The following is a 144,179-nucleotide window of genomic DNA, read 5'->3' on the forward strand; positions in this document are numbered from 1 at the left end:
GCACAGTGACTTGCAATTCTTAGAGAAAAAAATCAGCCATCTGAGATAGAAAACTACCCCCCTGCCCCCATTTCTGGAAGATACAAACAAAACCACTCCTCTCTGGCCAGGACATAAGAATGGCTCTTTATGGACTCTAAGCTCTATTAATCCTTTGAACGTGTATGTGTTTGGGTATATGTCAGGGCCCTGAGAGCACTTGTAGGTTGTGAATGCCCTGAGTTTTGACCTACACCACAACCACTCCCACACCCCTCTGTCCATGGCTGAGGAGCCCATTTAAACTCAGTCTCAGCACCCAGATCTGGTCTTAGGTAGGTGATGTAAGTACATGTACGGCCCTAGTCATATCTTTGGCTCTCAATGCTATGCTGTTTGATTATCCTGCATTGGCCATGAGTTTGGTCTTTGGCTTATGATCACTGGATGATTGGTTACTGGTTGTAAGACCTGCCAGATGTAATTGCGGATGCAATAAAACCTTAGCTATAGAAGAGGCTGGCTTAACTGTATATGCAGATGAGGGCAATTACAATAATGCAATGGAGTTTCATGTTGTCTGTGGTTTCAGAAAATCATAGTAAATACAGAAGGATGTGGTCTTAGCCTTAGCAGGTATTTGGTTATTCTCTTCAGGTCTCTGGGTAGACTGCATCTAAGGAAAGTGCCAGTGGTTATAGCAGTTCTTGTATTTCCTTAATATAATCTATTTTGGGATTGTTCTAAAGGATACAAAACAAGGTGAGGACTGTTGCACTCGATTATGAACAACTATTCTTTTTTTCCAAGATCTCAGCAGCTTATACTAATCAGGTAGCTGTTTAAAAGCTGAGATGCAGATGACCTTAACTGTGTTATTTATTCTTTTCAAAGTAACTAACCCTGACAACAAAATAGAAACATCCTCTTCAAATTTTCTGTCTTACCCTGATGGGTAAGACTGAAACTTAAAATGCTGGATGCTTCTTACTAAGAGTATTTTAGGATCTTTGATTATTTGGTTTTGTTGGTGTTTAGATTCTAAAGCAATAGACAACTTAAGATATATGTTGCATTTAGTCTCTGGGATTACAGTTACTTGTCTGTAGGTTTTTCCATTATTATGATATACACAGGGTTGGGGATAAGTAAGCAATAAAATAACTAAATTGTTCATTCCCAATACAATATTTGTTTAAATAGAAACACTATCTACAGCAGATAGAGGGTTTAAAGATTATTTTAGTGATAGATTCTCTTTGCTTTGCTTATTAGTGGGCAGTTAATTGAATTATTTGCCAGATACATGAGTCAGGAATACTTGCTGAAGGAAACAACATTAACTGTTCTATTCTCATTCAAGAAACCAGGCAAATAAAAAGGTAGAGGAGGAGATGGAGACTGAGGTGTGTGCACCAGTAGAAAGTACTGATTAAATTTTGAATTCCTTTAGACTGCTTTTAGTTTATGATGCATTTTCTCTGCAATATATTTTCATAAAAATAAAATAATTGTTTTGTGATGGCTAGGCTGTTCTTGAGGGAAAAAAAAGAAAACATACAACAGTATGTACTGAACTCAGATTGGAAGCTGCAGGGACAAATAGAGAAGGATGCAAGTAGAATGAGGCTTTAGAAGCTGGTCTTGAAGGGATTCTACCAGTGTACATTACCCAACCCTCCACAGACTGCAAGACTACTGCAACATGACACTAGTTCTCTTTAAGAGGAGTGTTTTCATCAAGTTTGCTTAAAATTCAACTCAGCTTAATACTTCTAGTTAGAACAAACATGGGACCAACTAAAGAATGAAACAATGAGGCAGTTCTACTCCATTTTTAAGACACTTGGCCAAATTAATCTGGAATATAACTGTAAAATTGCTCTACTGTAACTTTATTAAGTACAAATTAGAAAAAAAACCTACTAAAATCAACAAAATTCTACTGTTAATGTATTGAATAGTTAAGGAATTAGAAATGGACTCTGAATTTCTGCCTCCACTTAGTTTATGTAAATTTGGTCAGAGTAAATTAGTTTTGAAGCCACATGTTCTCATGGGGCAGAACTTTCTGGGTCTCATTTTGTTGAGCACTTCCAAGACCTCTGCTGATGAGATGCCTTAAAGAGGGGAACAACACCAGTTACAATGGAGGAATGAAGCTATTTTTTTATCGCGTGCATCTACTTTTACAATGTTAAGAGGACCAATCAAAATCGTTAACAGCCCAGCCCAGGTCTGTTTGCTGTCAGAACTTAGTGTTTCAGATCATGGTATGTTGTCATGAGAGTGCTGCATGCTCACATTTGTGCAACTCTTACTCAGTAGGTGTAATGCTTTCTGCTCTTCCTGTAATCTGAGGTTTTTCCTTTATATCCCTAAGCATTTATTCCTATAGTAATGATAGCCACAAATATTTCATATGGAAGAGATCCTAGGCTATTAGAACTATGTAATGATACTGCTATAAAAAGCATTAAGTCAATTAGAGGCCTGTAAAATATCTGCCAGATCCCAGCAGACTGTAATACTTAGTAGAATAATCCAACCTTAACACCTGTGATCAGTGTACTAGATCAACTGTGTTTACTATCCAGGTCTCTGGTCTTGGCCCTTGCACATTATCATTGTTGTTATTCTAACACCATCTAATAATAATGTAACTCAACAGCAATAATTACTTCTTAAAACAGCATAATTCAGATAAAAGTTGGAGGCAGGAACAGCAGACAACAAAGTAAGAGAATTTCTTGACTTGTGTCTATCACTGCTCTACTATTTTTTTCGTTTGTTGGTTTTAGGAATATTAGAAGGTGTGTTTTAACAAGAGACTTGTTGAAAGAAAATTTTTCTTCATCTAAAAGGTGGATCAGACAGATGGAAGAACAGCAAAAGGCAAGCTAATTATCCTGAGCAAAGGGACTCAGTAAAGAACAGTATTAGCAGAGAATAACTAAAATGCTAAATCATGAAATTAAATGCATTGCAAAACACAATATATAGATATATATTTTTGCTTCCATAGGTCTGTCCAGGAAGCTTATGGAATTCTTAGTACTCTTATGAAAAAAATCTAGCCAGGATGTTAATTACTTTGCAGCCTCTCTGGAGGCATCATGTTAGGCTTAAACCACCTCAGTCAACTTCTGTGGATATTCTATACCTGGATGCTGGTCCTTTTCAGCTCTTGTTTACATGAGACAGCAGCACCATTTCATCAGGTTTCCTACCTTAGCTATTTCTGAGGTTCGCCAAAGCTGTATTCAGCAGCTGATTAGCTGAACAAGGGGCTAATACACACTGCTTTGCTTTCTTTCTCTGCAAAATTGTGTCTCAAGCAGCTGGCAGGAGATATTGCTTCCTTGGGATCAGACTCAGCCCATGCCTGGAGCATGTTATATGCTTGCAGAAATTGCCTTAGGTCGGAACGTCTTGTTCAGTAGAGCGGGTACAGTAGTTATGGCAAAGAGATAAATGTGTAAGACATAAAGCCTAGAAACATTTATAAAATAGATATACTCAGAACATAACACTTTAAACTTCATAAAAAATATATTGAAATCTTTCTCTCAAACTTCATCATGATTTGAAACTCTTGGGTGTTTTGAGAGTTGGTGGTGGAAGGATTTACTGTACAATAAAAGAATGCTTTTTTTTTTGCTTACATAAAATCCATTTGGAAGGGGCAAGATCTGGAGAAAAAGGAAACCTGAAGATAGGTCCTTCTTAATCTAATTCCCAGGTCTACATCATATCTCCAGGTAATTGTTCCAGAAGAGGTTAGGTAATAGGTGAGAATTAGGAGGCTAAATCTGGGAGATTTTTCCTTTGTGGGAAATGGTGTGTGTAAAATGCAATGTTTTTGACACATGGCCTGGCTTTTGTGTGCATTATGAGGATGTCTTGCCTGCTAATGAAAGGTGTGTTTGGATGACACAAAAGCTAGACAAAAAGGGAACCAAAGCAATGTTCTGGGAATCAGGTCCTAATCCATAATCTCTCTAGAAACTAGAAACAGAAAAGAGTTGATAATGGTTAGCTGCTGGGAGGTGAGGCCAGGTGGGAAGTCTGAAATGTAAATATGGTGGGTCAACAGATGGGAAGGAAACATGTAATCTTCTGAAAGTGAGAAGTACACTAAATTTTAATGTGTTTAGTGGGAAGTAACTTTTGTGAAGTGTGATTCTTGGATGGGGGCAAGAGGGCTGGAACAAGTTTGTGTGCGATAAAAGGATTTATTGCATGTGTACACAAAATGCAATTGGATGTCTCTAGTCATAGTTGAAAAGGGAACCAGAACAATGACCTGAGAATCAGATTATGTTCTAGGATTCATAATACCAGGGAATTCTTCCAGAAAATCCTTTATAGTGACTGGGTTACGAAGTGGAGGCTAGAAGTGGAGACCAAAAGTTTTGTTTGAACGGGGGACATTGAAGACTTGTGTGTGCAACACAAGGATGTCTTTCCTGTATGTATTAACTGTATTTGGAAGACTTAACATCTAGACAAAGGGGAAACCAGAACAATAACCTGCAAATCAGATTATGGGTTGAGACTATCTCATATCTTCAGGGAATTCCTCCAGAAAAAGTTTGATAACCGCCAAAGTGGAGGCTGGGGAGGGGAGGCTGATTTCATAATAGTTAGTTTTCAGAGGGGAGGCTGAAATGTAAATGTGGTGTGTATACATGTCCTGGTTCCAGTTAGGACAGAGTTAATTCTCCTCATAGTAGCTGGTAGGGTGCTATGTTTTGGATTAGGATGAGAAGAGCGCTGATAACATGCTGATGTTTTAATTGTTGCAGAGCAGTGTTTACACCAGGCCAAGGACTTTTCGGCTTCTCGCTCTGTCCTGCCAGCGAGCAGGCTAGGGGTGCAGCAGGAGCTGGGAGGGGACAGACCCAGGACAGCTGACCCAAACTGGCCAAAGGGGTATTCCATACCATCTGACGTCATGTTAAACAATATATAGGGGTGGCTGGCCGGGGTGGGGGGCCGGCTGCTCGGGGATAGGCTGGGCATCGGTCAGCAGGTGGTGAGCAATTGCATTGTGCATCACTTGTTTCTTACACATTATTATTATTAATACTACTATCATTATCACTATTATTATTATTGTTATTATTATATTCCTGTCTTAATAAACTGTCTTTATCTCAACTCACAGGCTTCACTTTCCCGTTTCTCTCCCCCATCCCAGAGAGGGAGGGGGGAGGGTGAGCGAACGGCTGTGTGGTGTTTAGCTGCCAGCCGGGTTAAACCACAACAATACAGAGTAAAAGGAAACATACTTGTCTTAAACTGAAAACCAAAAGGCTAAATTTTGAAGTCTTTTGTGGGAAATGGCTTATATGAAGCATGATATTTACACAGGGAGCCATGAAGATATCTGTGTGCACAATAAAAGGATTTCTTGCCTGTGTATATTATATGTATTTGGATGGCACAAGCTCTAGAAAAAAGAGAGAAGTGACTTGGGAATCAAATTATGGCTTGGGACCCATGTCACATCTCCAGGGAATTCCTTCAGAAAGTTTGATAGTGGTTAGCTGCCAAAAGCCGAGGCCATTCCCCTTCCTCTTCTAGTAAGGTTTCCATCAATTTTCACTTCATAGTATGCAGTACAGGTGAAGAGCAAAGGGACTGAAGTTCACCAAATCTTCTTATTTAATGTGTTATTTGATCAGTAATAAAACTTGGCTGGAACATTCATCCAGGATTGAACTAATTTTTATCAGTTTCTGAAGAGATGTAGATAATAAATACAATACCCACCTGCTTATTTTTTTGCATTCAAATTCAGACCAAAAGTAATAATGCTGAACTACAAGAAACATTTTCAGAAAGTCTTTCAAAATCAGGAAAGGTCTTTTCTTCTAGGTGGTCTGAAAAAAAAGATTGAGTATGCAAGTGCACCATGGAGATAATTTTTCCAGTTTTCACTTCTGGAAGAAAGCACGGGTTCATGAAAGGCAGGTCGCGCTTGTCCAACCTCACCTCCTCCTATGACTGTGTGACCAGACAAGTAGATGAGGGAAAGGCTGTTGTTGTCTACCTAGACTTCAGCAAAGCCTTTGACACGGTCTCCCACAGTATTCTCCTGGGGAAACTGGCTGCCTGTGGCCTGGACAGGTATACTCTTCTCTGGGTAAAGAACTGGCTGGAGGGCTGTGCCCAGCGGGTTGTGGTTAATGGAGTTAAGTCCAGCTGGTGTCCCGTTACAAGCAGTGTCCCCCAGGGGTCGGTACTGGGGCCTATCTTGTTTAATATCTTTATTGATGACCTAGATGAGGGGATTGAGGGTACCCTCAGTAAGTTTGCAGATGACACTAAGTTGTGAGGTGGTGTTGATCTGCCTGAGGATAGGGTGGCCCTTCAGAGGGATCTGGATAGGCTGGACTGCTGGGCTGAGGCGAATGGGTTGAGGTTCAACAAGGCCAAGTTCTAGGTCCTGCACTTCGGCCACAATAACCCCATGCAACACTACAGGCCTGGGGCAGAGTGGCTAGAAGGCTGTGAAGAGGAAAGGGACCTGGAGTGTTGATCAATGCTCGGCTGAACGTGAGCCAGCAGTGTGCCCAGGTGGCCAAGAAGGCCAAGGGCATCCTGGCCTGTATTAGAGATAGTGTAGCCAGCGGGAGCAGGGGGGTGATCATCCCCCTGTACTCAGCTTTGGTGAGGCTGCACCTCGAGTACTGTGTTCAGGTTTGGGCCCCTCACTACAAGAAAAACATCAAGGCCCTGGAATGTGTCCAGAGAAGGGCGACAAAACTGGTGAGGGGTCTGGAGCAGAAGTCTTATGAGGAGCAGCTGAGGGAGCTGGGATTGTTCAGCCTGGAGAAGAGGAGGCTCAGGGGAGACCTCATTGCACTCTACAAATTCCTGAAGGGAGGTTGTGATGAGGAGGGGGTTGGCCTCTTCTCTCAGATAACTAATGATAGGACTTGAGGAAATGGCCACAAGTTGTGCCTGGGGAGATTTAGATTAGATATCAGGAAAAACTATTTCTCTCAAAGAGTTCTCAGGCACTGGAACGGCCTGCCCAGGGAGGTGGTGGAGTCACTGCCCCTCACGATGTTCAAGAAGCGCCTGGATGAGGAGCTATGAGCTAAGAGATATGATTTAATAGCTTAGTGGGTAGTATTGGTGATGGGAGGACGGCTGGACTAGATGATCTTGTAGGTCCTTTCCAACCTTGTGTTTCTGTGAAAAAGCAGGACTTGGAGTTCCTCAGAACTGTAAAAAACTGTAGTGTGCCCCCAGAGCTAGGACTGAAAGAGCAGTTTAATAGAATAATAAAAAGTCTTTCTATCCATTTTTTTTTTTTAAATTTTATTCAGTCCTTCTTTGTACCACTGTGGTATGTAAGTGTAATGCAAGTTCACTGAAGTGAATGCAAGAACGGATTGTTTTATTAAAGAGAGTCATCAATGCCTTTTATTCAATGTGATAAAGCCCAGAACACGTCTAAACCCCTGTTTATTTTTTTTAGTCTGCATGCATATTAAGTTCCCTTGAACTTTAGATATTCTTAGCTGAGTTACATTCATGACAATGAATCTGCATATTATGCAACAAGTTTAAATTTAGCATGGCATGTTCGGAGGCATAAATTTCCCACAGACCCAGGCAGGCTTGTATCTGCCAAAATAGTACTGATAGCTGCCAATTATTGCACAAAGATGTTTGTTCAAAAATAAAAAAATTGTAAAATTGAGTGAGATCCTAGACCTACTGATATTGGTGGAAGTTTTGCTGCTGAGATTTTCAAAAGCTGATGTTTCCCTTCTATCAGTTTTGAACAGATAATTAAATAGAGACGGTATTTATCTACTGAGATTTAATGTCAAAAGCTTAATGTTATGCTTTCTCCCGTGTGCAGTAGATGAAGTATTTTCTATTTTTAACAGGCTTACTTGAAAAAATAAAGCAAAATCTGTTTTATATTAAATGTGTTCACTTAAACTTACAAAGAGGAAAAAAAATGAAAGGGGAGAGAAAGATCAGAAAATCAATATAAGGCCACAGAAGCTCAAAAGCTAGATTATAAAAATGACACAAAAATCAGGTGAATTGTTGCCCCTATCTCCAGTGCTGCTTTTTCCTTTCTTATCCAATTATGCTTTTTACCTTATTTTTTAATGGGTTTTAGTTTGATTTATCAAACTGTGCATAAAATCCCAGTAAAGCTGGTGAGATTTTCACTGCATTTAAATATGCCAGCATCACCATACTGTTATTCATACTATTGCACTTGCTGTATTTTAATTATGCATTTACTGGAACCACTGACTTATTAAAAACAGCAAGTATATACTAATATTGGCAAAAAAAAAATGTAAATTCAGGTGCGTGGCATTTGTTTTCTACAAAACTAAAATATTCAATAGGAAAACATTGATAGGCTGAAGCATATCAGTTTTGCACTTGAGAAAATATTTTGAGTCCTTTTGTCAGTCTGCCTGCAGTGCTGTGGTTCGCTATGTGAATGCATTTCCCCCTACCTCTCCATGGTCCTGCCTCTCCCTCTGTACAAAACAAGCCACCGCGTTGTCCTGTGCTCAGCTATGACATGGATCAAGGGAGTCATGCCTGCAGCAGTCACAGGGAATAGTCTGGTTAGGAGGCCCAGGCAAGGAGGGATGCCAGCTCCACCTCCCAGGAGGCTTTGCTTTACGTGCGATAGAAGCACTTTAGGTTCAAGCTCCTACATTGTGTTTTGACACCTCCAGCTTTGGAGGGAAGAGAGAACTTCACGTTCAGAAAAAAACTGGAAGCAGTTCAACACCTTATTCTGACTTGAAACAACTGCTGATTGATCAGGAATTCCCTAATGGAAGAGAATTTCCAATTTGAGTCATTATAATGTTCTCAAGCAAGAGAATTTTATTTTGGATATAAAATGAAGATAGTGTCTTGACCTCATTGCATGACTGCCATCTCATCCTGCCTTCTGTTGCCTAACAACCTCTTATCACAGTCTCAGCTCAAAATTTACTACCCAGCTCCCTGCGCTTTTATGAGATATTCCTTCTGCTTCACAAACACGACAAAACAGACTTAATCAAAGATTTCTCATGCTTCTGTGCTGGCTGGGTATAGGTCCTGCCATGTCTAACCCTGCTGGCATTTTCAAGATCTTGAGCTATGAGTCTTAATAGCTACTTTGCTAATTGTTCATCTTCATTCTTCTGGCTTTTGTTACAGTAGGGTGAAAGCAGCTGCCTTCCTTCTTCTTCCAAAGAAAACACTGAAAAATTCGGTCTCTCCACTGGTAACCTCATACTTTTCTTGGTCATCTAGACTAACTTCATTGATTTGTGCTGGTGTATTTTGCAGACTTTTTGTAGAGCTATTTGGAATTTTTAAGGATCTGGGTGAAGAAAATGCTTTTTATACAATCTGTAGCTTTTAATGAAATTGTAACTATTTTATCAATGTGTTTTTTTTTTTGGTGGAGATGAGTGGCAAAGCAAAAAATGTAATTTATTTTTAGTATTCCTGAAAGTGTGGTGCTTATGGCACTGGGCTTAGGTTTGGACATACAGTTCTTGTTTCCCAGATATTGTGCTTTGAGTCAGGCAGTACAGAAATCAGATCAGATCTCTCTCACCCCAGACTGATCCACACCTGCAGTGTGCTCAGAAATATTACTCATCCTAGTTCAGATAATTTTGATATGAATTTTAAGATGCAGCCTGAAAACATACGTATCTGCAGATACCTTAAAAATGACTGCAAGGTTTTGGTTTTGACTCAGGCAGACCAGAAATAAATCTTTAAATCTTGAAAGATGTTGCAATGGGAACTGGCTGCTCTTCGTGTCCTGTTCTCATGCAGAATGAACGATGAATTGCAAGCCTCTAACAGCGTTATTTCCAGAGTGCAAAATTAGCATATAGGTCTGAAGTATATTTGGCAGTGGTCTTATTAACGTGGGATTAAATCCATGGGTTGGCATCTGATGGGTAAATTTTGCTGTGCATGTGCATCAGTTTTGTTTTCAGGGAAAGGTTAGTTGATCTCTGGAGTCTATCCTGGAAATGTAGTACATGTCTGTGAATCTTAAATAAGCAGTGATTGAAAATTTTTGGCTCATGAGGAGTGATTGGAAAATGTACTGCCTCTGTCAATTTGTTTCTATCTTTGGAAAGCTGTGAAAAATTAGACTTGTACATCACATCAGCTTTATCAACTTCATGCTGTGCTGCTTGGTTTTATTTCCAATAGAAATGTATTCGTGCCTTTTGAACCACTGGAGTTTGAGATTAAGAATCTGGTTTCCAGACAGCAGGGGTCTGACTGCATTTTAATGCTCATTTTACTTGAGGTAGACACAACTGTTTTCACAAGTTTGGCAATTTCCAGTTAGAGGAACTCCAAATAAACAAATTTGCAGATTATGTAGGAACTAAGATTCTCAGTGTGCTTTAATCACAGGTTTTAAATTCTTGTTCTCGGGGTAACTGGCTAAATGTCACAATCCATTGCTTTTCAATATCACAGAAATCCTGATGTGGTGTGTGCCATGCAAAGAATTAGTTGAGATCGGATAATGGGAATTTTGTTCTCTTTTATTTTTGTATGCTCTGAGATGATTAACCTTATTTCTTTGTCTGCAACTTCTTTTGTCTCCAGGTCAGCTTTCACTGAGTGTAAAACCTGGATCAGAGCCTGTATTTGGGCTTGTTTCTGGCTGGTGAATTCTGTGCCTGAGGCTGATTATGCTCTGCTGAGCTTCGCAGAACTTCTTTCAAGGGCTGAACAGGTTAAGTCAGACCACTGTGAACAGAAATGGGGATTTGTCTCAGAGCCTTACCCACATATGCAATGCAAGCAGCTCCTCAGAAACGAATAGGAATGGGGTCTTCCTCTCAGTATTCTGCTTTTCATCACTGACAAAGGGAATAAAGCAAATAAGTTTGGGAAGATCCTGTCCTCTTTTCTCCAGAGGAAAGTGCTGTGTCTTGTTGAGAGGGAGGATTTGAGAAACATCCTACCCCTGTTCCTGAAAGGAAAGCTTTGGCATCTGCTTATTGGTGGCACCTTATAACTCCAGGGCTTGGCTGCTCAGGGGGCTTGTTTTGGCAAAATGGACGGCAGTAGGATGACATTGTAGTGATGCTCCAAGTCAAGTGTGATGGTGGCGTGGTTAATCAGCCCCTCTTCTCCAGCTGTGACCTGGCACTGATGGGTAAACCTAAGAGCAGCACCTTGGAGTGAAGGCCAAAGCTCAGGCTTTAGATTCAGGACAAACACCAGCAATGATGGACAAAGAAATGAGATGTTGTAGGCAAACTTTTTTTTTTCTCCTGTGATATTTGTTGGTTTCTGATGGAGGACAGGCTACCGAGTAAATCAGCAGTTGCATGTGAAATGCTGGAATCCGTGTATTGGTCTGCTCCCTGGAGCTGTGCCGCTTATGTGGAGTTACTGTGCTCCATGTGCTGCTGAAACCAATTTCACTGTGTTATGAAGCACGCACACTTTCACAAAAAGGTGATAGAGACATCTCCTTTTACAGAGTTTTGCCTCAGTTTTGTCTTTCTACTTAAGAGCAGCCACTGTATAGCAAAACCCTATCTGGAATATCACTTTCCAGCTTAACTGCCAATGCAAAGTCTACTTTTGTTTGAATATGATGTGGAATGACTTTTTTTTTTGGCAAACTGAAGTATCTAGAGGTGGATGAATCATCTAATTTACCTAAGACACGTGTTTTATTGTAGGATACATCTCCTTTCTCAGAACATGACCATTCAGAAAGCTAGAGAGAAGGGAGTAATTCTGCTTTCCTCTCTCTCCCAGTGGTTATAGTGCTTGTCAGAGCACAACTTTTCAGGAACCTGAGTCTCCCTTCTCCAGTTTTATAACTGGATTCTGAAGCATGGTGAGGAAATATTCTCACCCATTCTTACAGAAGCTATTCTAGTTCATGTTAAACAAATGATTGACCTTTGAGCAAAAGCAAGGATGACTTGTGTCCTCATAGCTGAGTCTATGGTAAGGACCTATCAAGCTCTGTTTTTTGTTTCTGTGAATGTTCAATATTTACCACGTCACAATTGGTACATGAGAATATGAAAATGGTGTAGCATGGAAGGAATAAGGAATCGTATAAAGTAGTATATATATATGTGTATATATATATAAAATGTGAGAGAATTGGAGATGGTGAAACACAAAGCATGGAAACAATATTTGAAAGTACTTTTTGGATAAGGAAAATAATTGCCTTCTAATTTTGTTTTTATTGGAAAGCTTCTTTGCAAATAAGCTGAAGAAGAGAGTGATTTTTGGTAATGCCTTGTTTTTCACACCTCCCATCATTAATTCAGACTACTGAGCTCAAATCCTGATGGGCTTTTTAGCAGGTAATTCATGGGCTCTTTCCTTGATAGGAGATTATATAGTTTTAAATGCTGGGTTGTGTTTATACTTACAATTAATTAGCATGCAAATGCACTTGCACACTATATTAGGAGACTCACATTATGGTCTGCAAAATCAGCCTTAAACTTGGAAGATCTCCAGAATTAAACTATGCATTAGAAATGCCCTTTGCAAATATGTTACGAAATAATCTAAAATTACAAGGACAAATGCTGTCTTTTCCCATCCTTCAGAACACAGGATAGACAGTGCTTATTTAGGAGACATTCATTTCACCTCAGTATAGCTGCCTAACAATTAGGCATGTAGCTCAAGCCAGATGTCTAATTACCCTCCAAAGTCTAAGGAGAAATAGAAGAAACTATGGATGGTTATTTTTCCTTCTCATCTCAGAAGACTGCCTTGGGATGCAAAGAATCCCCTCTGGAGATGCCCACATGTCTTCAGTGAGAACAGAGCCTACATGACTACGTTGAAGTAGATCTTCTACATAGCTGAATTTAGGTGGGGTGTATCCTGCCCTTGAGCAACTGTTCAGTGTTGCATTGCTGCCTTGATGTTCAGTATGCAGTGCTGGTCTTTATTGCCACATTGGATAACATCCTATTCAAACCCAGCTCTGAAGACAGAATTATTCATTTCCTCTGACCTTTTCTACAGCAATTGTCAGTATATTAGCTGGATGCTTCACAAACACAAATTATTCTTATAGCCACCTTGGGAGATAAGGAGATACCATTACCACCATTTTATAGGCAACCTTTATTTTGGCATTTCCTTGGTTTTTAAATATCTGTCTTTGCAACTTCAATAATGTACCTTTAATTCCTTATGCAACTTAAAAAAATAATCTAAAGGAAAAGCCAGCATGTGTTGTTTTATTGACACAGCAGTCTGGGTTTGCCACTCCCTTCCAGAGGTTCTCTGTCTGGCAGGGAAGACTTCTTAGAAACTGTCACTTATTGCAAGGATCTGTTTCAGGGCTACTGTCAGTTTGGAAGAAGAATCCTGACTCCTAGCATTCACATGGTCAGCTTGGACTGCAGCTGCCCCTGAAGATCTGAGTAGGAGTACCTCTGATTCTTTTCAGTTTTATCCACGTTTGCTACCATTAATCATCAGACTTCAGGGTAAAAGTTAGTATTCTAGTCAGGAAAAGACTTCAGTACTGATAGCAAAGTTAGGAGCATACATGTGATGCTGAACTTCTTTCCTAGCTCTCATGGAGAAATCTTGAAGCATGGAAGTGAAGGGAATTGTTCAGCAGCCACCCCCAACTTCCTTGCTAATTTACTGTGCTGCGACTTCAGTCGGCCTGTGTGGGTGCAAATTAAGCATCTATTAAGTTAGAAAGGAATTACTTCTACATATAAATTACTCTTCAGAAAGAAAATTGCAGTCATAACTGGACCTTCTTCCTTTTCTGTAAGATTTTGCGAATCCTCTATTAAAGTTACCCACTTTGTACAGACTTAATTTCCTGGCTTGTTCCTAGAGTACTCTTAGACATATTTCTGAAACAGATGCTGGAATGGGAACATGGCACTTAGAAAGGAGTTCCTTTAGTGTGAAGGTGCTGTCAGCTTTAGGGGGTCATTCTGGTTAGGTTAGGGAAGTTAAAACATTTAACAACATTAAAAGTCTCTTATTCTAATGGATAACATTAGGGGATCCAACTATATTCCTTCCCCAATATGCAGTCTTGTTCTAACCCCCATGAGCTTCTCATCCAGATCTATGACATACTCAAGCCCCATTTCAAACAGTGAAAAAGTTTGTTTTGGTGTTGTTTGGTTGTGGTTTTTTTTTTGTTTGTTTGTTTTGGTCTCCTTTTAACTATACTGAAAAACAGTAGGATCTTCCTCCGATAAGTTTTAAAGTCTAGTCCCAAATTTCCCAAAACCACTCATGTTATGGAAGATACTTAGTGTGGAAAACTTTATCCTGAAAAGCTCTCATGAGAACTCTTGCTGTGGTCAGGATTTTACCTTTGAGGAAGATCACACAGTGCATACTTGGAAATGGCTTTCTAAATACCATTCCTCGTCATTCTAAGCAAAAGAGAAAGTCATGTTGAAGACCTTCATCTTAGGGGAAAAGTTCACTGTTTTTTATTTGGGGTGTACAGCTGTTAGCTTGACTTGGGTTATACATTTTGCAATTGCAAAATTAAAATATTTTCTTCCAAGATATGAATTTGGAATGCATCAGACAGTTTGAGAGAAGGAGAGGTTACACCTGAGGATTTTTCTTCTTTCTTCTCATATGAAACGACCTTTACTTTTCTTTGAAAATCAGAAGTCTTGAGAAAATAATTTTGACTCTTTTGCCTGTAGTTACTTGAAACAGAACATAAAATATAAAAAATATAAAGAAAAGATTTTTCTCATTATTCAACAAATAGCAGGAATTTATAAGAGTTAAAATTATGCCTTTAATTTGACTTGTTCAAGACCAAATAAGTCTTAGTGAGTGCCTCTTACTATTATGAGATATTATTATTAGAGATACTATGAATTGCAAAGAGGTCTGAAGAACAGCATGATAAAAAGATACTTGCATTTCAGTTCAAATATCTTTAATATCTTAGCTGATTGCAAAGATTTTTTTTCTGGAAAAAAAATTAACTTGTGCAACTTTTTATTATCAGGAAATGGATCTTATTAATGATACAGAAGAACTCATTTTAAGTCTGTCATATGTTTTCTTCAGAAATGCACATTGCAAATCAATACCTGTTGTGAGGATCGTGGTTCTTTAAGTGTTATTGTTTGCGTCTGCACAGGTGAAAACAATTGTCTTTATAACACCCCTACAAAGCCTATATTCCTGACAGCACAGCAGCCTTGAAATTCAAAGATTGATATTTTTCCCTGTATATTTTTTATAATGAATGGTAACAATCCTTAGCAAGGGTTACAAAGCCTTTTATTGTAAGGCTGTACAAACTTGGCCACTAATTCCATCACTGTTAAATACAGAGAAAAATCCAATGGAAGACCTGTTGTTGAACTGAATTGTTATGAATACACCTATGTAGAAGACTCTATCAGGACAGGCTGTTCTGATAATCAAAATGGATCCATTATGACCCTAATATTTATTTTGGTTCTTGGAGGTGCTCACCTGTATAATACAGAAATCTGCATTTTTGATACAACCACTGAGGGATATATTATGATCAAGCAGTTCTCGCCTAGCAAGGACCAATGTCAATGGGAATTTGTGCCTCTGCAGAAGACTACTCACAAAGGATCTCTTTAGTAATTTTATAATTTTCTTTTTCCTTTACACTGGCTTATTTATAGTACCATGCAATCTGTGTCCTGGAAGGTTAGCACGGGAGCTTTTGTGACCAGCACATTAATGTCATTACACAATGGCTATGATTGCTAATGCCACACAATTAATACTGTGCTCAGTTAAAGTCATTGAGAAACGCAAACACCCCGTATGCTGGCAAAGGCATGCATAAAGAATAGGATGTATATGAAGATCTTAGTTAAATACCAACTTCAAAAAGAAGAGAGGTTTATACAAACTCAGATAAACTCATCTAAGTTTCTTTGAAGGAAATGGGAGAAAGATGTCAAGTGGGTGAACCAGTCATGGTCATGCTTCAGAAACTTTGGCAAAATGGTGAAATTTTATACATATCCAGGCTGCACTTCTGGGGAGTTTTTTGGATTTTTTTGTTTTTTAATGGCAAACTGTGATTGTGAATGATGAAAACTAATGCTGTGGACAAGAACAGGATCTGAAACTTTTGAGGTGCATTTCATGAAGATTCTTACAGATCTCCTGGTCAGAAAAGAGACTAATGCTTTTGTTAGAGGTTTTACTCAAGAAAAGCTGACTCTGTTGTCAGGAATCAATAAGTGCAGAATTATATATGTTAGTGATCACCAGGTGCAAAGACAAATTTCTTCAATAATTATTTTCTTTAGAAATGGTGGTGGCTCATCATACTAGAAGATGAATGATCCTTCAATAATGCCTCTAGCATAACAAAAACAAAACAAACACCCTGATGTCAGAAATTTATAAACCCAAAGTATTTTGTAAACATCAAGACTATTTGGGGTTATATTGGAAATAACCTTGAGAAAATAATTACGGAAGAAAGGGCAGTAGGTCATTTTAATGGAAGACAACCAGGTAATGCATCACTTCCTACATCAGGTCAGTAGGATGTCTGGTGTTTGAAGCTAGAAATAAGGAAAAAAGATTTTGAAGAATCTTAATATGTTGACAAGAATACTTAGAAGTTAATGCGTATTTCTTTTTTATTTACCCTTGCATTTGTTCCTGGTGCTAAAACAGTTACACTGTTCTGTGGAAAGTAATGTAAATGATCATAATTTCAAGTCTGAGATAAACCTTTAGCTTTGAGTCAAGGTCGCTACGCTACATAGGTCACCAAGACAATCCTTGGGAAATAAATATAAGAGATGCAGTCTTTTAGCTTCTCCTTTATGTTCTATTTGTAAGGTATTTGCCTTAACATCCAGTATCTCCAACGCTCAGAATAGGCACTATTGTTCATCTACATCTATCACTGAGATACTTGCCTTTTGGACAAATGTGTGTTGTTTAGCTGCCAGTCTGAAATGTGCACAGATGTAACGTGATGTGCCGCTTGAGGGCTGTTGGGAAATATTGGCCATTCTTAAAGTGGGTGGAGATTTACCATGCATAGAAGGGAGGTTATTGCTGTTGGTATGGATACACTGGTGGGTGGAACACCAATGACTGTATTTCTGTACTACTGTGCTCTGATGAGCTCTGATGTCTAGAAAGTATAAACACAATTTTATATATGGATTTCCTGTCTTTTTAAGAACCTTGCATAAAAGCCAGCACATATTCAAGCAGCCCGACTATCATTAAGCAGTAATAGTAGCATGTCTCCCTGGAGAGTCCTTGTATGCCTACGGTTCTGCCATGGCATGGTATCCTTCCTTCTTAAACCTCCTTGTAGGTGTGCTCTTTTCCACATATCTATCAGCCTCCCTTCTCTCCACCTCGCTGCTTCATTAATTGCTTGTGTCATTGTTATATCAATCTCTTCTTTTTTTTTATAACAAATTTGAAACACTGGTCAACAATCAACTGAATACATTAGGTGCCTGAATGTTTTAGACTTCAGAGCATAATGTGCTCTTGTGACGGAGCTTGAGTGGCTTGAAGTTACTACCTATCACTTGCTGTCTGATACCCCCCTCAGGCACTGTAGCTGACAGCTTGGGCTTGTCAGTCTGCACTGAACTGACCAATCTATTGTACGTACTCTGCAATTATCATAATACACAGTTTCACTTATCTTTAATATCATTATTTCTTACATCTTATTGAATATCATATAATTGTGGTTTTAACCCGGAGGCCATTAAACACTGTAATTTAATCTTGTTAAGTCTTGAATTCTCAAATTAATTTCTGAATGAAGAAAAATCTTGAAAAAAAATTTGAAAAACTGTACAGTACCAGTCACTTATTTTTGCTTTTCAGCGTTCCTTGGAGTAATGCTTTTCACAATTTTGGACTGCATTTCTATCTTTATGTAAAGGACTGCCATAACTAGTTGAGTAAAGGGTATCTCTTTGACTTCTGTTTTTCAAAACTTCTTCCAAGCCACAGAATATTGTATTCTAATGCTGTTTCTGTATTTTAATGCTTTCAAGACTTCATTTGCTACATAACTTAATTCTGTAAAATACTATCAGCTTTAGCCTACTCAGTGTAGTCACCTTTCCTTCATATGGACTAATTCAGACAATATATTCTATTTTAATGCACAGATTGCTCTAGCATTGCTGACTGCCCCCTTAGGGAATTATCATTTATGCAGTGCTGCAGAACTTTAGTATTCTGTTTATGAAGGTGATGGAGAAATATTTATTTTAGCGTGTCTTCTTTTGTATAACTAACTGCTAGATGGTGGCTATTGCTGCTCTTCTACTCATTGCTCATACACAGTCAGCAACTGCACCACTGAAGTTTTGTCTTAATATATGAATTTTGTTAGTTTTTATGTAAATATGTTCTTTTTAGATCTCAAAACTTGATAGTAGTTCCAAAATTGCCTAGTCAAACGAGCACTTTAGAATGGGATACCACTTTGGCAAGTAGTTGGACTGTTTCCTGGTTCAGGATTAGAGCCAAAATCTTATGGGTCTAATGATTTTTTGGTGCTTCTGCTTCTTGATGTCTGACTTCAGTTATTTTTCAGCCTGGTTTGTTAGCTGACTCTCACACCATGTTCCAAGAGATCACAGGTCTTCCCGACTGGACCTGCCTGGGATCACTCACCCTGAGTATTGGCAGAAGAAGTGGGTGCCTGCTGCCCTCAGGTGTACTCTTAGAAGCAGGTAGGGCAAGATCTGCTGTCTCAGTTGGAAATGTTCACTGGATTTTTAGTGGGCCACTCAGAAATAGCTTTGTCAGGCACAGCTTGTGCTCTCCCCTTTCTCCCTTCTTTCTTCCATCCCTGCCTTTTCCCAGGGATGCGTAGTTCAAGGGCTGCTGCATGACACCACAGCAGACTGCTGGATTTACAAAGCTAAATGTGGATTGGTGCCATTATATAAAAGCATTGCATAGCAACTTTCTTCAATCAGGTGGAGTATTGATTACTTTCCTGAAGGGCCTAATTGAATCTGATAACTCAACAGAGCACACAATTTTTTGAAACACTGCCTTAAGAACTGTATTATCTAAAAGAGGTATTAGATGGATGAAGCAGTCAACATTTTTGTCAATAGCTCAAAGAATTGAGAATGTACTTAGAGGCTGTTTGTTAAATTATCATTCTGCATTTCTGTGCAAAGAAGTGTATGTTAGGTAAACATATTAAAAAATTGGTCTTTTTTATTTTCCTTAACTGTATTTATTTTTCTTAACCTTTTACCTTTCAAAAATAGTCTGTGCCCACTAACATTTGCAAAAGGCTCATGTGGAATTTTATGTAAAGTCAGGACTCCTGATTTAGCAATTGCACTTTACACCTGTGCTTAAGGCTAAAAATATTTCTGAATGCTCTACTGGATATGTCCAGAAAAAATTAATGTGGGGTAGATATAGTATCTGATTTGAAAATGTCAACTAATTTTCTGACCTCCTGAAGGAAGTTTGGGTGCCAGGTGTATTAAAGTATTAAAACAACAACCAAACAAAAACTCAAACCCGCAACAAAACAAAACCAAAACCTGTCAAGTTTTTTAAATGTGAGACAGAGCGCTAAATCATCCTAGTAGACTTCTAAACCCTTCAGTAGCCTGCAGGGAGGGTTTGGAGCTGGTTCCCTGAACAGCCACTGTTCCTCTTCTGTTACCATGTGTTCTCCATTCTGCCTGTGCTCACTCAGCCCCAGATGATAGTAAGCCTGTAGGGCTGCCCTGGTCCAGCCTGTCCCTTCCACAGGAGCAGCGCGGTTGCCTCAGCTGGAAGGCTGCTTGTAGGGTGTGCTTCAGGTTAATCTCTCAGTTTGGATCTCTTGCTAATTGGTGACTGAGCTTTTCTTATTAGTGGAAAGAACAGACTAGCACAGTTCTGTTGGAAGGGACCTTCAAAGATCATCTAGTCCAACGGCCTGACCACTTCAGGGCTAACCAAATGTTAATGCGCATTAATGAGGGCATTATCCCAATGCCTCTTGAACATTGACAGGCATGGAGCATCAACCCCCTCTCGAGGAAGCCTCTTCCAAGACAATTTGATATGCCTATTGCTGGTGGCTGTGACAGCCTGCTACATTAAGCAATAGTTTCTGCTCTGAGTCCAGTTAGTTTGAAGACTTGGTGACTGGTTCCTGTTCTTGTAGACTACTGTAATACATGTAATAGATGTATCTGCAGAGGGATCCATGTGACTTCAGTTACACAGCACCCACTAATTTCAGCAGAACTCTCAAGACCTTATCCTCTTACCATACTATGTCTTGTTTAAAGTACACTTAGAGACATTGACTTTTTAGACTTCTGCATTATGTATTTACTTTTTATAGCATTTTGTGACCTTGTCTATGAATGAATCATAGTGATAAAATTGGAAGTTTGCTTAATAAGGTACTGTTATCATCTTGAGTAAAGATTCATAAACATTCTTGAAGCACTTCCAAAATGCACTAGTCTGAAATGAAAATAATCTTGTTTTTAATTTTATCTTCCCCCAGCTCTGAGTTTTGTCCTTTCTTGTGGCTGTGAAGACTAAAGCAAGGCTTACCAGAGCTCCTTCAACAATGGTGCATAGGAAAGACTTTCAAATACTGGACTGTTGTCTGATTTGCATCTTTAAGCTACTTTTTCAGAGGAAAAAAAATAGTACAGAAATTACTCACTAGTACAGAACATAGCCTCTGTCTGATTTAGTGGTTCTATTACCTTTGTGATTCATGGCTAATTCATACAAAAGAAATTAGCTTATATATTACTATTAGGAGATTAACATTTCATGAATTTAATAAATGCCCTCATGGCTACTTCGAAATCTAATTCCCTGGCCTAAAATGTCACCAATGTCTCCTTGTTTTAGGTAAACCAATTTATTTCAATTTAGTAGTGCTGGGGGAATATGTTAGCTGAGATTCATTTTGAGTGGAGTCACTGCCCTTTTCCTTCACCCTCTGTCTCCTCCTTCCCATAGATCTAAAATGCTATAATGTTAGAATGATGTAGCAAAAAGCTCTACTAACTGACCTCATGTAGGAGAGGATGACATACTGGCTTACATCATCATGAATAGAAATGTCAGGTTCACAAGAATAAGCCTATTGGATATACATGGAAAAGTTAATTTATAGTGTTATATACAGCCAGCGGTCATATTCTAATAACTTGAGCATACGATCATTGTACTGCTTTCCATGGCATAATATGATTTTCTTAAAGGCCTTCAGCAGTGTTCATTGCAGACTTAGAACTGGTAATATTAGAGGCTTTATTCAATTGTGGTAAATATAAATATATTATTTTCTCTCTACCTCAGATTCAAATTTACTCATTTTATGGATAAAAGAAAAATGTCTTTAGCTGTCAGGTTGCTGCATTCAAATACAAACTTGATTCTCTTTTTTTCTTCACTACAACCTGAACTAAGATTCTGCCCCACACAAGAATTGCAGGGTGATATGATATGGACTTCTTCATGTTAAAGTTCTCCTCCTGCCCTGCATACTTTTGGTTTTGGCACCTCTGAGCAGCTGAAGCCAAAGACAGTCTGGGTTACAGAAATTGAGGGTTTCTCCCCCCAGGAGCCATAGACACTTGCTCTCTGGATGTCTGATGTGTATATATAGTTCCTGCAGATGCACAGCAGCTGCTGCTTCCTTCTAATGGCAGTGGTGGTAAAAGAAGCAGCCCCATGGATCACTTTCTTCTTCCTCTCTCTGGCACAATTCTTTTTTTTTTTCTTTCTTCCCGGCAGAATGGAGCGGTGGTAACAAGGAGAAGGGAAATGGCTCGTTCTTGCAAGGCCTGTGCTTTGGTGGAGAGCCTGCAAGAGCAGGATTAATCCTGTTCAGGCCAATGAAAAGGATGGATTGAGGTTGGAACTAGATTAGAAATCTCCTAATTGCTGAACCGTTATTTAAGAGGACTAGAGTCAATTATGTTTTTTGATTAAGAGGGGTAACCTTGTTTTAAATGGCTTGCATGCCAAATATCAGGGAGTAGCCAACTGAGCTATGAAGACAGTGCAGTACCCTGACAAAAACTGGCCATATTTAAACTGCTTCTCGTGGTCAAATTTAAAGGCCCAGACAAGCCCCAACACATTGACCTTTATGCTTTAAAACCATTAGCTCTAGGTGATGGTGACAAGTCACAGTCCAGCTCTTTTGACCTGATGTGCCTTAGAAGTCCATGTCTCCTGGCTTGCTTCAGGCTACCGTGTCTTGGAGCTCCCATGCAGGAGGTTGTCCCTTTGTGCCTTGATCCTCTTGTCCAGTTTCCCTGACAGCAGTGAAGGCCTAGAAAGAGAGACAGGATCAGTCCCTAAAACAGCCTGACCCTGACTGTGAGATCATAAGTCTTCCTACATTGCTTTCTGGTCTACATTTACAAAGTTCTTGTTGAGTTATTAAGAGCGGGAGAGTTTCTTTCAAAGGGAAGAGCTTTCTGTGGCATTTTTTTCCACAAAGACTTTTCATCCTTTAAGACATACATTCTCATTTCTGCTGTTTTCTGTGGTCATTTTCTTGTGTCATTTCCAGAAATCTTCTCCCTATTGGATTTCCACCTCCAAATGATCTTTGAGCTAGTACCTCCACTCTCAAAATCCATTCTCTGAACAATCTTTATATGTTGGGGAGGGCAGGGGGATTGGAACTAGGTGAGCTTTAAGGTCCCTTCCAACATAAGCCATCCTGATTGTGTGTCTTTTAGGTATTGTAATAATGCTTCATGAATTGACAGTTGGGGATCAGTTATCCTTATTGATTTCCTTTTAGGTTACTTTGAAGTGAGGAACAGTAAACCTGAGCATGGAAGTCACTTTCATATTATGTTATTGCTGTTATCCTTATATCCATATGCTTTATTTCTCCAGTTTAAAGTCCTGCTTAAATTCCAGTTTGCTTTGCTGTGTCACTGAATAGCAAATACAATTGCAGTCTAATCCTTCTTAGGACAATGGAAACAATCTAAGGAAAATAAAAGTTATTGTATTATTACTGAGGTTTAATTTAAAATATTTTGGACTGTTATGCCAAGATGAAACTTTATGTGATAATTTTTTTGACCTATAGTCCTGCTCCAAATGAAAACTCATGTTTTAAGCCAGGAATGTTTCTGCTAATTTTTTGTAAGCTTTCATGTTTATTGTTAGTATTTCTTATGGGATAGAGATCCAAGTGATTAATTGCTGCTAAGGTTGTCTTAAAAAAAAAAATCTTGCATTTTCTATATGTTAGTAGTAGAAAGTCACTTGAAGACATTTACTGAGGAGATTATACCAGTCCTGAATTATATCCAGGGGTACTTTAGATAATTTAAAAATCTGTAAGCTTTCATCCTTTGTGATTAGTGAACCATGAGAATTAAACAAACAAACAAACAAACAAACAAAAAACTAAGATGAAACAATTCTGTCCATAATTGATCTGATAGCATAATCTGAAGAGGACTTGACCCTGGTACACCCCCATGAGCTGACCTTAGACCTGCTTATCTAAAGACCTTAATGGGAAGCTTTATAAGGCTCAAAAAACAAGATTCAAAGGGTACAAAAGTGAAACCTAGACCTAAGGGAAGATTTCTGGGAAAAAACAAATGTTCCTGTTTTCCTAAAATCCTCATCTTGGCCATCTTGGAGAATGGAAAATACTAACTTGTAACTGCAGCTTGTGACCAGTTTTGTTGTCTCCCAGCTCTGTGCCAACACATGGGTGTTTTATTCCCTGGTGTTGCCCCAGGGCTTACTGTGCAAGTGGCTTGAAGACTCAGAGCCCATGAATCCCATTTATGAATCCCTAATTATCTTTGAAATATTTTTCAATTTAACTTCATGTTTACCATTTGGTCTTTTATTAATGACAGATATCTCTGCTTTAATTTTGGGCCATCAGTGCATTTGCATGTATACAGGTATTTCTGAGCACCCCAGGAACACATCCTGTTGTTTAAAAACAAACAAAAAAACAAATCCCAAATGAAAATAGTTCTGAAAACAGACTTAAAACCTCAGAAATATTAAAATTTGGGTTCTACATTCAAAGTTCTAGAAATCTTAGAGCTGTAAGGTGTAAACTTCTGTTTATCAGAGAGCAGTCTTCCAACAAGGAAGTGGCCTGGGATTGCAGTTCAGCTAATAAACAACTTGGGTTTGCTATTCAGTGAATGCACTTTAAACCAGTCTTGTTTCAGCTGAGATTTCATTAAAATTGATTGTTGGTTCTAGAATTTATGGACAAATTATTTCTTAAGTTAATTTGGTTGATTTATCTCCTTCTGTAAGTGACTCTTAATTCTTTGAGATTAGACTGTTGCTTTGATCTTAAATTTGGCAGCATCATTGCTCTATTCTTAAGTTAGTATTAGTCATAACTAAGATATGGTAGTATTTTCCTATTTTTTCTCAATTTTATTGTAATTCTGATTCAATAATTTCAATACCATTCATGCAAAGAAACATTTCAGTAACGTGGGTCTTAAATTCTCTAAGACTTGCTCTGCTTTTGTAGTACTTGACTCATGCACTAAGCCACAGGATATCATTGCTAGGATTATATTGGTTTTAAGTTTGATATTTTCGCCATATGTGGAAAGATTCAGGCATACCATTTCAGCCAAACTACAGTGTATAGTACGGAATACGAGCACTACACTGGTGATGTGATTCTACAACAGATTTATACAGGCCACATTTGGCAGCTGGTGAAAACATTCCTTCTGCTTCAATTCCTTCTGCTTCTATTTTAAGCTAGTTTTGATCTTATTAACTGATTTCTATCCATCCTCTTTATGTACTATTAAATAAGAGCATCAGAGTAAGGAACACTTTCATATTCATGTACGTTCACAGTTAAAAATACATTTTAAAAATTATTTTGCTTTTGGTAGGACAGATGGGGTTTAGTAGCTGGCTTCTGTTTTCCAGACAGTATGGAGGGGCAGAAAGGTGCCACAGAGTAGGCTGATCAAGAGGAGCTCTTTTTTTTTTATTGTAATTTGCAGTAGAAGAACTAAATAAATATTATTACTCTGTTAATTTACTCCAGCTTTTGCTAGGGAGAACAAAGGTTGAAAGAAACTTGTTGGGGAAAGGCCAGACTTTTGCTGTGTTTGGAACAGTGCCTTTGATCTCAGTAGGGGAAAAGCTGAACTGCAGGGGGAGAGCTCTCAGTCCTCTGCCAGTAGTAGTACCAATTTTGGACAGTGCTTGAGACCAGGCTCCCTGGAGTGCTTATACCTCATCATTAACTTTCTTTGTTCTCGTATTCTCTTAGGTCTCGGCTAGGCTTGCTTTGCCCTTTCTTCTATATTTTGTCTGTTTCAGGGGAATATCAATATCAGAAAAACCAACACCATGAAGCAGTTCAAGCTACTTAGCTGTGTAGGTTAATAGAGAAGACATGGACTGTGACTGTGTTTATTCTTTATTTTTCATTCTATTCTGTGCAGTGTTTATTATTTATTTCTTTGTGAGTACACTTTCTGCTTCTGCTACGGCTTTGAATAAATTGTTTTCCAGTAATAAATACCTCTTTTGCATTTCTGTATTTTGATATTGGTTTAATTCTCTCTCCATCCCTAGTACTAGTTTGTTTTCATGGCTCTTCTGATCTGTCATTCCACTCCATTGGCAGGATGTTAAGACTCTTACTCAAAAGTGAGAAACAACTTGCTTAGCCCACTGATTTTAATGAAAACATATTTAGTCTGTTCCAGGCTACATGGTGCCTTGCTTCTTCTAGAAAATATTTTCTCTTTGTTATCCATCCAGAGTTCTTGTTTGAATGAAATCAGACTTGTATGTGCTTTTTGAAGAGAATATCTGCTTTTCTAAAGTAGGCTTAATGTTTTCGAGTATTTAAATATACATTTAATTTTCCAGCTGACGAGGGATTTTGTCAGCTAACTAGAAATTGTGAAATCTGCAGAAAGTCCTGGTGCAAAAAGCTGGGAAGGAGAAAACAAATCATCTTTGTATAAAATAATAAAAAGCACCCAAAAAAGGTTAATTATTTTTCTGGAGCCTGTTTAAGCCTAGAGCTTTTTCTGAGACTTAACGGTTTGGAAAGCCTTTTCATTAAACCACCTCAGGAGACTTTGAATTCTTTCTAAAACTGCAGAACCATGGAAGAAAGATTTGTCTATATCCTTGATTGATCTGCAGTGCTGTTTGGTTATTACGTGCCTCTAAATGTGTGCAGTTCAAGGCAAGGTTACTCCTTGATAAGAAATTTGGGCACTGTGGATGTGTGAATATGTCTGCAGCTTCTTTACGCATGCTGCTTAAGATTGACTGGGGTTCAAAAAAAACAAAAAGAAAAACAAAACCATGACATCTGCAGTATCTTTTTTAAAATAGGGCATGTTTATGTGTTAATTTCCAGCTCCTCAGAAACATTCTAGTCTTTGCCATTGTCCTTTGACAGCTTCATACTATCCTTCTTAAAAAAAAAAAAAAAAAAAAGGCGGCATTAATCTTTCATTGCCTGCTTCTTTATTTTCTGCACTGAGAGTGATACTTGCAGCATTACCTATTCTGTCTTCCTTCACTTGCCATTCAAGGTGCTGTTTTCAAGTGGCTGTGAATCAGTCACCTCTTTTAAGTTCTTTCTTTACAGCCAAGTCAGTGTCTCGGTTTTCACCTGGTTTGAATGCAGCCAGATGATATCTAGTTCTTACAACTTTTTCTTGTACAATATTTTGGCTTGTTTCCATCTCTATCCAACAGAATGTATTGGGTTTACATGACAAAGTTTTGGTAGCAAGGGGGCTGAGACGGTGGTCTCAATTAGCAGAGCCCAGCAGCTGCCCCATGTCAGATCAGAGCCAGCTCCAGCCGGCTCCAAAAGGGACCTGCTGCTGGCCAGAGCTGAACCAGGGAGAGATGCTGGTTGGGTCTCTGGGAGAGCAGGTATAAGAAAGGGAAGAACTGCTTCACAACAGCAGCTGGGAGAGCAAGGAGTGAGAAGCAGCCCTACAGCCCCGCAGGTCAGTGCAGCAGGAGGGCAGGAGGTGCTCCAGGCTCACAGCAGCAGTTCCCCCGCGGCCTGTGGAGAGGCCCCTGGTGGAGCAGGCTGTCCCCCTGCAGCCCACGGGTCCCACACGGAGCAGATCTCCACGCTGCAGCCCGTGGAGGAGCCCCCGGTGGAGCAGGTGGATGTGGCCTGGAGGAGGCTGCGGCCCATGGAGAGCCCCCGCAGGAGCAGGCCCCGGGCCGGAGCTGCAGCCCGTGGAGAGGAGCCCACGCAGGAGCAGGGGGTCTGGGGGGAGCTGCCGCCCGTGGGGAACCTGTGCTGGAGCAGTTTGCTCCTGGGGGATGGACCCCGTGGTATGGAGCCATGTGGGAGCAGTTCTCGAAGAGCTGCTGCCTGTGGGAAGCCCACACAGGATCATTTCGGGATGGACGGCATCCTGTGGGAGAGACCCCACGTGGAGCAGGGGCAGAGGGTGGCCCTGAAGTAGCGTGGAGACAAAGTGTCAGGGACTGACCACAACCTCCATTCCCTGTTCCCAGCACCGCCTGGGGGGAGGAGGGTATATGGAGGGGAAGATGTTTTTGGTTTGCTTTTAGTCTCTCACTGCTCTAGTATGCTAGTGGTAGTCAATAAATTACATTAACATTGCTTATTCTGAGTCTGTTTTGCCTGTGATGATAGCTACTGATCTCCCTGTCCTTATCTCAACCCTTGAGCCCGTATTTTTTTCTCTTTTCCTTTGAGGAAGGGGAATGAGAGAGTGGTTGTTGTGGAGTTCAGCTGTGCAGTGAAGTAAAACCCCTGTACAGATAATAATAATTCACAGGATGTACTGGAAACAGAGTTGGAGGATTTTCTGTGTGGTTTTTACATACATGGACTGTCTACTGTACCTCACGGTCTGCACGCTTTTTGCTTACCCAGGTTCATGGGCTGCTTCTGGCTGCCCCAGCGCTGTGGGCTCCTGTGGACCTGACCTTGCTACTGCAATCTGAGGCACCTCCTTCACACCACCACCACCACTGGCTGCTCCTGCCCATTTCCAATCCCTCTCATTGTAGAATCAGAGCTACTGTGCCTTCCTCAGGCTCAGGGACTCAGCAGAGCATGTTGCCCAGGTTAGAAATGCTGGGTCACAAATGTAAGGCTGCGTGCCTGGGACCAAGCAGTCCTCTATGGGCAGGAGCCCAAGCATACTGAATCCAGTCTACAGCTCTTCTTAGAAATGTAGGATCAGGCCCTTAGACACTGTCTCCTCAGCCTCCTCTCAGTGATTATCTCCCCTAATGCGTCCATCACGATGTTTTAAATTGGTTAATTAACTTATCCACTGAGCATGAACTCAGACTCCTGCAGCTGGCAGCATTAGGCATTCTTCTGATGCGATGCAACTTTAAATGCTGTCTCTGATTATTTTCCTCTTATGGTAGCAGAATTACATTGCATAGTCCTTGTTAGACCTTTGACGAACTATGGGTGTCCATTAGCCTACTGTCTAGCTGCTTATCAGTCATATTCTCAAGTTCCCCATTGCTTCTGTGGCACAGCTAGGATAATTAGACTTAATACATTTCAGGTCTGCAGTACATTAACTCTACATGGCTAAGCAAAAATGGCTTAGAAAATCATCTAGAGATCTTTTTTTTTTCAAAACTCTTCTTCTAAGGGACCTTGTATAGCTATTAATTCTTTCAGTTAATTAAATTCTTTAGTTAATTTATAACAAGAAATATTACTTTTTTTTTTTTTTTGAGTACTGAGAATGTTTTACTGCTGTGGAACAACTCCAAAGAAATCTGCAAACTTTCCTTTTCTTTTTTGCTATAGTTGAGGTGGAGAGCGTGGGAGAAAAGTAGTACCTAAATTCCTAAATTTAAATAATACCAAAAAAAACCCAAAACACCACTGAACAGGAAGATGAGATTGAGTTCTTTTACAGCACATACCTACACTTACATGTACGTGTTCTGTTCATTACTTACTGATCCCTTGACAAAAGCGTTATCAGCAATGAGTGTTTTATTCTGTGAAGTGAATACAGGCAACAGGGGTATCTGAGGTCTCTGGAGAGGTACGGCTGGTCCTGTGGCCTGAGCAGCTCCTTCCTTTGCTGCACTCTGCCTGTAGGCAGCAATGGCCAAGGAAGGCCAAGAAGCTTCTGGGCTGGGTACTTGAGGTCTTGGTATCTCTTTGCTGACCTGGGAAGGAATTGTGATTTTCAGACTGTCATAGTGTAAAGATGAGTGATTCCCTCTTACCTCGTCTTAAGTTATCATTTCCTTGATATACTTTGGATTTGCTATACACTATTCTATTCTTTCCTGTGTTCTGAGCTCATCTTTCTTTGTAGTCCTAAACTTTTCAAAGATGAATAGTATGGTGCACCAAACTCGTTATTTTTGTGGCTTCTTGGTTTCTGGTTTAGAAGATTCTATCTTGCTTTTTTGTTTGTTTGTTTTTTAGTCAGGAAAGGATTTTTTTTTCTGTGACACTCGAAGTACAATAATACAGCAAACTTTGGAAGTGCACAGGTCTGAGTACTTGGATGTACTTGAGTACTTGGATGGTTCATGGATTCATTACAGTCAAAAGGAAATGTGCAAACTGTAAACCAAAAAAACTGCAGACAGGCTATGTTAACATAAATTAAAAAAGTGAACTGTAGCTAACTAAGAATAGCCTGAATATTGTGACTCTGAAAGCAATTTGAATGTGATAACTTCAATTTATTAGTGGGTACAGTTGAACCTAACCTATTTTCAAAACACTTTATATCTTGCAGTAATGAAACTGTTGGACCTAAGGCCTCCTGTGCAAATGAACACATCTGCATTGCATTTACATTTCAAAGTCTAATGAGAACTTCTGAAACCAGACACAGCACTACCAAACTGCAATCTATTTTCTTTAGAACTGATATTTTAAGACCATGGTGCTGTCATAAAAGGTGTTCAGCCGGCTCCTGCACCTGTGCAGGGTGCTACGGTCACTGCTGGATTGCTAAGTTAATGCTTGCTTGCATATACCAGAGAGCTCGCTCTTTCTCTCCCGCTATGAAATGTTGCTTATTGCTGTTTCATGTCTGGTTTTCCTTGAAGCTGCTGTGAAAGGATGTAAATGAAGGATAGAGTTAGCTGGAAAACTTATTTTTAATGAAAAACTGTGAACAAAATATTTTCAAATGTTTGCCCAAAATACGTTTGGCTTTTCCTGTGTGATGCTACTGGTGGGTGTGCTCGGGAGGTGAAATCACAAGAAAGGAAGAAAAAGAATTTAGGAAACAGGTGTTTTCTTCTTACGGTTGAGAATTTAATCCTAGAACATGTCAAAAGTAATTTATTTGGGGAAGAATTAAATAGTAAAAACAAATATTGGCAGAGAAACCTCTCAGATGAAAACTTGGATGAAAAGGCCTTTTTCAGAGCTTTCTCCTAATGCTCTGCTGGAAGTGGGACGGAGCCCTTTAGCTGACCTGATATGGCAGCCTAATATATTTACAACTAAAACCATTCTGTGTGTATAGCTTCCAGGATGAGTGGTTCCCACATGCAATGTCTTGGATTATGACAAAAAGTAATGCTACTTTTTTTTTGAATAGCAAGCCTTTAATAGCTGCAATGTGAAACGTAAGTGCACAGGTACAAAACTCCCAAACACCGATGAGCAAGCTTTACTGTAGTAGGCACAGCTGAGTGATGCCTTAAGGCTGCCTGATGTTCAAAAATGGGAAGATAGAGAAGTGTTTAAAGTTCAGAGTACGATGTGTATTTCAGGCTGCTGGAGAGTGGTGTCAGTATTTGATATTACATTATTTTAGTGTAATCAAAAATATATGCCTGGGACCTGGGTAGCTTAGAAACTACCCTAACAGGACAAATGTGAAAGGAAACTTTGTTCCTGTTGGTAGGAGAATTATTTCAGCAGCGTTACAGAGATGATCCTGTTGCCCGAGCTGCCTTCTAGGGGCAATCCCAGATGCCACAGATATTGCAAAGTGTAGTCAGCTGAACAGACTCTTGTTTATGTACAGTATGCAATTAGATGGAAGTGGTTTAGGCAGCATCCATTGTGAGGGTTGAGTTTTGCAGCCTGAGTTCCCTTCTTTGGTAGAATGACACCGCTGTTGTGTGAGACGAATGGTATCTGTTAAGTGCTACTGCTGGGATGGACTCGTGACCTTCAGCTGCTTGGCAAAATGGGTGCAGTGCTCATCTGTAGCTAATGTTGCTTAGTTTTATTTATTTTCTTTAGGGCAACGGGAACTTCTTTTTGAGCTGATGCATGCTCCATTTATCTAGGACATGGCTTCAAGCTGCAATGTCTGGCTTTTGTCTATATATCTTTTTTTTTTTCTTTTTTTTTTAATTCACAAGATAGGAATTACTTTTCTGTTGCAAAAATGTGTCATAAGGCAGCTTTGTAAAACTGTATCATAATACCTAAACGGGAGGAACGAAATATGATTTTGTCATTCTAATAAATCATGTGATGTGTATTAGGCTATTCAGCATGTACACCAGTCATTTTCTGAGAATCCTAGGAAACAGTGTTTGGCTCCATGTTTGTATCCAGCTCCTGTATATTTTAGTAATATTTTTATTAAATTTAAATACAGGGGTACCAGATGCCATTCTGAGTTTTCCACATATGAAATAGTCATATACAGTGAAACTGCCTCCCAGGCAGAGAAACTAAGCAGTAATATGCATCTACAAGTGATACAAATAAAATGAATTTGAAGGGCTCTTAATGCACGTTTCCTCTCTTCTCATTCCACTTCAGCTTCCAGACTTCTGGCTTTAAAATAGCAGGGGCTGGAAGTATTGTTAGTTGGACGTGAGGTGAATGCTAAGTCATCTTCCTCCTGGGATACTTATGTACAAAAACATAGATTACAGTAAGTAATTTCATTAGTTTAAGATAATTTTATTAATTTCATGGACTATTGCACAAATACAATCCAGTCAAACTCCTGCACCATAACAGTCAGGTTTTGTGGCACTAAAAGCAGGTTCACCTCTGCTTTTTAAATGCTTTTGTAAGCTGCTTTGTCATGTTGTCCACAAATTCATTTGTCTATGCTATCTTGAGTCAAACATCTTACAGTAGCGTTTAATTGGAACTTGTACGTTAAACTCTGGGGATTCCTTTGGGAACATGTTTTGGAACAGATTCAGTAGCACCTTTAGATGGGCTGATCAAACTGTGAAGTCGCAGGCTAGTCTGAAAGCAAGAAGACTTCAGATCTATTTTGTTCCCTTCCAGTTGGCTTGTTTATTTGGTTTTATTTTTAAGTACGTGCATCTGAAGCTCTGGGCTTATGTACAAAAATTTAAAAAGGATTAGGACTGCAACTTGGATACCATAGAGATAAGGGTGGAATGACTGTGCAGGGACAGATCCACCCACCCAAAGATGTGCTCATTTTCCATTAGACCTCAGTCAGATTTGCAGAGAAGGCTTGGGAAAAACTTTGCAAGACTGGAAAGTCAGTGCAGAAACTTTCTCCTGGGTCTGTGGGATATAAAGGTTGCAGTGAGGAAGAGCGTTTGCTGAAAGCATGCTCTGTTGTACCCTAACTTAAGTACTCTGCTCAGTCATCAGCTGCACACTATTGCCCATGGAAAGAAGCCACTCAGCTGGTGCTTGGAGCTGAACTGGGGTCATGCAGTCTTCTCAGTGTTGAGTGCCACTCACTGGCAGTTTTGGTCTCTCCTGAGGCTATGTGCAGGTCTGCTCTCAGTAGCTGTGATGGCAAGCCAACACTTGGGCTACCTGCAGAAGCTTGTGCAGGTGATGTTTTTTAGGAATAATAATGCCTATACTACTCTCATCTTCCATTTGCTTTCCTAGTTGAAAATTGCTTACAGGAGCAACTTAATTTCGGCTTTAGGTCATGCATCTTGTAACACTAGGAAGGTTTTGGCAGGGAGATGTTGGGGGGGATTGTCACAAGAGCCACCAGCTGGTCTCCTGAAGGTCTGATTTCACAGCACAGGGACTGAAAAGTTTTTGGGCTTTCAAAGTTGACTGTCTTTTATTCTCTACTAATTATGTCCTTGCAAACAGTCTTATTGGAAAGGATCAGAGGCCAGCACTGAAACCTGCTAAACGAAGTGAGTACTCCTGTTGGAAGTATGGGCCAGGCTGTATGTAAGACCAGGATTTTACCAGGCCCAGAAATCTGATGTGCAGATGTTCCATATGAACTTCTCGTGACTGAATGCCTTGCCATTTGCCAGCAAGTCTGCATATTATGTGGCATTTTGGCTCTGTGGTGAAGAGAGAAGGAAGAAAGGGAATGATGGAAAGTGTGTGGATAGGCAGACTGGTGTGTTGTCCACTCACTGACATTGACACTTCTGGTATGAATGGTGATTTGTGTTAGTAGTATTTCATCTCTCCCTCTTCCCCCCTTTTTTCTTTTGTTCCCCCAGAGACTTTTTTTTTTTTTTTTAAACTTGTCTGTGTATGCTCAGCTGTTTCATTTGGACTCTCATTTGAAAACAAACTGGACACAGACTCCATATTCAGGTTTCTGTGAGTGGTTGAATGGTCATCCATATCATCTGGCTGAGAGCTTCAAATAGAAAAATGTGCTTTAGCTTTTCGGAGACCAGAGGAAAAAAATCGTTTAGCTTCCTTTCAAAATCTCCACCTTCTTAATCACCTTTGCAGAGCTAACTGAATAGTGGATTAGCTTGTGTGACTATAAAAGGCTGAAGGATTTGTATTCATGTGACAGTGACACAAAATTAGACCTCCTTTCCAGTTCGTACTCTTCTTAAAGAAATAATAAGACGTAAATAGAGATGCTTTGCGGCTGCAAGTCAGATGACTTTATACAGTCCCAGCCTCCTGAAGGAGCACATTTGGGCTAGGAATCACACAAAGGAAGACTGTCAAGAGCTTTCCCACTGATTTCCTCAGGGTGCCTTACTGTGTTTCGTGGGCTCTAGCAGGTGATTCCCCAAAGGGGCAGAAACATGTCGTCAAATGCTTTTGAATCTCCAAGGCCCACTTTGGGTTGTCAAAGAACATCCTTACTGAAACCACACTGGTGCATTCCCACCTTGAAAATTGTAACCTGCTGCTGCCAAATCCTTCAGGTGAAGGTTATGGCAACATTACTAGGCCTTTACCCCAAGCAGCAGGACCAGCACGGCTGGGCTGAAACAAAATTCAGATAACTGCAGTACCTTCCTTGGTGTGCTAGGTTCCTGGGAAGACGTGCTCTTGTCCATTCGGGCAGAACATAAACAGGCTTAATTAGTACAGAATTGGCAAGAGCCAGTATTTCTTCTCAATGTGAGCTGTGTTTGTGAGCAGCCACCTGAGGACTTCTCAAAAACTGTTTATTCTTAAGAAATCTTGGAAAGAATACAAGCGAACTTCCTGGAGGCTGGCCATTTGCTATGAGATTATTAATAAAGATTTGCTTCCTGGGTAGCTATTTCTCTTGCACAGTTAGTATGTGCCTTGAGCCGTGCTGCTCACTGCAAAAAATACAGTCAAAATTGCTTTGTGTCCTGAGCTTTGGCTTTGCTGAGTCTCACTGGCAAGGTGGCAGAGTTCAGCTTTTGCCTTCCCTCCTTCCTCTTCCTGTGAACTGAAGGAATAAATACTGGTTCGTGAAAATCTGACTTGTCAGACAGTTTATTGGGCTGTAAATCAGCCATGGCAGCCCAGAAAGGGCCCAGACATCTCTACAGAGAGCTCAGGGTGTCGGTACAGTGAATACAATGTTAGGAAGCCCATTGTATAGGAGCAGTAAAGATGCATTCCTGTGCTCTTAAAGCAATCAGTAGAGTGCTTAGATCTAGGCCAGACCTAGGTTATCCCGGATGGCCCTGGCCACCCCATCTGCACAGGGAGTTTAAGAAGTAGAGCGTGTTCAGGAAATGATCCAGAGCTTGGAGCAAAGGGGTTGAATTTTACGTTGTTTTGATTTCAGTTGAGCCCAGTGGTCCTTTATAGTCCAAGCATCTCTGTGCCTGGTTATGAGCTTAATGCTGTTTCCTTTCTAAGGAAAAGAAGGGTGGCTGTGATAATGCACAATAAAGAGGAGGACTGGGAACATCTGTTCCCCCTATCAAAACACGAAAGAGATAATTGAAATTTAGAGGGGAGGTTCAAAGTTAAGATACAAAAAAGCATTTTAAAAAATATTTCATTCAAATGGCAAAGAAGCCACAAGGAGACGGGGGTAGGTACCAGACTAAAACCAAGCACTAAAATACTATAACAAAAAAAAAAAAAAGAGCAAAAAGGGATGATTTAAATTTAAAAGTAATATATACATAGCAATACAGCATAACAGGCCTGTTCATAAGGAAACATGCTGTACAACTGGTCAGGTAATCTGAAGACAGCTCTGCTTTGGCTACCAGTCTTGGGCAACTGCAATAGGTATTTACACTGTCCTATACATTTTTAAGTTATTTCCTAAAACTGGTTCTACCCTGCTCTCAGAAGTGCATATGTTTAGTGACCAGTAACTTATCACTTGTAATTTCTATGTATATCCTTGCAATCTCTAGTACCTGTAGTTTCAGCGTCCTCCTATCTTCTACTCTCAGGGGTCTCTGCTACCAATCTGCACATCCTCAGCAACCTTCAGAACGTGAGTTCTGGATAGCACAACTATTGTTTTGTTAGCTCAGCCTAGTCTCTCTACAAAAATAATGGTCTGTTAGGGTACACAGTTATATGGCAACATCATCACTTAGCTAACAAAATTGTTTTACAACAGACCACATTAGTTTGTCACAGGATACAATTAATGCCAAGATACAACTGATGCAAAGGTTAAGGGAAAAAAATCAGAGATATATGTAAAGATCAAGACTATTTAGAGATTTCATTAATAACTATAACTTTGGAAATGCTGTCAAGCAATATACGTGGATAACTAATTTCAGTGGTTAAGCCAAAACCTACCAGAGGTCGGGATGTGCTCTAACATCAGAATGGGCAGATTATCCCTTGTTTGAAGTACCTAATAGCCACTCCTGAATGCGGTCAAGTGGCGCTTTCTGGATGTAACTCAGCCCTGACACCTTCGGGCAGCTGCTGTGCTCTGGATGGCATCTGTGGAGCAGCCGATCTGGGGCCTCCTGCCGGGGTCACCCATTGCTTGGAGGTGGGAGAGGGAGTAGGAGCCAGATGAGGGAGGACACCTGACTTCAGCCAAAAAAGGGAGAGCTGCAAGGAGGCTTGACCTTTCTGTTACGGAACTATATGTGAAACACAGGCTTGGCAATAGTCCCCGGTCTTGCACAGTAAAATAAAACCTGTCTGCTGTAAGGTGGTGCTAGACAGAGTTGGATCAAAAAAAGGCAAAGCGCTCTGAAAACAAAAGCAGCCAATCGTTGGAGTAATGTGTGAAATGGTGGATTCCCCACCCTTGCATAGAGATCAGAGTTTTTTCCTTGACCAGATACTTTGATTCACTTGTCCATTAATTGAGGATCTTGATTTATGTAGTTATACCAAAGAATCCCTGTGGTCCCTTCTAGGCCTGGGTGCTATGCTGACACTTTGACTCTGACTTTGACTCAGCAAAGTTTGGATGGATGGAAATATCTGTCATTTCCAAGTTTCCTTTCGGTTCTTCTCTTCAGGAAGCAGGTTCCACTGACCTGTGGTGCTGGCCAGGCACAGAAGTCTTTAAACTTGGAAGCAGGAAAGTCTTTCACTGAGCCTTCCTTTGTGCCCTTGCAGGGTCAGGCCCTCTGCTGTTCCTTTTTCACTTGCTCATCCATAAAGCAAGAACAGATACATAAAGCTTTAACCCTATGGCTAATTCTGCACTCCTCCATTGTAGGGGAGCAAAGGCATAGCTCAGCACATTTATTGTAGAAATAACTGGATTGGGAGAAGCCCTGAGAAGAAGGACTTGGGGGTGTTGGTTGATGAGAAGCTCAACATGAGCCAGCAATGTGCGCTGGCAGCCCAGAAAGCCAAGCGTATCCTGGGCTGCACCAAAAGCAGCGTGGCCAGCAGGGTGAGGGAGGTGATTCCTCTGCTCTGCTCTCCTGAGACCCCACCCAGAACATTCAGCTCTGGGGTCCCCAGCACAAGAAGGACATGGATGTATTAGAACGAGTCCAGAGGAGGGCCACGAGGATGATCAAGGGGCTGGAGCACCTCTCCTACGAAGACAGGCTGAGGGAGTTGGGGTTGTTCAGCCTGGAGAAGAGAAGGCTCCAAGGAGACCTTATAGCAGCATTCCAGTGCCTAAAGGGGGCCTACAGGAAAGCTGGGGAGGGGCTCTTTGTCAGGGGGTGTAGGGATAGGACAAGGAGTAACAATTTTAAATGAAAAGAGGGTAGATTTTGATTAGATATAAAGAAGGAAATTTTCACTGACAGGGTGGTGAGGCACAGGGACAGGCTGCCCAGAGAAGCTGTGGATGCCCCATCCCTGGAGGTGTTCAAGGCCAGGCTGGATGGGGCTTTGGGCAACCTGGTCTGGTGGCAGGGGGTTGGAATTAAATGATCTTTAAGGTCCCTTAAACCCAAACCATTCTGTGATTCTACTTCATACAGAAAGCTTAGTGCAAATATTGCTCAGGAGGCAGGGAAGAAGGCTTGGCTTAGATAAAGGATTTTCCCTGCTTCTGCTCTCCATCCAAACCGAAGGGAATTTGCACAGGCTGTGTAATGTTGCAGTGAAAGTTTGATTAGGGAGGTGTATTTGCTGCTGACTTGGGCTGCTCAATGTCTGTCCTCACACCGTTCTGCAAGAGGGAGGAGGCAGCCTGCGGCACCTGGAAAAAAGAAAAAGGGACACAGAGGGAAGTGGGGTCATCAGGGAACCATTTATTTCGCCAGCAGGTGTCTGCAAGAGAAAACTAGATGTAGAATAGAAACAGCATGTGAGGCTGGAATATATGGGGTCCTGCGTAGAAAAAGTGTTTTGTCTCCTTGTTGTTAGGGCTGGCAGATTGTGCTGTCAGACCACGGGGTGGCAATATTTAGACTCAGTGTGCAGAAGTTAGCCATTTAAGGGAAGCATAGTGTGCTCAGTATGCAGATCGAAACAAAATGACTTCAGTTACTGTCCCAGTTAATGCTCCTTGTTCTTTATCGCGTTTCACACAAGGCTATCACCTCCCTCCTCTGATGAAAACTGCAGTTTTTCTAAGGAAGTAAGTTGTATCGTTTCTGGCCTTCTTTCTCCCAAGTAAAAATTAATACCTATGCTTATGTATCATTTACTGTGTCTTCCCCACCAAGAAAACCAGCCACCTTTTGGTGAAAATATCTTTAAATATCTTTGTGTCGGTTCCTATGGAACAACATTGTTTCATAGCAGGGTCAAAGTTTTGACAGAGTTAAAATATTTGTGGCATAAAATGTACTGTTTGTTTTTTTTTTCCAATGAAAATGTACTTCTTTTTTTTTTTTCCAGAAATAGAAGAAAGTAGTAGACCAGTGGTTTAAAAGCTGTATATTTTCACTAATTATGCTGAATAAATACCTTCCTGATAGTAAGTAGGAGCGGGACAAGACATCAAGTGCTGCCTTTCCTTAAAATAGATTTAAGAATCCAGATCAAAAGTTAAAATTCCATTTTGTGTTAACCTTTGATTTTGGTGCATAAATTTCCATTGCTTAATTTTGTTTATGCAGAAAAATTAAGGATGCTGTAGGTTTAAGCCCTGTTTATGCTTGCTGTCTGGCCTACATAGCACATTACATTAACCTGGATGGAGAGAGTGTGCCAATAGATAGAAGCACCCTGGCAGCTTTATTTCCATCCTGAAACATGTGCGTGTTTGCCTGTGCTTACATACCTGAGGGAAGAACTTAGTGTTGCTTACTAAAGGCCAAAAGTTTTATTAGCTATTCAGGCTTCAAACAGCGTTTCATGCAGTGGAGAATAAAATAAATATTCTACTGAGCTAAACACTGGAGAAGTTATTGTGGATGGTGGCAGAGCTGAACCATGCTGTAAAAAAAAAAAAAAAAAAAAGGCAGTATATAAACAGAGGCTCATATATTTTTCTTTATGTGCTTACTCTTTGTTCCCTTAGTAAGAAACCTGCCACAGATCAAGGGTTTTGGATGAGGATGAAAGGTCGGCTCTCAGCTGGCTTGCTACCTCAGGCATCCCTGAATGTTCAGCATCCTGTGAGAACTTAGCACACTTACTGAATTGGAAAGCTGGCCTGTTTTTCTTTTTTAAGGCTGTAAGTCTGTGGCTGGGAGCTGGCGAGCTAGCTGAGTTTTGCTGGAAATTTCCTGGTTGCGGCCACCATTGCGGGGTAGATAACTGTTTGTTGTCGCCTTTGAGTTTCTGTAAAATACCTGCTGCTTTAGAGAAACACTGTGTGTAGTTAAGTGATAAAAGGTTCTGGTATTTACGTAGAATAGGCTACTTTACTGAAGAACACCATTTTAAAAATGGAGGAGTTGGAATAGTGGGACGTAAATGCAGTTCAGCAAAACAGGGGAAGTACGTGCTGGTGAGGAATTACTGGGAATCTCTCAAGTTCTCTTTAAAATGACCAGCACAGCATTTCTTTAGCAGCCATTACCCTGACAAGGACTAATATGCTGGGTTTCTACTAGAATTTATTATGTGGATTTACAGAAGACCAGTCCTTGCCCTCTCTATGCAATATGACTTAAAATTTAACACTACCATGGTTTTTCTGGCTCACTATCGAACTAGCAGAGCAAGAATTTAATAAAAGAGGCTTTCAGGCTGAACTCTAAAGGTACAATGAAAACTGAATTAAGCCTTGTAATAAGGGCACTCATTAGCTAGGGTATAAGGGCATTCAGCAGGTAAAATGAACTTAATTTACTATAATAGGAAACTCTCTCAAGGTCCATGATATCTAGACAGCCATGGAGGACTCTGTGCCAGTGTCTCCAGTGTGGAGTGAGCTCTGCTCTGGAGGTGTGATCTGGGCTTTCAACCAGACGCGCTGGTGCTGGAAGGGCAAATCTTACTCAAGGGGAGCTCCTCTGGTTGTAGAGGGGAAATACAAACACTGCAAGTGTCAGAGCTCTTGCTTCTGGCACAGGGAACATCTACCTTTATCACTATTACAAGGTGAGCTGGGGTTCAGGCACAGAATAGATACTTTTGACCCTTGTCAGCTCTGGTTAGGGAGCTGCTGCTCAAGTCACCCAGCAGTGGCGAGATCAAGTGGCTCCATCCAGGGAGAGATGAGCGAGGTGAAACCGATCGCATTAACATGACAGGCCCAGCTGTGCTTGTCACCTGCAAACTCTTTCGTCTGGAAGCCTCTGACAGCAGCTGATTAAAGTGGCTAAAAATGACTTCTTCAGAAGCAAGCAATTGTTATTCACCAGAGGTACCTGGTGCGCAGAGATGACAAGATGTAGACGCTGAAGAGAAGCCAAAGTACCTGCACACCCTTTGTGTTGCCAAACCCTAGGGTGGCCTGATGGAGCATCTCCACAGATCCTTTCTCTTTAATCCCAGCCGTCATTTTATGCCTCAGGAATGGCCCCTCAGCTGCGTCATTGCCATCTGGCTGGGAGAGAGACCTGCTTGCTGCTCTTTCACCCCTCATGCATCTTGGCCAGCTTGAAGACTCCTCCCTTTCCTAGTTCCCGTATTGATTTTATCCTTTTGTGATATTTATGATTTCCATGCCTTTGACAATCTGATCCTTTGCAGGGCATCATTGCATGGCTCCTAGCACATGAAAGACCCCATCAAGCAGCTCAGCCTGTCTTATGTGACTCCAGGAGCTGTTTACCTCAGGTGTCTTAGCTCTATTATTGTTCCCTGTTTGCAAGCAGATAAAATGCAGTGCCCAGTCTTCATAAAAACAGTACAGCCGGTTTTGTTTGCTCCTTGTGCTGCTACAGTCCTGTTGCACATTGATTTCCAGCTCAGTTCTAGTCCTGTGAGGCAGTGCTTGAGCAGGGCAGCCTGTTCTAACTTATGCAGACAGACTTGCCCACACTGTCTCCAGTATAGGAAGAATACAAAAGGGAGCTTCTACTGTACAGTCTTTATAGCTGGCCCCCAGTCCTGCTGGGACTGGCTGTCAGCGGATTGACAAGTGCCTTCTGCATTGTTGTAATAAAGAGAAACTCAGTGTTTGTGTTGCAGGATGTCCCCTTGGATCCTAATTAGCAGGGGTATTCAGTTTCTATTTCCAGCTTTTAAATTGGTTTGGCACTTTGGCTATAAGGAATCCAAAGTAATTTGTCTTTGAAGAGCACCCTGCTTTTGTTTACGTACAAAAACTGGTGAAGTGAAAAGTGCCTTAGACAGATCTGGACAAACTCAGTCTCTTAGGGAATTTCTCTTCATCTGCAATTTTAGTCCCAGTTTCCAAAGTCTGAAAAGAAAGTGTGTGATTACAGCACAACACACAGCAGCAGCATTCAGATTCAGACAGGTAGTCCACAAAGATGCACGGCAGAACTGCCAGGTCCTTGATTTCCTCAGATGTGCTGAACTTCCCCAAGGGCTTTCTTTGCCGCTGAAGGAGGTGGGCTCTGGAGAAGTCAGTAGATCTGTGATTTAGGTTTAAGAAGAGAGAAAAAATTGAATTACAAAGTCAAGAGATGGTTCCTGGAGAATTCTTTTTCATCTTGCGTCTTGCGTATAATCTAAACCATGGTGGTATTGACACGTTGTTCCAGGTTAGTCCCAGGCAGTTTCCAAACATCAAAGTAAAGATGCTAAAATCTGTTGGGAATGTGAACACTTTGAGAAAGGGGCTATATTATATTCAGCTCCCAGCATGGCTGGGTTCTCTCCATGACCAGGATCCTAGGTAAGAAGTCTGAAAACATGATGCAACCACAAATAACAAAAACCTCCGAGCAAGGAACCACCTCATTGCTTATGTAGCAGGCAATATCACCAGTGGTGACTGGTGGTTAATGCAATCCTACATTTAGCTGAATCTCTGTGACCAGTGCCAAGGAAAGGACTTCTAAGCATCTTTCCATGCTCTGCTTAGCATTGCTGAACAGACCCCCAGCCTCCACTGCTTTTCAAATGTGTGCACACTTTCTGTAGCCTGAGTATTTCTTGGCATAGAGATTGGTCTTCTGAAAAGAAAATGCTTCATTTCGTCTGCTATTCCATTAGTTAGGCAGCTCAGATCTCTTAGTACCAAATAATTCCTCCATCGGCGATGATTAAAATTCTCATTTTTTCCTTTCAATAACAGGCAGCAACCAAAACTGGTTTGTCTCTTGTTCCTTTTCCCACTGACATGGATGTTGTACTTTGTGTACCACAATCAAGTGCACTTACTTCATGTGTTTTCAATTTTATTCTGCAATTATGAAGGCTAAAACTATGTAGAATGAGGTGCAAACTGATGTACTATTTCAGTAATGCATTAACAGAGTAAGATGGAAACCAGTTCAAAATCTTTCCTCATATTATCTGTCTACTGATGTTCTATTTCAGTAATAAATTAACAGAGTAAGATGGAAACCAGTTCAAAATATTTCCTCAGATTATTTGTCTACTCTGATGAGATCTAAAGAGTGAAAATAATGCCAAGCAGATGTGAAATGAAGGAGCTTCAGCTTTATGTAAAAAGAGAGAGGGAGTTACTGAGCTGAACAAAATGTGTGAATGACATGGTCAGAAACGTGGGGGATCTTTAATTTTTGATTTTTTTTTTTTTGTGTGTGTTGAAACCATCTTAATTTTTTTATTTTTTGGTCACTGGTAGGTAACAAATAGAGTTTGAAAAGCATAATTTATCTTTTTATCAGTATTCTTTAGGTCTGTCTGCCACAGCTTTTGAACAATCTTTAATGCTCGTTGCTGGAAGCTTCCTTACGTTAGAAGGAATATTGCTTTTATGATGGAGTTCTGCCATCTCTTTTTGTAGCCTCCTTTTCCTCCTGGCTGGAGGTGAAGTGATAGTGATAAAATGTCTGATGCAACTTTTGAAGAGATCATTAAACATTTTGTCTTTACCATGAGTATTTAAAACCTGATCATGTTCTCTCTGAAAATAAGAGACTATTGCTGGAATTTGACTTGTTTTTTAGATGCTGGAGACAGTGAAGGGAATTAATCATTGGTAGTCACAAATGTATTGAATTTAACATGCATTCTGAATAGAGCAGCGTTTGCAGTTTACAGCAAATACAGAAGTATTTTTAATTCCGAACAGTAATATGTAATAACTGTCCTGCCTGTTGCACAGAATCAGAATATCTTGAAATAACACTTTTTAGATACTAGGCAAACCTAGCTTTGTATATAATGCAGCAGAAGCTCTCCTTGTTCTGAAGTTGTTGGGCTCGTATCAGCCAGGGACTTCAAAGAGCTTGGATTTCTTTTGAGAGAGTTCCTCAGGGAATTAATTCTTAGAGGTTACTTAAAGTAAAATAGGTTTACAGGAATGTATGTTGAAAAAAGCATTGTATAAGGTGAGTTCAGGAATCCATCCTTGAAATGCTATGGAAAATAGATTTGAAATATACTCCTGAAGTATTCATTCCTTCTTATGTTCTCCAGCTATAAAATGGGGATGCAAATTCTATTCATTGTTGCTTATTTTGTTTTGTCTCTTTGAGTATTTTTTGATATGTTGTATAACATGTTACATTTTGCTATTATGATAAAAGCTACAAGTCTGTTGAAATAAAACACATAAACATAGTAACAATATTTCCATCTTAAGTAAATAGTAGAAGGGAATAATGCATATTCACAAATCAATTAAAATATAGTTCCTGTAGCACCAGAAAGTTTCTACTCTTTACCTAATAGAAAGATATAGTCTGGCTCAAATGTCACTTGCATTCCATAAAACATTGCTTTCTGTAACTTGAAATTTCTTATCTTAAAGGAAGAGCTAACCCGTGTGCTTTTTTTTTTTCCTTCCTTTAGGGAAGAAGTGCAATAATAGCTAAGTCAACTACTGTAGTAAAACTTCAGTGATATACTTCAATTGCTTTGTCTGTTGTCTGAAGTTGGGAATGTTGCTGTCCATAGAAGAGCATAAATTACTTTTTGATATAATAGCCAAATCAAGTAGGAATTCGCAGTCTTTATTTCAGTGCAATATTGAGGCCAGAAATAAATACTGTGTTACAAAACAGCCCTTAAAAAATATTGTGCTTATGCAACGCCCTTGGTATATACTCTTTTAATAACTTACCAGATTTCTTAGAATTGTCATAAGAATGAATTAAATCTAGAAATACTAACAAAGCAGCTGCCCCTATTAACTACTTGTTAATTTAGTTTCTTAAAATATTACTTATATTATTATATAAATATATTTATTTATATTACTATATTATATTAACTCCCACTAGGTGAGAACACCCCTTTTTAAAGAATGTGAAAGCAAACTTTTCTGTTTTTCTGTGTTACCAGGATAGCAGATCACTAACTCAATGAGGGGGAAAAACAGAATAATATGTGAAAATAAGCCTTAACTGATCTTTATATAAACTATCTATTTAACTTAATATGTGAGAGTTAGTGAAATGAATAGTAGGATCAAAAGAAGTCAATGACATATTCCCATTAGCAGTTGATTTTATTTGGCTTAATTATTATTAGGGTACCTCTCATTTAACAAGGTAAGTAACATGGATATATTAACCTGCTCTTAATTATGTTCTTGCGCGTTGTTTCTTCACTTGGCTATGATGTTCAGTCTTGTGGATAATATGGTCAGGATCTTCGGTTTTAACGATTCCTTTGCAGTCAAAAGCTTATTTATATCCGTGCCTTAGTAGGTCTGCAACATACTCATTAGATGATTCCAGGATGATTCTGATTTCCTGTGATTTGATGTCTTGCCATGGGTGCGATGCCAGGGTCCTGTGTGCAGTTATTTGGCTCAGCTGCAACTGCTCCTTGAATGCAGGAAGTATAGAATGAGAGAATATTCAGGGTTGTAGTCCACGCAATAAACCTTTTTATTAATGGAGTGCTCTAAAAGAACAGAATAGGTTCACAATTGAAACTAATCTACAAAGCCCCTCTTACTGCTTTTTAGTACCAAAATATCTATAGTTTATTGCTATATGACAAGTTGTGAGCTGTGTTCTAATTTGCCGTTACATTTGTTTGTAATATCCGACTGATTTCTGCCACAGGCTTTCCTTTTCTTTATCAGCTACTATTATATTTTATGGTTTATAGCAGTTTTTATTATGCTTGAGTAATTTTTCACATTCTAACAATTGCTAGGAACTGTAAATAACTGGTATCAACCCATAGGACTTCTGGCTATTCCCACTATAATGTGAATTCTCTGACAGGGTTTCTACAGTAAAAACATATGTATGTGTTTACTGGATATTGTATGGCATATTCCTTTTTCATCAACTGATTTGCATTCAGGTTATATTATATCATATTTTGTGTGCAACTACACAGTTAATTTCCAGTTATGTGTGTTCACACAGAAAATGTGACCCTCTGTAATCTCTCTTTCATGAAGAAGCTAGTTTTTTAAAATTACCCATGGTTTCTAACATTTTATTCAAAAAAAGAAAAGCACCAGAAAATGAAAAACTAGACAGGAAACCACTAAAACTTGGTTGCTTAACTTAAAATGTAGTTGTTTAAACTCTTCACATTCATCAGTAAATAAATATAAATCTTAAAGCACCCTGCATTTGATTACAAAAACAATGGCATGTAGGTTTTAATGAAATTCCTTTGCATTATTTGAATGCTGCAGGTTTAAACATATGTGAACGAATCCATATGTTGTGTAGTGATTAAAATATTCGATTTTTTCTGTACCTTGCCAAAGCATTGTCTAATTTTTTAAAGTCATTAAAATACGTATATGCACACATATATATCTACATAAATGCATCAAAAGCAAGAAAACTGTTGTCCTTAGTATGAACTTCCCTTCAGTTCAGCTGCCACTGTACCTTAGGATGGAAAATGGCTTTTTTATCTCCAAGGAGAGTTGCACACCATCAAAGCAAACCATGCCAGGCTCTGCTAGTAACCTGGACATCTTCAGGCAGAGGGTATTGCTTCTTAGTGCTTCCTACTCCCAGTGTCTCTTCTCTCCATCTGATCTATTCACTCTACACTCTCTGAAGCAGGATGTTACCTCTGCTGTTTGGAAGTGCTTAGCATAGCACACCTCAGATTTCCATCAGGGTTTCTGAGGCAGCGTTTTTTAACCTGTGGTCTGCTGACCCTTGAAGGCTCAAGAATTGCTTCTATGGTGGTAATGGTAAGGATAGAAGAAAAGCAAGTGTATTGCTTCTGCAAGAACTTTCTAGTCTTTACTTGGTTTGCTGGGGGCAGCAGTTCCACTGGAAGTTTTTCAGAGCACAGTTGAGCCCCTTTTGTAGGGTCTAGTGAATACAAATCAGTGACAGACATAATTTGGCTCACTAAGATATGGTGTTACCTAGTATTTACAGACAGTGTATCTATGTATGGTGTTTTATATATATAAATGCAAGTAGAAATACATGAGTATTTCTATTACCTATGTAAAATGAAACAGGAAAACATGCCTTCATCCTTGGGCAGCCACTACCATGGCTGCAGCTCTCAGGGCCAGCTTTGCTGCTTTGTCGCATTCACTGCTGCTTCTGCTCCGTGCTTCTGACTGGGAGTCCTTTCGAGAGAGCTGTGTTTGATTACTTGCTGTAGAGGCAGCTATAAAAGCTGTACTTTTTTTTATTATTTATTTTCTTCTTTTTTCCTTCTCTGAAGTCCCTCTCCTGGCTGAGAATGGAAGATATGTGTGTGCTGAGTTGCTTTTTCTGCACACTCAGGGATGAGGTGGCTGATGTGGAGGATGCTTTACAACTGGCTCATGATAACTCTTGTGCAGCAGGGAGTGGTGAGACATGCAGGGGAAGTGTAGCTGGCTCTGAACAAGGTGCACAGTCTTTTTTATCCAGCCATTGTCCTGGTGAAAATGGCAATAATGCCTTCACTGGACTGTACTACATTTCCTCTTGACCTTACCTACCTGATGGCTGCCTCCCTCACTCCAGAGGCAAGATCAAATGCAGGGCAGTAATTTCTGGACCGACCTTGACAACGGATCTGACAGAGGCTTCCTGCTGGGCTTCCAGGATTTACTCATAAAGCATTTGAGCCTACCTCCTTGGTTGGGAACCATTGCTATAAATTACTCCTTTTTATTTGCTCTTTAGAAACTAATATGAAAAGGCATCCATAATGTAAGACAGTATTAATGTAACCCAGCTGAGGGGTATGGACAGGCAGTTGTAAGCAGTTTGACTGCTTTCCAGCTGAGCCTCACCTACCACAATGTTAAGTGGTACCTCTTCTGGCCCTTCAGGGCTCTAGGGTTAGGGGGACTAAAGAGACATTATTGGGGATACTTTGGTCTGATCATTTCTCACAAACCCCCATCAAGGGCTGTTCACCTAAAGGCTGCATGGCTGTGGTGCTCCTTCCAAGGGGGAGTGTATTGTTCTCCAAAACAAAGGCTTGCATCAGAACAGAAGGCCAAAATCCCTTGGGGAAAGGCAAAACCTGACTCCACATTGTTCCACTTGTGACTAACTGGGTTGTGCCTCCTGCTGACTTGTTACCGTCCCTGTGCTATTATCTCAGGTACTGTCTGCCAGTCTTCTGCTGCACAGCTGTCTTGCTAGGGCTGTTACAAAGCTACTTTCCTCTGCTGGCAGAAGAGAAAGCAGTGCTTCTTTTACAAATACCATCAAATGGTCTCAGTGCAACTAGCTGAACTGCTTCAGCCTGCAAAACACTTGCAAGCCACCAAAAGGCATAAAGTACAGTGCACTTGTATATCTACACCTCTGTGCTCTGGAGGATCCTGTGGGTCCTTCTCTGCATGCTCAGACATACAACTCCTAGCTGCTGAAAGGCAGCCACACATTCAAGGCAGCTCAGAGCCTGTCCTGGCACACCCTCTGCAAGCTCCAAACATCGCTGCTGCCTTCTGTGCCCTGCTGTGCTCACCTGTCCCGAGGAGCTGCTGGGTGCCTGGCACGTTCACTTGTCCTCCAGTGGGACCTTGAGGGAAGGCTCCTCACCAGGTAAACCTTGAGAAACTGTCTACTTTCCCAAGTTTGAAGAAAAATTTCCATCATAAACACTGAATAAGTACCTCAACAAAATGAGTGAGGAGACTGCTTCCAGAGCTTTGTCAAAAAGGCGGTATTTGGTTGGCCCAGGTAACAGAAGGCAAAAGCCATCTGTAAGGCTGTCCTCACCAGCCTTGGACAGACAGAAACACCGTGTGTGTCTCCTAATGTACATGGCTCCTGGAAGGGCAGATTCAATGGATGGGTTATGGCTAAATCTTGGGAAGTGTTTCCAGCAGAAAAAGCACTGTGGTCGGCCTAAAGTTTTTATGGCTCTTTCAGCATGCACGGTAATCCTCAAACCCCTCTTAACACCAGACAATAGGCACTCAAAGGCAACATGGAACAATTTGGTTTTTGAGTTGTCCCCTTTACATTCGCTGGTGCACAGTAACAAAGGCAGCTGATGGCTACCTTGCATTTCTCATCAGGGAACTGATGACTGCATCCCACAGTAACTATCGTGTGCGCTGCAGACTGCTTTCTCTAACCATCTTCACAATTAGATACTCCGCCTCTTTCTTGTGTATCATCTAACTTTTCTATGTAACTTAGGTGATCACAGTCTAAAATGTGCTTGAGTGTTAACATATCCATTCTCAGAAACACCTTTGAGCAATACTATAGGTAAATCTCCTGCATGGCAGTCTCTGCAATTTGTGGCTCTCTAAAGTGTATTAAGTGATTTTGTTCTCCCATTCCAGAGTGAGCAACTCAACGTTAGTCCCTCCCAGGAGATGAGAATCGAGGGGTGTGGGTTAGGATTCTGATCCAGTCAATAGATTAACATCTGAACTGATATTTGGCCACTTGTAGATCTTTAAATCCAGGTCTCTTAAAAAAAAAATAATTCAGCTCACTTGTCAACAGGACTCCACAGAAATATTTTCCTTGTTGTATTTCTCAAGTTTGTTGTACCTCTGGGTGTTCCTATAGCCATATGCAGAGTTCTCCTGTTCTGAAGGCCAGAGAGCTTGACGTCCCACCGAGAGTGATGCCCAGCTGGTCTGCAGGAAGGGGTTTTCCTTGGAGGTGTCTCCTGGGGGACATGACCTGGTGGGTCACCCCTTGAGGAGACCAGTTCCTCCCATGACGGTGTCACGGCCATGTTCCCCACACTGCGCTCTCCCCATTTGTCCCCTAATACGCTGCTGTCTGCGGGGCGGGGAGGTGGGCAGTCAGGCAAGGGCAGGACTCTGCTTTGTGCCTGTGGCTTCCCCTCTACCGGCTGCTGGCTCGTGCACAAAGCAGTAGAAGCCTTGAGGACTTGGAGAGTAAGAGCAAGATGTTGAGCTACGGTGCTTGCTTACCAGCCTGCCCGTTTGGGAGGGGCCCTGTCCCAGGGCTGTTCGTGCATTTTGTATGATGGGATAGAAAACAGAGGAGAGTGTTTGTTGCTATGACTGAAGCTCATTTGTACAGTCCTTCAGAAGACTTTCTCTACTCATTTAAAAATCAGGCCGTGTTTTTCATGGATAACATTTACCATTTCTCCCCTCCCACTCTGTTCCAGAAAATACCTGCTTTAACGTACATTGCTGCCAGACAAGTTGCTAATATTGCTAATTGCTACAAGTCACAATGTTTACAAAAGATCAATACAAAAAGAAACAACAACTGAAATGAAAATGGAGGAGCCTTGACAACAAAGGCCATTCTTAGCTAAAATCAGCTGAAAAAGTAATTGCTTCTTGTGTAGGAGTGTCTTTTGTTTACTCTCTATTTTTATTTATTCTTTACTCACAGTAGTGAGGAAGGTGGATGATTGCTGAGGCAGGATGAGCAGTTTGCAATTCCATCCCGCCCAGCTCTGGAGTCCTCCAAACGTGGGTGGATTGAAATAACACAGGCTCATGATGAGCTGCGAGGCAGCATCCCTACCCTGGGAGAAGCAGGAGAGCTGGTCTTGGTATTCACAAGCAGAGAACATCATGTATTTGACTTAGAAAAATGGGAAGAAAAAGAGGGGAAAAAAGATGCTACCTTTTGCTAACATATAACTTCACTTCTCTAATCCCTCTTCCCTCCTGGTGGGACAGTTAGTGAATGGCTACATTTGCCTCCCAATAAATCCTCACTGGTTTCTACAGGACTGTTCCTTACATGAGACATGATGAAGAAATATTCTGGGCCCAAGTTTTTCTTTGAACACTCTACATAATTTATTATAGCTTTTAAAGACTTTCAAGTTCCTTGATTTACAAAATTGAAGCTTGAACTTGATCAGAAGTATATCAAACAAGCTCTGAGAACAGAAGTATTTTAGAAAGCTGGCTTTTTTTTTATTGTGGACAAGAACTGCTATTTACACCAAATCTGATTTGGAAAACACAGCTAAAACAGAATTTATACAGTCTTACATAGTCATCTGTCTGCAAGTCGAATAGAGAATTAGACAAAAATAGACCTGTGTACCACAAAGCAGCGTGAAAAAAACCTGTAGGCGATCTCAATCTTTACATTTTGAACAGCATCCATAACAAAAGTCCAGAAAAAAAAAAAATGTTTCCATATGATATGACTTGTGGTTCACTGTCTAAACATTTGCATCTGAAATATTTGGCTGAGGCTGTTGCTGGCACGAACATAACAGATGTGAGCAAATATTAGAAACAGGGCAGGTCTCAGCACAGCCCCGCAGCGCTGTAGCAGAAGAGGGCAGCTCTTCCCAGGTATCCTTATCTCGCGTCTTACAAGTGAAGGAGATGGATGCAATATTGGGTGCATAAATAAAAAACTCCTTTTGTTTCTCCTTTCCGAGTGCAATCCCACAGACAGTAGCAAAGCTGGCAGAGCTTTGACTGCTCTGGCGAATCCCGGTAGATGCTCTTGGCAGCAGCAGCTCCTGGAGAAGCCTCATGGAAAGATCAAGGGAAAGCAAATCAGCAAATGCAACGTGCTTGAGGCTGCTGCGCACCTACTGTGGGCACGGTGAGGCTCTCCGCTGGCAGCACTGATGTTCGTCCATGAGAAGCCTGTGCCTGACCACTTGCCAGTGGGTTCTTCATTTCAACAGAGATAAAAACCTCTCAAAATAGCAAGTGCCAGAAGCTTCACTGCCGTGTTTGTGGCATTATCAGGTTGTTAAGGAAACAGCTTAAAGTTCTTCGTTCTCCTGGCGTATTTGGGAGTGAGATCAACTTTGTGAAATCTGTTCATATCCACTAAGAACCCAGTAGAGAAAAAAAATCCAATAATTTATTAAACACAAAACTGAGCCGAGCAAATAAATATCTGGTGAACCCAAACTCTTTCTGTTTACAAGTTGTCTGCAAACAGATTACAAACCTGACACCTTCTTGGGCTGAAATTAATTTCCAAGTAATTTGTATGAATAATACAAGTTTTTTACCGTGTCTGTGCATGTGTGTATGTATATACACACCTGGCTTGTTATGAGTGTAAGTATACTCAAGAGCTCAGATGTTCTGACTGGGTCTGTACTTCAAACAGCAGCTTCATTTTCTTGGCTGGAGGAGAATCCAGCTTTTGCGGAGATTTATGTGAATGATAAATTAAAGACCTTTCAGAAGGAGACAGTGAACATTGCTGTCAGTATCTTAATTTGTTAGAGTATTTATAGAATGTTTGATTACAGAAGTATTACAGGCTTATTTTAAGTGAACTTTAAAAAAAGAAGTCACTGCTCAGCATGAACATTTTCCCAGCTCCTCTAGTACAGACCTTGTGTACTGTCTACTGACAATGGGAACAAAATGTAAATCACTTCAAACTTCTTGCATTACTCTGAGTCTTGAGCACCATGAATTGTGTCCTTCTATAGTCAAGGGATTGGCCTAAGGTAATATTTTAGAAAACAAAGAATTTTGCAGTGCGTTTTTGACCTGTGACAGCACATGGATGGTGTATCCATGCTTTTCTCTGGGGTCCTGAGGATCAGAGTTACATGACAAACGCTGAGATTTCCATGTAATGGGATGATCCCAGAAGCACTGACTAAAACCAGCACATAGCCTCAGACTGGAAATAATATCAGAAGAGTTAGCAACATCAGGCTGGTGCAGGTGTTCAGGTTCTTGTGCAATGAGCGTGGCATAAATATGCAGAAAGGGCCTGATGTTCAGAGATGCTGAACACCTGCTGCTGCTTCTGACTTCTGCATGGGCTGTTGGTGTTCCCTAAAAACCAATCCATAATGTTTCTCCCTAAGCTAAGGGAGATAGGGGGAATTGGAGACACAGGGGAAATGAAAATACTGTCAGTTTCATGCATCTGAACATAAATTATGGTTTGACTGGAGAAGGGGGAAGAAAAGCAAGTAAAAGCCTGAAATGGTAATGGTCACGGGGAAATAGACATTGGAAGTAATAGAAATCGTGCTGCTAAAGCACTGTAAAAAAATCTTTTGTTTGCAAGCACAGAAGAAAAGAAGGGCTGAAATACAATGCAATATCCTGGATGTGTTCAAGGGATCACAGCTGCTCTGTGACCGTCTTTTGATTCTGTGCAGAGCTGAGGGAAACCTAGAATTCATCTTATAACTGCTGCAGTGAACAAAGCAGGGAAATGCCCAAACCAAAGGAAAAAAAAAAAATCCCCCCAAACTCCCCCCTGCCCCCCCCCCCAAAAAAAAAAAAATCAACTGCAAAAGAAGAATAAAGGAAGTTTCTAAATTAGGAATATGAGACAGAATCCCTTTCTAGGTTTATGCAAAGTCTATAAAAAGCGGATACCTAAAAATACGGCCAAATGTTCCTTCAACAAATCAGCCATGGGTGATTCGTGCATCCCAGCTGTAAAGCTTTGTAAATAATGAAGTTTTCAATGTGCTTTTAAAAGTCTCTAAGGGTGCTGCAGACCTATCAGCTGTCAAAATAGGATTCCCCAGCTTGTGCACAGCTTTAACAAATTCTCTTGCACCTGCCAAATCTAATCGCACAAGAGGAACCACCAGCTGACCAGAGTGAAAAGAAAGGAGGAAGCAGATCAACAAAAAGGGGCAAGCTTGTCTGCTAGATATGAATTCATGTGATGGGGAGATGGGCACTGTAGCTTAAAAGGAGACCTAAGAACCTAACCTATGCTAGGTAGAACCCTCTTGACTTCAGTGCTTTTGTATGAACTGGTGCTATCTCCTGGCACTGTAGGAATAAGGAAGTTCAAATGCTGGATTTTTTCTTAGCCTTGTTGTGAAGGTATGGAATAAATGGAAATTAGTGGTACTGTTCGTAGACTAGCACAGTTGAGTTCAGTCCTAGATTCAGATGCCATTGGATGGTATGTTAAGATTTTTCACAGCCAGGAGCAAGTGCACATGGACTTACGGTCTCAGAGAGGATGTGTGTGTGTGAAGGGGTAGATGTGAACGCACAGAGCAGACAAATTCAGCCATTATCTACTGCTTAAATAATAGGAATGGCAACTACAAAGCGTAGTCCAAGTTGATAAAGGGAAAATAACTTCATGAGTGATTTTTGCTTTTAGCATTAACAACACCTTTTGGGAATGCAGCACGACATGCGTGACACCTCAGCTGATCACAGTCCAAGCCTGGACTAGAAAAATTTCACATGGGCTCCTCTTGTTTGCATTATGTGATTACACAAATTTTTACATAGGTGATATTAAAACACAAAATGTACATGTTTTTCTTATCTGTTATTGGATGCGTCGCCATTTCCAAGACTCCTGCTAGATAAATCTGATTTTTGGCATTGATTTTGAGAACTATTGAGTGTCTGGTTTGAGAAATTCACGCTTTCTCCAACCTATTAGAAGGGGGAAACTGTCAGCAGGAGAGATGCAGACCATTTGCAGAGGGGAGATTGGTTGGTCTCTGTGAAGCTGCTGAGAGGCATAGAGAGCTGCTGGCTGTAGCATGTGAGTGTCCTGGGCTGCTCTCTGCTCCTGCACTGCTTCTTTTTGTGAAGCCTGGGAGAATAGAAAGGAGCCATTGCAGTGTGAAGAAGAGCTTGTTATCTCTTTGTTGTTCCAGATTCTTTGGGCACCCATCTGAGGCAACTAGTACACACAACAGATAAAAAAAGTTTACATGAAAAATGACTTGTGCATTGTCTCTAGGTGCTACTACAAGCAGGCACTATGCCTGCCTTCACCTGGAATCTGCCTATTTCTGGGGAGACATGGAAAAAGGATAACAGAGCTTAGCTGGTCCTTAGGAGGATCCTTCCTGAGAATCAGTCTGATCAAGTGGGTGGCATCACTGCCCATGGCAGGGGGTTGGAATGAGATGATCTTTAATGTCCCTTCCAACCCAAACCATTCTGTCATTCTGTGAATCAGCACAAGACTAAGTAATGCAGAGGACAAAGTTTCTCCAGGTGCCACTGACTTCGGTGTAAATACACAGCTGTTTTACATTTTAGTTTGCCAACTGTGATTCAAAGCTACTCAGTTTCACAGTGATTTTTTCTCTCTAGTTAAGTTCTCCTTCACAAGAATCAACTTGGATGACTGATTTCAAAATAAAGGCGATGTGATCCATCCTAGAGAAAAAGTGCTCTGTGGGGGCAGGTGTGAGGCAAGGGCTCTTAGCTTGCAAAAGACCTTTGTCAACTCTTACACCACAGAAGATAAAGCAGTGTAATTGGTAAGGGCATGTTAAAAGCCAGTGAAAAAGAGATCAAATATGGACAGATAACCAGATGCTGCACTTACACCTTGATAAAGTGCTATCGTTCATACTTGACATAGCAGTGACCTAAAGAGCACTATTGTGTTCTTAAAAGCTTAATCCTGAACTGGCTGCTCTCTGGAAACACAAACTTTCACTCAGCCACTGATAATTCAGGGAAAAGAACAAGTTTTTACTACATATATTTGTATTACTGCAGAGCCTAAACATTAGACTTATTTTGTGCAGGGCATGAGGAAGGCACAAAATGTGAGACTGGATCTTTTTGAGTGATCTGACATGAGCAGAGGACATGAGGAAAATGGGAACACAAAGAGGTAAACTAGCACAATCAAGGTCAGTGGCAAAGTCAGTAGTAAAAGCCATGGTCTGCAGAGATCCGGTCCAGAATACTTTCTCTTGGACTGCACGTTGTATTTAAAAGGGGACTCAGAGCATTGCTCAAATATTATTCATCCAAATGAATCCACTCTGGAGAGGCCGACTAGTGGGTTACATGGTGGGAACAGTAGAATATTGCTAAATAATTAAAAAAAAATAATCTCAGAAAATGCCCCAATGAATCTGTAATTGTCTTTCTTCCTTTCTTCCTTATTGGTGGCATAGCCAAATATTTAAATCAATGTGATAAAGACATTTCATTGTCTTTAATGAGATGCTTTCTGGGCTAATTCTGTTGGCTACCAAGCTATAGGCTTAGATGTTTCTTGTAAGTTACATGTTCATTAGGCGTATATATTTGCCAGGTGATATATAAGTTCCTTTCAGTAATATTCTACTGCAACTTCCTTCACAGGGTAGGTGGTCCTTTCAAAGTCTAGAACTGCTGAAATATAACTTAATTTATGTATCTGCGATCCTACAGAGAGCCTGAATCAACTTCTTTGCCTCCTGGCTTCACTGCTCCGCAGGAGTAGCAACCTTGAATTAAAACCTTTAGATACTCAAACTACAAGTAAATGATAGAAATGCACAGACCTAGTAAAGGGAATGCAAAAGGTTTTTTTTGATATGTTCAGGTGAACATTGTTTCCATATAGGGGAGTTATTCTGGAGTGTTTTTCTGGGTTTGAACAATATGTATTTAATTCCATCTCTAAATATCAATGAATATAGATACGAATGAGGAGTTTACAGGCACCTAGTAGGCTATTAGATGTGGGGGTGTTAAAATAACTGAGCTTTTTAAGTAGCATGAAAACCATATGTAGCTTATAATGTCTCAACAACTTGAATGAGCTGCCTTATAAGACATTTTGATCCATGATTTTTGGGGTGCCAGTGTTGATTATAGTTGGTTAATGCAGTGTAGGATGAAATACATGGCCTTGAACAATAACCTTCACTTTTCATATGTAAAATAATGCTGTAGTTCTATCATTCTTAAAAGCCAATTACAAGGTCCTTTGTTCTTTACTGCTGCCAGGAGTTTTTGGAGCATAAAATTGTGGAGGATGTTATTGTCTGATAACAGGGCATATGAAAGGCAAACTTATTTCTGAACCTTCTCAAGGCATGGTGGAGGTCTTTGAGCAAATACCTACAGACTCTAATCACTTCTTAAAGTCCGTCACATCTATTGAATTTCATTGGCAGCTTGCCATGTGAAAGTATGCTGATAAATACTAGAAGGAGGCTGAATACACATGAAAAATGTACACAACAAAAGAGTTTTGGGGTGGGGGAGATAGTATGAACTGTTTGAAAGCAGTCACTGAACAGCAGACTTAAACATCTCGTGAGGGGTGAGCATCTAATAGAAACTCTGTCTTGCTTTTCTCATCTACTGAGTTTGATTTCAGGGCATGCTTAAGCAGCTTTGTCAGTGGGATAGCACTGGCATCCCTTCAGTGATATGTGCAGGCTTAAAATAGCTGTTCCTAAGGTGCTTCTGAAATGAAATTTCTGAAAAGAAAATGAAAAGCTAAATACACTCTGTGAGACTCCAGAGAACAAGGCTTAAGTAAGCTGCATGAACGTGGAGATTTCCCTCTGTCCATTTATCATGTCAAAATTCTCAAAAGTATTTATTTTTAGAGGCCAGCCCTGTGAAATTTATAGCATGCTTCTTCCCTTCAGTCTTTATCTGAGTCAGAGAGCTGAACAGTACTTTTTTTTTTTATCATGCAAGTTGTTAATTGTAATTGGGTTAATATCCCAGCATGATTTTTCATGCCCTCTGAACTCTAGCAACACAAAAAAAGTGAGCTACTGATCATTTGGATAAAGTGGATTCATAAAAAGTGGGTTATGCACTGTATATCTTAATCCAGAAATTGTGGCTGCTACTAATCTTAATTATTTCTCCTCTAGTTTTAAATCATGGGTGGCTCTTTTAAAATTTATTTTCCTTTACAGCTTACATGGTGAAGATGCTGATATAAAATGAGATCAAACATGAATAAATGCGGTACTTTCTGTGATACATCCTGAGATATTTGGTCTCTGACACCATGTTGATATTGAGTAGTGAAATGAAAAAGTGCCACAGTTAGCTGTTGGGGACTTGCAAACAGAACCTGTGCTAAAGTACTAAAAGCTTTCTAATGGTTTCTAGCTCCTTCTAAAGTATACCTATTGAGTGATTAAAAGAAGGCAAAGTATAATGCAATCCATATATGTGAATTTTCCATGTACCTAATTTGCATTTCTAAAAGTCTACAAAGCTGAAAATCATTATCTTCTGTAGTTGCAGTAACCCACATTGTTGAGGGCTGCCAACAGAAGAGCTGGTGTTAAAAGACTAATCATGTCTTGATATCATAACACACCCACAGTATGCCAAGTAAAGAGGGGAGAAATTCAGAATCCATGGGAGTGGATGGTGATTTCCCCACTAACTCTAATGAGATGAGAATTGTCTTCAGGAGAGAAAATAGGGCTGCTGCTACACTGAGAGCTTTTGTTTATTATTCCTGGAGGTTTTCTGTTCTAAACTTTCTCCATACCTCAGAGGAGGTTTTCTGAGTGTTTTTAACACTTGTTTGACCAAACTCATATGTTCTGAAAATTAGGGTTATATAGCATTGGTAAGTCCAGCTCAAGATGTTAGAGACAATTAAAAAAATCTGCTTCTGGTGACACGAAAATTGCTTTAAATTTCATGGGCTGTATTGCGCATTTAAGATCTGGATTAGTTTAGCAGTACAAAGAATTAAAATGTCTAAGAACACAGGGGGTTATGTCAAAGTGGAAATAGAAAAGACTTGTACTGAACCACTGCTCCTCAAAGGGCTTTTCTTTAAAGTATACGCTCATGTTGGACATGGAGGGCAGCATTTTACCTGGATAGACCAACAGCCTATGCTGAAAGTAAGGAGAACAGAAACCATACACCAAATGGTTGGAGAAAGCAGCAAGAAGAGAAGACACCAGCGGAGCTGGCAGCAAAATGGGTGACCTGGCATCGTTTGTCTGACAATTGGTTGTTCTGAGGAGACCTGCCAGAGGTACAGACACTGCAAGAGGGACTGCGTAACCTCAAATTAATGTGGGAAGAAAGACAGATACTCATATAGGTATAAAACAAGGCTATTCAAGATCTGCTTTCTCAGTTCTGCTTCTGTGATACGGTGGAGATGAAGACCTGGAAAGCCAACATGGGCTGCTGGTTGGCCTTTGAAAGGAGATGTTACCATTAGCTTTTGGTGATCGGTCCATGATAGCAAATCAAAGGTCAAGTGATCAGAAAAGAATTAGTGTAGAAAATGGGATGTGAAGATGGAGAATGTCCAGATGAAGGATGACGTGCTTACTGGGGTGGGAGATAAACCTATTCAGGACCAGGTTAATGTGCTGCTCAGCTGTCTCTGAGGGGATGTTGTCCTCTGGGGCAGAGGGAGGGCAAATGGGTGGGGTGCCAAGAGGCACAGCCATCACCGTCCACCCCATCAAAAAAGTGTGCCAGGACTCTTACAAGTCCCTTTTAAAAGCACTGCTCCAAACTTCTAATTTGTTTCTTCTTTACCTGCTTTTTATGTGCAATCACCTGTAGCTATTTGTGTGAATAAAGTCCAGTAATTTCATGTGGTCTTAAACCTCCTTTTTTAAGCCGTGGTACTGCTTTTTGGTTTGTGTAATTAAGATCTAAAACTGGCACTGTGCTGAATCTTTCTGAGTGACACTTTTTTTTTTTAAGATGAATTTTAACTGTTAATTACATCTACATTTGTTATAAGAAATCATAGTTTACTGTAAATTAATTTTTTTAAAATTAATAATGCGGGATTGTCATAAATATTAACATAAAAAGCTTACAAATGGATCGTTGATTTTTATTAAGAAATGTATAATGAAGATCTTTCTGAGATGCTTTATACATATATGTATTTACAGCACACTAGTGTATTTATAAAATACATAAAACATTTTGTAGTCAGATGGTACTTGCAGTCATGAGCAAGGAGAGATAGACAACTGCTATGTTATAAAACTAATCTATGAGGGATTGTAAAAAGCTTTTATTTAAATGTTAGAAATGGATAATTTCTGTTCAAAGCTGAGTTTATTGGATAACTGTCCTGTCCTACTTACAGACTATTCTAAAACATCAGGGATGACAGAGAAAGGCCTGTCTAATTGACAGTATGACTTAGCTGCTCTGTTACCTCTAGGTGGTCATTTAAAGTTCTTAAACATTCAAGCCTTTTGGAGAGTAATTGACTTACAATATTACTGACAAAAGCAAAAATGCATCAGAAAACGTCCGATCTAAAAATCAATTGTTTGTAACTCAGGTAATTGTATTATTCATTGCGCTATCATGAAGCTATACCATTTTTTCATCTCTGCTTCTGCTAAAGTCCCCTTCTGAGTCCATGGCTAAATGTATATAAATGAAACATGAGCAGAGCTCTCATAGTTTGACACTGTTTAGTTTTGAGGAAATATATATTAAGCTGCTTTGGTTCAAGTAAAACCATATATTGTATTTACTGTTGTTAAAATACTGCACAATGGAAGGTAGTGGAAATAGTTTTATTCCCACTTGGGTTTTTCAAAAAATGCTTATGTTTTAGATTCTCTGTCTCTCAGCTTGCCCTTATAAATAGATTTCAGAGCACATTTGATATGAGTTTCTCTCTCTTCTGTAAATAACCAAGAGAAGTGTCAGAATCAGTTCAAGTTTTGGTGAAGGCTTATAAATTATTACTCGGTTTCTGATAGCAGGCTGCTTTTATCTAATTACTCATTTTCTTTTAAAAATATTTTTGTAAAAGCAATCATGGTAAGAGGTGCAGACACTTTATGGTATTAGAGATATAAATCACATTCTCCACATAGAAACGGACTTTCTTAGGTTGTGGTCTCTGGATCGACAGCAATCCCCTGGGGCCTTTCTCAGCTGACTCTACACTGACATCTTTCTGTCAGAAGGAAAGTATCCATCTAGAAAGGCCACGCCAGCCCTACATGAGAAGACCACGGTGCTAAGAGGATGGCAGTGCTGTGACAGCTGGTGACTCGATGACAGGAGATGGGGGAGGCTGCCAACAAGCATGGCTGGAGCTGGGCACAAAGCTTCCTGTGGGGAAGTGTTTCAGCCGAGAAGCAGATCTCAGCAAACAAGCCCTTCAGAGAAATAATTTGATTTGGACAAAATTCTGAGGCAATCTAAGCTGGGTGGTGGCAAAACCCACCTAACTTTGTGCCAGCCTGACTGGGCCTGGCTTTGCTTTCGGCCTCCCCAGGCTTCCCAGACGCAGGACTCTGGAAGAGGCAGCGGCCCAGGGAGGGGGCTGCGGAAACCCCGGGGTTTCGGAGGCCAGGGCACCCAGCCAGCTGGCCTGCCTTGGGCTGGGGCTGCCTCGTAATTTGGAAATGCTTCTTTGCTGTGTGACTTCGTTCTGATTTGGAATGAAACCAAAAAGCCAAATATTTTGTGGAACCGTTTCCTTCTGCGCAGCAGAAACCTTTCCTGTCTCTGAAGCTGTCGTTACACGGAGGCAAGCATTCACTTGCAATCGCCCCTGATACGAGACTCCTGCGATGGGAATGAAGCTCAGCATCCATAAGTGAGACTGTGAGCTGAAGACTGCCACTTTTTGGGGTATGGAAGAAAACCCCTAAGCCCTGGTACCTCATTTTGGGGTTGTGTGCGTGAACAGCCATGAAAACCTCCTAGGATCAAGGGCATAAAGGAAGCAGAGCAAAGATTCAGGTTTTGGCTCCATATTATGTGTAGCTGCTCTATGAGTTGTGGCAAACACAGGTGTGTGGAACCTGCGGGAGCAGGGCCATGCCTGTAACTGATGGCTGGATGCTGGATCTCACCGCTGTCTGAGAGCAGCAGCTGAGCAGGAGAGCTAGGATCTGTTCCAGCCTTGCAGGTTTTCACTGAGATGGGACCGTTTAGGGAATCAAAGGGAGAAATATTGCAATCGGTTTTCAATCAGTTTCAAATGCAAGCTTGCTGGAGAAGATGCTTCGTGTAGTTTCATGCAGTTTGAGGTGGGGGTGGACTGTTTGCTCATTGTTGTAAACTCCATAAAGCTGTCCTTCTGGTGCAGGACTCTAACTCATGCTGTGACGACAAAAGCAGTGCACGTGGATGGTCTGGCCACTAGTGGGGTTGCAATGTATGGTTGAATACAAAGACAAAATCCCATTGTGGCAGTGTCACTCAGCAACAAGTCCTTTTAGTAACTGGAAAGAATACCTACAAAATGCATAAACCGCCCGCGGTTTATATCTCCCTAGTTCAGACAGTGCCTCAGAAAAGAAATGAAGTTCTAGCTGCACAGGGTAAGCTGTTTGCCTCGCTTTAGTGAGGGCTGAACAGAGCTAATCTATAAACTACTATAAATGTTGCCTTGCAAAAGGAGAATCATTTGAAAAAATAATGTGTTTATATCTGAGGTCTTTTTTATGTAAGTGGGTTATATTACTTCGTGGTTTGTTTCTGCCACCATCAGCTGTGTTACACGAGGCTTGAGGGCTACAATACTCTTCCCTGGAAGATTTCCTTTGCTTGCATGTCTTTGAGCATCATATCTTTTATAAGCAATCTTATATTTAGTGAAAAAAAAAAAGTAATCCCCATGCAATGCAACTGGAATTCCTTTCCTCAGCCATTACAGGGCAAAGGTTTCCAGGTGAGATGCTGTCTCCTGCCTGCCTATCTGTTGGCTGGAGGGTTACAAGAGTATACCTAACTGATGTTATGTCTTGGATGTTGATGTGCTTACACTGCACATGTCAACTGTGCAGACATGCAGTCCTAGTCAAAATTAACCAGAATGAATTAGCAATTTAGCTTTCCTAAAAGTCACATCCACATTCTGTGTTGAGGCTTTTTTCCATTAGCTTGGCTACTGATAAATGAAACCAGTGTTGTGTCTGCATACTAACACCTCTAGCTATTGCTGTATCAGGATTGATTCTGATTTTTTTTTTTCATTGTAGCTTTTATTGTAACACACAGCTGATAATTTGGGTATGTTCTCAGCAATATTCATTTCAGGTTAGCCAGAGGTTACTTAATTATTGTGTAACTAAATCTGGAGCCCCAAGCTCCAGACTGTGATGGGATTTTTATGATGGACAGTTGCATCCAAATGCTTGACTTTTGGTGGCATGAGTTTGACATGATTCCATTAGGGTTGATTTTGTGCCTTTCTTAAAATCACTGCCACTAGATTTAGCTCTTTTAGGTAACAGGGACTGATGGTTTGAGCTCAGGTTATTTTGGTCACCCTGCAGCAGATGTAGACATGTCAGAGCGAAAGCTCTGATCCCACAGTACTGATCTGCCCAGGACATGTCTGCCTTTTTGATGTACAAAGGATTTGTGTGACGGGATCCATGTCACACCTGGTCTCAGAAGCATTAAACTCACACCTGCACAGCTTGGTGGAGCAGTGTGATTGCCACAGTGACCATTAGATCTCTGTTGCCTACAACTAGCCTTGTTTCTGAAGGGAAGGTTTAATGTTGGCATTGTATGGAAATCTTGACTATCCAACTCAGGGCCTTGCGTGCTTTCTTCCACCTGGAAAGCAGGACATAATATCTTTTCTGAGGCCTTTGTTACAGGTACCTGAGAGCAGTCTCCTTTGTTTCTTTATCCTGCCTGGGGACTGGGCAGTGCCTCTAGGGAATGGATTACAGCAACCTACAGTGGTTTGGGGGCACTGATTCTTTAGTTTGGGCTAATGAATTCAGGAACATGAGCTGCTTGGGTGGAGAGAAAGCTAATTCAAAACCGCTCCAAATTCATGTTGTTATGCACTGGAGGAGAGCCATGGGGACAACCACCAGAACGGGTGAAGCAACAACTTGGTTTCAGAGCTAAAATGAGAGGCTGTAAAGGACAGGTGGCCGCAGCCAGTCTGTCCCTGTCTGAGGGGTGGATGTTGCTGAAGCTGCTCTCATTGTGCAGAGGAAGAAGAGCCATGAGCCCGTGCCAGAGGAACGGGTGGGAAAAATCAGTCAAGAAAGAAATTACAAGCAAAAAGGCAACAAAATGAGTGGGCTCCTGGCCAGGCTCTCTAAGGCAGATGGCACTGTTGGTTACAACAGCTGCAACTGAAAATCCAGGAGAAACAGGGGTAGCTGACAAATATTTAAAGATTGCTACCAGCTGTTGAGCCCAAACGATATCTCCTTCTCTACCAAGGAGAGAAAGCTTTGCGCAGGGACTCCTTTACCTTCTCTTCATCATTTCATGGCAAAGATGCTATTTAGACACTGCTAGAAGGACCAAACTCCTGAATGTCAGCAGTGTGTTATCCTGCAGCAAGATCCTTAAGTCCTGATGGATTTGCAGCCTCCTCTCAATTTCTTTTCTAAAGCAGGTGAGATGTTGCATGCTCATTCATCTGGCTCTGCAGCCTGATGGGCTCCTGCTGCGGTTTTGGCAGAGTGGTTGTAGCTCGTCTGGTCGGGTGGGGAGGGAGAAGTGGCCCTGCGTGATGTGCAGGGCTCTTCCACATTGAGTACTGCTTCCAGGCCCCTTGCTTGCTCCATTTGCCTCCCAAATGCAGTTAATGCTGCAGAGCTGTCCTTTGAAACCGGCACTTTCCTCAGCTTGATCTTTGCTGCTCCTGCATGCTGTTTGACCCAGAAAACTTGGCCAGAGCAGTCTGGCCTTTCCTCTGCCCCTTGCAGGTGCTCAGCTTGCTAAGGAAGCTGGACTCCTCTGGGAACAAAGGCACAGCTCTGTGACCACTCTTACCAGGCGTTTTTCTCTGCTGATAAATTTGGCTTCAGCCTCCGGTAATCCTCTTCCCCTAGGAACACTTTATTTTTATTCACAATTGGAAATAGGAGCGTAACTGTCAGCATTTGAGGTACCCACTCTAAGTGAGTGAGGACTTTCACCCAAAGGAGTGCTCGTGAATGTATTGTTTTCTACCCATAAGCTGTTGATAGGACAGAGATTTTATTAAATTTCTGCTGGGTCCCCACGCAATTCTTAAATGGCAGAAAAATAGATCAATATTGGGAATTTATCTTCCCTGCCTAATCCCGTTTTGTTGTTGTTTCATCTGAAACTTAGAAAATATACTTCACCTGAGTTAGAGAGGCAAGCAGCTGAGTTTTGATGAATCTGTGGGTGACTGCTAACAAGGAATGGGAGGCATAGGAAACACTTCAAGCAGTTGTGATGGTAACCTTTATTTTTTTTTAACTGCTTATAGCTAAAGGTGATGACTAAATATGTCGTTGAATTCGTCCATGTGAATCCTAATAAGTACATCAGAGCACAAAGGGATATCCGAGGACAGTGCTGGTCACTGGCAAGAGTGAGGCAGGTACTGCAGTGTGCCAAGGTGAGAAACATTAGGGCAAGATTATCTTTCCTGTCATGTACTTGCCAAGCTGTAGCTCTTGCTTAGGCTGGTGCTCTAGGTTTGATGTTGCTTTCTCCCTTACACACAGTGAAGTGCAAATTTTGTGTGGATAAAGCAGGTCATGAAATTGTGTAAACTCATTGGTTAAGTCTATGCAATATTTTGGAGTCTGAGCTTGACCAGTTTCTTCTTGAGGAGAAGGAAAACAGTTCTCCTTTCATCAGCATCCTACTTTGCTGATGCTGGAGCAGTGGAGAGCTCGGCTGGCAGCTCTGTGGCTGCTCAGAGCAGTGGATGGGAAAGCAGCTGCTCCGGGGCTGCTTCCTGGGGGTTTGTCATGGTGTTACCAACCCAGTGTCCCAACAGGTCTGTGGGAAGCTGCACGCGGAAAGGAAAACCAGCATCCACAGCTGAGAGCACAGGGTGGGTCCAGCCCCAAGTTAACACTAGCACAACTGCAGCTTGCAGCTTGCCTGTGCTGCTTCCGTAGCTCAAATGCACCCAGAAATGCAGGGGTGCAAAAGCTTGCACACACACAGCAGTTGTGAAAAGCCTTTGGGAAAAATTACCTTGCTAGAAAAATTAAGATTAGTATTGAACATTTGTACTGCAGCAATTGATTGAAGCCAGGCCTTTTACTGTAGAAAACACTTTCCAAAACTGTGATGAGTCTTCTTTCCTGCCCCAGCGGGCTGTAAGGTAAAACACACGAGACTTTCTCCTGTCAGCGTGGTCATTCTCTCCCATTCTTGATGTTTCACAGGGACAGGCTGTGCGATGCTGCCTGCTAGGGCAGCAAACTTCGATCTGTGTTGTCTTCCTCTGTACCTGATCACAGCAAGTGAAGGAGAGCGTGGGGTACCAAGCCCGGGTGGGCTGTACCTACCTGGTGGTCACCTGCCACTGCCATTACTGCCTGCCCGCTGCAGTTGTCAATGACATTGACAAACTGATGGCTGGCACCAAGTGTGTCCTTTGTGCTGCTGGAAGCTCAGGGTGCCGGCTCTTCAGCCTGGGGGTGCTCTGGTTACCAGCATCGACACAGCAAGCACAAAAGCTCTGGCTTTGTGCATCAATTCAACGGGAGACTCCATCGTACAGGCAGATCAAAACAGTGGGATTTTTTTTTTTTCAGTTGTATTCAGCTGTGAACTCTGTTCATTTCAGTATGGATAATTACTCCCAAGTCTCTTTAGTCTCTTTCTCTGTCAAAGAAATATTCCTGGCTGGGTTTCCCTAAAGTGGGACCATAGCTGGCTTTGCTGCTATTGTCTGATTAAAACTGCCATGGCTTTTGTGCTTAATTATACTGCAGAGAAGCACGAATACAGCAGGGGACTAAACTGATTTTTTTCTCAGACGGGTATTTAACTATCTGTGGCAGGTATCAGCTCCTACATTAGGTGGTTTTCTCATGCCTGCAGTCCCTGTATGGATTCAACTCTGAGTGCTCTGCTTGCTTGCTAAAATTATCTTTACTATGTTCTTTCAGCTTCCCCTGGAAAATAACTGGTTGGAAAACTTCAGCTGGCACATTTTATGTCGGGTTTTATAAAAGCAAAATTATTCAAAAATTATGGATTTTGTGACATGTAGAAAGGCAACAGACATTTTTATTGAAGAGGTTGACGTATGTGGCACAAAACATTTCAGGGGTTTGGTGTTAAATTATATTTCATTTTGAATTGACAATATTCAGAAAAAAAATGTCATAACAAATATTTCAGGGAGCCTAAGTGAGTCTGTCTTTGAGTTTTGCATGGCTATTAAATCTCCCATTTTAAGTTTTTCATTGCAACTTTTTCAGGGCATTTTCTTGGCAAGTAGCATAGACAGTTTTCAGTCAGCTTTATTATATTATTATGGTGTTAACTTGTGAGGCATTTTCAAACGTTTTCATAAACTGGTGGGACAAAGTCATGACCACAAGGACAAATTTTGTACGTGACCACTGAAGACCCTCAATGACCAGTCTAAAAATCTGGCACAGCTATAGCCTAACTCTTAAATAATGTCTTCCATTGCAGTTAATGCACGTCCACTGAAGCTGACAAAATCCTGGGGTCCTTTCCACTCCCAGGATGTTAACATACTGCTGGGCTCTCCTGGAGATGCTGGGGGCTGCTGGTGTACATAGTCCCTTGTGTTGTGAGTTCACAGTGGTAGGGGAAAATCAGATCTAGCACCTATTTTGTCATAGCTACTTACGAACAAATCTAACAAAAATCAGAAACTTTCATTTGGATAACTTTGACAGTTCATGGTGGTCTGGTCCAAAACACTGGACTACATTTTTTTTTTCTCTCTTTCTTAGTGGAGACTGATTATTCCACTATTTCTATATTTTCTGTATTTGGGATTGCATTTTGGGACTGGGTAGTCTGTGCAATGCGAGATTGGAAATCCACTCCTGTGGATAGAAAAGCACCTTTGGTGGAATGCTAGTGCTTCTGAAGACTAAGAGTGTCCTCTCTAGAGTAGTCCTCAAACCTAAGGGTTCATCTCTTCTGTCTCCATGTAGCAAATTACAGATTTGCTTTTCCCGACTCCTGCGTTCCTGTGTCATGCCACACTGACTTGCCATGGACTGAACTATGCAATACCGTGCTTTCTGGACTACTGTGTTTTCTGCATCCTGCTTCCTTGTTTGCAGCTGCTTAAAAAAGTCAGACACTACTGCACCTGGAAAAGCTTGTGGCTCCTGGATAGACAGCTGTGTGCCATCTTCATTGTTTTCTCTCAGATCTACTCGTAGATGATACTTAGGAGGCTAATAGGAGAGGAGATCACAAAATGAGGACAAAATTCTTTTGTTGTGACAGGTGTTTACTCTTGAAGGTTTCAGAAACACCTGAAGAAGCTATATCTGCTTAAGCACTGATCCCAGATATTGTCATTGATCAGAAGATAGTTTATCTGTTCTGCTAACTAAATTTTACTTGACACGATGCATCGTTTTACATTGTTTTGTGATATCTAAACAGGTGTCTGGCTCTCAACCTTTCTCCAAAACTGTGTACTCTGTTTAGAAAACACATTTCCCTCTCCAGCCTCACTAGAGGTTTGTTTATTATTAAAGAAAAAATCTTCGTGAAGCACTGTTTCGTGCTGGCCATGTGTCAAATATATATATATATTTTTTTGGTATGGGGAATCTGCTTACTAGAATGAAGCAGATAGTTCAGAGAAGCATAGCACAATGATGAGTGAGGCTTGGTGAGACTGATTTTAGAGGAAAATGTAAAACTGAGAGTTTTTTTGGTTAAGTGATGACTGCTAGAGCGTGAAAGGAGAGCATGCAGCCAACCTACAAACTCTGAGGGAGTACAAGGATGTAGAGATACCTCTTTACATGGTAAAATAAGAAATCTTTTAAGTGGTATGAAATTTAAGCAATGGGAAGTAGTAGGGAATCTGGAAGTAGAAAATCCCAGGTGAATCCTGAGTCTGAAGAGAATCCTCACCCTTGAAAAAAATCTTTGGCAACGAACACTCGGTTTGCTGTTTTTCCTACAATGTTCTGAAGAAAAAGCTGCTCAATGAGTTATTTACTTCATTTTACTTACATGAGGGTAGGCAAAACACTCTGCCAAGTGTCAGGGTGGCAGCCTGCCTTCCTGGCTGGCTGAAAGGCAGCTGCCCGTGGCACCTCAGACTGCTCAAGGCTTGACATGGTGCTGCCGGGAAAGGGAAGCTCTTATTCCCACGTTTTCATGAGTTTCAGCATGGGTTGTGTCTTTACCTACATTTCAAGATACTGTGTATCACCTGCACTCCAGTGGCAAGTGTGGCATTTCAGGCTCACTGGTGGTTAAGCTGACCTGAATTACCGTGTAATCGTTAGTGGCTCTCCCTTGCACTGTGACAATATGGGTAGAGAGCAGGAATAAATTCCTTCCTTAACTCTGTTTGTTTAGCTTTTTCCTCTTTAAAAATAAGTTCTTTGAGTACCCAAAAGTATTTAGCATTCTTTCCCTGAATAAAGGGAAATAAAAGTGAAGCATCAGGATGCCTTTTGACTTACTCTGACATTGTTTGTCCTTTCCTTGGCACTGTCATCTGTGTTTCACTAGCTTGGATTTATCTAGGGATGATCATGTCAATGATATGTATATTTATTGCTTATTTTTGCTCTTCATCTTTTTTTTTTCTGGTCTCTGCATAAACGTGTGGCAGCATTGCCTGGAAAGTGTGGTGACAGGGACAATTTTCTTTAAAATAAAAGGCAAAATAATGCTGGGCATTGGAATTACTCCAGGGAGGAGCCTAGCCTGCTGTCCTGGTATTGTTAAAAACCAGATGCTGCTGTAAGTGCTCTGTAACTGCTGATCCTCACCTCTGAGAGACGAAGAGGCTGCTCTACATGCAGAAACCTCCCTGAACCTTAGGGCAGAAGTGTCATAGCAGCATGTCCTGCTGCTGGGGAAACATGGGGGTATGTATTCATAAGCGTGCTGGGGACCTGACCTGCCTGGCATGGTACAGCTCCAGCTGTGAGGTTTCCATAGCATTTATGATGTTCTCCCACAGCTTTTTTAAAAAACTTCACGTTGTTTTGTGGTATGAAAATTCAGACACCCAAACATGACAGCTATACAAGACATCTCACAGCTTTGCTGTGCTGCGTCCCTTCCATGGTTATAGGCTGACTATCATCCTGAAATTCTAGTTAGGATACAAGGATATCACTTAAAAAGAAAAAAGAAAAAAAGCCTTTTTCATTCAGAATGAAAGCTGTAATTATGATCTCACAGAAAATTATTTGGAATCACAGAATACTCTGACTTGGAAGGGGTTCACGAAGATCATTGAGTCCAACCCCTGGCTCCACCCAGGACAACCAAAAATCAGACCATGTGCCTGAGAGCTCTGTACAAATGCTTCGTGAGCTCCAGCAGGCTCAGTGCCATAAACACTGCCCTGGGGAGGCTGTTCCAGTGCCCGACCACCGTCTTGGTGAAGAACCTTTTCCTAACACCCAATCTACTTCAATACAGCAGTGAAAAGAGAATTGTTATAAAGATTATATTATAAAGAAATATAATCCAATCTGCTTAATCAAAATTCTACATAGGCAAGTTTAAGAGGAAAAATATCGGCTATAGTAGGATTTAAACTGTGCTTACAGATTTCAGAATTTCAACTGATTTCATTTTTATAACTAAATTTTATATTTTTTTCTAAAGAATTTAGTTTTCAATCTGTATTCCAAATTAAATTTCAGTTGTGAAAATATCCCTAACAATTTACCATTATAATGAAAATTATAATTTTTAAAGAGATCAGTTTTTGATAAGATTAGTGATACCTATAAATATGAAATATATACCAAATGTGAAATATGAATACAAAATTTGAAAAACATTTATTTTAGAAAAAAAAAATTAAAAAAAGCTTCTTAATTTAAAATTAACTGACTGGGATACTTACCAAAATATTCTTTATTAAAATATCTAAGTTTAAATGATTTGTTTTCTTTTATCAGAAATTTAGCTTGTTTTGGTAAAGGATTGCTTTTTTGACATATGTATTTTTTTTTTTAAATATCAGATTATATAATGCTATATTTTAAACGCTACTTCAACTTGAATTGACTTTTTACATATTTTTAAATGTAATGCATAGGGAAAAGACAAGCCAAAACATTTCAACACTTTACAATGAAAGTAAAATAATTAAAAATTATTGCTGTTAAAAGTTTTTATCACCTGGACACATCTTTTTTTAGTCCAATTTTTCTGTTTTCCGATTCTGAGCTAGAAAGAATGCTGATTCTCAGAACAGCCTTTCTTGATCAGATGGAGTTGTGCTTCTGATCTTTTAAAATCCCCTCTAACTGAATGCCTCTAAATAAAGCAGTAATATTTCTAAATATCTCAGTGTAACCAGATGTAATTATTCTTAATAATCATGGTTTTTTTTAGCTTTTTGAAGATACATTTTTCTCATGTGCTTCAAAGCATACAGGTGATAGAAGTTTCCACTTGCAGGGGAATGCGTTAGCAGGTAAAAACAATTTTCGTTCTCCACAGACATGCAAATGCCAGTGTGTGTAGAGAACAATTTTGCCTTTTTTAGAGCTCTGTTGTCAGTACAGCTCTTCACTGTCATCGTCAACTGGAGCATCAAGCCTTGAACACGTAGTGTAGCTTCACAGCTTCACTTAAAAGTCTGGCAAATCCTATAGGCTTGAGTCTGATAATGTTTGAATTCTTCACATAAGATGTATGTATCTACAAAAAAAGTTGTATTTATATTTCTAGCACTTTGCATACTCCTGTCTTTGCAGGTGATGTGAATTCTCTCCATTGATTTAATGAACATTGTTTGGCTCTGCTTGCATTTCGCTGTGCTGAAGTCACACATCTTTCACTGCAGAACTCGATTGGGTTGTGGACACTGTTTTGGTGGCAAAGGGACTAGTGCTAAGCAAATAGTCATTACAACATCTTTTTACCTGTAATAAAATTTTAGAGTCATTAATTTTCTTTTTTTTTCTTTAATTCAGTTTTTAAATTATTATTTATTTTTCATTAATTTCAAACAGTGTTTCAAGCCCTTCATTAAATTGTAATCTCCAGCCTCAGGAACCACAGTTACTGTCACATTCTCATTCATACCAATCACCTTATTATGGAATAAATAGGCAATGATGAAATGTTCACTTCTCTTTACACATTTCTTTTATATTCATTTTGTACTCTGGCCAGCGGAAAGTCTTCCAGGGCCTGGGGAGTTTGTTCCCCTAGGTCAGCCCTTGAAAATGGGATCCTGGGGAGTAAGGTAAGTATTAAGCTTTTTTTTTTTTTTTCCCCTTCTTTTTTCCCATGGCATGTAATATCTGTAAAAATAACATTGCTTTATTTGATCACTGTGAGAAGATGTTTTGACTCCAGTTCCCAAATGTACCTGTGGTGCAGACAGAATGAAAGCACAAACCAGCCAGTACATTTTTATTATGTATGGTGTCAAAAAATAAGCCAGAGTTATTAATGGTATTTGTTCTGGTCATAGAATTAAATCCTATTTTAATCTAAGGGGGGGAGTGAAGGAAAATTAATAGTATTTGTTCTGAAATGTGGTACTGCACTCTACATAGCTGAGAACAGCCTGGAAGTTTTCTCCTCCTGAAAAATAGTTTGCCTACTACATATTATCAATATGAATTCAATTTGCAGAGTAGCTCTAGTCCCAGAATGGTACAATCTCAAAAATAATGACTTTCTGCTTTCTCCTTGCCAATCTCCACTCCAGCTCGTGCTGGTGCATCACAATGCGTGGTGCAAAGCTGCCTCCTCACTGCAGCAGCACAGAGCACTTCACCTGTAAATTGTGAAGGAACAGGCTGTACTATCTAATCTCTGCTTTGACCGGGGTATCGCTCTGACCATGAGAGATTATGATTTACTGTCTCAGGCAAATGTGAAAGAGGTTTATGTGGCACCTCCATGCTTAACAAAACCCAAACCACTCAGGTGGGTCCACCTTGCAGACTGGAACCTTCCCCTTTGTTGTCCTTTCCTAAATGAGGGTGAATATGTGAGAGGGTCAGACAGCAAGTCAGCCAGGGACCTTAGCTCCTAAAATCTGAGCTCCTGTGTCTTTAATGAGAGAATGACGTGGTTTCTGCCTCCTTGCTTTGATCACTGGTGCAAGTGTGGGGAGAGACACACAACCAGCATCCTGGAAACCTTGCTTACTTCTGAGGTATGGCACAGTACTTTGAATTTCAGAACCAGGTTAGAGAAGGGTCCTCTCCTGACGCATGGTTGTTCATCCACAGAGAAATCTGAATGCCACACATTCAGCTGGCGTCATCTCCCTCTGCCCATGGACCGTTCACCCTTTCTTCTTTTTCTCCTGCAATTCCTGTCAAAGTCCTGTTCTGCTGAACAGGAAAACCTCTCCAAAGATAGCTCTTCTTTTTTTTTTTTTTTTTTTTAAAATCTCCTAAAATAGCTCCTCCATTGTTTCTTGCCCGTAGGTATTCAGCTGAAAGATGGCTAACTTAGAGCAGGAAAGCTCTCTGAGAAGCTGGTTAGAAAATGAACAATTTTCTTCTGCAAGGGACTACGGTACACACATGATGACTAAGCATCTATTTCCCTGTCTTGGTCGTCTGATCAGGCTTGCCCTGAACCCATAGATTTATAACATCATTCAGTCGTGTTACTGATGCCATGTCCAGTGATATAGGTTAAGCTAATTATGACTAAATCATTAACATAGTTGGCCAAATCCAGCCCTAGTTGTACACCTGGTTTATGCCAAGACTGAATTGAGTCCAGTATCAATAACAACGCACCTTCACAGATGTCTTTTAATGAAATACTGTACTGAATTTATTCCTTGTTTTATTTCCTCAACAGTATAAGAAAAGTAATTATGTTTTGAAGCTAAATCACTTGGCTGGCATGCACCTTGTCAGGTTCAATGCTAATTATGCAGCTTAAGTCCAAAATAGAAAAGGGTTGTAAACCATAAACTGAATCCTGATAGAGACACTCTTCGTAAAGCTTCCACCTGTGCATGTGAAGCACTGTTGGTGAAGGATTTCTCAGTCCCAGCACTTGTTGGGCACTGTGCAGTGCTTGCACTTTTCTTTTTAAAAGCTCTTTCAGAACTACACCGCTGAGAGAGTTTGAAACCTTCCCCTAACTTGCAGACTGATGTAGGCTTGTTTTATATCCCTTTGTTCTTGGGCCAATGCAGCCCTGCAGTTTCATTAGATTTATAATTGCTGATGTTTATTCATGTCTTATTCATAAAGCTCTTGTATCCCTGCCCAGTCTTCCTTTTGCTGGCATGTATGCCAAGTTCTTCTGATATCTTCTTCTAATGGTCCTACAAGCTTTTCACTGCACTTCTTCCAGTTCAAGATTATCTTTGCAGTAAAGTCTTTTATTGCTCTGAGAGGGGTAAAGTGAAAGGTAATGCTTCTGCCAACAGCTATTCATGCGTGTAGCTTTATGTGAGTGAGTAGCGTCCAGTACTGTAGTCATTGTCCTTGTCTACCTTGCAAAGTTACAAGTGGTTAGAGAACTGGCTTTAGCAAGGTGAGCTCTATTTCTGCTGGTTATTTCTTGATATTAGCTCTACTGCTGCTGAGATTCAGAGCAACCATGCTGTGTACAGGCTCAGGACGTTTGCAGTTGTGCTGAGCACTTGTTCTTGCTCAGCTCATCCAGAATACATGGTCACGCTAAGTTACCAGGTGTTGCTGGGACTGTGTGCACAGGCCCAGGAAGACTGCTTGCGCGCAGTGTTACTCCCTTGCAGCACTGCTCAAGCACTGGGCTATGCTGGTGAGCAAAGAGAGCAAAGACTTTCAAAAGTCTTTGAGGGCTTGTGTGATGGAAAGCCAGTCTGAAGATTCAAAGCCATTTCCCCCAGTAACTTGTGAGGCACAGCCATGCCCTGCTGTTTTACTCCCAGTTACACTGAAGACAGTTGAAATTAGTTTCTGCAGAGAACCATGCATAGCACACCGGCGGCTCAAAGTCCCTCAATAACATGTGAGGAGTGTTACTAACTCTGCAGTGGGATGACTTTCTTCTCATGTGCATTGAAATGGGGAGAAGGAGTGCAATCCTGAGAGTCTGGAGGCTTAAAAATGTGGGCTGAGCAGTCTGAGTGCCAGACTCAGAGGCCCATTGGGCATCTGTCCTCCAAGCTCCCTGCTGTGATTTTGTTCCCTTTTTATCTGCCCCTTGCCTGCCCTGGGGTGGCTGTTCCCTGCTCGCCGACAGACCCAAGGGAGGGTGATGCTGAGGTAGGGGAATGTCTGTCCTTCCACTGCTGGTGCTGAGATTTAAATGTTGGCTGGAAATGACAGGGAAATTTTTAGAAGGGTGCATGTGGAAAGCTTCATTGAGCACTGAGGTCACAGGTAGGAATCGTGGGACTATCAGACTCCTGAGTCACAGCCATCTCTTAGTTCATCTCTAAAGGCTTTTCAAGTGTAAAGGTTGAAAAACAACCTGGGTAGGACATAATGATGTTTTTTTTTTACAGATGCATCATATCCCCGAGGACTGCAGTAATAGTAATGGAGAAGGAAACAGACGAAAATATAATGGTGAGTATTAAGAAGAATTTGTTGGATTTTTTTTTCAGAAGTCCTGTAAAATCTAATTCACAGAGCATAAGCATTAATTCAAAACATTTGCTCCCTCTATACTATTGCTACCTGATCTACCTGTCTTTGTTGATATATGTACTGCAGATACAGATTTATTTCTACAGATAAGTATTTTTGTATTTTGGTAATAAATTCTTTTCAAAAGAGTGACTCCCCAGGACTGAGGTCCTATGGTCTGATTGATTTAAATGCTTGTATGAGACTCTGCTTTTGCTGTCTGGCAAAACAGATGACATAAATTTGACTCTGGAGCCAAATAAATTGAGGAACTGTACTAAATTGTTCTAAAGAGGGAAGATGTATCATGAGACAGCTAATAATGCATACTCAGGGTGTAAGATATAAAATAAATGAAATCCTTATGAACACAGAGAGGTTGTAACCAACAGCAGAGTCTGAGCTACTTCTGAAAATTACCCACTACACAGACTGCCTCACGTATACCTCTGCTCCTTTGGCATAAGTATTAGATCTACCTAACCGTGTGTGTGATCACGTGTCCTTGTGGCACAGGAGTTACAGAGAAATAAAACAAATGGAAAGTAGGTGTGGGTGCCAATGCCTACAATACTCAAATTTCTGTCAGCGAGCACTGGACATGGACAAAAAGTAGGTTTAACATCTGAAATTGAACACCCCAAATCTGACATGTCAGACTTGTAGGAAGTTTTAGAAAATTTAGTGTATATAAAATATTGAACTGAATAAAAGAGCTGCTGACATTATCATCTTACTGAGGCACAATGGTTCTACAAGAATATAAAAGCAAATTGCTCAGTAACATCTATGCTTGAGCAAGCACTTTTGGTAACAGTTCTGTAAGAACAGCAATGAAGATTGGGGAAGAAGGCATATCTGAGGGATTTCATCTTTCATATTTGTTTTACAATTATATATACATATATTTCCATTCTATGCTAGTTATGTAGGATTTTCTTGTGAGCACGCTTCTTCCTAGATCTTGTTTCTTACTGGACAGTGTTCTTGGCTGTCATCTAACATTCTAGTTTAAATGTGATTGTAATAGAAAAGTTACAACTCTGCTCTGCAGGCCAGGAGAGGCTTGCTGGAGGTCTAAGCTTTAACAGTACAGCCATATTAAAAACTATTTTAGCAAAACTTCGTTCTAGATAAAATAGTAAACTAAGCATCACAGATTCTGTGCCTTGCAAGTGATACCAAACAAACTGTTTCTAAAAGTACATTGCTAATATTAATTAGGAAAATGGCAATGAAGAAGAGTAAGAACATTTCTTCCTTTTCTTATGATCAATGGCAAAATTCCCTGAACCTCAATGAGACAAGGACTGGCTCAAATGTTGTAACAGTAGCTATACCAACATAACTAATTCATAAAAGAATAAATATCTCAGTGGATTGTTTGATTCAGTTTCGTGTCACTTCAGGCTTATTCCAGAGAAATGACTTTACTTTTTCTGCTTTAAACTGAAGTAGTGCATTGTTGGAGAAAAGCCAAACCAGAATGGGCCTATGCAGCTCATTTTTATGGAAGAAATGCAACCAATGTCACAGGCAGAAGCTTTTCAACACATATTCTTCTTTAAAAAAATAGAATAATGCAAATATGTTTTTTTTCTTTTCCCTAATTTCTAATCATTTTCCTCAGTATTCTTGGGGTACTTTCTAATTGACATGTGGTGCATCAAAAGTGCAATCATTTCTGGCTGAGAACTGAGAAATGCTGGGTGCAGCAGGGATTTGAAAATTCCTGAATTCCTGCTGCTTTCTGTAGCAAGAGCTGCAGGGCACTCGGGCCCGTTTTTTAGCACCCACTGCCATCTGAGTGCAGATACTTGTAGCACATCTGATGAGAGCAGCCCAAGCCAAGTGCATTGGGCTGTGCTCGTAACCTTTTCATTCCGTGAGGTGGCTCTTTAGCAGGTAGGATGTGCAGATGCTTAGATAGCTGTCTGGGGCTATTATTTAGACACATCTCACAGACACTAAATGTGACCTAACAACTCATCTTCTTTGCGTTAAGTGGTTTAATCAGATATGAGATGAAAGATGGGTACAAGCTGGAAACAGAAAGGGACTGCGAGCCTGCCCGAATGCAATGTTTGCTTCTCTCAAAATGTTGATTGAAAAGAAATTTAAGATAGTATAGCTAGCAAGCCTGATTTTTAAAAGACAGAAATCCAGTGGAATAAATTTAGAGTAGGTGTCTTTCAGTCTGCTTTTTACTTGGTTTTCTCAGCATTAATACAGCACCAGACATACTTTACTGCTCCTCTCTCTGGTGGGTGCTAATTGCGTGAGTGTAATCATGTCTTGTGCCTGCTATAAGGAGACAAATGACCATAATCTTTAATGTTTAGGCTAAAAGTCACTAAGGAAAACATAAAAGCAGCTTTTTTATGTCATTAGCGTGAGATACAAAGAGTAGGATCTCCGTTGTTCTGGAAAGGGTGTTCTAATTGCAGATAGGGAGCTGCTTCCTTTAGTTTGTGGGTGTGCCAGGACATGAATGTCTCTTGCTTCTCCACAGGTGCAGCTCTCCTCCCTGCTAGCTGCTTGCGTTACTTTGCTCTGCAGGTGCAGGAGAAGCCTAGAAGGGACCTGACAGGAATTGTGGTTTCCTTGGGAAAGACTGAGGAGCCTCTCTGGTTGTCCCTCAGTCCTGTTACAGAGCAGAATTGCAGCAATGGCACAGTATAGTCCTTCTGTCGATTTGTTGTCTCCTACCAAATGTGGCTATTTGAGACACCTAAACTCGTCGAGAATGGAGATGTACATACTGGCCTGCCTGGTTAATGCTGACAAACTAGCAAAGGGAAGGAATACTGTGGAAGGATGGAGGTCTTAGAGAAGCTATGCTCAAAGAAGATCAGGAGTGTGAAGGCATGGAACAGGATAAATACAGCAAGAAGGCAGTTTGCTGCGGAGTTCAAGACTTTATTTTTTCTGCTACTTTGTTGTTCTGGCCCGTCCCTGTGCTTTGGGGCATCTCACCTTCTGCCATCAGCTAAGAATTGATCTGCAGTGTTGAGCTAGAGAACCACAAAACCTTAGTTACCAGTTGTGGTTTGAGGATGGTAATTTGGACTTCCACATTTAGTGCTGAGACACATTGGCTGGGAAAGTAGAGGAGCTGCTGAGCCTGTTAAGAGACCCACAGGGGAGAAAGTGCTCAATAAGATAGTTTGAGAGCTGTAAGTTGTTTTGGCAACCCCTATTAGACATGGCCCCTTTATTACTTCAGTAGCTATAGAGGAGTGCAATTTGCTTTTAATTACTGTATTAGCAAATGTATCAGTAGGGAAACTGAAAAAAAAAAAAAGTTGCTGAATTTCTTTCAGAACTGTTCTTTGCGACTCTAGGAAGGAAAAAATATTTGGACAGAAAGAAATTATGCTCTAATGAGCCCCAAACAGACACTGATTCAGAGACTGAGAGGAAAATAGCTATTCTAGATAGCAGAGTGCTGGCCTCTAGCATACTCCTGCAAAGTGGAAATAATAGCCTCTTTCCATTGTAATTTTAAAATTGTACCTCAGTGCTGCTTCTCTGATGTTTTGTGATAGATGCCAAGACTGGAGACTGCTCTGCTCCAAGTGTGAGTCAGATAATAAAGCAATTTCTGAGCTGTAGCAGCATTGCACCTTTTCCTTTTTTTCCTCTGAGAGATACTGTAAGGCTGCATTATCAAGATTCACCCTTCCAGGCCAATATTTTATTTTTAAATCATCCTTTAAAATAACCTGTGAGTCCTGAAGGGGACATCTTATCTCCCATCACGGGCATGTCTCCTCAAGAATCTGAAAAGAAAAATGCTGCACACATTTTCTTACCTTGAATCTCAAACAAAGAAAAGAAATTCAGTAGATTTCCTGACCTATTAATCTTCTCACTGAGACACTTCCGAACGCTAATGATCATTAAATCGCTCTTGCTGTGTTGGTGTGTAGCACTTCAGTCAGCAGTCCTTCCAGGATCAATAACAGCAGGCAATCTACTGTGGCTTCTCCAGTGTTTACATTTAAAGATAATACCCACGATGCTTGAAAAATGAAACGTTTCATTTTGAAGGTGTCAGGGCTGGGAAAGCTCTTAAAAATGCTTTTACAGCCTGTGAAGTGATCGAAGTGTTGGGCTGCACTTTAGCCTCCCCGCTGCCCAGCCAGGCGCTGAGCCACGGAGGGAGCGCGGCTCTGGGCAGGCTGGCAGCAGGTGTCCCTGCGGGCTTCCCCCGTGAGCGAAGCACAGAGGGTTGTGCAAGTGCAGCTGCATATAGGAAGCACCGAAGGAAGAAATGAGGCAGCTGAAATGAAGGCAGGCAGCAAATTATAACATCTGAGGACTTTGTTTTGAAGTGAAAATCCTCACGCAACCCATTGCGCTGCAGTAGACAAGATGGCTTGGTTGTTCATGCACCTCTAGCTATAACCTCGGAGTAAAGGAGAACGTTAAGCCAGTTAAAAGAAGGCTTTTCCAAGCTTTTACTGAATTACTGTGGGGCTGACTGTATGATTGCACACACCTGGTGTTTCCTAATTTCTTAATATTTGTTTTAGAAGCTACAACAGTGGCCCCTCAACATCATTTTTGATGAAGTATTTCTATACTACGTTATCTACCAGCAGCAAATTTGCCAGACTAGCAGTTTCAGCTGAAGTCTCTACTGCATCCCACAGGGAATATATATATATATTTATATATTTTAACCTGCCTGACAAGTTTCAGCCAAAACAGTTTGGCTGATTCTTAATTCAGAGGGAGTTGTGTCATTCTGTAATGTTAAAACAAAAATGGTGATAAGAAACTCTAGGGCTTCACAGAGTTTGGAATTGGAAACTAATGAGTTCAGCATGGTTAGAGGGAACTGGGAGGCAGTGGCAGGGGTATGATGCCATAGTCTGAGGTAGGAGACCTGGAAGGTTTGGTGCACTAGCATTTGGCTCACAACCATTATGTGTGAGAATAGCTTGGGGCTTCAGTTCTCCTTAACTCCTTGAGCAATATCTGAATCTGACAGAAAAGCTTTTGGGCAGAAGAACCAGTTCTTTACTGCTTCTTGAAAACATTCAGACTTTCCTTTAATTTCTTTTCCATCATTTTGATATTTCATTTACTTTTGCTTCTTCTCTCAGAGACCTTGATTTAATTCTTTTGATAGACAGACACTGCTGAGCACTTTCTCCCTCACCTTGCAGAGATAAGTATGTTGCAGTCTCTGTGCTCCTGCACGGAGAGAGCTGGGAAAGCAGCATAGGGGATGAATCCATTGGAAAAACAACAACAACAAACTGAAAAAGCAAGCAGAAGAGCAAGGACAGAAAACCTCTGATCAGAGTTTGTATTTCAGTTCTGCTCTATATCCAAGCTGACAGAGATATCTTTTCCTTGATGTCTGTTCCTTCCAAATATCCCAGTGGGACAGCTGACATTGCAGCAGGGGCAAGCCAGCTTCCTACAGACTGTTAACATATAGTGGACGTGAAGATGGGAAAGATTTCACCTTCTGGCCTGAAATGGGCAACGGCTCTCCCCTGCTAGTGCCTCTGCAGATAAGGTGGCAAGCTGTGTTTGTGTGTAAATAGGTGGTTCAGACTGATTATGTGCATTTATATTTTGTCTCCAAGACAGACATTGTCAGTGGCAACAGCTCTGTGGAGGTGAACCTCCATCCAGTGTCATCTCAGGCTTCTCAGCTGGGTTCTGCAGTCACAAAATTGAGTGTGAGAGGACGCAGGTAATGGCTTTCCATCATTGTGTCTTCCTGGGGCTGCTCCGTGTCCCTGGGCACTGTGAGCCAGGCAGTTTGCTGCTCTCCTCTGCTCCTGAGTGCTTGGAGCTGGCTCATGGGGATGAACAGTCCAAACAACTGCGGGTGCCTTTGGATGAAACCAACTGTGACTGCCTCTTTCTATCTGGTATTTGACAGCCTGAAGTTTTGCCAAAAGCTATAAAGAAATTATTTGTCTAAAGCCAGTGGCTTGAAGTTTGGCTTTTAAATATGCATTTAGCTACCTCTTTAAATACCCTGATATTAAAAAAAAGATGCTCACACTGAAGCTCAATACTTATGAAAATTATATTTCTCCCAACCGCATCTACACAGCACTTATCACAGTGCAGCCTGGGTTCAGGACTTAAAAAATGTTCTTGGTGTAGATATAGATTGTAATGAAGTACTAAATTACTGCAGACAACATCTGGAGATAAAACCCCTGCCTCACTTATTGCTGGTGGAACAGAAGTCATATTGTACCTCAGGAGCAGAAAATGTCAAAGATCTTTTGGAGTTTCACCTTGCAGCTGTGTAGACTGGTGGAAAACTAAACGTGCTGACTCAAAGGACTCAGGATCATATCCACAAAAATATCCATTATCACAAACATTGACTGTCCATGTATAAGTATCTGGCAGAGAAAAGCAATAGAATTTCCCCAAGGCAGTGCTATGAGAAAGGAGCACTGGGGGGAGCGTCAGGTCCTGGGAACTTGAGGGTCCTTTCAGCTGCTTGGACATATCCATTACCAAAATATTGCTGTTTTGATTATGGTATTTCTTATATATGACAGGATCTTTTCTTCTAAGGATATCAGTGGTCCCCAGCTCAAGTGAAAAAATTCCTGTCTTGTGGATAATTACACCAGTTAGGAAGAAGTAATGGAAAAATAATAGCTAAAATGATAAACTGGTGAATAACGAGAAACATACCTAAATGTTCCAGCTAATGTTAACAGGCTGAAAACAGATTTAACATTCAACAGCTGCAAGGAAAAATGTTTGACATCCCTGCCTCTGCAAGCCAGTTCAAGGAAAGGGAGGGTCATTAAGCATGAACAATGTCAGCTAAAAGCCTCTCTCCTCCCTTGAAGGCCTGCTTGTATACGTGACCATACAGTACTGGTCATTTCCCATCTTCTTAGGCACATATCTCATGTAAGAGATTTTGCTGGCTCGCACCACTTTTTGACTTGGAAATTTGTATCCAAATAACATTGGTTTCCTGTTATGCTTTTCTTGTAGCGCTTTATCAAACAGCAGGAATTTATGCTGTTCCTGAGGGCAATCTATTAAAATGAATCATTCCTTATGGGTTTTCACTGTGAGCAATGCACCATGTTCAGGGCTTACTGTCAATTGTGAATGAACATAAACTAAATCCAGTTTTGCAAATGCCTGCTTACCTAGTAGAGATATATCATATATGCATAGTAAATCTTCAATTTAAAAACATCACAAGTAACTGATATACCCAGACCGATCTACTTGCTCTGCTGGATGTTTTAATCATTAATTTTATAAATCTACTTTATTTGTCCCCTTATTGGCATGGTGAACAGAACTCCTTCTTGATGAGATAGTTATTCCCCTTGTGGTTTTGACTGAATTATTTAAAATTAAGTTGCTCAGTACAGTAGTGTTCCAACATTGTTTTATATTCAAGTCTGCCACTCTTATTTTGGATTGTACTATTCATGCCTGTAGTTGCATTCTCAATTGACGTGGTGACTTTCCCAGCTTAAGAATATGAAAAGATCATGGTTTGTTAGCAAAAGGTGCTTTGCGGCTTGAATATCTCAGGCACTGATCTAAGGTGTCACTCAATTATAAATTCATGCTTCCAGTTAAGAGTTTTTAGCTCCTCTGTACTGTATGGACTGCTGAGTATTATTCTGAGGGCATGAGGTAAAGGGTTTCTAAATCAAAGCTGGTTTGTTTTCTTCGTTTTTGGTGACCATGCTGATGTGAATCTTGTGTTATCATTGACGGGATATTTTTATGCTTCATGCAAGAAGGCGCAAAGCTATTTCTTTATCATTAGTTGTAATATTAACATAAAAAATATGCCACAGTCTTTCTTTCTGATTCACATGATTTCATTTGATCAAGAAAACTCTACTCTGTCCAGCCCTATAATGACCATGTAATTACACTCAATAGAAAAAAGACAACTTCAAAAATTGCTGGTTACTGTAGTTTCTTCACTAATCGCTTGGAAAAGTGATAACACATGTTTAAGTATTGTCCTCATTGCCAATTAATAGCGTCATTAGGTTTTACTGGGAAAAAACTTACGCTAATTTTGGTTCTTACACTCTGTGAGCTTAGATATGACTGCATTTTTGGAACTGATCTCTATTTTTGTGCATCTGAATTTTCGTTGTTCAATTTCAGATGTGCAGGTTTTGAGTTGAAAGGTTCAAAGCATCTAAAATGCAAGAGACACTGGGCAGCACCTCTGTAAATTAACCCCTTAATTCCGGGCATGGCAAATTTCCTTTGTGTGTATAATTTTGTCACCAAAATGAAGTTTTAATTGAATTAAAACTATTAATGGCTCAAATTAACCACCTGGTTTTTAGCAGAGCAATGGTGGTTTGCATGCTCGGTTGGGCTACTAGAGACCCCTCTTCTGCCTAAGGAAATATGAACCTTAAACTCCAGGGCCAGTGGCTTGGCCACCTGGGTAGTGACGGTAGAGGGCAGGAGCAGAGGCACAAAGGGAGTGCTGATGAATGCCAACACCATCAGGTTCAGCACTGTCCTGCCTGTGGGACTCAGCCTGGAAAACCCTGAAAACACAGGCATCACTTCTCAAAGCAGAGGATAGAAAAATACTGTTTTGTCATGTTTTCCATGTCTTACATCAGTTTCTTGTGCTGTTTTGTCTGATGGATTGTAGCAATTGCTTATATAAAACCCACTAAGTGGCTGCTATGTATTTTTAGAATCATTTAAAATGTTTCTTTCATAAGGGGCAGAATGTTTTTGTTTTTTGTTTTTTTTTCAGGTTTATTTTTGCACTGTAAATATGAAACAGAAGATAAGGAAATGTGAATCATTTTGTATACATGTAAATTTCAGGCAGTTCCATTGGCCTTTTTCTGCATAGTATTCACATCCAATTTGCATTATGTGTCGTATCAATTCACCAATTGTTTATACTGATAGACCACCATTCTAGCAATAAGTACAAAAGAGCAGAAAAAAAGGGTTGTGCTTTTAAAATAACTTTAATTTTTGGGTTTATTTCTCAGCCTTAATGTCACAGAAATGATTGTTGTTGTGGAGTTTTTTTTTTTCTTCTTCCATGCAAAATGTTTTTTAATTCATAAACTCATTAAAAAAATTAATAGGTAGTGATAGCTGCCATTCATTCTGTCTTTCATAAGCCATTTAAAAGTGAATGTAGTATTTGAATTGCAAACTCAGCTCTTGCCTTCATCTGTGGAACAATCACAGTGGTAGGCACAGAACGATGATAATATTTCATCAAAGTGTTTTAACCCCAGCCTTTTCGGCTCGTCTCCCAGATAACAAGGTAGCACAATCTCTGTGATTAATTAAGCAATGGTTATAAAACTGAAAGAAGATAAAAGGCTTTGGAGAACTGTACATTGTTAAATGGTATCAAAACCATACAAAATGATCTGTTCCAAACTTTGCTGTATGCATTTGGTAGTTTCAGAAATTTCTGGTTCCTCTGCAACACAGACAGAAACATCTGGAGTAAACCTACGGGTTCCTCTTGTCCACAGAAAGAATGGAAATAATGGACATTGGTTACTGCCAACATACAGATTTTAAATTGATCTTGGTCCTAAATATGCGAATGAGAAGAGGTGATCATAAATATGGCAAGAATGCTGGAAAACCCAGGGATTACTCCTGATTATTGCTTAACTTCTGTAGTAATTAAAACAGAATACTGAACATTTGAGGTAGTAAACATCTTGCTCCCTTTCTGTAATTTATTGTTCTTAATTCTTGGAGAAAATAATTTCTAAAAATTTACGAATCTAAAATGTCAAGAAGTTGGCAAGAATCTCAACATGTTTCTCTTCGGGTTGTAAGATCTAGAAATTTTATTTAATATCAACCTATTTCCTTTACCTAGCTCTGTGGTGGGAAGTGTGCCTGTACATCCCTTATGCTCTTGAGTGGGGAGAATCTGGCAGGGAATAGGAAAGGAAGAAAGGAGGGGATCACCAGAAACAAATTCTCTTTTTCTGCTGTAAATATATATAATATATAATCGATACTGTTTGACATTTTTTTTTTTCTTAGAATGAATTTCCCTTAGTAATGAGGAAATAGTTTTTCTCAAAAAATGTGTTTTGATCTAAAAAGTGCTAAGCAAATATGTTTGGCTGAAAATTGTCAGTGTTTCTGGCTTGGATAAATGTGTTCAGAATGCTCATTTTCAGATTTTTTTCTAATTCCACAAATGGAGTCTTTTTTTCTTTTTTTTTTTTTTTTTTTTTTTTGTGGAAATTTCTACCTGACTAGAACCCCCATCTTTTTCACATTAAGTCATTTTTAATACTTTTAACCACATAACCAATTGCACGATGAGGGCTCTGGGAAGCGGTTTCCTAAATCTAGGATGTAGCTACTGGGCTACTGCTGTGGTATAACGTGTGGTGCCCTCCCTGCACCTCCCTGTTTAATGAACTTTTGCCTCAGAGCCATTTGTCTTTATGTCTGCACAGACTCTCTGCATTGAAGGCGGACGCCTTCAATGAACAGCATCACATGTAGTGAGTCTGCCAGCAGGAAAATCTCTGTATTTGCTGATGCCAAAGCAAGATGTTGTTTAGCCCATGTGATGCTGGATGGGGATATTAAAGAGGAGCAGATTAATGTGTTTCATTTGCAATTGCATTGAAGTATACTTCAAAATACAAATTAAAGGACAAATTCTGAAGGTTACAGAGCATGCACAGTGCCCATTGAAATCAGTGGGAACTGCAGCTGCTTTGGACCCTCTAAGAGCTGACCTGAATAAAGTACAAATGTCAAGCATATCAATTGAAAGTCTTAGGGCCATAACTGCATTACACACAAGTCTAATTGTGTTTATCAGCAGAGTGATGCTACATCTCTTTTGCTGTTGATTTAGGAAATCCAACTTTTCATTGACTCAACAGCAGCTTTGAATGCCCCAAGCACTTAAATAAATCTAATCACAAGAAATCCTTCCTCTTCATCATTTCACTTGTATTAATCCTCCTTAAAGTACCGTCTCATCAGCAGAGACTGAGGCAAGTGTATCTTGCTTCTTGCTGGTAGCAGGGAGCAAATCACACACTGGGGAATGAGACATCCTTTCCATACTGCATCTTTCATGTATATTTTATCTTCTTCACTGCAAGACACTAACACTGATGAGCCCTGTGGGCCCTAAAGATTCAAACACAATGGCAAAATATGAAGATTAAGCCTAGAAAAAAAAATGGATTTCACTTCCTCCAACCCTGAAAAGAGATTATTTTTTCCATGAAAGAAAAATTTCCATTAGAGTGTTTCCAGTAAAAATTGCTTCCTCTGGAAAACTGGGTTTCTGATTAAAAGAGCATTTTCACAGCAGGACTTTTTTCTTTCAGGAAAGGAATATGCTTTTTATTAAAATTCTCAAGCACCAGGTTTAAAATATGGGGTAAAACCTCAGGTTTAAACTTCTATCTTTAATTGCAAGATTTACGGTTTTGGCAGGGATTCTCTCCTTTGCTATTTTCCATACAAACTGCATGTCCAAGACCTGAAGGCATTCACAGGCTGTGACTACCCGGAGTAGTCTCAGCTGGGACCCCCCACCTCCCCTGCCACAGCCAGGGGCTCCATCTGAGCTCGGACCCAGCACCAAGCCTTGGCCTGAGCTCCATCAGAAATGGATTTGTGCTCATTTCTGTCTGCTGCTCCCCTGGCTTACACAGTGGTTTTCCTGGGTCACCTCCAAAGCTATGCTGTCTCTCAGCTTTGCCTTCACTCCAGTTTCTGGCTGTGTGTCCAGGCTGGGCCTTAGGCCTGCATTGGAGCCCTCTCTTCTCCTGCTCCTGATGAGCCTGGATGCCATTCATCAGCACATCTTGTCTGGAGGTGTCAGTGGGACCTGTTGGCATCCCGATACTGTTGATCCTACAGGAGGGCACCCTGTTGGTGAGGCACTTGCTGTGCTGGGCTCCCCCTTGGCTCCTAGCTCATCCCTGCTCTTTGAGCAGACACAGTCCTGCTGTTCCCCACCTCTGCAGTGGTGGAAAGGTGCAGCTTGTCACTTGATCACCAGAGAATCACTCTTCCATTGCTATATATCACATGGTTTTAGTATAAGAGATGCCCAGAGGGGAGAATAAGAGTTTCATGAGCCAGACCCAGATTCTGCTACTGAGTCTCCTCAGTAGTAGTACAAGGTTAATTCAATAGCTGCAACAGCTCTTAATGACCACCCCTTGCTAGGGCTGCAGTGTTTACAAGCCTGTTTACATCTGTGTTTGAGCACAGAACACCATGTCTATACAAGTTGTAAATTTAGGTGTTGGTGTTCTTTACAATGCCAGTTTTTATGTGTGTTTTTAGTTCAGCCTGCAAAGAATAGCACTGAATTAAAGATGCAAGTTTAAAAGTTGTCCTTCAAGGACTGTATAAAATAATCACTGTTCAGCATTCTTAGATGCCATATTTGCTGCTTTATTATGCTTCTTGCTGTCTTTGTAGTGCTTTGAAATTCTCTTTAATCAATACATCCCTGGATCTTCTGTACATCCATTTACTGCATAAGGGCTAATACATTGGAGTTTTTGATGGTGATTAAATTCAACATCCATTCTGGTGATGTTAATGTGTGCCTGCTGCAGAAACAGAAAAAAATATTGGAATTCTACCTCACATGTTCACCAGAAGATTCACTACCATGGGTAAAAGTGTTGTGCGATGAGAATAAAAATAGTAAGGTAATAGGCTTCTGCAATGGACAGAAGACGTTGAGATAAAAAGGAGATGATCAGAGGAATTAAACCTAATAGGCAAGCTGGAGGCTCCTGGTTGCTGAGTAATTAATTTATAATTAATAATTAAAACAGGCTGAAGGATTTATACTGTGGGATCACCCTCGTAAATAGTCAGTAATTTATTTTCTATTACTTATTTTTCTTGTATGAGTAGGTCAGTGACCTGTTCTGACAGTATCTGGGCAAACTGCAACACTACACAACCTGTTCTTTAAATTAAAAGAAATGTCTGTTCTAGCAATTTCCTCTGGCAGGAAAGCAAGCGTATCTTCTTGTTCTGTTCTTCTTATTGAAAGGGCACTATCAACCTTAGAATCACCATTTAAATTTTTAGCCTGGTTTCCTAAGGAAATGAAGCTTACACAATAACACCTACTTTCTCTCTGTCTGTCAGGTCCTCTTAAATAACTTCTATAAGTGTTAAAAAAATAATAATACAGAAACCTGCTTGGCTAAGTGCAGCTGAACTTGAAAGTGGATGGAAAAGTGTCAGCTAGACCTATGATCTTAAACTTCACCATAAGCAGAATCTAGGTAGGAGAGAGATGTGATTAGTACTTGCACTGAGGGGAAGCTGCAAAATTGGCTGCTCTGAAGTCATTTTGCATTTGTGGGCTGGCCATCCAGCCTGCAAACACCAGCAGGCCCATCAGCATGCATGTGGGCTTCCTCTGTGCACCCTTCCAGCACAGTAGATGAAACTCGTGTAATTCAGATACGGAGATGGATAGAATGACAAAGGTGAGAAATCTTCAGAAAACCTCTCTTGATTTAGTTTTCCTAGTAAATTCCTACTGCTCATGGAATTATTTGTTGCTTTCGGGTATAAAATCAAGTTCAGGTGGGCATAAACACCTTAATGTGCACCTTCTCTATTCAATGTGGAGATATGTTCTGTTCACTGATCAATTGAAAATTGAAGTGCAAATATATAGTAGGATCAAATGTCATAGTGCATAAATTTCAGATGTAGTTTTTATTACCAAGAATGTCCAAAAGCTACAGTTATATCAGAAGAAATTAAGGATATGTTACAAGTTCTCTGAATTGGTGTGGTTGAAGATTGGCTTTTCCAATCTGATGAAGGTTATTGCTGTGTTAATTTCTACAAGTGTTGATAAATTCATACTTTTTTTGACTGTGGAAAGAGGATGAATCATTTTGGTCTTCTGTCCTGACAAGACTTTCCTGAAATAATTCTTTCTTGGAAAAGTCTTTTTTTGTTTGTTTGTTTGTATCTTTGTTTGTTTTTAACAGGGAAGAAATATACATTATTGATTTAACCATCACAATGTTATACCACCATCTTTGATAAGTTGTGATGAAAAATTGTTGTTTGTGTTCTTTAACAACAACATAATAAGACACACACAAACACACACAAAAAAACATATATCATTCTAATTTTATGTTTATGAAGTTTTTGTTTCTGGTCAGTTTTTGTTTTCTGGTCTTGTGGTGTTTTGGTTTATTACAATTTGTAGACCCTTGAATTATTTATTTGCTTATTTATTTATTTTGTGTTTGTGTGTGTATGTAGGTGATTCTGGGTGGCTAGAACCATCTCTTATCCTTGCACTTGATGCATTCATTAGAAAAAACTCTCATAGTCATTCCCTTTCTCCTAACACTTACAATCCCTCTTTCAATTTCTGATCATAACTACTAAAGTGAGAATACGGAAGTGATCTCAATGACCACTATCAGAACTATTCTGATAATGATCATTGAAGAGTCAAACAGCAATAATATCTCTTCTATACCTACTAAGGGTTCACTGGTTTCTATGTCATGTTAACTACTGTCCACCTAATTGCACTTGAAAGTTGTGCTGTTGATTATCTGTTATGATACCCCCTCTGTGCTCTCTCTGTTCAGTGCTGGTACTCCATACGAATATCTCTTAGAAATCCTACTCTTAGATATCTGCCTCTCTGTAGATTTTTTGCTTGTGCCCACAGTATGTGTTGGTTGAAAACGTTCTGTATCAGTGCCCTTTTTTACCTGGAAGATATCATTCTTTTCCATTCAGCGTTATCTGTAGTATCAATTTTTCTTTGTTTCTTTCCCTAGGCTATTGATAAACTTATATAAAGAGTCTAGAGTAAGGAATAAATCCCTGAAGGGCTTCATGAAAGGGTGATTGATTATTTCTCATTTGCAATTACATTTACAAGACCAGTTATCCAGTGTTCAATCCACCTGATGTTGCCATGATAACTTTGTGGTGTTCCAGTTCCTAACTGCACTGTCTTGATGTACCAAATCAACTGCTTTGCACAAGTATTGCTGCATTGCAACAATGCTACTACCTTCATCAGCCAACCTTGCAGTGTCATCAGTGATGTGAAGTTAAACTAATGACATTTATTATCTAGAATGATACTCCTTAACTATGCTTCTCCCCATTATTGCTTTAATAGTCCAGTCCTGTATTAACTTCTGTGGTACTACTCACATGGTGCTCAAAACATTGCAAATTTGGACAGAGTAATAATGGAAATCCAAGTAAAAAATTAAATTATTATCAAATGTGAATTAATACATAGTGTTTTTCTTTTTCTTTTATTTTTTACATTTAATCTAGTATCTAGCTGCTAGTATTATTCCCTTTGGACAGTCCCTGGTATATATATGCTACCTGTGGTAAACAAGAAGTAGAATATCATCTTTTGATGTGTCCCCAATCCACTCAACCCAGCTGAGTCTCAACCTTTAGCAGTGAAGAGCTAGCGGACAGCAGCGTGTAACAAGTGTATAACGTGCTTGTGTTAAGGTAGCTAGTTAAATACTTACTTCTGAAACTGTGGGTTTCAGAACAGAAAAACTTTCTACTCTGTTTCTACATTCATAGCTGTGTCTCTTTTGTGAAAGCACCTGCAAGAGGGAAAAGCAATTCAATCTAATTCTACTAGCCAGCCCCTATTTCTTATTTAATAAAGTTCTTTAAAGGAGGGTTTTCGATATGGCTCAGAGACCACAGATAGTTGGAAGAAGTTTCTTTTGTGTTTTGCTGGCTAAAGAATGAACAAATAATTGATGGTGAATTTCATGGTGCAAATCACTGAATTTATTTCAATAATATAATTGTGCTGGGGAAAGAAAAACCATGAATTTCAGTGTGATAGTTATTCTGGAGATTTAGGAACTAAGGCAGGAATGATTCTTTTGCTCTGAGGCAGAGTTTCATGAACAAAGTGATGCTTAACTGCCTCTCTTGCCCTTCATAACCTTTCAGTACTCCTTCCCCCATGCATGATTTAAATTGTCCCAATTAAATTCAAACATCATAAATTTTAAGCCAATTTTAGCAAAAAAAGTCCCTGAAATAGCTGGGACTCGCTGCAGCAGAGGATATAGACACACACAATGATATTTAGCTAAAGGGCATTAAAGGACACAGTCTTTTTTTTTTTTTTTTAAAAAAAAAGTATTTCCCTAAGCAATGAGCCTTTGAGAAGCACTGAATGAGCAAAGGCAAGATTCAAAATGAAATACAACAGAGCACTTCCAAATAGACAGCAAAAGATTGCAGATGTTAATAGGCAGCATTTAAAAGAATGTGACTTATTAATGTTATTATAATGCATATTTTCTTACTGTGACAGTTTTCATTGTCATCTTTCCAGTGTATTTATCTATGGTTTCAAGTATCATTAAGATTTTCATGGTAAATTAGCATCTGATTATATTTATTCTGTTCAGTGGAATAGAAGTTTAGCTGCTAGCACACACAGCATACATGCTGAAAGAGTTTTGGTTGTATACTTGCTTTTTGTACATGCAATATGAGTAGTCAAAGTCAAGTTAGCTACGAAGATCTGCAGAGTGCTTTAGTTTTCAATAATAAGGAGCAATGGTTATTCTCCTCTTAATACTGATGCCCTTGTAGTGCTTTGTCAAGTGTGGTTAGAACAATTTTTTTCATAGTGTACTAACAGACCCTGAAGTGCCACTAACATAAATAGCAATTCATCTCCTAGCAAAGCAGAATTTAAGAACCCTCTGTATTTTTTTCATGAGGATAACTGAAATTTTTTGGTACATGTTAGAAAAGCAGGTTACTGTTGGTATTTCCCTGTCCTGATCTTCCTAGAAGATTTAAGATGCATCTTCTTTCTCAGCTGCATTAGATCTGGTAATGCTTTCTCTGAAAGCAATCCTGGGAATTAGCTACACCTTCAAGACAACACAAGGCTGGAATCCACTCCCATGGATGCCACTGGAGATTACACCATACAAGGGGGTTGCTACAACTATTTTCTACATTCCCATTGAATGTCCATACATCCTGAGTAGTAAGTAACATGTCGATAAGAAGAAAATATTTTCCTGCAGTTTGCTCATTAAAGTTCATTTTTAACTCTGGAACACTTGAAGATTTAAGTTGTATTTTACTTCTGAAAGAGACAGAAGTGCTCTTTATTCCAAAAGGTTTCAACAGCAACAGGGTTGAGCAATTTGTTATGTTGGCTGAACCTTTCCCAGAATAATGTCTCTGCTGGGATATACACATTCTGTCCGGTCACTTATTCCATGGCAGCTAAAAATCTTCCCAGAGGAATTTGTTCCATTGAACAAAGTACAGAGGCTGAAAAGGGACCAAAAAAATCTTTAGAAAATTGATTGAATTAAATGAGCTATGTTTTCAAATGTCATTCATTCTACTTGTAGGGGTAGTCCTATTTTGTGTGTTCAGTATTTGAAAATCCCTTCTCCTTCCTGCACTGCACATAAATATGCATACATAAATGCTCTTTGTAAAATATGCAGGTGTCCAACACACTGAAACTGATCTACGTATGCAGATAGCTGTATATCAAGTTAATATGCAATTGGACATTGTACTTATGAGACTGTAGATTGGTTTTGATGAAGTGCCCTTACACACCTGCAAAAGTGAATTCTTCACGTAAATTTCATAGAATGGTTTGGGTTGGAAGGGACCTTAAAGATCACCTCATTCCAGCCCCCCTGCCATGGGCAGGGACACCTCCCACCAGACCAGGTTGCCCAAAGCCCCATCCAGCCTGGCCCTGCACACCTCCAGGGATGGGGCATCCACAGCTTCTCTGGGCAGCCTGTGCCAGTGCCTCACCACCCTCTGCGTGAAGAATTTCTTCCTAATATCTAATCCAAATCTACCATGTTCTAGTTTAAAACCATGACCCCTTGTCCTATCCCTATGCTCCCCGACAAAGAGTCCCTCCCCAGCTTTCCCATAGGCTCCCTTTAGGCACTGGAAGGCTGCTGTAAGGTCTGCCTGGAGCCTTCTTCTGGCTGAACAACCCCAACTCCCTCATCCTGTCTCCATAGGAGAGGGGCTCCAGCCCTTTGATCATCCTTGTGGCCTTCCTCTGAACTTGTTCTAACAGGTCCATGTCCTTCTTGTGCTGGGGGCCGCAGAGCTGAATGCAGTGCTCCAGGTGGGGTCTCATGAGAGCAGAGCAGAGGATAGAATCACCTCCCTGCTGGCCACGCTGCTTTTGATGCAGCCCAGGATACGTTTGGCTTTCTGGGCTGCAAGCGCACATTGCCAGCTCATGTTGAGCGTCTCATCAACCAACACCCCCACATCCTTCTCACAGCTGGTTTCAATCCAAATTTTGTCATGCTTAGCTCAAATTAGGGAGAAGAGCCACAAAAATGACTTTTTTTTGGAAAAAAAAAATATGGTATTTTATATTTTTGTAAGGATTTCATAAGATAGAGTAAGTTGAGCAGAACTGTTATTATATTTATTTTACGCTGACTGTAGGGACACAGTTGTTGGCCTTTTAGTCTTCAAATTAGATTTATAGACTTCATTGGAACTGGTCAGTTTTCCCTGAGTAGCGGTTTTAAGTAAAAAGTCAGTCCTTTAATACAGGGAAAATTAGGGTGGCCTATTTAAAATTCAGTGCAGCAGTCAGATAGAAGGAATGAGTTACTTTCAACAAGGTCAGGAGACTCATACATGTCCTGCTCTTCCATCTTGACAGAGAAGATTTATTGCTTTTAAAAGTGGCAGCATCTACACTTCCTGCCATTTAGTTGCCTCCTTAAGATAATAGATTTGATTGAAACGTTCTTGTTATTTCATGTTGTGCGGGTTTGTTATCACACATTTTCTGAGGGTGATTGGACTGGCAGTCCACCTTGGGAGCACTGAACCTCTGCTCAGCTGTTTGTATTCACGGTACTCTCATATAGATGAAGCCAGCATCAGAAGACAGCAAATAGAAGACTGGATAAATTCACTGTTTTGAGTTCTTTGTTTACCTGTTTGTGTAAAGTTATGAAGTTTTTATGAAACTTGTCCTTTATATATTAGCGTATGCTGACACAAGCTCTCTCAGAGCAACAGCATAAATACTATCTTCTAAAGGAAAGATTGGCCTTTTTCAAGTTTTCAGGTGAAAAAAGTCAGATATGGAAGAAATGCTGCCAATAAAAATTTTCTGTTGCAGGTTACTTGAGGACAGTATTGTCCACAGATAAAATAAAGTGAGAGAAAGAACTCTATCTGGAATAGTAGTCATAAATGGGTTTCAGTGTTTCTCCAATATTTTTTGGGCCACTAGATTATTTTATATATATATATTAATACGTAATGGATGTTTTAAAGCTTGGCAGCATCTAAGAGCTTTCTGAAAGCAAGTCATGTTGATGGCTTCATTCATTATTGTAATGTGGAGAATTTTGTACCATGGAATGGGAATAATTTGACCAAAAGGAAGATGTAGCATTAGTATTTATGTCCAATTCTAGCCTTCGGATTCATCCTAAGGAATGACTGAAATTATCTTAAAAATATCAAATGGTGATCTCATTGGAGAATCAGTGCTGATGAATCACTGGTGTTATCAAAACGCGTGTTAAAGATGTTTAAGATGAATCCAGTAAACTTTTATTACTCTGTCAGACAGTATCTCTTTCACATCTTTTGCAAATCCATTCATTTCTGAAAGGTTATACGTTAGCTGAATACCGAAGATTTGTCTCTGTGCCTATAGATGTTATTGATGCACTCAAAAGATTATTCTATGACAAGTTAGTTTTCCTTGTATTTGAGCTTATTGGAAAGTAGCTTGGCTCTGTCAGATGCAGGAATTACATTTTACACATGTACATTTAAGGCTACTCCTGCCACTATTTCCCACTGGGAAGTATGACTTCTGTTGTGAATAGGTAGGAAAATATCAACTAACCCAAAGCACTGTCTCTTCTAGGAAGGAAAGAAACTTCAGCAATACACTCCACTTAGTCCTTCATTCAGATTGAGTAGGTAAGGCTTCAGCCCTAGCAACAACAAAAAGTTTGAAAAGAACACAGAAGGATGTTGGGGATGCTCCCAGTAGCTTGGGTGTACCAGGGTAGCAGGCATCATACAGAGAAGTAGACAGGCTGCTATTACTGGCCCATTTCCCACTATCTGATCCCATCCTGTCCTCCTACCCCCATCTCAGTCATTGTCCAGTCCTACCTCACTAGCTGTGTGGGTGGAATACAGCCTCCCTGTGAACCTTTCTGGGATCCTTGAATTTCTCCATTCCTTCCCTGTAAGCAGTTCGAAGGGTTACTTGGCTCCTTGGGAAGCTTTTCCCTTCTTGGCTTTTTGCTCCCATGCCAGTGCTGTATGAAGAGGAACCTCAGGCTATAACTTCTAAGACACTTTGATTGCTCTCTTCTTATCTGACCAGCTAGCACAGATCAGCTTGTGTCTCTACTGTTAAATGCTCTCTTAGTCTCTCCTGGATAGGATGGCTGCAGTCTCCCCATTGGTAATGTTCTTTGGTCTGTGCTGATTCCTGCGCCATGACCAGCAATTGCTTGGAAAAGTGCTTCTTGGCCAGGGCCAAAATCATGCCCCAAATCATTCTCCCTTAATGGACCATTGAATTATGGATCACAGAATAATTCTTGGTACTGTTCAATTTACCATGAAGGATGTAAGTTTGGACATAGCACTGTGCTACTTCCAGTTCCTGGCCAGCTCTACACTGCCAAATAGAGCAGCAGCAAGGTGTGTAGTTTTTGCCTAAGAACTGTGCAACAAGCACTTTGTGCTTTCCACCAGTCTCCTTTCCTGTCTTCTTAGGTTGCCTAAATGACTGTTCAAAGGGGAGTCTGGCTGGCTCATCATTCAAATATGACTCATAACTCAAGTCAGGCAGATTCAACTGAGGTGGACATAAATTACAGAGACTTAAAAAACCCTGTCAGCTGGTGGGGAATCGGAGAGGGCAGAATATGCTAATTTAACCAAAAATCCAGAAACTCTAAAGCTGTAATAGTCAGTAATACTTCTGTATTGTTACTGTAAACAGTTCCTCTAGGAAAGAGTGTCGTCCTTGATCAAAACTTCACAACAAATTACAGTGGAGATGTGGAGATGGAGTGTTTTGATCAGAAATACTCACAGCAATGGAAACTGACATTGAACATATTGTTCTTTCCTTTCAGTCACCGTTTAGAGATAAAAAGTTTCCAAATTTTGGTGATTTATAATACCGACTGTTCAAACAACTTGAAACAATGGAATCTTGTAGAAACGCATTTTTTTTTTAAGTTGTGCATCTTTCTGCAGTGATCTACCCTGTGGTTTGTGGCTTGGTACTTGCCTGCTTTTATTATTGCTGTAAAGATAGTGAGCTCTACCTTTAGGGGAGAAAAGCTAGATGAAGTACTTACACAAAAGTTTTGTTGTCATCACCCTCATCATCACAAATAGTATAAACACTCATGTAACTTGCAAAGATATATGCATGTTCAGTAAATGGTCTGGGAACGAAGCAAAGCAAACACCAGCTACGGAAATGGAAGAATTAAAATCCTAGGCCAACCACCCATTGGAAAAAGAGAAGGGAGAATATGTTAATGAGTCTACAAGGTCATACACATCTATTCTGTAGTAGTCAGTGATGACTTTGTGCCATTTTTTTATGCAATTTCCCTGGGACAACTTGGTGTTCTTGCTCAGACCTGTGGGAAAAGTTACTTACTTATGAGTATTTTGACAAAAAGAGGGAGATGCATAGAAAAACTGACACATACATATTGGTCTTTTTTATGAACTCTTCCTGTAGTACGAACACAAATCAATTTGTAATATAAGTAATGCTCAGGAAAAAAATTAAAGAAACCAAACCTGCTTATAATTTCTGGTGTGCTCACTTATCTCCACTGTGAAGCTAACTTGAAAGGGGTACACTGCCTTTTCCCCAAGATTCATGTGCACATATGAACTCCTAGCTTAAGTCATGAGGCTCCAATCTTGACCTGGCAGAGCTAAGTATAGCCAGCAACAAGTTCACACGAGCCCAGCTAGTCAGCTACTGGTATAGGACAGAGTGTGGTAAGTATTGCTTGATTCTGAGTGGGTACATCTCATCTAATGTTCATGATCTGAATGGTAGTTGTCTAGCCTAAGTTAATCTTTGAGGTTGTGTGTATAGTCAAATATATATCAAATACTTTCAGACGGTAATTGTTTCTACATGTCTTAGACTCCTACTTAGTAAGAGATGAATTTCTCTTTAGAAGGGTCTAATGCATGCTCTTGAGTCAGAGGCTAGAGAATTTGCTTAGATTAGATACCTAACTTTTATTTGGCTAAGTTTGAGATGACTCTACTACTGGTGTTTTCCTGCAAGTTTTTTCCTTCCCTAGCCTTCCCGAAAGGACAGATAGTCTCTGAAGAGAGAATCTGTATTGTAGATATCCCACATTAATCATGTTTATTATGGGTGGGTGGGTGAAGTAATACATTAGGGTGAAATTCCTTGTTCCTGTGGCTATATATCATTGAGAGATTTCATTCATAAAACTTGACACTTTTCAGTTCATCTACTGCTCCACATGGGAATTCTCACAAGTGTGATTAAAGCTCCATTTTTTATGCCTATTATAATCCCATCTTATATCATTAGCATCACTGTATTTCTAATATTGGGACCGTAATGCTATGCTGTATACGTTCCCTGGGGTTCAAATACAGTAGAAGATCTGCTTAGAAGTAAAGTATGAGGGGGATATAAATAAACCAGATCAGAGAACAGTGCAAAATCTTGGCTTCAAAGAAAGTTCAAAGAACATAAAAGTGCTCAGGGAATAGCAGGAATGATTAAACCATTAGTGCCACTGAGAAAACGAACCATCTCCTATGTTGGGGCTATGAATCAGCCTTAGCCTCTAGTGAGCCTTAAATGAATAATGACAACCCAAACTTTCAACATCATTAAAATATCATGGAAGTAGAAGAGTTAACTTAGTTGTTGTTATGTATGCAAAACCTAAGCAATGTGTTACTAAGGCTAAAAAGACCAAGCAGAAAAAAGTTGAGAAATGCAAAATTGAAATTCCAATACTGACAATAATCCAGACACTAATCCTGTTGACTATGCTTACTATCTCTCTTATTTGAATTTATTTTCCTCTTGTTCTTGAGAATTGTTTAATGTACCTATAGTCTGCCATAAATCACGCAGGCTGATCAAAAAGAGAACTGTAATAGCATTGTTAGCCATGGTCCACTGTTAGCACTATTCCCTTTCCAGGCTTCTGTCTCTAAGAAGTGGAATTTTACCTCACAGAATTTTACATTTTTACAAATTCAATGTAGACTGGCAATTGATAAAGACAGAAAGAAAGATAAATGCAATATGTCAATGTTATTTGGCAGTTTAGGAAATATAGCTAGGACTTCAGAAATTCTATAAAAACCCTGACTCTTTAGGGTATGGGCAAGGCTTGCATGAAATGAAACTCTGCCTGATGTCCAGGTAAGTGTGACTGCTGTGTTTCCAGAGTGAGCTTTTCCTTTTTCTGAAACAGAAACTGCAGAACAGGGTCAGAAGATGAACACTGGGTGGGTTGCTCTCTGTCCTCTGCAATTCCTACGGTACAAGTAGCCTTATAACCTCCAGTATACCACACAAGCCAGAGATGTTGGCAGGATAAGTTGACTCTCATACAGAGGTCATCCATAACCCCTGTGTTATGAGGTACTTTCTTCTTTAGTTGAAGAGGATCAGAGAGAAAAAGCTCTTGAGATACTTCAGTACTGCTTCCCCCCCAACATTTGCAACAAGGTATTACATATGACGTACAGGATAGATACTGCAAAGAAGCTCTGCCAGCAAAGAGTTAACCATTGCTGCATCATTTCATGTGCATCAGGCACAGAAATATTGGTAGCAAAAGGTTTGGCATAGACACGTTACCGCTGTATTTGTAGAGGATAACTCCTGTATGGGGTATTGTGATATAGTTGTATTTAGCATTTTTGTTTACTAGGAAACAAACCAATTGAAATAAAAGAGAAGAGGATAAAACTTCAGGCAAGTGGGGAAAGAACATCTTTTTTTTTTCTTTTCTTTTCTTTCCTTTTTTTTTTTTTCCATCTGGTATTGTTGATTCTTTTCCTGCTTACTGGCAGTTGTTTCCACTTGTAAATATCTGGTAGAAGCAAGCTCTTGAAACTGGGTGTTTTTCTTTTTCTTTTTTTGCTTCCACTTAATGAAGAAAGGTATCCTTTGAACTTTGCAGAATACACCAGGTCTGACCCCCTTATTTCTCAGTACAGTGGTGGATATAGACAAGTTGCCCCTTTGTGGCCCAGTCAATGTTGCAACAGAAAAGGCCAAAAAGAAGGCACGGATAAGCTCCCTCTGCAGCAATCCTGAGCCCTGAAAGTCAGTGAAAGAGCACAAAGAGAGAGAGAGACACACACACACATATTTGCTCCAGCAGTCCCTGGTGCACTGTACATTTATAAGTGCTACCTGGTAGCCTGGAGCTTTGATGTGCCAGACAGCAAAATAGCCATGCCCAGCTTGCAAACCTCCAGACAGATAGGAAAATAATTCCTGCAGACAGCAGTGACAGGATATCTGCCACTGGAAACTAAAGTTGAGAAGGTTTCAAATGGCAAATTTCTTTTTACATGACTAAATTCTTACTGCTATCTTTTGTCATTCAGAGAGTGTTGGGCAAAAATACTTACACAATTGGCCCATCAACAAGATGAAAATATTTTCCTTTGTTTATTGTTATGTAAAGCAAATTAATGAGTTAATGGAATCAAACCTATTTAAAGACTGTCTCATGCATGGTAGATATTATTGCTCTCCTGACACAGTAATATTTTTTACTAAAATTACCTAAGAAGTGGGATAATTGTTATCCTGCTGGTAGGCACACTGTCTGGGTGTTCTGAATTTTGCTTTTATATTATGAGGTCTAAAGACTTTTAAACACTAACCCCAGTGCTTCTATGTTTCTGTCACAGGAATAGAAACAGCACCTCCTTTCCTGGTGGTGAGGACTTGGCTGCCAAGGCCACCTCTTGCTGCAGCATTTTTCTCCTGAGACTCAGCTTGCACTTCGATGTGGTTCCTAGCCCTAAGAGTCACTAGTGAGAGAGAACAATGCGCAGACCAGCTCTGTCATCTGAGCAAATGCCCTAATGCTTCCACAGACATTTAATTAAGCAGGTGAGTTACCCACTTAACTCAAGGACTGAGTTAAAGAAGGGTGTAATTGTTTTAACCAATGCAGCCTAAGCCAAAAGCACTGGGGAAGGGATGAACTGCTCCATTCATCAGCAGAGGAGTGGTTGGTTTTAAAATTTAATAATGTTAATTTCTATGCCGAATAATTCCAGCATTGATGGTTTAAGAACAGATGTAATTTGCATAATTCCTCAGATCTAAACTGCTTCTTGTACCCATAAAAGTTGCAATTCTCCTTAGTCTCATACTCAAAATTACCTCTCTACCCCGTCTGACAAATTCTGTAATATGATGTAAAATTTCACAGTACTCCAGAAATGTTAAAGATGTAGGAGTAGTATGAAATAATTGAAATAAATATCAAATTAAACAGCACAGAGGATGCTGTAGTGATTGTATGATTCATTTTTATTTAAATCAATAACAGTCTTTACCTAAAAATTTATCTGAAGGGGCCTTTGAATTTTCACCATCGAAAAAAACAAAGGGAGAATTTAGATCACTAAACAACCCAGAGCCTCAGCCATGTGGATTTATGAAGTAGCCTTTTTTTTTTTCTGTAAAAAGGCAATTTTGATCTTCCCTGTTGACATTTTCTGTAGTGATGTTTCTAGATGAAACAAGTATCAAAACATTTGATCTTTCAACCTAGTAAGAGTACTGTAGGGGTAAGTACTAGAACTACCTTATTCTGAACACCCTGGGCCATAGTTGTGATGAACTAAATCCTGAAATATTCACATGAATGTCCCACATGATGTAGGAACTTTAAGAAAGACAGTGCACACTTTTTTTCTTGCACTAAAACGAGATCAGCCACACTATTTTTTTTGGCAGTTCCGAATGAAGATCACACAACCTCCTAGGCAAGCAATTCCAGTGTTTTCTTACCCCTATTGTGTGTATTTAAATTTTTGTTTGTTTGTTTGTTTGTTTGTTTTTCCTCTGTGTTGTTAACATGGGAACTAGGTTATGCCCATCCTCTGAAGGCTGAAGCTCTTCCCTCTGGACTCTTGGTAATATAGCCCATGAGCTTCCTGATGTGCATTGCCCACAACTGAATATAGATCTCTTGTGGCCTTATTGGTGTAAATTAACATGTAGCTCAGAATGTATTTTGTGTTATACGTTACAGTGTGGTATCTGATTTTGTACAATAGCATCATATCTTTTGCTCTTGACCCTGCACTAGCACTGCTCCCATCCTAGCACTGCTCCCATCCTAGCACTGCTCCTGGGTTGGGGGGCAGCCCATCACTGCCCTCTCTCTGTTTATATATGTTTATGTTTCATGACAGCTGCGAAAGAGAAGCAAATGCTGGCCTGAAGCAGCCAGTTGGTTTGTGCAGGTGGCCAGTCACAGAGCACTGGGGAGGCAGGGTTTGCAATCTGGATGAAAGGCAGCATCCAAATGCAGCCTGAGGCCGGGCTGCCTCTTAACATGTGGTTTGCCTGTGACAAGACTGGACTGAGGAGATGCAGTTGCTTCCCCCTTAGCTTCCCATCTACTCCTGCTTCTTGCTTAGTCCTAACTAAGACCCTGTCTCAGCTATTGTCACCAGAGAAGCTCCTTGGAGCAGGCAAACCCACCCATCCCAAGGAAAAGAAGACCAGTCCCAGTAGCTTGAAACTACAGTGAGAACCATGTTGGTGACAGGGCACTTCTGCATGAATCAGTACTCCTTCTTTCTTCCCCAGGATTCCTGTCATGATTTTGGTGCTGGTTTTGGTAACATCCCAGTGCCCAGATGAACCTCATGACAGGCTGCACCTGTACTACAGAATGGTTTGGAAGAAATATCCTTGAGGAAAGGAGGCTGGTGTTTTCATCTTCCAAGGAATGAGGGAAGATAATCGCAGGGATATTCATCCAGAGCTCCTGGTACATAACAGTTCGGTAAGAGATGAATATTTATTTCTTACTAGAAATGAGAGGTATTGCAAAAGTGAGTATTTTCCTGTATATACTGAGAACTCAGTTTACCCCTTGGGAACCACTATGTCCATGTGTGCTCCCAGAGCAGAAATGAGAGAGAGATGGGAGAAAATGGCTTTTTATTTGTAGTTAGCTTTTGGCCATTTTGTGCAATTTCTTTCCTGTTATAGGTCTTACTTCTTTGGGAGGATTCTTATGTTAGCTGATAGAGCTTTGCTAAAGCCGGTGAGGATAGGAGGATAGCAGGTTAAACTATTGGAGAAGTACACACTGACGGTTAGGAAATGTCCATGCAAATCTTGACGGGGTTTTTCAGGCCTGTCTTGTTCACTGCTGTAAAACTGTTTCCCAAATGAATAAGTGGGAACTGCTGTGATAAATAGGTATTTGTGTGCTGTTATATGGGGAACTAAATCCAGGGAGTGCTGCCAAAGTTATTTTGAAGATGTGTTTTATTCACCTTGTTGAGCGTGTTTGTTTTTGTTTTTTCAATCTTGTTTCAAATGAATTCTTGGATGATAATTTTAAGATATCAATCTTAAAATTCCCCTTTCTGGAAGAAGAGGACATAGAAATAAGTGCAAAAAAATAGCTTTCCTGATGGAAAGATGTATGGGGATGAGTGACTGATTTGTCCTTTTTCAAGTTCTCTTGTCTTTATCTTTTTGTGTACTTGTACCAAACTTGGCCTCAGATGAATAAAAACAAATCTCATAGTTATGAGATGTTATGCAAAAAGGTGGTACAAAGATAATCCTAACCTTGTGACTTGGCAGGGGATGAAGGTCATGTTTTCTCTTCTTCTTACCTGAAATTAAAAGGTAATCAGGTAACTAAAGAAAGAACTGCATTTATGTTCCTCTCCCCCTGCCCCGCCAATACAGAAGGAGGTAACAGCAGTCAGGGAGGTAAGTTCCAATGCAGCAACATTATTTTGTATGTTTATTAGTAACAGAGAGAGAAATGACTATGTTAATAATCAGTGCAATCCAAATAATCTGCCATCTGGGAAGCGGAAACTTTCCAGTTGTAGGAGTCAGAATCCACTGGTGAAACTTGGACATAACTGTTGCAGCTTGCACGGTGAAAGCTAAGGGTTAGGATTGAGCAACAATCCTATTCTATTAAACACAATATTTTTATTGCATATTACTAAAAATTGTCAATGTTGTGAATGTACCATTGACTCTGGAGCCCTATGTGAAAGAAAAAAGAATTTTTAGCAAGGAAGCTGCTAGAAGGCTGGTGAAGGGATAAGATACAGGGGAACTTTATAATAGGATACATTAGTTGCATTTAGAAACAACATCACCATCACTTCAATGAAAAAGGTGTTTGTTTTGAGACAAATTCAGGACAATCATGAATGCCTAATTAGGACTCAGAGTTGGTGGAATTAAACATATAAAATTGTCATGTCCAAATCAGTGGAAATTGAGATACCTTCTCAAGGGACACAGCATCAATATCTACCTGTGTCAGGGTTTCTCGTCCTGCATTCTTCGGAAATCCGCTCAAGAATGGGTGTTTGAAGACAAATGGGTGTGGTGGTGAAATTGGTTGGCACACTGCCATGAAATTGGTGAAATTGGTTGGCACATTGCCATGAGCTGGCCCTGCCCATCTCCCACTGGCTCTTCCCCAGGGCTGCATTCAGCCCAGCTGCCGGAGGTGTGCAGTGTCCTACCCCACAGCACCTGCAGGCATCCCAGTATTGCTGCCTCATCCGAAGCACCCTCTGGCTGAGTCTCAGGTGTCAGGGAAACACCGGCCAAGCAATGAGCAAATGCTCATTATTGCCCCTGTTTCAGAGCTGTTTCCCTCCTTTACCCCCATATTGTACTGGTCAGTGCTAGGGGTGTGAGGTTTACAGCCCTGAAGAGGATGTAGCTAAATACTGATCACTGCTGCACAGCAGCTGTTTCCTGAGTGGCAACAAAATTGTTCTGTGTTTGTGAGGAAAGAAAGGCTTATGACACTGATCTTTTGACCTAACTTTTCAACGCAATGATTATCCCTTACTCCCATGTAGTGTGTTTGCTGCAAGAATAATTTTATTCAGAACATGTTTTCCACTGAATCATGTATATTCAAGCGTAAGAAGAGGGAGTGAGTCAGGAGTCTGGTTTTAAAAATAATCTGGCAGTTTTCTAAAGCTACACGGATATTGCTTTTCATAGAAAAAGCAGAAAAATATCTGAGGTATTTGCGTTTGGCATGCTGGTCTCAAACATCAGTTGCTCAGAACGTTTTATTTGTGGAAAAGCAGTGGGGAGGAAACAGACCCCCCCAAGACATGTGATAACTGACAGGAAATAAATCAATCTGTATGTGTACTGTCGTGGCTTTCCCTTAAAAGAACACATTTTCCTTGTGCTGTAGACAATAGTTTAGTATGTTAAATTATGTGCTGCAATCTGGAAGGTAAATCCTTCCATAAAACTGTCAGTGTAGATCATAACCCTGCTCACTGTAACAGCACTCTTTTCTACTTCTGCAATATTCTCCTGGTACAACATGCATTGCACACTGCTTGTGTTTTCTATGAATGATGCTTTGGTAGCACGTCCCCACGTTGCACCGTCCTTGAGAGACTCATAGTCATCGCACCTCTGACAATGTGAAAGGTGGGTGTCACTAAAAGCAGCGTAATGAATTGACGGCAGATGAGCCTTGACGTGAAGATCTTTTATTCCACTTTCCTCTTTGTGAGCACATTGGTAACATGCATCATGGATAAAATGATCTTTTTTGAGACATTATGAGAGAGAGATTTCTGAGGATAAACAGAGGATTAATTTTCCATGGGAAAATGCAGGACCAAATAAAATCAGTTAAGGGAAGAAATATGTCTACTATATCCCCAGCAAAAACAGTTTTTCTGCAAACTGCATGGGTACACTTGAAATAAAACACTTCTAAGAGAGATTGTCATCAGTATTTTTTTCTGTAAGACTTCACTCTTAAATAGTTATTGTAGATATGAAAGGAAGTGAGTCCTTTGTACCTTAAACTTTAAACTGGGAATGAGACCTAAAGTCAGATTTTCACCTTTGCAATTCTAACTAAAATATCTTAAGTGAGGATTCAAGGAAAGTCAAATATTACTTCTAAGAGGAAATAAGCTCCAAACAGCCTTTTGGCTTTGAAGTTTTTCTAGATCTGTAATAATAAAGTGTACAGTTTCAGCCTACTGAGCCTATTGACTCATGATGAGAGAGAACTCTTGCCATCAGTTTCAAAATTACAGGCTGTTGGTTTGACACTGCAGACCTCTCCAGATTAACCTATTGAATCACAAAGTGATGGAGAGGTTGAAGAGATGTGGACTCATGTGGACTATGGATGTTCTCATACCCCAAAATATTCCAATTAATAAAAACTACTCAGAATTTGGGAGAAAAAAAATCACTGAGTTATACGGGCTATTTCTAGAGAAAAATCTATCATATGCAATAAAATTGGTGTCTGAAGTGAGCATTCCAAAAGCAGAAAGCTATTATTTCATACAAATGTGAAGCTTAAAATAATGTTTAGAAAGCTGCATTTTTTTCTGCCTACCCATAAATCAGAGTTCAGCTCAATTCCACTGAAGGACTAGCTGTGCTTTCAGAAGGAGACAGGTTGGAGTCCAAGAGAATAATGAAGAAAGAGCTGAATTACCTAGTTTAAAAGGCCAATAACTACCTGTAAGTCTTTCCAGAAAAGCAAAATAATGCATATGTGTTCTGATTCTTTTTCAATATATTTAATTTAATTTAAACACAGTAAGATTCATTTAAGTAAAATATGATTCAGTCACTCAGGTAAATGCTGTTACTTATTTCCTATGGAAGGAACTTTTTGACACAATATGATCATTAAACTACGCTGGAAACAGAGATTTAAATGCAAGAAGTAATAATTGCATGTTATTAACAACTCCAACCTCAGAACTTAAGTATTTTTCCTCTTGAAACTGGAGCTAGAAGCCATGAATTAAAAGTTTTTGAAGGTTAAATGATCTCCTGATCCTTAGAGCTGATTCTGTCATGTTGTCATCCTGACCTTTGGATGCTTGGTAGAAATGTGTGGTGTTGTTCAGTGGTTGTCTTTTGGTACTGTTAAGTGTTCTGTGAAAAAAATGGAGATTTCAGTCCTTGTGTCTGGACATTTCGTGAACTTCCTAAACTTGTATCTAAACTTTTAAAAGATGTCACTTTTGGGATGTCCATTTAGTATGTCTTGAAGGAACCTGTTCTACAGAGTACCTACAAGTACGTACATCTCTGAAAATCATGTTATTTTGAGGTATTAGAAGATGAGGACTACATTTTTGAAAATCTAGGCCTAATATTGTAAGTCATAGATTTATTTATCATAAGGGATACATTTAGAGTATTTCTACAGAGAAGAATTATGTTACTGATATACTGTGGGTGATACAAAGTCCCCTCAGTTTAGTTTTTAAAAGTGTTTTAGAGAACTGTAGTTTTTTTGAAGTATAGTTTTATTTGCTAAGAACAGCTTTGGGTTGCACATCTGTTGACAAAGACTTATATCTATTTCTACTATAAAATTGTAGCTGTTTTATGTCACTCATGATTTGTTATGAGCAATAACAAAAGATTGGTTGTGTTCTCTCAGGGAAGTGTTTTGCTTCTTGTCTTAGTTCTTTGTAGGGCCCCAACTTCATGTCCGCTCTGTGTATTCCTCCTGTGCTGCAGTTCCTACCAATTTCAGTAACAACAGTTGTACAGTTAATGCATTTAATAGGATCATCCTTCAAAAGATAGTCTTACAGTTGTGTGTCTTTGAAGTATCATTTATCCAATTGCTTTTGTGCCTGATTTATTTTAACATATGAATTTTGAAAGACTGGTAAAATTACAGCTGAAAACTAAAATGATGTTGTTTCAGAACTCCCCTTCTTGATTGGGAATGTCACAGATGTATATTTTTCAGTGACTCCTTGTGAAAGCAGCTGCACCTTGGCTGGTGCACTAATGGCACAGTGGTGTCTGGCTTATTGCAGAGATCCTTTATAGCAGTATTTACATTGTGCCAGTGACTTGGTGTGGTCTGCCAGTGCATAACTATGAGGCAGAGAACTCCAACTGACTCATTAAATGATCTTATAACCTCCTTTATGTATCAGAATGTCTTAGCCTACGGAAGGACAGATAAGGACAAGGCACTTAGTGGCTTGCCAATTTTCCTTTATGTTTGCACTCACTTTTCCCAAGGATACAGACAGCTATAAGTGCCACTTTTAACAATTGCATATAATAATTTGGAGATATCCCATTAAAAAGGTCCACTCAGGAGTTTTGCAGCAGCAAATTTAAATTTACATTTTTATAGTTATTTTATCCCAGGATAATGTGCTAAAACTGGTCAGCACTTTATGTAGAAAAAGTCTCACAAATGGAGATACGATGCAGTGTGCTACAGCCTTGCAAACAGAATCACACCTTTTTCTATGCCAGGTAGCAAATGCACAGGTTACAATGAAAGTAAATATGCAAGATTTCAACCCCTGTGGCCTTGAGGATAATGGAGGCAAGTAGCAAGTGGATGTGGAGAAACTTCCTTGCTTTTTAAAGTTACTGAAGGCATCTGTGCTATTCAGCAGGTTACGTCACTGGTGGAAGAGGAAACTATGATCTTATTGATGTCAGTGAGAGGTTATCCAATGACATCAGTGGGTCGTGGTTCCTGAGATATGTGGAAGACATTAACTGCATTATTTTCTGAAATTCTGCATGGCTGGAAAATGTGTTTCATCGCTATGACAGCAGAAGCAGCAGAGTGGAGAGTTTTTAAAGTTGTGGCACACACCAAAAGGCTGCAGGAGGTCCTGGAGGAGCTCTGCCTGACTCACAGGGATTTGTGTTCTGGTTTCCTCAGAAATCCCACCGTCCTTTCCAAATTCCTTGGTCCACCCCAGGAAGAAACTCAATTTTTGCTTGTGAAGCAGTAGAAAAAGCGTGTACTCCTCCATTTGGATTTGGAGCTAAGAGAAGCTCATTGCAGTTTTGAGTCCATAATTATGATAAAAATGAACATTCCAAAAAAGATACTTTAAAATTTAGATAAATTCTAACAAGGCTGACACTTTAAAATAAAATATTGTGGGGCTTCAGAAAAGTATATATGGTTAGGGCTTTATTATACTCAGGTTTTTGAACTTGAATGCTCAGATGGGCATGTGTGTGTAAGGTCTGTATGTGCATATGTTTCAAATAAAGGAGGCTGACAGTCTTCTGTCTGTGATATATAATCACTAATTATGGAGAGAAGGATAGGAGAAAGTTACTCGGGTAAGGGCAAGTGGCAGACAGGGCTGATGTGCAGCAGCAAGACAGATACCTGCTGTATTCATAATTCTGTGTTACAGTACATCTATGCATGTTACAGTGCACAGATAGTGGCACTGGGGGAACTGCACACATGAACTCAGACCAGTGCTGATATTCTTTGTAGAAACATCATCCACATTTTTAAAATAAGCATGAAATGCCTGGCAAGGTAATGTAACAGGCAGTTTTGCTACTTCTCCTGGAAATGGGTCATCAGAACATAAAAACCTCCTTGCAACATGACTCCCCCAAACTTAGTAAGATGTAAGGTAGGGCCTGTGCCTCACCTTCTTTTTTTTTTTTTTTTGTTTTTGACATGTTTGCACATCAAGGCAGGCTGTAAATGAACAGGATAATAAACTAAACATGATCACTCCAGACATGCCACTACTACTTCCCAAAAGATGCAATCCATACAGCTGCACCACGGTGTGCTGGCGTAGCTAGAAGCCAGAGAAGGCAGCTTGAAGTCTGTAGCAATAACGGCACACAAAAGGAAAATAACGTGGGGTGGGGAGAAAGAAACTGTCTGTGAACCTCTGCAGGTCCTGGTTTCTCAGTGCCAAATCATAAGGAAGAACAGGCAGGTGAACTGAAAAGGAAACAGAAAAAAGGAGGGGAATCTTAAGTTAAAGAGGAGAAGCTATCCAGCCCACTCACTCCTTTGGGTATTCAACTAACCTCAGAAGCTAGCTGAGATGCTGGAGCACAGAAGCAAATTTGTTTTTCTTAAAAATCATTATAATGCATTTGTTATTCTGTCTTTTCAGTATGTATTTCAGTATAGCAGATATTAGTTTATTCTTATTTTTATTCCTAGTTGTAAAGCCAAGTCTTGGCAACCTGAAGTAAGAAAGCCATCCCTCTTTATGGGAGCAACAATCCTTAAATCAGGACATTGAAATAATTTGTCAGTTACCAGTACTCCAATCCATTTTCTCCTAGAGTCCATAGAGTGAGAAGGGGGATTTCTGCTTAATTGTGCAAGTTGACCTGAGCTGCTTATATGAAGGCTGGGGAGGAAAATCTACCCTTTGGAGGGTGATGTTAGCAGGTATGCAAGCAGTACGAGGGAACATGCATGATCTCCAAGGGAGTTTGTAACAGCAGTGCCAGGAGTATCTGATGTTTCCAAGGGCTGGTACAGCTCTAACAATCTACTGGTGGGGCACCCTGCCCTAAAATTCTTTAAATTTATTAAACAAGTCTATCAGTCTCTCTCAGTTTTCCTATAAACACTTTGTTCTATTGCTAGGTTACAGAAGGGTTTTCTTTACCCTCTGTACTTGTGGTACTGTATGGTTATTAGACTGAAAAGAAGCTGAGCATTTTGGTAGGTAACCAGTAGGTTTGAAATTAATCAACATGCAAAAATGACTTAAATTTTTTTTTTCCTTGCTGGGGAGTAAATTCAGAGCAGTACAGTGGTGTTTTTTTTGTTTGTTTGTTTGTTTTTTGTTTGTTTTTCATAGCTTTTGTATGTTGTGGGCCTGTATGTGGGCTGTATGAATTGCATCTCTTGGGAAGCAGTAGTGGCGTGTCTGGAGTGATCATGTTTAGTTTGTTATGTTGTTCATTTACAGCTTGCCTTAATGTACAAACATGTCAATTAACAAGTTAAATATCAGAGCTTTTGTGTAGGGATAAACCTTTGCCAGATACTGGTAAGTAAATTTCAAAACAAATACGAATCTGACCATCCCACTTCCCAGAAAAGCCTAACTCAAGTTAAAGATAGTTTATTTTATGATATTATTTCTGCTATCATGACTGGAGCACAGTTCTCTTATTGAATGACTTAGTCTTCTGCCCTTTTCGTAGCTACGGAATTGAATAACTCTCTACATTGCCAAACAACGGCAATTTTTTTCTCCATTTAAACATTTTTTTCTGATTTATTTCTCAGATTAATTTTAGTGAAATAAAAAAGTTCTTACCAGAGCAACAGCACTAGAAAGCTTTGTTAAAGTAAGTCTGGCTCCAGTGAATTTGCTTTACGCAGGCTTGAGTCGCACACCTGAAAGAGAATGCACGGATCGTGAGCAGCAAGAGACCTCTAAATCCTAATCCACAATTTCTGCTGGAAGGCACAGATTAGAGTAAGAACAGGTAAAACACTATTGGACTTCTTTAAGTCATGCAGTATCAGAGTAGTTATTGAGGCAGGCTTCTTGGCTGCAACTGCCCTCTGCAGAAATTTGGTGAACGGAGTCTAAGCCTAAATTTAAGCACTCGGTGCTGAATTTCAGAGCAGAGAGAACCTCACAGACAGGGATGCCTGAGCTCTGCGCAATCCTTTCGGCTGAGAGAAGCCTTCAGAGGGCTGCAGCACAGCCACTGAGTAATCAGGCCAGCAATTAAGCTCCGGTTCTCTATTTCTATTTATGTTCACACTCAAAGGTAAAGACAAGCTAATTCTTTTGAACTTCGTTAAAATAGGCCTAACCCATCAGGCCAGAAAATGAGCAGTGATGCCTGCTCCATCTCTAGGAAGATGAATTTTGATGGTTTGGCAGAGCTGAATCTTGGCAACGAACTTTAGGCCGATGAAATGATGATGTATCTGATTTTGAATTAGTCTAATGACCAAATTCAGAGACAGTCTTGCACTGTAATTATATGGAAAACTGCATTATGAGCTGTAATACATACTTCTTTAGTGGTAAACCCTTACACAGTTCAGGCAGGCTGACTTTTCAGCAAGTTGTGAGTGCAGATGTCACCATCCGCATACCATGTGTATGACACATGGTAACAGTTTTATACCATTAATATATGTCCCCTCAGCAGCACATTAACATTCCTTGCTGAGCATAGCTCGTGGATGGGCTCCAGCTTCTGAGACTGAGGTTGCATTTTAAAAATTGAATATTTTTGCATTTGTTTACACTCCTTTTTTTTTCTGTGAATATTCAAAGAGATGAGTCTACTGGCAGAAATGTTCATGGAAACAGCAAATTGTAAACTAACATTAGAAGATACTGCAATGCTTTGAGAACCTGACCATGTGAGTTGACTCCATTTGGGCAAAGAGAAAGGATGGTTCTTTGCAAGAATATTAAGAAACAGTCAAAATTTTAGTTTTTACTTTTTTTATAAACCTTCTTCAGAAGAAAAAAAAGTATGTATTTTCTCATGCTTTCTGTAACACTTGAACTGGGGAAAAGGAAATTGACATTCTTGTCCTTCAGAAAATTCCTATTTCCAACAAACCCCTGCTGTTATAAATCTGACAACATCTGAGACTATCAGTGACAAATTTCATGCAGGTATAGGAATAATGTGAAAGCAAATGCAGTGCAGCAATAATATTACATCTCCAAGGCTGGTTTCCAAGGCTGCTCCTTTGGTGTATGTTTGGGAAGAGCAATAAAAGTCTTGGTGTGCATTAGTCAGGGAACAGCTGAGAAGCAAATTCCTTTGCACTGCCATGATCTGGGTGCACAGTCAGGAATAGTTTTGCTCACCCTGGGGCATAGTCTGTAATATCCTGATAACGTAAGTTACAAATATGGTGTTTTTTTGTTTGTTTGTTTGTTTTTGTTTGTTTTTTTAGCGTCTTCCCTATCCTTCTCTTTTCCCTTTCAGAGTCCATTTTCATCATGTGTTTGTACCAGACGGTATTAATTTTGCTTGACTGTTTTGTCTTTACTATTTTGACTCTTTCTTCCCTTTTCAGTTTTCATTCTTCATGAAGCTGAATGTTATTGCTTAGCATCCTATTCTTTTTATCATCCTCATTTCATATCTGTCCATCAGCATTAAACACTATCAGTTTTAAGCCTTTGAATGATCAAAGCAATTCAGGTTCTCTACTGCATCTGTTTTCCTTTGTTACTCATTCTTTCATTGTTTCTGTCATTCATGCAAGATGCGTCTGCCTTTTCAGCCTTTTCCCTGTGTTTCATGTAACTCTGTTTTAAACTTTCTAGGCCATCTTACCATTCATTTCACAATTCCCACACCTCCCATTTTGTTATTAACCTTGACTATGAGACATTGTCAAAAATGCTTTCAGAAGTGAAAACAACACAGTCATGTGAAAGGGAAGTCTTCTGATACCTGTTAAAACATGTCTTCTTTTTAATTTTGAAGGTCATTGTGTTCATTATCTGCAACTATTGGCTTTTTGGAGGTAACTACAGCAATCAGAGGAAAGGGTGTTTTAAAATGTAAGTCTCAAAACTGTGAGCATTGAGTCCCTCTCCCATCCCAAGAATACCGGCAAGTTTCTTCTTGCTGTTCTGCAAATGAAAGCCATCTCTTAAGGCTCTCTCCCTGCCATCACGAGCAAGCCCACCTCTTTTTTTTTTTTTTTTTTTTTTTTAAATCTTGTCCATCACCTCTGTGGGTATCTGCAGAGGGTTTACTTGGGACTGGGTAACCTCAGGGAATCAGCAGCTCTGGTAGCACCTGAGTTGTGTTTTGAGTGGGGATCCAAACCAAAGCTTGAGTCCCAGGTATGCCAGAGTGCAAACTGGTTGTCACCATGGTTTTCATGGTCTTCATGAAAACTCTGGGTCAATTCGGAGAAGAAATTTCAAGCCCTTAGTACAGTCACTTGTTCTGTATTGTTACAGCCCACTTGCTAATGCTGCTGAGCAGGCTGAAGAGAGGTTGGATGATTTTGTCCTTGGGCACCTGTGCCAGACTGGCTAATTTACATAAGTTAGCCTTTAAAGGTGTGAAATGTGATTTACCTTTGGTATTTGCTCTTCATATATAACTGCAACCTAGACAGCCTTGTCATACTCTGCTTTATTTCATGGTGCTGCCTGTCCAGGTATATATGAGCAGGTCTGAACTTCTAAAGTTCTAAGCTTTGGTATGCCTCTTGGCTGAAAGTGATGTAGTAAAACTCAGAGTTCATAACAACCTTTCTATGTCAAAACACTAAAGTTTTACATTTGTCTAATATACTTTTACTTGGACCTTAGAACTCTCATAAAGTATTTGCTCATGTTGACAATTTTACCTGTTCTCCTAACACAAAGAATCCTAGTTATTACTTTGTCTGACACTTTTGGGCAATGAATTTCATGGTAATTATTGTTCTTACCCTTTGCTTTCTTCCCTCATATAACATTGCTTGACACTTTCTATAATTAACCAGAAAAGCTTAAATATTATCCATGATTCACTGCTTTCTGCCAGAGCTAAACCTTACTCTTCTTTCCATGTCTGGCTGGTTAAAATGCTAGATGCGCTCCACATCAGTGCTCCACATCAGCTCCAATCATTTTCATCACCCAGTACTAAAGGCATCTTGAATTAACTATCTTGAAGTGTTGTGACCTACACTTATGTTTTTCAGATTAGTTACGCAAATAGCCCCATTCTTAATGGAAGATGGTGAGGGGTGAGAACCACTGCTACATTATATATTTACAGAGTACTGTAAAATCCTGCTTGGAAGTCAATCCTTGCACCATCAGAGGATGAAGTTAACCTAAGCTATTGCAGGCTGCCTTGATGGGACTGCATAGTACCTTTTCCGTCTTGAGTAAGGTCTGTGGTGGAAGTCAAGGTGATTGTTTTTCCCTGAAGAACTTTGCTTTGTTTTAATCCAGGCATACCATCTCTGTCATTCCATACAGCAAAGACAAAATTTGCATGGTCTTAGGGTGGAGCAGCAGGAAGTCCCAGATCAGTCTCTTCTTACCCAGCTGAGATGAGGTCAGAAAACAATCCCTGTGGCAATTGCCTGCATGTTAAATCTGAGTGCTGGGGCACCCCAACATGCTTGATAGGAAAATCTGTAATCACATCAATAGTAATAAGAAATGTTTCTTCTTACCTTCCCTCTCCAAACTTATGAACCTATGTATTCCAGAAATTACACTGGTCTGAAGTATAGGATGAATTGTATTGAACTTGATGTTCTTGATGGTGTTTTCCAACCTACATGATTCTACAATTCTATGATTCTATGATATTCTGTATTAAATTTTGTGGCAAGTTTAAGATGAACTCCTCTGAAAACCAGAAATATGAACTTTGTTCAAGAAGGAGGAAAAATCTTCATCTGTTTGAGGTAGACCCTTAAGGAAGGATAGTAGGGAAGTCCATAGTGATCACTTCTTATGATTAAAAGAAATAAGATGACAAATAGCACTGAGAATTTTAGAAGGCTATCATGTAAATCAGGCACATCACTGGTAACCTTATCTAGAACAACATGTACTGTTCTGCTGCTGTGTCTTAGAAAAGATTTCTTTAAAATAATTTTAAAAATATAGAGGAAAGGAAAGGACAACAAGCTTGCTTAGCAGCATAGGAAACTTAGTGGTTTCCTTAGATGAGAAAGAAGAAAAGATTAAAAGCAACAGGAAACAACATCTCTGGGACACAATCACTGAGCAATAAGATATGTTTCCATTTCTTTTCACCCTCCAGGAACAATTAATGATTATCCAATGAAACTAAAATACTGCAAATCCAAGGAGAGATTTCTTATGATCAATAATGTGGGGACTCATTCCTGTAAACATCTGAAGAGACTTTTTTTTTTAACTTGAACATGGAGGGGTTTTTTTTGTTGTTGTTTTGTTTGTTTTGCCTTTTTTTTTTTAAAAAAAAAAAGAAGACTGGAAAACCATCCATATATTAGTCAGGAAGGAAAAATGATTTGGGGCTTTGTTTTGAATGACATCCCTTCTCAGGGCAGCACCTATCACATGCTTCAGTCAACATTATGATAACCTGCTGCAGCAGCTAGGAGAGATGGACTTGTGCATATAATTAAAATATTTTCCTGACTCTTAGGTAGATGACCCAAATGTTACCAGTAATCTGTTGCCTCACCAAAAGCATCTATTGCTGTCTACAAACTGTAGTTAATATGGATGGCTGACCAGGGCTGGTGCAACTGTTCGTACTTTTTTTCTTTTAGTTATCAGTGGCTGATAAAGCTTGATGAAGCTCCCAGTTTACCAAGCTCCTGAGCTCCTGATTACTAAAAGTGGGATGATACACTTGGGACCATCCACTCTCTTTGGTGTCAAAAAGAGAACGCCTTTGATTCAACCCATCATGGCTGTTCTTATGCTCATCAGGAAACAGGAAGTTTGCTTTCTGTTAGCTATATGCCAGGGAAGTAATGCAAGGGTAAGTAAGGGAAGTAAGCTTTTACACTTAGTGCATAATGCCTAGATTTTAAAATAATCAAGAAGTCTTTATTATTCTAAAAAAAATAAATGATCTTTTAATATAGATATTATCAAATTAATAGTATCTTCATTTGTGGATATATTCACTGTAAATAGCTTAATCATTTTTCTGATGCCAGAGTGCGTCTTATCTGATGACTTTTTATGAGCACATTAAAAAAAAAAAGGTGGCATATTTGATAAGTCTCTATGGCTTCCCTAAGGAGGGGAGAGAAGGGAGGGCTGAGTGATTAGAAGTCTGATTAGTGCATAATGAGGAACTTTACTTTCTAAAATAAAATTAGAGTAATTATGAAATGACATATTCACGTATCGGTGCAATGACTTTACTAGGGTTGCCATAGAGCTAGAGATCATAAATATGTGGAACCACCATAAATTCTGACACTACAGTGAGTTTTAGGGGCTGAAACAATCTTGTAGAGAATTTGACTTTTGAGGTCTGGGTGGTGGCTGAACCCACTGCCTGACAAATGGACATGGGAAGGGACACATTCAGCAACGGCATAGCATCCCTGTCATTGTGAATGAGACTGTGCCCCAAGGCATTTTTGTTAGGCTAAAAACATTTGCAAGGGGTATGATTCTTTATTTTGCAGTTGTTTTGCCTCAGTCTTCCTAAATCTTTCTTCCTTTTGCTTCCTCTAGCTTGTCTCTGACTCTTCTTTACATTTTTTATGTGGTTTTAAGGATGCACACACCAATAGCATCTCTCTGTTGGGCTGCAAATGACCTGTTGATAGAGCCACCTATACAGACACTTGGCTTAGAAATTGCATCCTGAAAGTCATCTAGCCAAGACAGCGGGGGGATGGCACCATAACAAGAGTATTGAGGCAATGCGTTCCACCCTAATGCTGACCCTGCCCCCTGGTCTGAATGGGAATGTCACTTATTCTTTTTTCCAGGGGGCACTCTTAGGACAAACTCAATACATAAACAAATGTGAGTCTTGCTGACTTCACCAGGAGCTGAAGTTCTTCATAAACAAAGACAGCAGCAATGGTCAGCACTGCTCTTCTCAGGAGCATCTTGCCCCAAGAAAGTGCATTGTTAATTTTGCTGTCCAGATAAATGACCTGTCGCTCTCCATAAAGAAGAAAGGATAAGATGCCTGCCATTTTTTTTCTTTCTCTCTCTCTCTTCTAACCATCATTTCATTGGTTAAAGCATTTAAACATGTTTGTTTAGCATAAAAGCAGTAAAGTCTAATTCCTTTTTTTTTTTTCTTTGCCTATTTATTACAATCTCTTTAAATGGGGCTATATTTGATACAGTAGACTATTCGGTTTTGTTTGTCATATAATAAATTTTCTGCACCAGTTTGTTACTATAACCTTGTTATGGCTCTATAACTTTAAAGTAGGGCTTGGATCTACCAAAGTCTTAATCAGGCAAACGAAGATGGGATATGTAATCTGTTCGTGCTGAGATTTCAGTGCATGCAACCCACCCACTAGAAATACTTAGAAGAATCTTTATGGAGAAGAGCAAGAACCTTCGTGTACATACACAATGCATCATTAGAAAGGCAAAATAAGAGAAGGTCATTGTGTTTCAGGAAATTCTGTCTTTGAAATAACTGAGAGCCCACACTGTTTTTAAGAAATATGCACAACAAGCTGCAGAAGAGCACCACAAAGATGATCCTCTAGCTCTTGGGTGGGAGATACTAATATAAATACAATTCCCTTCTGCTATTCAGACCTCAAATCCTCAGATCATTTTAATCTTCACGGCTATTATCACATGCCTCCAGATCATCCTCTGAAACAAAGACTGAAGCAGGATATAATGAATTATCTGACAAGCTTCAGAGGTGTATTTTTAAGGTGAAAGAAATGATACAGTCTTGAGATGTTCAACAAAGGGCTACTTCTTTCTGCACGGCGATGCTGTTCGGAGTGCAACACTCAGTCCCCACGGAGCCAGGAGTAACATGGGGCTGGGAAACTGCCTCTCCCAGGCTGATCTGCACGGTCACCATGATGCCCCTAGGAAACTAGACTGCAGAGATCTTGGTCTTGCTTCATTTTTCTCCTGACATACCCATCATCAAAGACTTGATCAGCATGAGCTGTTTCTTCCACACATTCCAGATTATGTCATACACTGTCCTTGAGCAGAGACCTCCCTGTAAAAATTTAGTGATGCTGCAGCTCATAACCTGTCCCCCAGATGGCTTTTGGGACAGTTTGCTTGTTCTCTGCTTGGGAGTCATGGCACAGCTACCCCTTCCTCCTGGGACATGACTTCCCAGGTGTTAACAGCTAACTGACTGATCCTAACTAACTTCTGACCTAATAAATAATGGAATGAGGATAAATCCATCTATTTTACTATATAATTTTATAATCAATCATTTAGTTATAATTTTATAACTCGCAGTACCCTCTCTACTTCAACAGCTGTACAATACAAGAATTTTCCCTACAAAATACAGAGCAGATTTACCACAACTGCAACACAGAATAACACTCAGATAAATTTGTGATGAAATTTAAGTCTTATAAAATAGTTATAACCAAAGGGAAACTACTGGAAAGGTCCACAGCTGTATGCAATTTTGCATGGTAAATTACGTATTTATTTGGGATAGAAATACATGATTTATGTTTATAGTTCTGTGTTATTGTAGGGAATATCCCTGCACACTTTCCTTCTTGTTTATAGTTCTCAGAATGATTTGAGTTGGGTGTACAGTGATCCAATCCCACAAGTATCTTGTAACATTGATGAAATCTTTCCTTTTCATTTTGCCTTAAAGTGACATGCAGGGGTGGCATAACGCAGCAGAAGCAACTTCAAACTTTGCACAAACACAAAGCGTAATAAGTTTCCATGAAAAAAAAAGCACAAATATATATAAAACTGGTGCTTAGATATACTACAGCATTCCCATGCATTTTTGTGCCTTTGCACAAAAGGAATGTGTAAGAGGACTCAAGCACCGAATACTTGCATGGCACCTCTTTTGCTTCTCTCTACACTGTTAGAAAGCTGGTCTTTTTGGTGGAAGTCCCCAAACCTTTGGTTATACTCTTGAATGTGCTTTGCATAAAGTCACCCGAACTTCTTCTCTCTTCAACTTGGCACTACTTTTTCTCCCTGGCTGCACCCTTTCTGTAAGGAGGCTGCTTTGCCAGGTTTGCCTGTGGCAGATACCGTCATCTGCACAGCTTGTCTTGCAGACTCCTGACATGAGGACATGGAAGCCAACGTGCTAATCCCCCAGAAAACATTTTTGTTTTTCATTACTTGAGTCCATATGGGTTTGGCCTCAATTAAGCCTATGCAGATTTGCCAGGAGAAGAGGAGTCAGCACACAGCGAAGTTGACATGTATAGGTAACTGCGCTTCAGTTGCTAGAGGACGTTCCCTTTTCAGTCATTCCCATTTCACTCATTTCTTCTTGACTATGTTCTACTCTTTTGTGCATGACAGACATCCATTTTCTCTGAGAGCCCTCTTTTTACCCATACAAAAAATTTATCTGCTGATATGCTTAACAGCTCGTGCCAATTAAAGCAGAAGTCAGCCAGTCACCTTAATTATGGCCTGCATGCCTTCATTTTGCTTAGCTGGTGGTTGGAAGTCAGTCTCACAGAGTGAGCTATCTCTGTTGTGGGGTGTTGCCCTATTCTCTGATTCTCTGTCTGGATGCTTGGGATGCTTGGATGCTGCTGCTGACTTGGATAGGGAACCTGGAAAGCTGCCTTTTTTTTTTTTTTTCCTCGTTCTTGTTTTTCTTGTTGCCTTTAGCAGGTGAGGAGAGCTTGGTAAATATCTAAAGAGAAACAAATGGGGGCTCATTAAGTTGTTTGTTTGTTGTTTTTTTTTTTTTCTTCCAGCTTCCTCAATCAAAAGGGAGAGGGAAAAACAGCTTTTTTTTTTTTTTTTTTGAAAATTTGTAGTTATTGTGCATTACAGAAACATGGCTTGCAAGTTCTTCTTGTATTAATGTGTATGGATCTTGTAAAAGTGGAGTATGCTGACTCAAGCTGAAAACGTAGCAAATGGCTGAACTGCTGACATAGCTAGTGCACGTGGTAAACTGAGTAGCTTGGTTGCCAGCTACAGAGAGCACCTGCAAAGCTGGGAGCCCTGAAGTGGTTTAGGTACCTAGTTAGAGCAGGCTGTCTGGGAGGCAACTCAGTTAAACCAGTTGCTGCTGTCACTGCAGCCTCCTCCTGGAAAGCTCCCACTTGCTAGCTCAGGGCTGTGCTGCCTATGCTAGGCTCTTCCCCTTCCCTCCTGTGGGCCTGGAAATGGGGGCTCCTTCCTTCACCCCAGCTGGAGAGGGAAGAAAGGGCAATTGATGCACCCAGCGGCATTTCTAGAAAGGGACACAAAGCAGGGAGGTGTGCACTAGAGCAGTGGCACTGGTGTGGCCGTGGTGGCAGCAGCCCCTTCCAGGCACTTGGTGAGATTGTGCCTGTGGAAGAGAAGTAAATCCTGCCTCTAACGATGATATTAATGAATTTGTTCCCCTATGCATGCATGTCTAGATTTATTTCCCAACATCTTGTACAAATCTATATGCTCAATGAGCTAAAAAAAAACAAAACAACAAAACAGCCCAGCAAAGGAAACACTTACTCTGAAGGAAACAGGATCATAATACAGCACAGATCAGCCTAATTAACAAGGTTTGAAGTAACTGGAGTAAATTAGCAGAGACAATTAATTTACCCTGCATCAAAATACACACTGGAATGCTGCAGAGCAAATGCATAATTTTCATCTCTGATTGCTTGAAAGAACTTAAGGGACCTGATATTCAGATTACTTTCCCCTGATCCCTGAAAAGCATATGGAGGCTTCTGGTGTTTTCAAATTTTAGTGCATGATGACTGGAATTTAAAGTATTTTTCCAGGGCTTTTGCTTTGAGAGTCTAGAGTGTGATCCCTGAGCAACAGTACGTATGTAACACTAGTTCCTCCTCACCAAAGCTAGGGCTTTACGATCCAAAGACGCATTGGAAGGGGGACAGGGTAGCCAGATTCTTATGACCTTCTCTAGGAATAGGATTCTTTTGGGGCAAGAACATAGCTAAGGCTTGAAAGTCAAATAAAGGGGTGTTTGAACTAGGTCGGAATTGTTGCTTCAGGAGAAAGCACTCAGATCTAAAGGTTAGTTTGAACCCAGGCTTAGCTGCACCCTCAAAAGTGCAGCTGGGACAGGCTGGTGAAAAATTAGCACAACATGTGTACAACATAGATTACTACATGTCAATTAGGCTGTAAATTTGGAGTGTAGCACAGATTTAAAACATCACCTTTCTCGCCTCATAAACTAGCTCTCTACTTCTAGAGGAGGCTGATTGTGTTTATGAAGGTAAGTTATGACACTGCTGTAGAGTTCCTTGGTGGTATTTACTGAATTCTGCATAGAGGACTTAGGAATACAAAAGATTCTCCTGGAAGATTAACAAAGTGCACTTTGGAAAGGCAGTCAATTGATTGCACACCAACTTGCTCCCTTTTCTGTGTTGCCTTATTTTTCATTCACCATTTAATAATGGCAAATTCTGCAGCAGCTTGTCTTCATGTAATTCCCTGTATTAAGAAGACATATCTTAAAGGCCAGCTCCAACCATCATAATGAGCAAACTTAAATCTGAAGTGGGTGTAAAACCACATAAATATCTACCAATAGTAAGTGTTTAAACAGTTCCTCTGGCTCAGAGGATGCATGTCATCAGATGGATGGCTTGGCACTTTTTTATATTTGTGTATGAGCAAGTAATTCAAGGTGCCTGCTGTGGAAATGATGGCTGGCAAGAGTAAAGCAAGAACCCATCCTTCAGTGGATTAAATGTTTGTGTTGCAGTGAATGATGAACTAAGTGCATTTAGCTCAAAGACCTGTACTACCATCTCCTGTAATGCATGTGTGTCTTTGCAGCTGCTACTATAAATTACTTTAGGGGGAACTTGTAAGTTGGTAGGCTTGGATCATTTTCTGAGTGTGAATTTGTTGATATAAGTAAAATGCTTTGTAATTGGGGACATCCTCTTTGGGCATGCCCTACTTACTATTTAAATGAGGTGATTCTGAGAAAGGAAATTAAGAAATGCCTGCTTTTCCTCATTTGAATAGCTCTGCAGAGAATCTGAACACTGGAGTTACCACTTGCACATTAACGAGAGGCTAGTAGTTAAATTATGCCAGTCTAATGTGAAGTTTCATATGCAATTGTGTGTAGGTACGAGAGCCAAAGAAAAATTCTAGCTTTGAATAAACACTCATTCATTTTCATTACTTCACTGCTTTTTCACTCAGGTGGAAAAAGTACATCAACATAATGCATGACTTAAAAATATCAGAATATTTTAATTTTAGTTGATTTTGAATCATCTTTTACTTTTATCTTCTGAAATTAGCATTTCATTTACTCTAAGTTAAAAAAAAAAGGGGAAAGATGCCAGGATATTTTCTTCCTTCTTATTACGCTTTTACATTGTAATGTCTAATAATAGCTTAAGAAATTTCTTCTGGATAAGATCCTTGCTATTCTTTACAAACACTTCATAGAATTTCAGACTCAGGATTCCTGGAGGTCTGTCACCAAGGCCTTGGCTCCATCACTGAAAATTACACTTTTCACTTTCTTCTCTATAATCTATATATTTTGCAGTCGGGCCAAATCCAGTAAAACTCAGAGAAGACAAATGGAAGAAGATTTTGGCTTTAAGTAAAAGTTAACTGGCTGAATATATATATATATATATGTGCATATATTTATGTGCGTATATATATTTAAGTTGATATCATTAAGCAGACTTTTTTCTTAAGAAGGATATGGAGGTAAATTATATATTGGATATTATTGTTAAATTGAATTGATGTTTTAATTCTTAAAGTATAAAAGATTTCCTAAATATTATTTCAGGTGTACTTACTTAGTAATCTTTAGTGCTGGATGGACAAACGTAAATGGAAATGAGAAATTCATAGAATGTCTTGGGTTGGAAGGGACTTTAAAGATCGTCTAGTTCCAACCCCCCTGCTATGGCCATGGATTTGAATGCGAAGGTGAACTTTTGAACTTTCAACTTGAGTTGAAATGTTCCTCAGCAAGCAGGCTGCTGATGAGCAACCTGTCTAGGGTCCGACTCACATTCATGGAACAAAGACTCAGGTGGTTTGAAGTGTTTTGCAACCATCATTGAACTGGCTGATGGGGGTATGTGATTTTTATTTGTGGTTTTGGTGAACATAGAAGAGGGGAAATGCAGGGTATGAGGCACTGTGCACCCCCTGTCCTCATGGGCTGGAGACAGGGCAGTGAGCTGCAACAGAGGTGAGGCTGGGAGCCAGCAAGACAAGAGAGGGATGCAGCATCTTGGTGCTGAGACAGTTCTTCAGAGCAATTTGCTTCGGGCTGGAGCCTGGCTGCCCAAACGGACCCCCACCACCTTGTCCCCACACTGGGTGAACAAGGATCACACTGGAGCTCTAGGAATGAAACTCCTCTTCTGTGACACTTTGCAAAATATCCCATCCCAGGTGGGACTCGGATCTACTAAGCCACACTTACCAATAGTTTGCCCACCCATATTTGTTTGGGAAAATGGTAAAACCTGGGAGAAAATGGTGGAAAAAGGCACGTGGCTGTCTTGCCAGGGAAGTCTGCTTGTAAATGTGGAGAGATTCCTGGGAAATTCATTTAGATTTAGCTATGTCATTGTCATAAGTGAAGAAAAAGATTGAGAGAAACAAAAATAGCAGTCTCTTATTGAATATTTCAGATAGAGCAGCTCACACTGAAAATTTCCTGAAAGTATCTTTTCACACAAGCAGCTGAAGCCAAAAATAGATCTCAGCTTTAATAATCTAAAAGAGATAAAATTGGACAGTTACTTTTCAGTTTTAATCTTTCTGATGGCATCCCCAGAAGAAAGAAACTTTGCATCACATCAGAACTTGTCAAGTATTTTTCAAGCTGTTTAATGTTTGAGAGGAAGGGAAAGGTAAGACAAAATCCCCAGTGAGAGTTTCCATCATTTCCTTTGTTTGCGTTCTGATGACATCTGATTACTTTACTTACAAAGATATTCAAGTGGCTATAAGTACTTCACTAAGCCCTTGTGTGCCATAACTGCATAAACAGTTCATCAGTAAATAATGAGCAGATCTTCTAGGAGCTGTGAGATTCTGCTCCTGCGTCTGTTGGTGGGTCTACCTCAGTCAAGCAGAGATTTGTGTTGCTGAAATGAAGCACAGATTTCTCCTTGCTTGTGCTAACAAACCTGGAGACAGAATGACAGGTGGTTTGGGGGAAGACCAGGATATTTTACTTCGAGGCATAACTGAAATGTTTCAGTGGGTCAAAGAATTTCAGAAAGCAGTCTTGGCAATTAATGCTAATGCCAACTTAGCTGTCTCTTCCAGAAGTTCATTCTCAGTCTTCTCATTTGGGCGTTCATTCAAAGGCTCTGTCTAAATTGGGAGACCTGATTAGTTGCTGGTTTCTTTCCAAATGTACCTTCCTTTTCTGACGCTGGTGTCTGTAGACGATGAAATGTCTGCTACTTCAACTAGTGTTGACTCCATTTGTAATGCTCCTAGGAATCCAAATCAGACAACACAATGAGTTTTTTTTTGTTGTTGTTGTTTTCTTTATAAGAAGCCGAAGACTTAATGTTCAATACTGTTAGGAGCATTTCCTTTGTGGCCTCATAATGTAGATTTGGTCCTTGCCTTTCACCAGCTAAATTGTTCTAGTGAGTGACCCAGGGTTGCAAATTACTCTCGATGCATCTTTAAATTGCAATATGTCAGTGTATAAACATGTACTTCCATTGCAGGTTCGAGTGTATCTTCATCTGCTTTTTCTTGATTGTGCATGAGCAAACGATTGTGCCTTAGAGGGGGTCAGCTCTAAAAATAAACATTTGTGGAGATTTCACGTAATGAATTACTGCAGTTCAACTGGTAATTTCTAGAAAGGAAATGAAAAAGAACAAATGAAACCATACTGCTATCCTTAGTCGTTACAGTGGAGAAGGAAAATCACGGGGAGAGGAACAAGGTGGGTAGGTAGTACTGACACAGTGCATCACCAGCCAGAAATACCTCAAAATGAAATACAAATGTGCAAGTGAAACCCTTCTCCTAAATGAGTCTGTCATTAGCTCTGGGGTAAATTTTTATGGGAAATGTCTGACAGGATGGTGATGGAAGCCCCTATTACCCTTAAATCTGTGCTTTTTTCTTTTTTTTTCTCTCTTTTTTTTTTTTTCCAAAACCACACCAAAACACGCAAGCATACACCAAAGAAATTCCCCCATAATGGAAGTGAATGCCAATATTAAGACAGCGTAGAAATATGTCTAAAATCACCACTGCTCTAAGCTCTGCTCCTGCAAAGTCAGCAGATCTGTACAGCACCATTTGCAGATTCTGTGCATTTCTTAGACCACCTAAGGGCATGTCACACATGCTGAAACTTTTGGACGTACCACACAGAATACTTTATTTTGCTGTCATCTTCAGTTGGTAGAATAGGCACAACCAACAATAATTACTGTACAGTAACTATTAGGAGTCTTTACTTGCTCATGGGCTTCAACCATGCAGTTAGGAAGAAAAAAAAAAAAAAGAAAAGCCTTCAGCTGGAGAACGCCTATATCATATGTCAAATCACAGTTAGAGCAAAGAAATTTTGAACCTGGAGAGGCCTGACCAGTGTTTTTCACAACTCTTTCTGGTAGCTGCAGTTAATTAACAGAGCAGTAGAAGTCAAAAGAGCCTGACTACTTATTCCTTCCTGCCGTGTGGAGCTAAAAAATAACTGGTGTCATTTAGGAAAGGACAACAGCAGACACTATGTACAAATTAGTCATATAAAGCAAGAGTTTAAATCTGTCAGAGAAATACTAGTCACTAAGCTGCAATCAAAAGTGATAAATCCTGATTAAAGAGGGGATGAAATGGAGAGAGAAAAAGATAATTCAATGTTAGGCAGCAGTTTCTGAAAAGAATTCACTGGAGCTGCAGTTCAGCAAAGCACTGGTTTGCATGTCTTTTTCATCTTCAATAACAAACCCACCCCTTATGTATATACCTATGGCCTCCTGCATGCTTAACTGCTGTACTGAATCAAAGCTTATGTTAGGAGGTCTTCAAAGTGGTGTTTACAGACTGACAAGCTATGTTTATCTTCTGGATGGGAGAACATGAAGCAGTATTTATCAGCCTTTTGTAAAGCAAAAAGAGCTTCTAGAAGTGATCTTTGTTTTAAGATTTGTTTGTGTGCATTCATATATAAAACACTAATCTGAAGATGATATTCCCCCCCCTCCCCCCCTTTTTTTTTTTTCCCTCTTTCTGTTTGGAGTAAATAGTTGTGCCATCATTTGGCACAGTTGTCTGCAAGTTACCGAGAGAATTGCAGCACAGGATTTTTGCCACTTTATACGGAAACACAGGAAGAAATGGCACTTTCTCTCCTTGCTCATCAGCAGCAAAGTACATGTGGTTCAGAGGAAACAATATTTGCATACCATAGTGTTTTTTTCCTCTTGTTCAGGAGCTCAGAGATTAACAAAGCTGATTTTAGATTCTCAGCCATCAACTAGAGTCCTTGCTATTCTACTCAAAACAACCTGTGCAAACAAGTTATTGAGTGATGAGGCTGAATCTGAAGTGCTTGAGGGAAATGCCCTCTGTTACTTAGGATCGTCTTATGTGGATCCATTCTGGTAAAATGCTACTACACAGTGATATCAAGCAGGCTTTTATATATATATATTTTTTAATTTTTCCCCAAGTGCTGCAGTAGTTCCTCCCTCTCCATTCCCCCCATATTTACAGATAAAACATTCAAGTTTATGTTAGCTTAAAAACTAAATTTAGAAACTCTTTGGGATCATATTCTGCTCAATATTATGTGCAGATTGCAGCATACTGTAATATTAGGATTCTTTTAGATCTGACAGCTGCCTCGGGTAACATTGGCCATACGGTGTTATTTATGTTTGTGCTCCCTACCAGGAGCAGATGGAGTCTCCTCCTAGCAGCTTTGCTGCTTCATACGTGGGAGGCCCAGAGAGTAACTGTTGGTAACTATTCATCTGCCCCGAGTCCTCTACAGTCCTCTCGTCCATGAGTGTCAGTGAGGCTGTGGGTGAAAAGCAGGCTCTGATGAAGCCTTGCCACCAATGTCAGCTTGGCGAGGATGACCTCTGTGATGTGCAGTGCCTTCAGCCTGCTGCCGTGCTTGTATTTGATCCCGCTGTTGCCAGGCCATCTCCATGCCTCCAGCACTTGCAGGGAGCCGGGTGCTGGTTGACGTCTGGGTGGCAGAGACTGAGTCCAGATAAGGCCTGGAGTAAGGTTTCCACAGCACCTTCTTGAAAGGAAGCTTGGGTACTGTTACACTGGATGCTGCCACAGTAGCCCATGATGTGCTCCGCGTTACTTGCTGAGCACTTCCCCGTCTTCCTGGGGAGGACTGGGGACTGCAGGGAGCTCGGGGCTACCATGGCAACACTGCTCGGAGAAGCAGAGCTATCTATTTTAGGTGATTTGGGCTGAATGAAATAAACAGAGCAACTTTCTGGGAGGTTGCTGTAGGAATCCCCTGGGGAAAGCTTCTGCTCTGGGATAGCGTTTTCTCATTTAAGGGAATGTTATATTCAAGGCTGTGCCTGGATGCACAGGTGATTCCCCTCTTTCCCGGAGTGCTTTATTTCTATTTAATACCAGTGAGGCAAGGCAAAGTCATTCTTGGCATGTAAGTGTTTGAAGACATAGATGGGTACAGCACAGAATACATGCAGTGGTCAAATACAATTACTTTATAAAAGATAAATAAATAATTTATTGAGCTAATCCTTAGTTTAGAAGTAGCTTCTTATATGGGACCCTACTTAAACTGACATAATGTAGTAAGGGAAAACAAGTAGGGAGAATTTTTATTTTGCTTCTCCATCAGTTTAAAATAAATCCATTTAGGATAGAAAGGGAGAACTTATAATAGTGTATTTTTATTTATATTTTTTATTTTATTTATTTATTTATTTATTTTGGACAAATCAAAGCCTCAGCTCAAAGTGGCCTGATAACACATTCCCACTGCAACACTTGGTGTTTAATTTTTTTTTAAACATCCTCGGCGTCTATGAAGGCATCTTGCTCCCTGGAACCCAACAGTGGCTGGTTACATGAGAAATCATGTCCTTCTCTGTTCATGATTATTTATTGATTAAAATACAATGGACTGAATTGCAAACTATCCCTTGGACAGCTTGAGTGCCGTATCATTCATTTATAGCATTTAAATATAGCAATAAATAAGTAACACAGTGTTCTGAGTATATCTGCCTATTCTCACCTTCCATTTATAAATTTTGATGCTGTTGTTTTTGGTAATCATAGACTGTATTTATCTTTATAGTGCAAAACCTTTGTAACTGAAAGTAAACAGGGCATTTAGACTGAATTGCAATTTTAATTAATTTTTTGGCTTTTTGTCCTAATTGGGAAACGCTTTCAGTGACAGTTGAGAACACACAAAGGAAGCTTTCATAATGTTCTCATTATCTATTCATATCTCAAATAAAGGAGCTTTTTCCATATTGTTATCTAGGATTTATGTGAACCACAGTGACTTTCAGTCTCTTTTTACGCTTCTGATGGTTTAATTCAGATGCCTCTAGCGAATTAATCTTTTTAAGATTCACTTTGAGCCCATTAGAAATAAAATATATGTTGCCCCCATAATGGATTAGAATATTTTAAAGTTTAAATGACATGTACCATTGGGCATACTTTAATGCTAACAAGCATTGTTGTTTTTTTCTTTTCTTTTTTTCCCCCTGATTTTCAGGAAATATGAGCTGAATGATTTAGAGGACCCGGAAAAGTAGAATAGGCTGGGTGAGCATAAACGATTTTATGACCACTTGTGGTTTAGGAATTTATTGCAACTGTTTTCAACAACCTGATTTAAAGTTCATGTACAAGAATGTTTATGAAACATTAACTAACACTTTAACAGAGCACAAGTGTATCATTTTATAGTAATGACCTTTATTAATAAATGGATGATAAACATGTTTATGTGGTGTTTGCCCTGGAGCATTAATAGTAAAGATAATAATAAATGTGTGTGAAGAATGCAGCTATTTTCATAGTTCAAGGGAGCCTGCTTGCAAAACAAACAAAACCTTATTGTAAATGCTTTTGCTTACTTTTTTTTTTTTTAATATTTTTAGTTGGATATTAAAATCCACCTACGCTGGATTTTCACCCTTCTACAGCAGCCTTACCATGCAAGTGAGGTGCCTTGTGGAGGTCCATTCCCCACCAGGTCTGGCAGTGCCACTCCTGCAATTTGGGCAGGAAAATTAGCTTTAGGAAATGTTAATGTCATTGTTAATGTCATTTCTCAAACAGATCCAAGCTCCTTCATGAGGGCCCATCCTCAGAATGACACGTGCAAACTTGATTCAACTTTGGGCAAACTGAATCTTCCTGAGCATTCTGGTTCAGAACACAGTGATAACTATGTATGTTGACTGAAATCAGCCTGTAATGGTTGAAAAGAAAGCCATAGTTGTATTAAATTATAGTAGTCGATTTTAATCCATTCTTATAAATTTGGAATCATAACACCATTAGCTAAATCTGTTTGCCCATGTAGAAATTTCATTTTTGTTATCTGCATTCCTTTAAGTATGCTAAGAGGTATGTATTTCTATTGTCTTACCCTGGAACTAAAACATGTCCATATCTTTATGCACATGTTATGCGGGGAGAAGAAAGCTATGATATAATTTTATAAACTATATCAACAATAATATAATAGACTATAAATGATTGATACTGAAAAATGAAATATCAAATAATTACAGAAGTACTTCAAAGATTTATTCATAGCACTTCTTCTTTTACTAAAGAAGGAAAAAATGTTTGTTTTCAAATTTGCCAGGAGTAAGAGAGCAAAGGCAAATGATTGAACAATTTTGATGTTCCCTGCAGAACAAAAGCAGTTATAGAGACTCTGTGAGAGAATAACTTCACCAAGAGGCACTGTGTTGAAACAGAAACACAGTACAAGAGAAATACAGTCATGATATTTCAGGAAAGCCAGATGCAGGAATAAAAATATCTTTATTTATATCTTTGTCTTTGATTACCTTTATCATTGTGTAGAAACCTGCAAAAGCTAAACCATGTGCAAATTGCTCAGTTCTAGACTTTCATAGGGATTTTTTTTCCCCACAATGTATATTCTAGACCCTTCTTGACAAAAACTGTTGTTTATAAAACTTCTGAACTCATCTGCGCTGCTTTGCTGCCTTGACTGTAAATAATAAATTTACAACTTCTTTCCTCCCTGAAAGTGTGCAAAAGAATTCAGAATTAATTGCTCCCCACTTTTAATTATCTAAATCAGAATGTAAACAGGTAAGAAAATGTTTTCCTCCTTTTAAGCCATTAACCTTGAGCTTGATCTGTACTTTAAAGAAAATTCATAGTGTTGTTAAGAAAGCTGTTAGGAGGCAAGTTTCCACAGTAGAAGTAATCACAAACAATGCCTGTGCTACAGCATTTTTATTAATGATCTATCAAAAGTGTCCAAATATTGAAAACTAAACTGCTCCTCCATTTGGTACTCATCCTTTAAGGCTTTGGGCATCTATCACAGGTGTATACCACTCTGAGACAGCTGAAGCTGTTGAAAGTTGCTAGAAATTGGCTAGTGATGGTGTTCTCCAACAAGGGTAGCAGAGTTTAGGACTGAATTGCTTAGAGCTGCTGGTGGTGTCAGTGTATGATCTAATACAGTATAGTATACAAGTGTATGTTGCCATCAAACATAACTACATTGCTACTCTTGAATAAGACCAGGACCCACAGGGAAAAGGAACCACTTTCTCTTCCCCTTTTCAGTTGTGATGGTTAAGATGGAAGGGAACCTGAAACAGAAAAAGACGTGACTTGATCAAGATCACACAGCAACTTGAGCAAGATCGCACAGGAACTCAGCCCATATCTCCTGACTCTTGCTTCGGTGCATTTATATTACAGATATTCAGTCCTTTCTAGGTGTTGTGGAAAACACTGTGTATCCAGCTGAAAGCTATCAGCAACTAAGGCTCACAAAAGCTAAGAAAAGTAGCTCACAGCAATCATCCCTCAAGCCTTATGGGACACAAGGGCTGCAAGAGCAAGCTGTCTCCATGATTATGATACTGGTTACCCTTGAAACACTTGTCTGAGCATTCATCTGTTTTATTCTTGTTCTTATGCAATTACTCCTCAGTTAAATTATTAATTTCATCCAGAGTAGTATAGTATGTAAAATACAGAATCATAGAATGGTTTGAATCAGAAAGGACCTTAAAGATCACCTCGTTCCAAGCCCCCTGACATAGGCAGGGACACATTCTTCTAGACAATAGCCCAAAGCCCCATCTAACCTGGCCTTAAACAATTCCAGAAATGGGGCACCAACAGCCTCTCTGGGCAACCTGTCCCAGTGCCTCCACACCCTCCCAGTGAAGATTTTTTTTCCTCAAATCTAATCCAAACCTACCCTCTTTCAGTTTAAAGCCATTACCCCTTGTCCTATCACTACACTCCCTGACAGAATCCCTCCCCAACTTTCCTGTAGGCCCCCTTTAGGCACTGGAAGGACTCTAGAAGGTCTCCCCAGAGCCTTCTCTTCTCCAGGCTGAACAACCCCAGCTCTCTCAGCCTGTCTTCATAGCAGAGGGGCTCCAGCTCATGATCATCCTTGGGCCCTCCTCTGGACTTGTTCCAACATGTCCATGTCCTTCTTGTGCTGGGGGCCCCAGAGCTGAACGCAGTGCTCCAGGTGGGGGTCTCATGAGAGCAAAGCAGAGGGGAGAATCACCTCCTTCAGCCTTCTGGCCATGCTTCTTTTGATGCAGCCCAGGATGTGGTTGGCTTTCTGGGCTGCAAGTGCATGTTGCCGGCTCATGTTGAGCTTCTCATCAACCAACATCCCCATGTCCTTCTTCTCCGGGCTGCTCTTAATCCATTCTATGCCCAGCTTGTATTTGTGCTTAGGGTTGCCCTGGCCCAGATGCAGGACATTGCAGTTGGCCTTGTTGAACCTCATGAGGTTTGCACAGGCCCACCTCTCAGGCTTGTCAAGGTCCCTCTGGAGGACATCCCCTACCTCCAGCATGTCGACTGCACTGCTCAGCTTATTTTCCTCACAGAATATCTTTTTAGGGAATAAATAAATAAATAAATAAAATTATTATTCATGACACTCATCCAAACTTTTCCTCTTTACTAGTTTTACCATAGGGAAATGAGATCAAGAAAATGAGCCATACTCTACTTGAGTTAATCCCATGTAAATCTGAAGAAGCTCCATTCAGGTCCTTTGCAGGTTAAACCACTGTAGCTGATAGCGGGATGTAGCCCCGTGGCTCCCTTTTGTGATGATATTCTAAGCTAATCAAGTAAATTTGCAGTTTTATGTGCTATAAGTAGGCATTTGTATGCAACGATCCTGCACTGACTTGACTTTTCTGGACTGAAAAAATAAAGACGTATTTATCCAGATGTACCTGGAAGAGAATGGTAGAAGCTTATATTATGTAAGTTTGAAGAATTCATTATTATTTTAGTTGGTTAATGCTGTTGGAAAAAAATATCTTTTTTTTTTTGAGGACTTGGATGGTTTTGTGTTAGAGAGCATATAGGAAAGTAGATAGTATCTCAGCTCATTAATATCAAAGGACTGTATGGTAATAATTTATTTATTGCTTATAGATATTGTGCCACTTGTTAGGAAAATCAATGAAAGTAAATAAGTTTCAATGGATATTCTGTGTTCTGATGGTGATGGTGTAAATCGCAGTATGTCATTTATATGTTCTGAGGAAGATGTTTGCAGTGGTTCTCATAAAAATATCCTAATACAGACAAGTGGCAGTGAGATGAAACCATATGCTGTGTGTGTATATACATGTATGTGTATATATATACATTAAAAAAACTCCTTTGTCCTTTCAGAAGTTTAGCTTAATTCAGTAGAAACATTTCTAGTGAAATAGGATTTCAGTCTTGGATTGTAGACTGATTCAGTGAGGTTTTTTTGTCTCTTTTATGTATCACTATCTCCAGATGCAAATACAGCTGTGGTGGGCTTTCAGTGGGCCATCTCCAACCTAGATTCTTGTGTCCTGCCTCTGAAGAGGATAAGTGTGTACGTGGGCAGAAGGGAAAACAGCAATGCTTTTCTCCTTTTTTTTTTTTCATATTGTCTTCCTCAGTTTACTTCATCTGGTTTGGTATGTGTTGATACATGAACTGTTTGCCAGCACTAGATTTTTGAAGGAATTCGCCAGCACTTTCTCATGAAGTGTCTTATGTTTGACTTTGTCTGGATTAAGAATTCTCTTGCCATTTGTTGGTGTTTTCTTGTCCCCTCCTTCTGCAACTCTTCTAGCACAAGTTCAGAAACCCCTTCTTTGTCCTGCAGATTTGCGCTGAAACTAGACTATCAGATTAGCTTTTAACTTTCTATCGATAAGCAAAACATGTAGGCTTAAAATAATAATAATAATAATTTTCTTTGGAAGGAGTCACTCTATTGTTGCACTTGTTTATTCCTTATTCAATTCTCGCTTCATGTGACTATAAAGGCAGCTGCCTTTTTTTTTTTTTTTTTTATTATTATTAACTTTGTTTCACTGTTACAGAAATGACATGGTGCATTTGCCAGAAAACCCTACAAAGACTTTGATTTAAGTAAGCTGTAATACTGCATAAAAAATACTTACCAAAGTCTGAACTGATTCTTCCCACCCTCTCCTGTTTTCCAGTCTCCATTTGCTCCTTCCCTAATTACTGTTGCTTTCAATGTATTTATTATTTATTAATGTTAATAATTTTGGAAATGCTCAGCAGAGGTAAACAAAAACCAAGACACTTCTCATTGATGGTTCTTAGGACTGTTCTTAGTGCAAATAGACTGATGTTTAATAGGGAAAATTTACCTTTCCCTCAACCCTTAGTAAGAAAAGATTTGTTTTAGCAGTGTGACAATATACCTAGGAGAAAATCCCCTAGCTCAAATGCATTTTAAAAAGCTGAATATATGTGAAAGTGCATCCTATTAACTGATTCCCTCTTGATGCTAATGAACTAAGAGAATCTTTATCCTGGCAGACAGCGCTTGACTGCCTGCTGCTCTTTTGAAATTATTGCTCTGTCCTGCTTTCTACAGCTGCCTTCAGGCTGTCTGTTAAAGTTCACAGACTGTAATTGTTTGGGTCATATATTAGCCTTTGCTTTACAAAAGAGACTAAGTAATCTGAATATTTCCATGGCATGCCTGCTGACTTTAATAATCTATTAAAGATTTCAGGTAGTCTGAGGTTTACCTTAATTTTTCTGCACTAATAATAGGAAAAAGTCAATACCATCACGAATTTGCAATGGAAATTGGTATGAATAATGTGTTGGTGAGGCAGAAGTCAGGACTGCTGGCAGAGAAAAATAATGCCTAATTTTTGGAGACAATGTGCCTGAGTAACTAGAATGATACTCTGGGGTTAGGAAGGTTGGCTCTGGTTCCCTGAATATGCCCTACACTACCAGCTGTCCAAGCCTCTGAAGGTGAAGCCATAAGCATCTTTCATTAGGCACTAAAACCCTGGAGCCTTTAGATGTGTAGCTCTTGACCTCTCTGAATTATGGTTTGTTTGGTGTATAACACGTGGATTATTACAGCTTCACACTTTTGTTAAAATATACTAAGAACAATGAATTAAAAACATCCTAATATATGATTACTAGCTTTTCTCATTTTAAGGTAAGAAGTGTGATCCTAAACCAAAGAAGAACTTCAAGTCAAATTGATTTAACTGTCCTAATCTGGCCCTACAGAAACACAAGGTATAAATAGCTGTAGCAGAGAGGTACTGCTGGGGAGCCATGGCTTGATGGCAGATATTTCTTAAGAGTCTCTGTTCATTCAACAGCTCCTCTACTCAGTAGCCCATTGGCCCATTTCTCCAGGTCTGTGTTGATTTCTGCAGTGAATTTCTTCTTGCTGCCTTCATAGGTTTAGAGAAGGATCTGGGGACATCAGAGCTTGACATGGGAAGTATGTCTCATGCTGATGACATTTTTTTTTATATTTGATATTTGATATTTTTAAGTAGGACTGACCAAGGGTTCGCAACTGGAAACTGGCCATCCTGAGGAAAACAGACAGTTTTTTGGAAGCTTCCAAACAGATCTCTCCTGCTAGCATTTAGATTAATGAGATTTTTACTGTGAACGTATCACAGATAAACCTGTGGTGAACCCACAGTTTGAGAGATCAGGGTGTCTTGTTTGGGTTTTTCAGTGCTTGAGCTTTTGCCAACATCTACTGTAGTGAGCAACCAAGGAGTTGTTATGTAGTTGTACTGGGATTTTTCAAATGAGATCAACAGCACATCATCTAAATTCCAGGTTAATTTACAATTAAGAGATTGTACAAGAGAATCCACTTCTGCTGTGTAAATATTATTACTCATGTTTTTGCAGTGGTTAGATTCTACTCTCTAGGACTTCAGACACCTTCCTCCATGGTCTCATAACCTCCTCTTCACTTCTCAGTCTCCACCTTTTGAGTCCTGTGCAGTATTCTTAAAATTGATTTCTGCAATTGCAAACTGTTTAAATGCTACCTTACTGAACACAAATAATAATAATAATAAAAGTAGTTGGTGTGATTGTAAAGGAGCAAATCCTTAATGTGTGAAAGTAAGCTGGATTTTAATAGTCAACAGTATTAGGATATACTGTGTGTTCTTGTAATGAAAGTTTTATCAGTTAGAAAGCTTTCTCCTGTTTCTCTGGAAAGGTTAACACTGAAGCTTTACCCTGTCCTTCCTTGTGTTTGTTCTAAGATGTCCCTTGTAGAAAGGCTTAGACCAACTTGAGCTTCATAAAAATGATTTGCTGCATGGAAATAATCTGACTAGCATATCTGGTTTGTCTACAAATGCAGGGACATATTTTCAAAATAACTGTATTGGAAAAGTTTCTTTGAGAAACTAACCTCAGTTTTTGGGGTGCCCAAAGATTAGCTGTAGCTGCATAGGTAGATATATAGCTCCAGATTTGCTACAAAAGACTAAAATGCTTTTTAAATGTAAAATTTATTCTGAAATCAACAGAAGAATCATCAGTCATCATGACAAATTCTATAAAGCATGTTTTGAGAAGTTAATCTCACTTATTAAAATGATAAATCTAGAGGAATACAGAACTTGTCACGTTGGAGTAGACTCACTTCTGCATTTAGTTTAGTATCCTGCATCAAAGCACATCATCGGATACTACAAACCTGATGTGGTAGACTCATCTTGACAAAGAAGTTTATTGGATCCCCTCAAATGTGAAGGTGTCCCAAGCATGTTTGGAAACCTCTCTGTCTTTGAAAGGACCAAAGAGTTCTCTCTGCCCATGCTGTTTTACAGTCTTCATTGTACTGACTGTTTCTAGACATTCATCTGCTGAAATGAACCAGCGATGTTCCTGTGAAGGGAACCCACTTGACTTAATGTAACTCCCACCCATTGCTTGAATCCTGCCCACTAAACTTATACACATTTTTTCTGACAGGGACACATCTCATCTGTCTGGTATATGGAGTCATCTGTGTTTTTGGAAGGGACACTACAAACATGGGCCCTGTCAGGCATGCAATCTGTACACCACACAAGGCTGGCCGGGGGACATCCTTAACCTTGCTACAGAGTCTAGTGAAAGGACTACGCCTTAACAAAAGGTCCTACTGTGGACCTTTTCTGTAACTGTGGCAGATTAAAAGCTCCTGAAGTAAATTTTAATGTCACTTACAGAATTGTACTCTCCTAGAGTTAATTTAAGGTACTATCAGCATGGGACAGTTGCACCCAGCCATGAAGATGATCTAAAATGAAACAGCACTCCCACAGGTTTATAATAAAATTAGTTCCTTACACAACTGTATACTGCTTTTTCCAAGCCTCTCTTTTTCCTTTTCTCTTTCTGCTGCTTAACACTCCCATTTCACTGTAGCTCTAGTACATCACTGTGTGAAGATGGGCTTGTGGTTGCTTTGGTTCATTTCACAGCTCCTAAAATCCAACATTGCTGCTTGCTAGTTCAAGGTTGTGGCCCAAAGCTAGGGGACTGGACCCATGTACTGTGAAGAACACTAGCGGTCAGGAAGAACCTGTTAGAAGAGGAACAGAAAATATAACTCCTCTCTCTCTGCCACCCTTTATCTGAATGATTGTTTAAGAAAAGCTGTGAACATTGGTTTGAGGTTGAACTTGGTTCTTCTTCATGGCATCTTCTTTCTTTAGAAATCATCAGATGTTATTGAGAGGTGAAGTGTGTGCCTAGTTCCAAGAAGTGCTGAACAACAATCCACAATGCCCTGAGAGGCTCTGGCCATCCAAAACTTGCCCTGGGAGGAAAAGAGCTTTTGCTTCTTGCCATCTCTTTTGCTTGCCATTTGCACTAGAAGCAGAGCTCTTTTACAATCAAATGAAAATATGCTTGTGAGAGAGGTTGTGGATATTAGATATGGGGGGAGGAAGGTGTATGTATGTGCAAGTGTTTTTTTTTTTGGTAGCGGTTCCCTCCCTCCTACCTCCCCTATCTTTTGACATGCATATGTTTTGGGGATGGGGAAATTAGGGGAGCTATGGATTTTTCCGTCGGGATTTTTTTGCATTCCACCAATTTTATTTCTAGTAGTTAATTCTCTGTTATTGTTTAGGCTAATAAAAAACAGCTAAGCTCTTTTATTATGTATGAAAATGAGAGGAATCTGAAAATATCTTCCAGAGACATTTTAATCCTAATTAAAATTGAAGGAGGAAAGAGAAGGAATTAAATACACTTTATAGTCTTAACTTATTCCCCATCAAGTGAGACATTTTCCATTCCAGAATGCCCCTTCTTAATTTCAAATCAGCCTTTCAGCCTTCACCATGAGTGACAGGGCAAAGAGGAGAATGTCTGCCAGTTTCTTGGGAGAATTTATTTCAGATTCTTATGAGCTATGAAAAGGATTTGTCATTGTCAATACTGGCGACGTGGCCGATCAGAACCCTGGTCAGCCTTGTCATCAAGAGGCAAATAGTGTATGCATACATGACAGAAAGAGAGAGACACAGAAATTACTTCACAGATAAATTTTACTCAGTCTACCTATCTGTCTGCATTTATTCTAGCTTTCATTTAATTATTTTTTGGGGAAAGTAAGAGAAACCAAAGAGAAACTCAAAGTAAGAGAAACAATTCAATTTACTCTTAAATTTACTTCAATCAGTAATTAGGAAATGAGCCTGTGAGAAGGAGCATGCAGGCTTGGGGAAAGGAATGCAAAGCTCATGCCTAAGCTATCCCCGTTTACATGCTGTGAAATTTCATCAGTTACTTTCAGGAGACCCAAAAGAAACTGTGATAAGTGACACTCCTGTGTTAAGAAGTTTGGGATCTGCAAAGCATCCAGAATTCCAGGGGCTTAGCTGAGCTTATCAGCAGTAGTTGACACTTTTTGATCTGCCAATTGAGCCAGGAATCGCTTCAGAACAGGTGTCCATGTGAGGTTTTCCATTGCATTATGATTCTGGTCAGCTTCAGGCTTTCACTGCACTTTCAATTTGATCTAAAAATACTTTTAGCTGATGCGTGCTATAAAACAAGCAGTTGTAGGTGAGCTGGTACTGTCTTCCCTAATTGTAAGATTCAGTTATTTGTAACTTCAAAGGTCAAGAGGTACAACCCTGATAAAACAATTCACCAATATATATGAGTGCTTCTGACACAAATAGGAGGTTTTCCTTCTAGATCATAGGTGACTGCAGAAGGTATTTGGTGTACAAAGGAAACTTTTGTCTCTGAGTCCTGAACATCCTCAGACTCTCTTTTGTCCTTTTCTTTTGCTTGTTGGAGAAAAAGAACTATGACATGTTAGATAATCACAGTCAATACAGCCAGTCCCTCCCAGGCTGCTCCTAGTCAAAAGTGTACGGCTGTAGAAAATGTACAGACAGTCTGTCTTGGCTTCAGTAGAAGTTGAATCAACCATTAGCTGGCTCCAAAATGGCTGAAGCTTAAGGTTATTAAAGTGGTGGCATGAACAGCCAAAATGTAAGTAGATCCCCTTAATTTGATGATCTGGGGCTGTAGTACATCCTTGGAGTATCAAAATTGGAGAAGGAATGTATCAGTTGCATATTGTCCTCTTTATGTTCATCTTTCTCTGCTTAGGCACTGCCTCTTTGGTTCCTGTGCTTGGTTGTATAGGAGATTTTAACACAGTCCAACACCTACTGCCTTGTCAGCATGGAGCATATTCAGGACTGGTATTTAAGTCAGATGCCTAGATTAGAAATTAGTAATAAAAATCAGGCTATCAGAAAATTAAATATATTTGTATTTCTTTAATCGTTGGTTTCAGTCACGGAACAGCTGTACTCTTATTTTACTACATCGCAGGATCTCCAAATGTTCTTGAGTCTCTTAGAAAAAATAGCAACAAAATCTGCTCTGAAGTTCTTAACTATAATTTCATTGGCAAATCCATCATAAGAGGCTGTTAAGGAAATTAAGCAGTGGAAGAGTGAGAACTAAATTTGTATGAGGCACTAGAAAAATTCTGATATACAAAACTATTTGCATAAATGGCAGTTTTTCGACATGGATGAAGCTCTGTAGCTGATATCTAAGGCCCCACAATAATTATTGGAGCTGCAAGGGTGGGGGTGGATAGAAGGAAAGGATAGTTTTGTCTTGATCTTAAAGGAGGTAATGCCAGTTTGTCAAACTTAAAATATTAATTAGATGCAATTTGACCTGATGATGTTCTAATGAAATCTAGCTTTATGTTGTATTATGCCTATCCAGGGCAGCATCAGTCCAGGCTTTTAGGTGTTACAGCTCAATTCAGAAGACAATTCATAAGATGGATTTCCCACAGATGAAGTCTCTGTTCCCTTTCAAGGGAAACAATGACCCCTAGGGAAGGAAATTTCAAACAACTTAATCTTACGCTTAAGAAAGGTAATGCCAATCACTCTGTGATTGAGACTTTTACAGAGTGTTTTCAGCTAAGAGTATTTTAGATCAAATTGGAAGTGCAAAGAGGGAGAGGAAATTTGGATGAAACCTACTTCTAAAATGCTGTTCACGATTTGGAAAACTGTCCCAAAAGGAGACCAGATACAAGGATAAGCTAAGCCTTAGCCATGAAGAATTATAGAGAAATAATGAAGTTGAATGTGGAAGTGACTGATGCTTCACAGAGTTTTAAATTTTAGACAACTTTTATTAAAAAGTTTACAACCGATCATCTTCCTTCTCTAAAGTATTCCCTTTTCATCAATCTTTGTTTGTTTGTTTGTTCTTGTCCTGTTTTGTCAACCAGATCTTTTCAGCTGTGTGAAAAAACAGGTTACAAGTGAAATGAAGACTTGAAAAAAAAGTTTTGCTACAAAAATAACTGGAACTGCTTACATGTATTGCTGGATTCTAAATTGTGGCAACTCAGAAGGAAACAGTGAGAAATTGTTTGTCAGTAAACCTAAACCATTGCTGTTAGCCCTCAGAATTTAAAACTGAGGAGAACTCATGTTAAGTGACTCCTGGTGCAGGGCCCCAACTGCTATATCTGTCTCCTGCTCAGAGGAAAAAAAATATCTAGGCAACAAAATGTTTTGCACTGTTTGGCTTAAACTTAAAAACAACAACCCAACAACAAGTAACCTGAGGGCCGAAACTAATTGTGAGAAATCTTATCCCATACACTCCCATCTTATGAAAGAGAAGTATGAAAAATAGGGTCAAATGCAGCATGACTTCTGCTATCCATAGCTGTGGAGTCCTGGGGGTGACTGAGTATAGATAGAATTCCTCTATATAAACAAGTGTGGTGTCTATATGGACCAACAGAAGAAGGTTTCTCCCTTCCCCACTGATGAACAAATGAGTTGGGTGTTGTTGTGTTTTTCCCATAATCTCCTGGGTGCCTCAGACCTCTCCCTTGAAGCATCATTTACACAGTGCTTTGATTGTCTGCCAGGAAGCTTGTGAGAAGCTATCTTGCTGAAAAGAAAAAGTACTGCAATTGCAACCCATCCTGCTGATGTGGTCAAGGGCCTTGTCATACTGTCATACTAGAGGATTTTCTCTGTCAGCAGGATAAGCATGCTCCCGATCTGAGCAGGTGGCAAAGGGGGTCTCATGTTGATGTCTACTTGCAGTCATTGGCTGCAAGGATGTTACTTTGGTGCATTTTCATTGACCAGTAAATATTTTTTCTTGAGCAATTTAGCTTTTGAGTGCCAAAAAGATGAACCCTAAACAGCCTAAATCTTCAGCGGGGCTTAGTCCCGGAAAGCCCAGCTTTTTCCCTCTCTTCACCCCACTGCTTAACCGTAGGCATCAGAAATAAACATTCGCTTAAAATAGCAACAACAACAAAAACCTTAGATGCAGGCATATTTGTTTGTAACTTGTTTATACTCCATTTTTACCTCCTGGTCACAATTTGCCTCACTTTGTTTTATCTTGCAGTCAGCAAACTGTTGGACATGGTTGACTGTTGATGTCAATAATAGCTTAAGACATATATGGCTCCTTGGTGTCTGTGAACTTCTTGGGTTGGATTCATCTTCCCTGATTTTAGGCAGTAGGCTTTAAGTGGTCATCCTTTATCCTCCCAAAGGGAAATCTTTCTGTCCCAAGGTGGGCACCTCAGATGCGGTGGATGATCTACCTTCTGAAGGGCTCCATCGCTAGTGTTTGGCTACAGACGGAGCAAAGTACCTTGATTATGCAAGGCTAGACCAACAGTCTCCGTTTGGGCATCTGAAGTTAGGAGAGAAGAATTCTAACCTTCTAGGACAAAGATAATCTTCATGGATGGAAAACACAGGTGATTTCAGATGCATATCTATGTATAGGGAAATACAAGTAATACTGAATGGGAAGGGAGTCTTCATCTAGTTTTAATTAAAATTATAGATTAAGTATGTCTGATGCCTGAAGGAATTACATATTTGTTCACAGAATCACAGAATCACCTAAGTTGGAAGAGACCTCCAAGATCACCTAGTCCAACCTCTGACATAACACTAATGAGTCCTCCACTAAACCATATCACTAAGCTCTACATCTAAACATCTTTTAAAGACCTCCAGGGATGGTGACTCAACCACTTCCCTGGGCAGCCCATTCCAATGCCTAACAACCCTTTCAGTAAAGAAGTTCTTCCTAATATCCAACCTAAACCTCCCCTGGAGCAACTTTAGACCATTACCCCCAAAAAAGAAGCACTCATACAACCCCTGAGAATCGGCAAGAGCTGTTTATTGCCAGGACATCTTGCAGATAAGCCTGCAGGATGTCCGTGGTGTTTGGTGGCTCCAAGCTAACGCTTGCGATGGAGCCTGAGCAACGAGTAGGGGGCTCGCCGGGCACTCCTGCGACGCTGTTGGTGCTGTCGGATGGCAGAGCACAAAGACATGCCGCAGTAGTGCCGGGTCTCTTCTGGCAGAGGTAGATCCACTTCCATCTGTTCCTCCACATCTGGTGGATCCAGCTCCATGGGCTCCATAGTGTTAGGCAGAAGGGTAAGCCAGTCCTTGCCCAGGACTGCCCAAACGGGATGCCTTCTGTCCGGAATGTTCTCAGGCCAGGGTGCTGAACCAGGGGGTCGTCCAGTCCCACGCCTCGGTCCCATGCCTCTGTCGGCTTGATTTTCATGCATGGGTCCGACGGTGCCATCTGGCTTACGGCCATTACTGGGTCCTGCGCTGTGTCCCGGACTATGGGCACGCCTGTGCTCCCCGCGGCTGTCTGCCTGATGTTCCCACCTTCGCCCCACGTCACCGTTGCTCCTATGGCAGGGCCCAGGCCCCCTGTCGCTGGGTGTGTGAGGGGCCGGCCTGTTCCCCGCATCGTTGCGGTGCCAATGATACCGCCTGTATGTGTCTGTGGGCTGGGCGCCAGAGGTCCCTCGGGCACTGGTGTCTCTTGTGCCCCCGGCGCCATCCCTCCGCCCACGACACCTCTCCTTCTGCTCAGGTGCATTCCTTCTTGGTGCTTCACTGGACGGCATTGCTGTCCTCGCACACCAAGGAGGCCTGCTGCTCGCCTTGCTCTTCTAGTCTCCTTCCTGCCGCACAAGCTGGCAGTCAGAGGGCCGAGATGCTCAGCGAGTGGTGGGCCAGCTGCAGGGGGCCTGTTTTATAGGGCCCACGGGCAGTGGTGGCCACCGTGACCTCAGCAAGCCTCTGTGAAGGAGTGGCCCACGCGTGGCCAAAGGCAGCTGTGTTGGGAGCGGCCTGGAAGATGCCCTCACGTGGACAAGGAGGAGGGTTGGGGGGCTGAGGGCCCCTTTTCTGGGGCTGGCTCCCCCAGGCCATTTGGCTTGCCAGAGAGAAAGGCTGCCCCTCGGCCACAGGGACTGCCCTGTACCTCCCATCCTGTGCCCTGGCAGACTTCTTAGTTGAGGAAACTGCAGAAGGCAATAAATTGTCTTCTAAGAATGATTCTCTCATACGTACATATAGCTCAGTTTGATAACAAAAGCAGCTCTTCATGCACTTCACAAAGCAATAGTGCATTTCCTGGGAAAGGGAAACGTCATCCTCTTCGATCTGCAATTGTTAATAACCAACATGGAGTCCTGTAATTCATAACTATGTCATGTCTGACAAGACCAATGAGTCTGCTCCTAAGTACAAAAATCAGAGCTGCTGTTTTTAAGCCATGAATGCCAAACATCTCCAGAAAGCCCACTTAAGGCAAATGATAACATATTTGTGTGTTTTCTCAGAGCTGAAATTAGTAACAATTTACAAGTATAGGCACTTCTAATTAAGATTTTGTGTGTGAGTGTGTGTCAGGAATTGTTAGTATTGATATTTTATTTGCTTGCTTTAGCTTTTTACATTTAAATGACCAAGTTTAAGGTATTTTATATATGTGCGTATGTGTGTATAAATTAGACTTAACCACAGAAAATAAAATGTCAGTGTGAATATTCTCTCTTTGCCCTTTTTGAGTCATAGTACACAGTACAATCGTGATTCCATGGTGCAATGCAGCACTGTGTAAGAAATCCCCAAGCTGCCTTCAAGCAGTCAGCTGTGTCAATATGGCACAGTACGATGTCATGAAACAAAGCTAGTGCAGGTCCCCGAAGCCATGTATTCACATTACTTATTCCGCAGCCATCTCCTTCCAGCTTGAAGGAACCCTGCTGGGACCTGAGAAGGGATCTCGGTACCATGCTCTATTGCTTGTTGTAGTTATCCTTTTGTAGTTTGTGCAAGGCTTGGTGAGCCACTCAGACCACACAACGTTGCATATGTTCTTGGCCTGGGTGACTAGTAGAGCTAAAGGCATGGTCTGAATTACAAGGGTAATGATTTACTTTAAAATTCTGCTCCATGATGTGCTGATGCATTAGTTACATATGTGACTGTGAACTGTGATAAAGCTGGTTGCCACATGAACATATTCCCAGGCCAACTAAATATAAAAACATTAAAGTTCTATTTATGGTTTCTTCTAGAATCTGCTTAGAGATGAGTTTTACCCTGAATATGTTCACCCCCCAAAAAAAAATCTGTTTAAAAACTAAACAAACAAACAATCCAAGCATGTGATTTTTTATGTATTTTGTATGTAAAAAAATAAAAGGAGGTAAAATTCACTGAATGATGCTTGTGCTGCTAATAACCTTCTTAGCACTGTCATATGTGTGTAGAGAAGCTTGGACAGAAACCTACTGAAAAAGCAAAGATGGCAAAATTTCAGTCATATAATCAAATGTGTATCTGCTGTCCCT

General features: G+C 40.1%; 1 protein-coding gene across 21 annotated transcripts; it reads left to right on the forward strand.

The window, feature by feature from the left end:
* The first annotated feature begins 36,930 nt into the window (after window positions 1–36,930).
* Window positions 36,931–116,528, forward strand: LOC308189287 (uncharacterized protein). 21 transcript variants are annotated; one of them, XM_080579157.1, is made up of 5 exons: window positions 62,302–63,486; window positions 64,333–64,464; window positions 74,500–74,563; window positions 80,230–80,339; window positions 80,532–85,990. In XM_080579157.1, exons 2-5 carry the CDS (start codon window positions 64,342–64,344, stop codon window positions 80,571–80,573), a joined length of 339 nt encoding a protein of 112 aa, XP_080435283.1. In that variant the 5' UTR covers window positions 62,302–63,486; window positions 64,333–64,341; the 3' UTR covers window positions 80,574–85,990. The 21 variants fall into 21 exon arrangements, 6 of the variants coding, with proteins under 6 accessions (XP_080435286.1, XP_080435283.1, XP_080435284.1 ...); XM_080579158.1 differs by having other exon boundaries at window positions 80,234–80,339; XM_080579159.1 differs by lacking the exon at window positions 64,333–64,464 and adding an exon at window positions 71,196–71,268.
* Window positions 116,529–144,179: the final 27,651 nt, after the last annotated feature.

Source organism: Anser brachyrhynchus, assembly GCF_964034855.1.
Source record: "Anser brachyrhynchus genome assembly, chromosome: 2".
Classification (NCBI taxonomy): Eukaryota; Metazoa; Chordata; class Aves; order Anseriformes; family Anatidae; genus Anser; species Anser brachyrhynchus.

Bases quoted from the DNA above. Each gene is read 5' to 3' on its own strand.
- LOC308189287 (XM_080579156.1), top strand. From the start codon at position 64,342: ATGACTAAATATGTCGTTGAATTCGTCCATGTGAATCCTAATAAGTAC. The intron at 64,465-74,499 runs GTGAGAAACATT...TTTTTTTTACAG, and splicing joins AGGTACTGCAGTGTGCCAAG to ATGCATCATATCCCCGAGGA. The intron at 74,564-80,229 runs GTGAGTATTAAG...TTTGTCTCCAAG, and splicing joins AAACAGACGAAAATATAATG to ACAGACATTGTCAGTGGCAA.